This window comes from Myotis myotis, unplaced genomic scaffold, assembly GCF_014108235.1.
Source record: "Myotis myotis isolate mMyoMyo1 unplaced genomic scaffold, mMyoMyo1.p scaffold_m19_p_8, whole genome shotgun sequence".
In the NCBI taxonomy this organism is placed as follows: domain Eukaryota; kingdom Metazoa; phylum Chordata; class Mammalia; order Chiroptera; family Vespertilionidae; genus Myotis; species Myotis myotis.
The window spans coordinates 9,964,958-10,109,136 of NW_023416390.1; the positions used below are offsets into that span (position 1 = coordinate 9,964,958).

General features: G+C 45.6%; 1 protein-coding gene across 2 annotated transcripts; it reads left to right on the forward strand.

The window, feature by feature from the left end:
• The first annotated feature begins 327 nt into the window (after positions 1–327).
• Positions 328–72,547, forward strand: CDK15 (cyclin dependent kinase 15). Of its 2 annotated transcripts, none has more exons than XM_036320817.1 (14): positions 328–657; positions 1,416–1,565; positions 1,769–1,869; positions 6,815–6,894; positions 16,071–16,165; positions 16,921–16,983; positions 24,310–24,433; positions 28,319–28,439; positions 32,740–32,833; positions 39,096–39,159; positions 53,686–53,734; positions 57,360–57,499; positions 67,987–68,128; positions 70,805–72,547. In XM_036320817.1, the coding sequence occupies exons 1-13, from the start codon at positions 535–537 to the stop codon at positions 68,094–68,096; spliced, it is 1,314 nt and encodes a 437-aa protein (XP_036176710.1). In that variant the 5' UTR covers positions 328–534; the 3' UTR covers positions 68,097–68,128; positions 70,805–72,547. The 2 variants fall into 2 exon arrangements, with proteins under 2 accessions (XP_036176710.1, XP_036176711.1); XM_036320818.1 differs by having other exon boundaries at positions 543–657; positions 1,416–1,521.
• Positions 72,548–144,179: the final 71,632 nt, after the last annotated feature.

Consider the following 144,179-nt stretch of genomic DNA (forward strand, 5'->3'; position numbering starts at 1 on the left):
AGATGAAGAGATGGAGTAAGTATCTTCAGCTTTTTTCCTGTTTTATGATTCTGTGGTTTCTTTGACTTTTAAGACCTGGTTAGGCTGCAAATATATTTTAAAGTCTGAAAAGCAAAATGCTCTCAGAGAACAGGCAGGGGGAAAACACATCTCAACGCATCCACTTGAATAATTCATATCATGATTGTTTACACGGACAAGCACTGTCGATGCATAAAGACCACGTATACCCCCAGAGCTAACTTGGGGCTGGAATCGGACTGTAACGTGCCAAGTTTCCTTGCACCCAATAGCAGCCGACCTGCTTCCAGGGGTGCACACCGGGGAGCAGGCGGCGGCGGTTCCAGTGGATGCTTTCTCCTGCCGATGAGGAAAAAACTGCTGAAGTCATGAGGCCGCCCCAGCAGAGCCCTCATGTGAGTCATATGAAAGCTCCAGCGCTGCTGACCTCTGGCAAAAAGGCAGTGACCGAGGACAGGAGAGGCCGAGAGGGAGAGCGTCCAGAGCAAGCTTTCTCCTTGAGCCTGGAAGACTATGGGCCAGGAGCTGTGTGCAAAGACGCTCCGGCCGGGCTGCAGCTGCCATCGCTGCTGGGAGGGAGGCGATGCACGCCGCTGTCAGAGGAGAGCGCCCGAGAGGACCGAGGCTGCCATCCAGGTACTTGTCTGCCAGCGGCCCCAGCATCTTTCTCTGCTGACAAACCCAGGAGAGCAGAGACCCCCTCCCTTCTCCGTGGCAGGCAGGGGCTGATGGTTCTGCGGTAGGTCTCCACCAATAAAAAGGAATTTCTATTAAAGTCGCAGGGAATTTATGGCCATTGTTATCAAATTTGGAGATTTGCTTGTAAACCAAAAGGGAAAAACAACCCAAGGCTTTGGGCTGCCTGAAACTCAGTGGGCTTGAGGTTGAGAAAGGAGTTGTTATTCTCTTGAAACCTCTCCAGGACTGAAGAGCAGGGCTGACCTCCACGTAAAAAGCAAATCTGCATACTGCTGTGCTGTGGACTTAAATGTTCAGTGATCAGCTCGTGGTGGTTAGCAATGCCACACGAGAACGTTATCCCCCCCGCAGGGATGAATGAAGGGGGCATGGGGGAAAACAAGTGTGAGTTAAACAGAGAGACGTTGGAAACCACCCATCAAAGAAATTTAGGTTAGCCAAGTTTTCAAGGACATATTTTTAGGTGAAGAAAGAAGGTAGTGTTTCAACAATGGATATTCTTAAATTTTGTGTGTGGGTGTGTTTAAGTGATCTGACCTTCAGGAAAGGTGCCTTATGAGGGTACAGAAGCTTAGGAAATATTTGAAAAGTGAAAATCGGGCACACACACACAAAAATGAAAGAATTGTTTATGCCAGCCACTAGGTCTTGACATTGCATGCATTTTATTCCTGCACTTTCCTTTTTTCCTCTAGCTAACGGACCTCAAAGAAGCATCACGTTCCATGACTTCATTTCACCCCAGGGGACGTCAGGCTGCCCATGCCCGGAAGTGCAAGAGTAAAAGGCCACGCAGTAACAGTGAGTCTTTTCAGGAAGAGGATCTGAGGCAGGGCTTTCAGTGGGTGAGTGAGCAGCTGATGCTGATCAAGAGGGTTTCATGTGTGCTTGTCTAGCGAGGCTGCCCCACCTCCAGGGCAATTACTGAGCTGACCTTCCAAGTACATTCCAGCAAATTCCTGGGGGGTGGGGGGGAGGGAGTCAACATTAAAAAAAAAAGTGCTCTTTCTTTCTTTCCCACCTCTCACCCCTACCTGTTCCCTTTAAGCCCACGAAGAGCCTCCTCCCTTTTGGGGCAGCCTCATCCTACTTGAACTTGGAGAAGCTGGGTGAAGGTTCCTATGCTACGGTTTACAAGGGGATTAGCAGGTGAGTGACCCAGAGCTGGAGAGACTTTAGAGATGAGGATCCCTCCCCTTGGTTTGACATTGTAAAGCCAGGTGACACATTGCAGAAGTTCAGGACCCGTGCAAGACACCATGGCCAACAGGGAAAGACATGATGACTTAAACCACCTTGCAAGAAAAGCACATTTCTTCTGCCCCAATTAAAACCAGCCCACTATAATGTTTATCAGCGTTCCTTCTCTTAATTTCAATGCAAACTAGACTTGCTCTCCCCCTAAAATACAGTGGAAGTTTGCAATGGCAACCTTGAGTTTGCTCCTTCATTCTTCCACTTGCCTTCAGAGGAGAAACTGAAGTTCGTTTCTACAAAGCATGGTATATGCAAAAAGTGATTAATCCTGCGTTTTCTACACTCGTAAAATAAACAAAATGGCTGAAGAATAAAAATACTGATAATCCAGAAGCCAAGTGCCCATTTGGCTAACAATAAACTTTGTCAAACATATATGAAAGATCTGTGAACTCCACTGCTCTTTAGAAAAAAAAAAAAAAAAAAAAGATGGAGGTCTGATTTCTTTATGTCACTTCGATGTTGAAAAATAAAATGGCTTAACCGAGGTATGTGCCCTTGACCGAAATCGAAACAGAACCCTTCAGTCTGAAGGCCGACGCTCTATCTACTGAGCCAAACTGGCAAGGGATATGTCCAATATTTTAAGAGACAAAAAGCAAGTTACAGAACAATATGTGCTCTATGATCTCATTTAGAAAAAAAAGCACTCAAATGTACTTATTATACATGTATAAATTTGTATGTGCATAGTGGAGTCTGGAAAAATACACAAGATATTCTTAAAAGTAGATACTTCTAGTGGTTGACACTGGGATGGGGAAAGAAAGATCACTAAAACTTTTCACTTTATTCCTCAGCACAAAGACATTCATTATATTTGTAATTTAAGAGCAAATTTTAAAATATCAGAGAGCTAGATGCCAAAAAGGCATGTGATAAAAGTTCAACATCAACTACTAGTTTTTAAAACTCTGAGCAAAATAGGAATGGGATGATACTTCCTCACTATGTTATAGAATATTTCACATCAACAGCCCACACACTTTTTGTTGTTGTTGTTAATTACTAGAGAGACAGCACCATTAAGTTAGAGATAGGCAAGAGTGCCCATTATCTTTTACTAGAGGCCCAGTGCACGAAATTCGTGCACTGGGGGTGGGGGGGAATGTCCCTCAGCCCAGCCTGCACCCTCTCCAATCTGGGACCCCTCGGACATCCCTCTCACAATCCAGGACTGCTGGCTCCCAACCGCTTGCCTGCCTGATTGCCCCTAACTGCTTCTGCCTGCTGGCCTGATCACCCCCTAACCACTCCCCTGCCAGCCTGATCAATGCCTAACTCCTCCCCTGCTGGCCTGATCGCCCCCAACTGCCCTCCCCTGCCAGCCCGGTCACCCCTAACTGCCCTCCCCTGGCAGCCTGGTTGCCCCTAACTTCCCTCCTCTGCCAGCCTCATCCCCCTCAACTGCCCTACCCTGCTGGCCTGTTCACCCCTAACTGCCCTCTCCTGCTGGCCTGATCACCCACAACTGTACTCCCCTGCTGGCCATCTTGTGCGAGGGTGTGATGGTCAATTTGCATATTGCCTCTTTATTATATAGTTAAAGATTACCATTAATGTTCTAGCCAATGCAATGAGAAAAAGAAGATTGAATATCACTTTTTTGGGGGTTATAGACTTGTCTACCTAAAAATCCACAAAACCATCAAAATCAGTATGATAAACAGTAAGATCAGTTACAAAATAAAAATATCCTTATCAAAAGTTGTCTTTATGTATTAGCAATAACCATTTAAGAGAAAATATAGTGAGAGAAATTACTCTCACAGTAGCAGTAACAAAAATCATTCGCTTCAACAAATAGGCAGGATTTATATAAAGATTTATTAAGGAACATTAAACACTTGAAGAGCCATAAGGGCATTCATTTTTTTTTTTCATACAGGCACTCATTCAGTCTACTAATATTTTTTAAGCACCCACTGTGTGCCAGGCACTACTGTAGCCAATAAGGATTCCTCCAAGAAGGAGACAAAACCTCCTGCTCATATGGATTGTACTTTCTAGTGGGGCGGGGGGCGGGGGGGGGGTAAGATAGACAATTATTAAACTTAGTAAAATACTGAGTTTGTCAGAGAGTGAAAAGTGCTTTGAAAAAGGATAAAACAGGGAAGAGGGGTTAGGGGTGGATTACTATTTTAAAAGAATGATGAGAGGGGGCCGCACTGAGAAGGGAACACTTGAACAGACTCTGACACAGGGAGGTGTGACCTGTGCACATCTGAGGTGGAAGAGCTCCAGGCAGAAGGAACGGCAGGTGAGAAATCCCTGAGGCCGGAGGAGGCCTGGTGCTGGGAGGGGAGAGTGGAAGCAGATGAAGGCAGGGAGAAGTTGCAGCTGCAGTAGGAAAGGTGTATAGGGTCTTGTAGATCATCCAGGGGCTGCTGTAAGGATATTTGGATTAGACCATCTAATAGTGCAAAGGTGTCAATAATTCTCTAATTTAGAGTCTTACTGCATTGTAAATGTGTTCAAAAGCTACAATAATTAAAATAGTGTAGCACAAGTATAAGAAAAGACAGATCAAAGAAGTATGAGTTTTTAAAGTTCAGAATAGTCACAAATCCAAGTATTAGTAAGATCTCATATATAATCATTGTGGCACTTCAAATCAGCAAGGAAAAGAAGACGATACATGGATCTGGGTCAATTGTTAGCAACTTGGAAATATAAATTCCCAGTGGGTTAAAGAGTTAAATAAAAAATAAATAAAAAATCCAGGAACTAGAAGAATAGATAAGAGAATTCTGTGTGTACATAACACTTAAGCCAGAACCCATAAGGGAAGATTGGAAGTGTCCATGGTGCCCCATCTGTCCAAGTATGCTCTACAAAGCCCCAATTTTGAGACACCTTAACAGAGGTTTTATTGAAAGAGTTACTGTGGTAAAATTGACACTGGGAACCCTAGAACAAACTAAAATGTGACCTTCATTGTAGGTGCTCTCAACATCTTTATGTGCATGTATACCAGTACTATCTGAGAAAGGCTGAGAAAATTTTAAAGCATAAAGGATTTTCTAAACATGTTTGACCAAAAAACTTTTGGAGGGGTGGTGAGAATTTCAGAGAGCTATGCTCTGAGTAAAACATTTTGTAGTGCCCCATGTCAGAGCAAACTGTGACCTTGAACCATAGCCTGGCCTCTGCCCATAGGCCCAGGCACTGAAGCAGTTTACACGGTTTGAGGAGGGTGGGAGTGGGGGGAGAGTATTTTAGAAAATGTTGAACATCATAAAGTTTTTAAAGTTCAACATTTCAAAGACATGATAAGGCAAACAAAAGAAATTGTTGAAGAGTATATGCAAAATAGTTTAGTAAAATGGTGGGCAGATAAGGCAAATCATAAAAGAACAGAAAAGACCAATACATTTATGAAAATTCAGTTCCACAACTAATGACATAGAAATTAAAATGTGGTAATCCTTTTTATCTATAAATAGGCCAAAAAGATGAAGATAAAAGCATGCTCTAAAAAACAAACCCCGCAAATGTGTAGGTATCCCACCCTCAAGGAGGGGGAGCACAACTCCTCACTCCTTAAGTGTGAGCTACTCACGGGGACATTCTTCCCTAAGTATAGTGTTGGGGGTGGGGGTGGGGGGTAACTACAGGGAAGAAATCTGACAAACATTACCTCAGCCAGGTGATTAAGGCCAACATCAAGTCATAATTATGATGATATGTGCCCTTAATATGGTGTGATGAAAATGGTACTCTACCTCCTCCAAACCCCAGTGTTATAATCATAAGAAAACCTCCAACAGAGAGGTATCCTACAAAATTCTTGACTAAGGTGCCAAGGTGCTCAAAAACAAGGAAAGTCTGGAAAATTGTCACAGCCAAGAGGAGCCTAAAGAGACATGACAACTACATGTGAGCTGGTATTCTGGATGGTATCCTGGAACAGAAAAAGGACATTAGGCAAGAACTAAAGAAATCCTGGTAATCATATTGCAACATATAAATGTATCAGATCAACACATTGTACACCTTTAACTTGCACAACATATGCCAATTACATCTCAATTTAGAAGAAGACTAAGATAAAAAATATGATTTCATAAATTTACACACCTACTGATATCTACTTTAGGAGAAATAAAAAGAAATAATAGTTACTGTAAGAAAACATTTCAAAATACAATGAAAAAGTCATAAATGCTATAAAAAGGAAAGGTAATATATATGCCAGCAAATGAATGTTGAAGACTTAAAGATCATCTGCACTCTATCACTTTTGTGCACGTGTGCATTTTGTCTTCCATGTGCACACAGTTTACAGTCGACCCTCAAACAACACGGGTCCACTTATACACAGGTTTTTTTCAACAAATACCGTAAATGTATTTTCTCTCCTTAGGATTTTCTTAGTAACATTTGCTTTTCTCTAGCTTACTTTATTGTAAGGATGCAATATACAATACATAAAACATACAAAATATGTGTTAATTGATTGTTTATGTACAAGCAAGGAGATTGTTAGGAGGTTAGTACAATGATTCAGATGAAAAATGAGGATAGCTGAGATAAGTGCACAAAGGAAAATAAAAGGAACAATATAGTACATCAAAATATTACGAGGAAGGATCTGATGGGGGGTGGGGGCATTCTCTGATTTCTGTATCTCCAAATTATTTTTATAATAAACATGGATCACTTTGGTAAAGAGAAAAAATGTTTTGGTATACATCTACATATTATATGACTTTCAACACTTTTTATTTTGAAAAATTGTAGATTCGTATGCTAGAATATATTTGGAAGGAAAACTTACTTGTGTTAAATTGTAATGAGCCATCTTAATGTGCGCCCTTTCCCCCCATTCTTCTAGAATAAACAGACAACTAGTGGCTTTAAAAGTCATCAGCATGAATGAAGAGGAAGGAGTCCCATTTACAGCCATCCGAGAAGGTAAGAAGAGTGAAATGGACCCAACCGATATGTTTTAACTCATTGAATAGCGGCGGGGGGGGGGGGGGGGGGAGATGCATTGAGTCTATCCATTCAATATCTAGCTTTTGATATTTCTAGAAGTAATATTATAATTGTAATTTTATTCTTCCTACCAGTTTTTCAAGTATAGTTACACTATCATTTTGCTACTCATTTTTGAGGAAATCAAGATTCAAAAATATTGTATTAGTTGACCAAGACTATACACTCAATGAGTATTTATTTAGTATCTTTTTGTGTGTTTGGTCCCATACTAAGTGCTAAGGCTATAGCTAATAACCTCAGAAAAATCCATATAAAAGATAAAATTAATAATATAATTACATAAATTCTTAGTAAACCATTTACTTGAAAATAATAAGTAGTTTAGATAGCATTTGAAAACCTCTTTGGGAAGGCATGTATGTTTATTGTTGTGTCTGTATTGTCTCTGTACCCTGGGGAGTATAGCAAGTGGGTGAGGATGGACTTGGGTTTGAATCTTAGATCTACCAATTACTAGTGTGGCTGTGGGCAGATTATTTTACCTATTTAAGACTTGGCTTATTGAAGAAAGAGGATAATAATATTACCTATTTCTTTTCATTGTTATGAGGATTAAATGAGAATATGCATTTAGAGCACTAATCACGGTCCATTTTCAGAATTCAACAAATGCTGGCCATTATCATTCCATTCTTGTTTTATTTCCCTCAGTGATGACTTGTTCACCACCAAAAACCCACTATCGTGAATATAAATCTTTAAAATTCCATTTATTAACCTTTTACAAGAGCCATTTGAAATAAAATGAGAATGGGATTGCTGTCCATTTCATCAAAAACCCAGGGAAATGGCTCTTCCCTGGCCTCACTTTCCCCCTGTTAAACGACTTCATTCTCCCTTCTCTTCTGTATGTGCACATCCTACATGCACCACTGGGGGGGCGGGGGGGGGGGGCGGGGGGAGGTTGAGATGGATGAGAAGAAAAAGCCCAATCTTTGCTCTATATCATTTTCAGATGTAACAGAGCAGATGGTTCCAGTTACAACCAGTGTTATAATGGAGGGGTTTAAAAAAAAACAAAACAACATAAACTGAGATGAGAACCAGTTAGCATCCGTGTGGCTAATGGAGTGAGTAGATTTTGAAAGGAGCTTGGAAGGATGGGCTATGCAAACAGGCATGGAAAAAAGCAATTCAGAAAATGAGTTTTTAACTGAATTTGATGCCACTTTCAAAAGTCTTTCAGAGCCCCTGGGACATGTGTTCTTTTGAATTTAACTGGAAGGGCCAAATGGCTGTCAGGTTATCTGGGGATTCAGCCTGGTAGGATCAGGTGCATTCTGGACGAAAGCATGGTTTTAATATAATAGAAACTGCATTTACGAATGCACTTATCGGTGGTCCCCATTAAAGAACGATCAGATTTAGAAAGAGATGTATGTAGGTTAAGGAGCATTTCTGCACGTAACACAAGTCCCCAGGTCACCAGCACAGGGAGGGACCCCAGGCCCAGGTTCACCCCATCCTCCATGCACTTGTCTGTTGCTTCAGACTTGCCTCACTCCGAGATTTTGCCCGCAGCCCAGTTTTTCGGGGGGATATCTGACCCATCCTTTTGCCAGTGTTGCCACCCGATGCCTCTCAGCATTGGTTCAGGAAAGCTGGGCCCGTGTTGCTCTGTATGCGAAGCGTTTCTTTCACTGCATGCTCACCAGGAGTTGGCTCTCCATCGCAGGTGTTTGCAATCACACTTAGGATTCAGCTGTGGACTTCGTAGGCTGGCTTTATGGACTTACCTTACTGAATGCGTTGCTTCACAATATTAAAAACCACACGGGGATTGGTGACACATTGCAGGTCGCCAGGCATCTAATTTCCAACAATGAGTGTTTCCTTTCCCACCAGTGCAGAAGCTGTGGGCCCTTGTTAGAGCCGCCCTCTCCCCTCAAGGAGATAGAAGGCCTCGCTGGAAAACGTTGGCACTGTCCCACTTCTCCTGTAAGAGCTTTAAGGACGGGAGGCCAGGGAGACGGGGGGCTAAATGGGAAGGGCTGGAAGGCAAAGTAGGAACAGCTGGAATTCATTAGTTCAAATCCAGGGTCACTAGCTAAAAAGGCAACTGAAAGCCACGTGCAGGAAAACTGAACGAGTAGTGCAGACTTCTTTAAAAAGCCTTGAAGAAGGAATTACTTTTCCTGACCAGTTTGGCTGCACTGATGCTATAGCAGCCAAAGATTTATTGAGTATGATTTTACTGTATGTATGGTCTCTATATAAGTAGAATACCTGTAGCAGTTTAATAATCTGGTCATTTGGAATACTTATTTGCTCTTAACATGTAATATGAAATTAGCAAAAGTATGAACAGTACTAAGGGAGACATGTTTTAACACCCATGCCAGATAATTTTCCCATATTACCTCTTTCGAGTCTATTAACAACCCTTGAAGAGAGATATTCTTTTTCTTCTAATATATAGCTGTAATTCAAACCAAATCTCTCTCATTCAAACATTTGTACACTGTCTATGCATTCATGCTACAAATATTTATTGAGCACCTACTATGGCCAGGTATTTTGCTGGCCACCGGACGCACAGTAGAGCACACAATAGGCACTTTCTCTACCCTCATTCCTTTGCTAATGGAAAGGATTAGCTATCTTCCAGCAACTTAGAAAATCATTCATAAGTGGCTCTAGAGTTATATTTTAAATGTTTATGTTTACAACTAGGAGTAGGCTGATCTTATAAGTTTTTATATAAGAATATGTTCCCTAGTTTTATTAAACTGTGTATTAATATTTTGATAATGTGTAGTATTTTAAATATCTTCCTAAAAAATTAGAACCTTTTGGTTTAAACCCAGGACTTTCAGCCTGTTAGCAGCATTTTTTAGGAGCAGTCATATAACTAACCTTTTTTGATGACTAGGCATATGACATATTCCCCCCTCCCCCAACACACACACACACACACACACACACACACACACACACACACACACTGTCTTTTTAAAAAACCCTTATACCAATTCCAGTAGGTAAAGTGTGTTGTTTTTGTTGTAGAGATGAAGGAATCTGAACTTTAGAGAGGTTAGGTAAGTTGACTGAGGTCTCAGAACTAGGAATCAGAGTTGTTAGGTAGTAATTAAAATTTATTGTATTGTGATAAATGTAGAACTTCTTAACTCAAGCATTTCCTCTTTAGCAACAGTAAAAGTAAAAATCTTTTTTTATGATACATTTTGTATAAATGTTAAGCAAAATGCAGAAGAAACATTTTAAAAAATGATATATATCATACTTGTCAATTTTGATTCTATCATGAACTCTACAGCACCAGTAACTGCAGTGCTTAAATTAGAAACAGTTTTAGCTAAGAATCTCTTAAGATCATTCTATAGCAAAAAACATTACAAAGTAATTATTCCCAGTTCATATATGATAAAACTGAGCCAAAACTAGACTAAGGTTCCCTTAAGGTCATATGGTGAGGTACCGAATACCAATTAGAATCGCTGATTCACTGATTTCCACAAATAGATCGAGCAGATCAGGTTGACAAGAAGTTCTTCATTAAATGCAATCAAATCACATCACGGACATAGCATACTTACATTTTTATAAAACAAAATCTTGCCAGGATGATGCTATGTGATCAAATTATAATTCCAAAGAAATCAGATAATAACTACTTATTTAACATTTGTTTTAATATTTACCTTGATGATTTCTTTTCTTGGAATGCATAACTTGACTCACTGACTTGACCTGTGACACCTAGGCCAGAGGAAATGCAACATCAGGAAATACAAATTCTTTTTAATTCAGTGCCTAGTGAGGGTTGGGAAGGAATTGGCTCCATTATTGACTCCTACGTAAACTCGTTTCAACTGCCTGCCTTCATTAATTCACGAGGCCTTATGAGCACCACGTGCTGGCCCGTGCTGCAGGCTGGAGATGCAAAGACAGGGACAGGAACAGGACATGCCTTTGAGGAGCTCACAGCCTAGAAAGGGTGTTGACTACCATATATACCTGTGCCCTAGGACATTGAGTCAGCCTTGTTCTTCCTGGTAATCATCATCTTTAACCTTTCCTTTAGATGATAAACTAAAGCAGAATAGCCCTCACTGGCTTGGCTCAGTGGATAGAGTGTCGGCCTGCAGACTGAAGTGTCTTGGGTTCAATTCCGGTCAAGGGCACGTGCCTGAATTGTGGGCTCAGTCCCCAGTAGAAGGTGTGCAGGAGCCGATCAATGATTCTCTCTCATCATTGATGTTTCTCTCCCTCCCTCGCCTTTCCTCTCTGAGGTCAATAAAAGTGTTTCTTAAAAATAATAAACTAAAGCAGAACAGAGTAGAGTAACCTCAAAATTTCATGACCCATTGCACCTGCAAAGCATCCATTTTCAAAAAACTTGACTGAACCACAAACCCCAATGAAATTAACAAAACCAAGAAATTAATATTCTCATATAATTGCAAGATAAAAATAACTTTTTTCCTAAACTATTAAATATCTTACATATATGAGAATTGAATTAAATTTGATGTAATGTTAAACCAGTCAGTCATCCTAAACACCTTTATGGACATTGAAAATAAAGAAAGAAATACTTTGCATTTTTTAAAACATGCTTAATAACTTTCCGTTGTGGGTCATTTTTCTTGATCTTTGGGGTTATGCTGTCTTTTTTTCAGGTTTTCCCTTTGGCTTTTCTGGGTGTTCTCATGATCATACCAAGTTAATATATGCAGAATTCTTACAACAATGCCTGGCATGTGGTAAATGCTCAATGAGTGTTAACTATCATCATCATCATCATCATCATCATCATCATAAAAGTATTTTGGAAGCCCTCAAAGAAATTCCATCGTGATCCCATTTGTCTGGAGCTTTAAAGACTCCCCGATTTATCTTTGTGTCTTTTCTTTGAAGAGAAACAAAAATTAGTAGACTCAGAATATGTGAATTATAAAAACAATAATTTTACAGGAATCAGGATGCTCTGGTTTTAAGACCTCTCCCTTCTCCCTCGGCTGCTTAGCATGCAGAAGACACCACATCCCACTGTGAAGTTTATGAGGCAGCCTTGAAATTAGAAGAAAGATCTTCCCTTTCTGGGTTTGAGGCCCACACATCTGAGGTTGTGGTCATTTTCGATTCTTCCGGTGGATGGACCAAACAATATACCAATGCCATGAGATAAATGCTTTAAACATCATCTACTCTTTCATGTAAATTCCCTATTACTAGTCTTTAAAAGTCACAGTTGCCCTGTAAGTATTTCAGTAGTTCTTGGGTGTAAAAAAAAAAAAAAAAAAAAAGCAGTAGTAGACACGGCCATAACACAACAGTCATAACCTAATGAGGAAGACAACTAAAAGAAACAAGAAATAAAAGCACCATCAGCCAAAACACCCTATTCCAACCAATTATAGGTATAGAAATGATATTAGGCAATTAGTGACCACTGACTCAATAGTAAATATTTATTGAATGCTTACAATATAGCAGATGTTGTTGTAGATACTGAAGACACAGCCATAAGCACAAAAGTGCCTGCTCTTAGTGGAGTTTATATTCCTAAGGGTGGAAACGGACAATAAACAGATATATAATATGTCAGTATAACAAGTGCTACAATATGCCAGGAGTGATAAGTTCTATGAAGAAGGATAAAGCAGGGCACAGGGATGGAGATCACTGGGGTGGGGGTGTCAGGGAAGCCAAGACTTTGAGCAGAGACCTGAAGAAAGGGAGGGAGGAGGCGTGCCGTGAGCTGAGACAAGAAGGTGACTGTGAAGACCCAGGGAGGAAATGTGTTTGGAAATGTCCAAGGAATAGGTAGGAGGCCAATATGTCTAGAGCCAAGTGAGCAAGGATAGGGAGTGTGAGTTGACGAGGGCAGAAATTATCAAGAACTCTGTATGAAATAAAGATTTATAGTCACTGATATTAGCAGTGAGCCTCATCCTAAGCGAACATCAAACTTTGAGCTTTTTAGCAAATGATAGTTTGGAGCCATTGTAATGAACAAAACATGCCATCATAATTTTAAAAATGAGCATCAGGAATTTTAGTAACATCATATTTAAGCGAGACTAAATTTTGTATTAAAAACAAATTTAAATATCTTTACAATATTCTTAGTAATTTCAGGTTTACCATATCCATTTAAAATCGAATTTTGGTGCATGTTTTGTAATATTGGGGGTGGGGGGGGCGCATAGAGAGAGAAAAAGAACATAATTTGCAAATAAAAATACACATAAAATACCAGCATGTTTAGCTGATGGTTAGAAGTCATGTAAGTATGGAAGGTGTTGGAAACTCTAGCAGAAACAGATATAAACAAAATTTTTAAAAATTTAAATTACAATCGGATGCAATAAATACAATATTATATCAGTTTCAGGTATACAACATAGTGATTAGACATTTACATAACTTATAAAATGATCACCCCAATAAGTTCAGCTTCCATATCTGACACGACACATAGTTAACACAGTATTATTGGCTACGTTCTATTTACTGTACTTTACATTCCCATGACTGCTTTAATAACTGGCAGCTTGCACACCTTAATCCTTCCTCCTTTTCACCCACCCCCCCTCCCATCTGGCAACCATCATAATGTTCTCTGTATCTATGAGTTGACATAAACAAAATTTTAATTTATTAACCTGGGAGTGGGGATTTAGTGGGGCTCAAGGTGGAAGGGAGGGCCCAGTACCTGTTGACTGGGATATTAATTCTAATTTGCAACCGTGTGATGCTTGACATTTGCCAGGGACCCGCGCACGGAATCTGGTTCCATCCTCATGGCAATCCTATGAAGTCAGGTTGGGGAAGGCGTTATCTCTTTCTCCCATGGAGTGAACTGAGACTTGGGTTGAGATACTGCCCCGAGCTCACTTGGCTAGAAAGTGGCAGGATCCATAGGAGGGCTCCTGGCTCCACAGTCAGCTCTCCATTAAGACACTCAATAAATATACTTGATAAATTAAGTGCTTAGTCTTGGCTGAGCGTTGTACCGGGTGGTGTGGCGGCATCTGAAAGAGAAAGTCACTCCCGCTATTCGCATACAGCCTTCAGTCTGGGACTAGGGATATTAAGCAGATACCTGTAAGACTGTACATGTACAAAGCAATGGACGTGTAAGAGTGAAGTAATACATTTAGCTCATAAGGATTTGGGGGGGCAAACAGTAAAGTTATACTATTCATCAGTAGAGCAAGGTAGGGTTAATGGACAGAGCAGGGCTCCTTGGGTGGTAAGAGGTTGCCAGCTCAAACTAAGGTGAGCAAAGGAGGAAATTTGCTGGCTCAGAGGCCTGGAAACTACACACTAGCAGGGAGCCTATGATGTCACCAGGAGTCCAGGCCTGTCCATCCCCAACACTGTTTTTCTCTGCCTTAGTTTTATTCCCAGGTGTGGTAAGCTGGCCAGGGCAGCTCCTGGTTAAAGCTCAGCTTTCACAGTGGAGACGAAAGCACTTCTATCCTCATGACACTGGTAAAGTGGGGCTCTCCCACGCTAGGGCTTTGTGCCTGTCTCTGAGCCAATCACTGTGGCCAACGGGTGGCTGTGCTCTGATTGGACGGGCCGGGGTCACAAGCCCAGTCTTGGGTAGGGGTGGGTCAGCCCCACGGAATAGCAGGCGCTGAGTAGGGAAGGGGTTGCTTCCCCAGAGGAAAATGGAGGGGCCTCCACTGGAAGCGGGAATGGCTGCCAGAGTTGCATTACAATGGGAAAGGGCCACTGAAGGAAGTAATGTTCCAAAATTTGAAGGGAGCATTTGAGCTTGTTGTCAATCTTACAGAATTCCAGAGGAAAGCTGTTGCCCGAGATTCATGATATACGGGCATCCCTGCAGAGCATGGCTTTGAGTTTTTATTTTTCCTTCCCCTTAAGTGTGAAGGACACTGTTTCTTCATATGGGGATACTCTGAGTTGCGACTCATCCCTTTTTTGTGCCTTTTCTGCTCTCTTCCCTTCTGTTTTATCTCTGAAACCCCAAAGACACAGCCTTTTAAACCCCCTGCCAGGAGCGGGCTGGGAGAGGTTAATAGGGGGAAAGGGAGGACCTAGGCCAGTGATGGCGAACCTTTTGAGCTCGGCGTTTCAGCATTTTGAAAAACCCTAACTTAACTCTGGTGCCGTGTCACATATAGAAATTTTTTGATATTTGCAACCATAGTAAAACAAAGACTTATATTTTTGATATTTATTTTATATATTTAAATGCCATTTAACAAAGAAAAATCAACCAAAAAAAATGAGTTCGCATGTCAGAGGTGTCATAGGTTCGTCATCACTGACCTATGGAATACTTTCAACAATAAAGATTTAAATAAATAAATAAAGAACCCCCCAGCCAGGCACTCGCTGGCCTTTTGTGGTGACTTTTCCATTAAGGCTGCTCTTACTGACCAAATAACAACCTGATATTGAAGCTGCAAAAAGACAGTCCTCAGCCCTCCCCACGCACGCCTCTGGGCTCCCAAGTTTGGCTCTGTCCCCTTTTCAAGTTTGCATTTTCTCCTTCCACAGGGTTTGCAATTCTCCCCTTAAGAAGTCCCCTCCGCTGTTTATTATGGTTTAACCATTTTTCACCCCATGCTCTTATACCTGCCTTCTCCCAGTCCCACCCAGCATCCCTACTGAGCCCCCGTGGGACTTTGAATTTTAGAAAATGATTATGTGTTGCAAAGTCCTGCTCTAGAAGGCAGGCCATTCCATTTCCTGCCCCCCCCCCCTCATTCCCCGCCCCATGGCCTTATCTCTCAGGCCTCCTCTCCTAGGACTCTGAAGCAAAGATGATAAGATCCCCAGAGGAAAGCATTTGCAAAGTGCTCTGAGTGCTTTGATGAAATTGATTGGGTAAATGGAAACATATTTCTTTTCAAACTGCTTTAGCCTATTAAAAAAGTAAGGTATGCAAATGCAATGACTCACCATTTAACAAATAATGAAGGTACTTTGTCATTTTAAATATTATTTCACAAGAGATATTTCCAGCAATAAAAAACCAGAACTGCTTGCTTTGAAATGTTTAAAAAAATAAATACTGCTTGATATCTTTAAAGCAGGGCTTTCAAGATCGTTGATTGAGTTAACATTTTGTTGAATTTTTCTAGCTTCTCTTTTGAAGGGTCTGAAACATGCCAATATTGTGCTCCTGCATGACATAATCCACACCAAAGAGACACTGACATTCGTTTTCGAATACATGGTGAGTTGCCCCAGCATTTTACAAAGCATGAGGGAAAAGCCTGGTGTTTGTATAATGAATCTGTTAATATTTTATGGCATGATAAAATTTTCATTACAATGTGGAAAGTGTCATGGAAATTTTCATTATTACGATTAACAGAGCCTATTGTTCTTATGCTTATTCTTGAATCTTGCCTCTTTGCCCATTATATTTGCTGTCTCTTTCCCCTCACCAGCAGTAATTCATAAGAATTTTGAGTTTGCCTCCTAAATAAAACGTTTACACCTTTTAAAAAAAAAATCTATTTTTAACCACCAGCTGAGCAGAGCCCAACATGTTTCATTGATAATGAAGATATAAACCCCAAGGTTTTAAAACATTGTATATAAGTTTACTAAAGAATAACTCACTGTAGTATTTCTGAGAGGGAAAACTTTTCAAATATTAGCAGGAAGAAATCATACGGTATGTGTATTTGACTTGCCTCCGAGAAGAGTGGAAACTCCCTGTGTCTTTGTGTTCGGGGACAGTCATTTACGTAAATAGAGCATCTTGTTGTGCCGGGAAACAAGCTTCCTTCTAACAGCAGCCAGTTAGAAAGATACACTGGGTTTGACCTCAGCAGTGGGGTCTCAGAAAACCTAGCTGTGTGCCTTCTGCCCCTTATTCTCAAAAACCTGAACTTTGTAAGACCTCTGGCAGTCAAATGTACGGTCTGCTGCAGGGCACTGTGCAAGCACCACTAACAACAGTCTCTCCACCGTTTCCTGTAGCACACGGACCTGGCCCAGTACATGTCCCAGCACCCGGGAGGGCTGCACCCTCACAACGTCAGGGTGAGTGCTGCGAGGGGCAGGCCTCTCTGGCTCGCCCACAGGAGAATTTTGAAACAGGCTGACAGTGCAAAGCAAAGTCCCAGGACACAAAATAAGAAGATGGCCATCATTAATATTCTAGAGAAAAGTTAAAAAAAGAAAAGAAAGAAAGTTGTCCTTCTAGATATGGAGCAATGTTTAGTGGTTTTCTGGACAGACTAACTTTGTCAGTCATTGCTATCATTGCAAATGTGTGCCTAGAAGCATAAGCCAATTAAAAGAATTGCACTGAGAAAAACAAGTGAAGGTAGGCCATCTTTTATAAAATAAATACCTTTTTCATGGCAGACTGCTGTGCTCTGTGATAAAGTTTGTGTTGTGTTTATAGTTCCCACTAGAATTAGCCAACAAACCACCTGTGTTGGATCCTGATCAGTTACCCTTTTGCCTGTCTGATCAGGTCCTGTTATCTATGGAGCCAGCTTCCATTTTTTCCCAGTCATTAGAATAGAAATAATAATGACCTCTTAACAGATGTAATTCTACTTGTGTTATAAATCATTTGTATTTTATACTTTTCATTCTCTAAAGTTTTATTGGCATTTAATTAATTAACCCTAGACACATGAGATTTGCATATGTACTCATTCATTTAACTAATAATTTATGTATTAATTTATTCATTCAAGAAATACTTATTGAGGTCTTAGTACTATATTAAGTTCTGAGGTTTTACTAATGAATAAGTTGTATTTCTGACTTTCAGTGTGCTTAAAGCCCAGTAAGATAATGTGGACTTAAATGGGCAGTGAGAAGCAAAGTGACAAGGCTATGGCTGTGTTAATAGGAATGTTATGAGACTCTTAATAAGGGGCTTAATCTCCTCTTAGAGGCAAGGGGGGGAAAGGTTGAGGGGAGAGGAGTTGAGAGAAATGAAGAAATCTTAATAGCTATTGGAGAATGGGGTAGAGAACTAACTAGGGAAACCAAGAAAGTCTAGGAGTGTATTAAATATTGTAATGAGAATGAAAATCATTAAGTTATCTGCATGTTCATGGGATTATTTTTTAAATGGCAGTGCTGCCATAGCCGGTATTGCTCAGTGGATAGAGCATCAGCCCTGAGGACTGAAGGGTCCCAGATTTGATTCCGGTCAAGGGCATATATGTGATTTGCAGGCTGGATCCCTGGCCTTGGTCAGAGGCACATGTGGGAGGCAACCAATCGATGTGTCTCTCTCACATCAATGTTTCTCTCTCTCTTTCTCTCCCCCTTCCTTCCACTCTAAAAGTCAATGGAAAAATATCCTCAGGTGAAGATTAACAAACAAACAAACAAACAAACAAATAAATAAATAAATAAATGGCAGTGCTTAGCCATTTGAATAGAGCAGTGGTTCTCAACCTTCCTAATGCCGCGACCCTTTAATACAGTTCTTCATGTTGTGGTGACCCCCAACCATAAAATTATTTTCATTGCTACTTCATAACTGTAATTTTGCTACTGTTATGAATCGTCATGTAAATATCTGATATGCAGGATGTCTTTTCATTGTTACAAATTGAACGTAATTAAAGCATAGTGATTAATCACAAAAACAATATGTAATTATATATGTGTTTTCCGATGGTCTTAGGCAACCCCTGTGAAAGCATCGTTCGACCCCTTTGCAAAGGGGTCGCGACCCACAGGTTGAGAACTGCCGGAATAGAGGAACAGAGAAAGTAGACAGTTTATTGATTCAGATTTGGGGTTTTGCCAGATAAGTGAGAGGAAAAGACCATTTGGCAAGAGAATTGAAGAGAATGTCAAAAGGTTAAGCTGGTGGCCAGAGGCTTCTAAACTGAGGGAAGAAGTGAAGATAGGCAGGGTGCTGAAAGCTAGGTAGAAAGCAGAAGAGTCAAGAAACTAGACTAGAGGTGTTGATTACATAGAAAAACGATTGCAGGAAAAATAATGGTGAGAAAGATTTTCAGGCTTATGTGACTCACATATAAGACACTGTGCTAAATGCTTCAGAGGAAAAAAAGACATGGAAGATAGATTCCGGCCCTCAAGACACTTACATCCAAAAACAAGATAAAAGAAATACACACCAATACTATTACATGGCATTTGTGAATAATGCCAAGTAAGAAATAAGACCTAGTTTGTAGATGTGTAAAGAAGTAGAATATATTTTCTCATTTTAAGAGGCTTCATTCAAGCCAGAATTCAAAACATACCTTCATTTTAAGAGGCTGAAATAGGGGAAGATGTTACAGAAAGGAGGAACGTGTTCACCAAAGGTACAGAGCAGGGAAATAGAGGGTGTATTCAAGGAAGAGGATCCCAGAATCATGGACTGTTAGGGCAATGGGGCCGACAGTGGTTTTCAGTTTTTGGGTTCTGACCCATTAGTGGGGATTAGCAACCAACATTTTTTTTAAAATATATTTTATTGATTTTTTACAGAGAGGAAGGGAGAGAGATAGAGAGTTAGAAACATCGATGAGAGAGAAACATCGATCAGCTGCCTCCTGCACATCTCCTACTGGGGATGTGCCCGCAACCCAGGTACATGCCCTTGACCGGAATCGAACCTGGGACCTTTCAGTCCGCAGGCCGACGCTCTATCCACTGAGCCAAACCGGTTTCGGCAGCAACCAACATTTTAAAAAATGAAATGAAATGGGTAAGAAGAGAATAGAAAATGTTTTGTGCAACTTTTGTTCTAGTTGAAACTGTACTTATATCTGGATATGGATGTAAATACTGGGTACATATATATTTGGTTGCAATACAAAAAATGCTTTAAAAACACTGGGCTGATCTAACTTTTTTGTTTTGCAGAATTGGAATCTAAGATTTGAGAGGACAAATATTTTGCCAGAGGTTATAGAGCCAGCCTTTGCCATAGCTAAATATGATTCTTGGTTAGGATGCTTTTCCACTACTGCCATGTTGCACCTCTGGTCCTATTGGCCTGACATGTAGAATATATTAGTGAAGTGGGGTATATAAGTCTGGGGAAATTGATTGGGTAGGTGGCCGAGAGCCTCACTTTCTAAGATGTGGACTCTATTCCTTAGACATTAGAGTTATTAAAGGGGGTTGAGTTGAGAGAGCATGACATGATCAGAAGAAAATTTATGTAACTGTGGTCTGTGGGATGGATTAAAGAGAGGAGACTAGAGTCAGAAATTCCAGTTAGGAGTTTATTGATGTGGTCTAGCCCAGTGCTTCTCAAACTTCAGTGAGCAGATGAATGACTTGGGGCTCTGATCCAGGCGGCCTACGGTGAGCCTGAGCTACTGTTTCTAACATGATCCCGGGGGATGTGGATGCTGCTGGTCAAGGAACAGGAAGGATCTAGGTAAGAAGTAATAAAGGCCTAAATTATGGTAGTGAAGGTGAGAATGGAAAGGAATGTGAAAAATGAAAACAATGAAGAGTTCATCCAGGACATGAAGAGGGAGAGGGTGAGGCCAAACATGACTGATTTTGAGTTTGATTCACCAGAAGAATTATAGCTCTATTACTAGAAATAGAAGAAGTTGGTTTGGAGAAGAGGAGGAGTCCTATCTTAGATGGAATGAGCTCCTAGTTGAGGTTAGGGTTAAGGTTGTGTGTGTATATATATATAGAGAGAGGGGGTGGGGTGGGGAGAAAAGAGGAATGTGGATCTTAGAGGGAAATAGTGAGTTAAGTTTTGGACATTTTGAGTTTGATGTGATTATAGGATGTCCAAGTGAACTTCAGATTATTCGGGTCTAAAGTTCAAGAGAGAGTCTGAGTTGGAGATAAAGATTTTGAAATCTGCAGAGTACAGTTGTTAGTTGAGTCAGTTAGTAGATAAGATGGCTAGGGGGAGTATGTGGAGTGATAAGAGAAGGTCCAGGATGGAGCCCTAAGGAATTTAAATATATTAGAGATCAGTAGAGGAAGTGGATAGAACCCATAAAAAAAGAGGCTTCAGAGAAGTAGGAGAAAAATTATAAGATTGTGTTACCAAGGAAGAGCTTCAGGAAGGTCAACAGTTCCAAATGCTGCAAAGAGAAGGAATGAGAGGTATCCATTGGATTTCCATAGCGAAAGGCATTGGTGACCATGGTAAAACAACAACACCTAATGAATGACATGATCAAAATAGTTGCTTATGATGGCAAGACCTACTGTGTTATCATGGAGTGAGGGGCTGAAGCTGCCTGGAGAAGAAGACCACTGAAGGTCAGCTTGCCATGTTCACACGGGCACTGATGTCAAGGGAGCAACAGCTGTGATTTCGAGAGAATGATGCAGGGTGGTCGGTGTGTGGATGACAGTGACAAGGGGAGTAGAGGAAGACGTAGCTGGATGGCAAGAAAGTCTAAGCAACAGGGGTTTTTTCTTAAGGGTAGAGAAGGAATGGTTTTGAAGTGGGAGTGAGGAGTCAGGAGGCAGCTGACCCCACCCCCCTGCGATCAGATGTCTGAGTGAGCTGTAGAAAAGCTATAAAGGAGCAGTGAGCTCAAGGTCCCATTGAAGGAAAGGAGCCGGAAGAAAACCCATCAGAGGTTGCGTTGTAGAGAGTTTTTAATCCAGGATTGAGGCGTGAAGAGTGAGCAGTGAAAAGGTTTGGGAGAGGAAGGAACCATGGATTACATGAAAGGAAGCACAGAGCAATACAGAGATGAGCTTATGGGAGGGAAAAAGAATAGTCCGAGAGGCTTATATTTTGAGTAGTGACCACAGAAGACATGGTGAGAACCGCCTGGGATTTAACAAACCCCAGGGATCCCTGGTGAGTGGAGCACTAGGGCTTCCCTGCAGGACGTGGCTGACTCATCTGATTGTGTTCTGAGGGATTCCCGCCCAGATGGCAGTAGCCCAAACGAATTACATTTTGTTCCCAAGAGCCTCACTGTGTTGGAAACAGAACTCACCCCTGAGGTACAGGAAGCCTCTCTGGAAAGAGCCACCCACGATCTGGCTTGATGTGGACTGAGAAAAAGCACCATCCGATTGGGTCATTATTGGTGAAGCTTCGGCAGGGTTGAGGGAAGACTCCAGGCTGGAAAGGATTGAAGAGTGAGTGGGTGGTGAGCTTCGTCAGCACACGCTGCCATTTGGAGAAGGGTGGCTGTGGGACCCCATGCCTGACCACCACGGGTGCTTTACTGTGTACACAAGCTTGCAGACAGAGACGTGGAACCAAGGAGGAAAGACTGAGAGCGAGAAGGTGGGAGGTGGGTGTGACTAATTAGTGAGAACAGCCTCTCCTTGGGACATGAAAGGCACTTCAGCCGGGCCCTCCCTCGGAGAAGCTCTGCGGCTGACTCAGCCCGCCCACTCCCTTTCCCTGTCATGTTTTGACTTTCTGTCTTTTCTCTGGCTTCCCAGGCTGGTGTAGTGGAGTCAGGCACGTCTGAATTTGAGCTGTGGCCCTGACTCTTTCTAGACATGTTTTCAAAGTTTCCTATTTTTCTTACCTGTGAAGTGAGGGCAAGCATACCTTCCTCACAGGGGTGTATTGGGGATTGATTACAAAAGGTGACAGGCATTCCATAAACGATATTTTCCCTTTCTTCCTTCTTCTGTCTCTCCCTCGCGGATCTCCATCTTTCTGTCTTCTGTCGCTCACCTGTCTCCATCTCTCTCTCTCCTATACTGTCCCACTGAAAAACATAGACTGTGGCAACGTATCTTTCAGCTGGGATTTCAGTTGGATTTTTTTTTATATTGTCTTTTCCATAAATATTATAACCAATTGGAAGGTTTAAATGATGGTATAAGAATTTTGTGTTTCGGTAGCGTAGTGGTTTGATGAGTGGAAAAGTAAATAGTGTGTGTATTTGAAGCACAAAGAAGATAAAGCCTTGGGAAGATTCATAGGACCAGTGAACATTTGAAGTAGGAGTCTCAAGAAGTTTTTTTTTTTTTTAATATATATATTTTTATTGATTTCAGAGAGGAAGAGAGAGAGATAGAAACATCAATGGTGAGAGGGAATCATTGATCGGCTGCCTCCTGCACACCCCACACTGGGGAGCAAGCCCGCAACCCGGGCACGTGCCCCCAACCGGAATCGAGCCTGGGACCCTTCAGTCTGGAGGTCAACTCTATCCACTGAGGAAAACTGGCTAGGGCTCAAGAAATTGTTAACATTCCTACATGGCTTATGAAACTGATGTGGGATCTGCATTGCACCTACACGGCCACAGAGTGCTGTGGTAGGTAACCCCCCCAAGGCTCCTGCTTCGGTCAGACCAGGCTGCTCATGAACTTGGCTCCAGTGTGTCCAAGTCATTGTGAGATCAGTACAGGTCCCAGCATCTCTGCAGTTCCTACTTTCCAAGGTGTGGTGGGAAAGTGGATTCATCCACACAGCTCTGTGTCTGCTATTTTGCCTGCGTCCACAGGAAGCCCGGGGCTGGTCCTTTCTTTTCTAAACTGTCAGAACATGTTTGTAGTTGGCATTGGTCTTTGTAAACACTAATTGTTGGTATTTGAATTCTCAATTGCCAGGGGCGCTGGAAAATAGCAAAAGACACTTGGAAAATGGAGCATTCTTTTCCCCCTTAAACTTCTATAATGGTGGGGATCTAAAAATGTCTGGTTACTGTGCCTTATAACCATGTGCAACATTTAAAATTTGGGGCCCTGAATGAATTTTTTCTGTTGTTTCCCTTTCCTTCTTCTTTCTTCTCTCTGCTATTTATTCCTCAGTCTCTTGATTTTTTTTTTTTTTTGGGGGGGGGGGCGGTTAATTTCTTTTGGTCTCTCTTCCCTCTTAATCTCTACTGTATATTTCCCTTATTTTCAACTTTCAACCTAAGACTTTAAAAATAGGTTTAAAAAGATAATGGTCCCTTTCTTTCCTTTTACTATCTAAGGATACGTTTCCCAGTCTGGTCTCCTTGTGTTGTGTTTTTAAAAGGCTTTCATATCAGAGAGCTTGGGAAATGTAAGCAGTTGTAAACCTTAGAATATCATTTCCAGGTCAACTTTGATCTTACATGCCAAGTTTGTCGGTGGGAAAAAAAAAAATTTAAATCTCTCAAATCTAAATCAATAACTAGTGTTCCAAGAGAAACTTCAAAGTTTCACTCTAGATTTTAAGGAAGGGTAATTCCTTCAATACCAAAGACATGAGATGTCAGGGAAATCCAGAATCCCTTTGTTTAGGACATGGTCTACTTACTTGTACTTTCTCCCCCTCTGAATAGAAAATCTCCTTTTTTTTTTCTTTTCTTTCTTTCTTTTTTTTTTTTTTTATCTCTCAAGAGGCACTTTTACTATATTCTACGGATGACTGTTTTTGATTTAGAGGAGAAATCCACACGTACTGGCTCCAATCTGTGTAGATAAGGTGTTCATTCCTTCCAGCTTTTCATGTTTCAACTTTTGCGGGGCCTGGCGTACATCCACCACCAACACGTTCTTCACAGGGACCTGAAACCTCAGAACATTCTCATCAGTCACCTGGGAGAGCTCAAGCTGGCTGACTTTGGTAAGCTGCCCCTCGAGCCTCTTTCTGGGCTGTGAACAATGATGCTTTTGTGTACACGTGTTTAAAGCATCGACGAGTCCTGGCCTTTGAAAAGTTGAGGCTCAGGGAGAGCGGTGCTTTGTGAGGAGATCAAACTACCATATAGGAAGTGCGAGGCAAGACATGGAGAGATTGGCAGCTCTCTAGGATCATATCAAGCTCCTGTCTGGTCAGATCCTAAAACTTGGGAACCCCTACTAGTCTACTGCCTTTTTTGATATAGAGACATTTGTAGAGTGAACTGTACTTGGTAGGTTTCTGTAAATCTGGGTGGAGAGACAGATTCTATCAGAGTAGATTGAGGATATCCCAGAACAACAGGATCAAGCCCCAGATTGTCTAATAGACTCTTCCTGCAATGAAGGCTCTTTGTATCTATATAGGTGAGGCTTTTATTTCCACCAAAGTGATGCTGATTTCTCCTGAGCATTACTGTATCTTTCCATTTTAGCACTTATCAAGTTTATAATCACACACACACACACACACACACACACACACACACACACACTCATTTGTGTGACAATTTTGACTCTTCCACTAGACTGTGGGCATTATGTGCCGGGAGCCGGTCCATCCTTGCTGTTTCAAGGGACCTGGCATATATGGCATATTGTTCTTAATATGTTTGCTCACCTTCTTGGCACTATGTGTTTTAACCAAGGTCTCCTCTCTGAGAAAGGTTGTTTCCCCAGGTAGGGATTTTCCCCTGAAGTTAGGGAGGGAATAAAACCTCTTAACTAAGTGCCAGGCGGGTAATTAATCACTTTAACTACGAACAATCATGCTTAAGCTACATAATCTTTACTCCCCGGAATGACGATAAGAAACGCCCTAACCTTTGTAATAGAGATTGATAGGATTGAATCAACTGGTATAAATACAGATGCAACAAGACAGCAAGACACAGAACTTAGAACACAGAACTTAGAAGACAGAACCTACACAGAACCTAGAGACAGAAGAACTTCGCTGGAGAGAACATGGCAAAAGATCCTGGACTGAACCTGACTATAGAACATGGCAAGAGAACCTGACTAGAACCTGGTGACTGAACCTGGCTGGAGAACCTGGACAGAACCTGGCTGGAAAACCTAGCGAGGGAACCTGGCTGCAGAACCTGGCTGGAGAACCTGGCTGGAGAACCTAGCAAGAGAACATGGACACAGAACCTGGCTGGAGATCCTAACCAGAACTTCGCTGGAGATCCTGGCTAGAGATCCTGGCTAGGCTGCTGATCAACTGAACACTGTCTCTGTGTCATTCCTTCTTCGCCAACTCCATCCACACCTTTGGGGACCCCTGGACCCGCTGGGGTTGGACCCCGGCATCTGGTGCCCGAACAGGGACCCCTAGGTAAGCGCCCTGCACTCGGGACGGATAGGACTCCACCGTAGGAAGAGGGTGGATAGTCTTTGCCGACTCCGTCCACACCTTTGGGAAGCCCTGGAACAGGATTCCCCTAGGTAAGCCCCCCCCCCCCCCGCCCATTGAGAACCCCCACACTCGGGACGGATAGGACTCCACCAGGGTGCTACAGACCCCCCTATAGAGGATAAGTAGGGTAAGAAGGTGGATAGTACAGAACTTAGATTGAGAAGATGTGCCATACTGAGTCCAAAGAAAGAAGACTCTGTATTGATCTTTAGATTAAGAAGATGTGCCATACTGAGTCTAAAGAAATGGCTCTGTATTGATCTTTTAACACATATGCTTGCTAGCAGAGGAATTAAGGTTACTCCCAGTCAGACAGAACGTTTTATACAAGAAGTATGTCCATGCTTTTCTGAGGAAGGAAAGGTAAATGTAAAGGCATGGGAGGAGGTAGGCCCAAGGAGCCTTATCCTTAACCCCACTGCAGCCTTTCCACCCCGGGAAAGTGCAGGATTGGCAAGCTCTCCCTGGGGTGATAGATCAGGACTCAGGTAATAGCGGAAAGCGCCAATCCTACTCTTAAAATGGATACAAGAGAGCATTTGGGGTTTTTCTTTTTAATGCCTGCTTTTAAAAAATAAAAAAGGGGGAATTTGCCCGGAGCCGGTCCATCCTTGCTGTTTCAAGGGACCTGGCATATATGGCATATTGTTCTTAATATGTTTGCTCACCTTCTTGGCACTATGTGTTTTAACCAAGGTCTCCTCTCTGAGAAAGGTTGTTTCCCCAGGTAGGGATTTTCCCCTGAAGTTAGGGAGGGAATAAAACCTCTTAACTAAGTGCCAGGCGGGTAATTAATCACTTTAACTACGAACAATCATGCTTAAGCTACATAATCTTTACTCCCCGGAATGGAGATAAGAAACGCCCTAACCTTTGTAATAGAGATTGATAGGATTGGAATCAACTGGTATAAATACAGATGTAACAACACAGAACTCAGAAGACAGAACCAGGAGGCACAGAACCTACACAGAACGTTCTCTAGAGACAGAAGAACTTCGCTGGGGAGAACATGGCAAAAGATCCTGGACTGAACCTGACTATAGAAATTGGCAAGAGAACCTGACTAGAACCTGGTGACCGAACCTGGTTGGAGAACCTGGACAGAACCTGGCTGGAGAACCTGGAGAACCTAGCAAGAGAACATGGACACAGAACCTGGCTGGAGATACTAACCAGAACTTCGCTGGAGATCCAGAGCAGAACTTGGCTGGAGAACCTGGCTGGAGAACCTAGCAAGAGAACATGGACACAGAACCTGGCTGGAGATCCTGGCTGGAGATCCTGCTAGAGATCCTGGCTAGGCTGCTGATCAACTGAACACTGTCTCTGTGTCCTTCCTTCTTCGCCGACTCCGGCTACGCCTTTGGGAACCCCTGGACCTGCTGGGGTTGGACCCCAGCAATTATGATGGCATTATGATGGCAGCCTGGGTCCATTTTTGCTTAATGTTGTATCCCTAGTGCCTGGCACCATAGTAAGTGCTCAACAAATATTAGTTGAAGAGCTGGTTCCGTATGAGCTGGGGAGCCGCTCTTCCCTGGTTGCCAGATGTCAGATAGTTGTACTGTCGCTGCAGCACTTTATTCTGAGATAGTAGCTTTCATCCGGGTATGTACGTAAACATTTAACAGACATTCATTTATCCAAGCCCCACACAGTGACTCATCTATTGAGTATTCTTCCGGCTGTAGATCTTGTGGTTCTGTGAGATCAGTGGCTGGTTGACAAAGTGCTCTCATTGTGCAGGGGAGTCCTTGTAAATGACTCATCTAAGGTCCTACCAAACTAACCAATTTGGATTAGCAACCCTCACCCTTTATCTAACTGGGGATTCCTGGATTGCAGAAATGGAGGGCGGCCGTATTGGTTATGAAGTGAGTTCTGTCGATGTTATAGAGACCCAGAATTACAGAGGCAGAAACATGCTAGAAGCTTACTTACTCTCACATAATCGTCTGAGCTGAGCAGTCAGAACGTGTAAGGTGGCACCCCGGTGCGTGGTGCACCCTCCTTCTGTCTGTGACCCCCTGTCCCCAGGGTGTTGCCCCAGGTGCATATTTCAAGATGGCTGCCGCCTCCTTCTTATTACAGCCGGGAGGAGGGAGATCTGGAAGCTCATACATCACTCCTGTTTGTATTGTGCAGGCAAGATTTAGTCACTTATTACACTTAGCTGCCAGGAAGGCCACATCTAGCTGCAAAGTCGGCCAAACTTTGAGAAATGGACTTGATGAAGAAGTGCACAAGGATTAAGATAGTTGAGTAGCTTTATTAAAAGCACCCAGAGAGTGTGTGTTATTTTTAAATATTGTTTACTCAGCCAGCTAAACCCTCCCTGGTAGAATGTGTCACTGTGGCTCTCCAGATCCCAGGTCAATGAGTTCTGTGCTTCTCCCCTTTGGTCAGGTCTTGCTCGGGCCAAGTCCATTCCTAGCCAGACATACTCTTCAGAAGTTGTGACCCTCTGGTACCGCCCTCCTGATGCCTTGCTGGGAGCCACTGAATATTCCTCTGAACTGGACATATGGTAAGAGCTAGTGGCCCCCAAAATAGGAGTTACCCTACCCTTGAGGGTTACTTTATTTATCATCTGTACTATATTTTAAATAATAATTCTAATGATAATCACATTTGTCTACAGAAACATGAAGTGCTTTCAAATACCTATCTCATTTGATTTTTCCAATCATTCTACAAGTTTTTACAGTTAAAGAAACTGAGACTCAGATCAGTCTTGCCCAACGCATCTGAATCCTATATTCTATCATGCCTCACCTCCTAGCTCTTCTCGTCAATCCTTTGTCTTTTCTCCTTGTCCTCAGAGAAACACACACACACACACACACACACACACACTCGTCTGTACATGCATGCTCACACATGTCCAAACATAGTTCAGAGCCTGGTGGCAAAAGCATAATGACCAAGAATCAGGAGACCTGATTTTTATGCCAATTCTACTTCTAATCAGTTTCTGTGGATTCTGTTATCTTGAAAAAGCCATGTATCCTCTTTATGTCTATGTTTCTCTATTTTTAAAATGAGGGTAACAAACTCTCCCCTTGAGGGGTTAAATGGGATTGTAGTTCAAGTGTAAGAACAAGATAGATGGTGTCAAGTAGAACCACATTGTTGGGGAGGCTCTTGGATTAAAAGGATGTGGTGATGAGTGTGGGCTCTCAGGCACTCCTTCTTCCTAGGCAGTGGTGTTATGTTATCTAGACCTTATTCCTGAAATATCTCAGGCATGTGGGGGCCACAGTTAGATGTGTGGTGACCACAGTCATAGGCACCTCCTAAAAGGTAAAAAAATACATGGACTTCTTTCAAGACCTTAGAAGGTCATATATAAACGGTAGGCCCTGTTTTTTTAAAAAAAATCAACAATGGATTAAAAGCATTAGACATTGTCCTAAAAGGCTAAACTAAGCTTTAGATTTCCCAAAGAATTGAGAAAGGTTGCAGAAATTTCCCCCAGTGTATCTGGAGCATTGATTTCCTAATCCCCGGTGCCAGCACACACAGAGAAGGGTTAGGGCAGGTGGAGACCATTGGATGGTATTCACCAGCTCAGTTTCTGAGTTGGCTTATCTCATAGTTGACCATTGCTAGCAACCAAAATGATTTTAAACCATTTGACAGTTTTCCATTATTTCTAGTCTTCTCCACTTACTGTTTTTAAATTATACCTTTTATAGGGTGTCCCAAAATTCACACAAGATTTGAATTTTGCGTGAGCATTAACAACAACAACAAAAAATAAAAGCCTAATTTTACTTGGTTTATTGAATCTGATTCTAATATCTGTTGCCCTTTGATTTCAATCCCTTCAATTTGATAAGCATTGCCAAGTACCAATTATGGCCCTGGAGCAGGGACAATGAAGACCAATGAAGACCATGGCTTTGCGTATGTGCCAGCAAAGCCGTGGAGGCCATTTACCTGATGTCCTATTCCATACATAACCTTATACTGTATACTTTATGAATCAATAAAAAATTTACAATTTTTAATTATAAACCTGTGTTTTCTATCAAAATTACTTCTTGCCTGAATTTTGGGACACCCTATATATCTGTTGCTTTAAAGATAAGAAGCAAAAAAGAATGTGGATATTTAAAGACAAGCTAATGAGAAGATTTAAAATGACAATAGTTCTAAAAATTTGACTCAAGACATTACTGACCAGATTCTTTGTTAATCCTCACCTGAGGATACTTTTTCCATTGATTTTTTAAGAGAGAGTGGAAGGAGGGGAAAAGACAGAGAGAGAGTACATGCCCTTTACCAGAATCAAACCCAGGATCCTTCAGTCCACAGGCCAATGCTCTATCCACTGAGCCAAACCAGCTAGAGCTAACCAAATTCTTAAGTTACATTTGTCTGATCAAAGATGTTTTAACACATATCAAGATGTCTCCTACATATGAAAAATCATTAAAAAGTAAATATGTGGCTATTATATCCAAATTGACTTTTTAAAAATTGGGGATAAAAACAACCTGTTGTTAGAGGGGGAAGAAATCTTCTTGCAAACCTCAATCTGGTAGCTTTTATTCACATACGTACAAAAGTCTAAGAATAAGCCAGTTGATTATTTAAAATGCAAACCCAATATTAGCTCATGAAAACAGTCTATATTTCTTTAGAAATAATAAAATACAGTTAGATTTTAATTTAATGTATATATTAAATTATATATTAAATATATATATATATATATATATATATATATATATATATATAGTGTCCCAAAATTCACGCAAGATTTGAATTTTGCGTGAGCATTAACAACAACAACAACAAAAAATAAAAGCCTAATTTTACTTGGTTTATTGAATCTGATTCTAATATCTGTTGCCCTTTGATTTCAATCCCTTCAATTTGATAAGCATTACCAAGTACCAATTATGGCCCAGGAGCAGGGACAATGGAGACCAATGAAGACCATGGCTTTGCATATGTGCCGGCAAAGCCGTGGAGGCCATTTACCCGATGTGCTATTCCATACATAATCCTCTACTGTATACTTTATGAATCAATAAAAAATTTACAATTTTTAATTATAAATCTGTGTTTTCTATCAAAATTACTTCTTGCGTGAACCAGACACAGGATAAAAATTATTCTTAAACTTGTTTATCAAGAAATCGTCTGCCTTGGCTGGTGTGGCTCAGTTGGATAGAACATGACCCTGCACACCCCAGGGTTCGATTCCCTGACAGGTTTGACCCCAGAGAGGATGTGCTCATGAAGCAACTGATTGCTGCGTTTCTCTCACACTGATGTTTCTCTGTTTCTCAAGTCAATAAAAACATATCCTTGGGTGAGGATTAAAAAAAAAGAAAAGAAAAAGAAATCTGCTTTCTCCTACCCAAGTTAAAGTAAATTAAATAGCGTGTGCCTACAGTCAGATGGAAAAAGTAAAAATTTATCACATGGGATAAATACATATGAATAATATTAAAGACCATATTTAATATGAATCTTTAATAATATGATGATTTGTAATAAAATGCTTTACTTATATATCCTTTATCATGCCAGGCCAAAAAATGTCAAGCTGGTTCAGGGAGTTTGCAGAAGTGTGTGTTATGGTGAAAGGGATTTGGAGCCAAAGTATTGGACCGTGGGGAGAATCTCTGTAATCTGTCCACTGAGCCGTTTTTATCACCCAGAGACTATAAGAAGAAAAGTCTGCATTATTAGCCAAATAAATCATACTTCTTGGTCTGTCTCAACAACGACTCTCTCATTTGACTACATAGGAAAGGAAACATGTTTCACCCCATTTAACCTATTTTCAGACGCACACTCTTGCTGCACCTTAAATCAGCATGGGGCTTATAGTCAGCAGCATCTGACCGTAGCCATCAGCCCGGCTGCACTGTAGTTGCCATTGCACATGTGTGAACATCAAATATGCCAGCGTCAGGCCTCGCAGCATGAGTGTCAGCGACTAGGAAGAATCTTGCTGACAGAAGAGCTCCCCCTCCCTCCCTCTCCCTCCCCCAAGAACCAAACGGTTGTGGAAAGAGAGTGAATCAGACGTGTTTAGCAACATTCTTCAAGCAGGAGTCACCTCTGTAAAAAGGTGACATAGAAGTAGGCTACGTAACTGCAAGGTCAGCTCGGGAGCCCAGCACCAGTGACTGTTCGTTCTTTAATGGATTATTTTAAGACATGCTGTGTCATCAAACTCCTGATGTCGAGGGCGATACCATGGATAAACATAGACATCAAAGGGTCTGAGTCAAATGCTCAATGTGGAAAAAAGTTTCAGGAACACCTAAACCAATGTCTTTCACTTGATGTCCCAGTTTTTGCATGTACAAGTACGACATATGATGAGATAATCTGTCTAATTAAGTGTATAGCGGCCCTTTCAATAGGTATAAAGGCCACATTCTGAGCATGTCGTAGTTTAACTCCCAGGTGTTTTGTTTCTTAATAGCACACACAATAGTGGTGCCTCTTACAATGACAGCAGCTTAGGTTCAGTGGAAGAAAGCGTTCAGTTTGGAGGTTTAGAACTTTCCCTCCTCTCATAAAATGGACAGTTAATGAGCTTGAAGGAGTCAGAATGTTTGCTCCCTATACTGTGTTCCTAAATGCTGGTTGCATTCCAGTTTAACAAAAAGCTGCAGGCTGCTCTTATGTTTTGGTTGACAAAGGGACTTTTATTATTTTGCCCAAGATTTTATAAAAGCATGTGGCCTCTATTTAACTGTCCCCAAAATATTTCCTGGGAGGAGAAATGCTAGTAGTTCAGTTTTGCAGGTCTGGTTTCCTTGAAACGGTCTGTTGACTCTTATTTCTTTTACTAGGGGTGCCGGCTGCATCTTTATTGAAATGTTCCAGGGTCAACCTTTGTTTCCTGGGGTTACCAGCATCTTTGAACAGCTGGAGAAGATCTGGGAGGTAAGAGAAGAATTCCTCTTAGGAAGAAGAAATATCTGCGTTTCAAACTTTAAATCAAATTTGCCTTTGAGACGAATGACGCAGCCCGTCTGCTTTGAGATATGAAGCTCCATGTTAAGGTCATGGAGACTGGTATTTGCAATAGTATAAGTACCTTGGGAATGAGTGTCCAGAAACCCCTGTTGTTCTGTAACATCCCATGAATCCACCTGCACCCTATTACTATAGACTCGGTTTCTTGGGGCGATTTCTGCCGTTCCTACTTAAGCACATTTCTGCCTGGCCACCCCCAGCTCGAATTCTACTCTATGTCTGGCCCTGAATCTTTGTCAGCTGAAGACAGGCACTAAATTGTCATGGAACTCCAATGGAAACGAAGGCCTAGCATGTTCGTGTGAGAGAAATACAGTATTTATCATGTTCTTCCAAAACCAAATGCCTAAGATGTTAAGGTGCTTTTGCGTGTGTGGTTCCATTTCTTTTATTCTTAAGCTTATTTCAATTATGATTTACATTCCATATTATTTTGTATTAGTTTCAGGTGTACAGCATAGTGGTTAGACAATCATATACTTTATAAAGTGATTTCCCTGGCAATTCCAGTACCCACCCAGCACCATACATGGTTATTGCAATATTATTGACTACATTTCCTGTGCTGTACTTTACATCTCCATAACTCTCTTGTAGCTACCAATTTGTACTTCTTAATCCCTTCACCTTTGTCACCCAGTTCCCCCAAACTCCTCCCCTTTGGCGACTATCAGTCTGTTCTCTGTGTCTCTGAGTCTGTTTCAATTTTGTTTGCTCATTTAGTTTGGTCTTCAGACTCCACATACAAGTGAAATCATATGGTATTTGTGTTTCTCTGACTGATTTATGTCACTTAGCATAATACCCCCCAGGTTCATCCATGCTGTCATAAATGGTAAGATGTTATTCTTTTATATAGCCAAGTAATATTTCATTGCCTATCCACTCTCTATTGATAGACACTTGGGCTGCTTCCATATCTTTTTTAAAAATTTATCTTTATTGTTGAAAGTATTACAGATGTCCCTTTTTTCTCCCATTGACCGCTCCACCCCGCCCTCCCAGGCCTTCATCTCACTATTGTCTGTGTCTATGGGTTATGCATATATACAGATAATCTCTCCCCACCCACCACCCACCCCTGCCTTCCCTCTGAGATTCTGTTCCATTCTTCTTTGTCTCTGGATCTATTTTGCTTCCATATCTTGGCTATTGTAAATAACACTTCAGTGAACATAGGGGTGCATGTATTCTTTCAAATTAGTGTTTTGAGTTTCTTTGGATATGTACCCAGAAGTGGAATCACTGAGTCATAAGGCAGTTCCATTTTCACTTTTTTGAAGAACCTCCATGCTGTTTTTCATAGTGGCTGCACCAATCTGCAATCCCACCAATAGTGCATGAGGTTTCCCTTTTCTCCACATCCTTGCCAAAAGTTGTTTGTTGATTTTCTGATGATACCCATTCTGACAGGTGTGAGGTGATATCTCATTGTGTGTTTTTTAAATATATTTTTTATTGATTTCTGAGAGGAAGGGAGAGGGAGAGGGAGAGAAACATCAATGATTAGAGAAAATCATTGATTGGCTGCCTCCTGCACGCCCCCTACTGGGGACCAAGCCCACAGTCCAGGCATTTGCTCTGACCAGGAATCAAACTGTGACCGCCTGGTTCATAGGTCAACGCTCAACCACTGAGCCACACTGGCCATACTAGAAATTATCTTTAATACACACCTAAAGGTGCGGAAAACTTTAGGGAACACTGGGGAAAGGGGAAAATAATTAGTTGCCACTTCTGGAAAGTTATTGTCTCACCTCAATGAAGAAATTCTATGCCAGTCTCGTGCTAGAAATTCATGACCCAGAAGACACTGTCTTCTGGCTAAAATAAAATGTGCTTTGAGAAATTAAGACATTTTATAGAGATTAATTACTGCCATTAAAATTTTCTTTTTGATATATGGGGGCTATTATGGAGCAACATAGGAAATATTGATTTTTTTTTCTTCTCTCCAAGCTCCCCTGCAAGACCGATAAATGCTATTTCTCTTCAAACAACATCACTGGTGCCAAAACATCCTCTAAGCTGGAAGCAGCTTAACATAATAATAGCTTTAAAGCCGTAAAACCAGGGTTTGAATTCTAGCGACTTTTTAGCTAAACAAATGTGGGCAGGCTGTGTAGCTCCTCTGAGCTTCAGTTTGCTCACTTGTTAAATGGGACTGGCAGTCATGACTTCCTAGCCTTCTGTCAGAATTCCATAAGGTCAGATGCATAGCAAGTTTCCTGCACCAAAAGTGCTCAAGAAATATCTGCTGCCTTTCCCTGTCAGATAAATTATTATTGGAGAGATGTTTCAATCACCTAAGTGCGGGAAAGCCTTTCCTGATATACAGCCTCGTTGTTCCTCCGTGTGGTCTTACTTCTTGTCCCCAGTAGAGGAAGTACTTAGATATCACAGAACAGAAAGAATGGGCTAGACATTTCCCAGGACCCAGTGGCTCTCTAGTTATTGGTTCAAGTTTCCAGGACTGGCCTCGCTCGCTGACTGACACTGGCCATCTGAAGATGTGTCTGGTAATTCAGTAAGTGAAAGAATTTGCACTTGAACCTGGACATTAAGTACCAAAACAAACATGTCTTAACAGCAAAAACAAACATGTCTTGACAAATAGTTCCTCCCCAGAAAGCCATGTTCATGTCTACCATTGTCTTTATCACACTACAGTCAACCAACGGGACTTTATTTTGACATTTATGAGAACTCATTGCAAATTTAAAACAAGTGACCATATTAGAAATACCACTGGCCTGCAGTCAGAAGACGTGAGTTCGGAACCGAGCTCTAACTTCAGGTTATGAGGGAGAGCAACTCACATCACTGACCTCCCTGGGTTTCCAGCGTCATACATGTTACAGAGGCTTCTCAACCTATGACAGGTTACCTCCCCATAAACCCATCATAAGCTGAAAATGTCATAAATCAAACCATAGTAAGTCCGGGACCACTTGTATTTGATTTTCTGATTCCATGAAGTTGTGACTTCTTTGAACAAGAAGAATCTTGTAGCTCCCATCATTTAAAATCATAATATTCTTCTCTGTTTATCTGATTCCACCACCCACCCAGGTAGTTTTTATCGAGTTTGTCAACTTGCATAGCTCATTGTTGACTTTTGATCTGTACTGACCAAGGATACAGTTCCATAGTGCCTCACCATACTTTGTGAGCAGCAGGAGGTCAGATTCATTATGTCTCATTCCTACCTGGTCCTGCCAAAGGAGGACAATGGTTTTGTCATCATTGACATTTATCCCAGCTGTAGCTCCACACTCTGGGGACAAAGTGGAAAAGTCACCCCATTCAGCAGTGTGTTGTCTTTCTGCTACTACATCTCAGGCGGGTTAGAAACGTAAACATTACAAATAGTTCCTGAACTTATGTTTTACTAAATATGGTCTACCCAAATGAGAATAGGAAATCCATTTCCAGTCTACGAGAGTGGATGTAGGAATGGCTTCTTTGAAAGCAACGTGTCCATTCTAAATCTCCCTGTCTCTACACACAACCTTCCTCTACATTTATCCTGAGGTCTCACTCTTAGGAATAAAGACATTATGAGAAGTCCTGAATTTTTCTTTTACCATCTTTCTGAAGTGTGCGTGTGTGTGTGTGTGTGTGTGTGTGTGTGTGTGTGTGTGTGTGTGTGTTCACATCTGAATAGCTGTCACTGGCTTTCTGGGACCTAATTCTTTCAATAAACAGTTTTAGCAAATAATCCCAGCTGTGGTTCTAAAATCAGAATAAAACAAACTATGCAGACCTTGAATCCATTAATCAAAATGCCTTCAGTTTCCATTCCAACAAAGGCAGAAAACAGCCCCTGCAGCCCACTGTTTTCAAATATAGCACTCACTAGCTGCCTTTTTAGGAGCCTTTAGGGAGGGCGTAAATCAACAATTTTTGGTTTTCAGTTTCCCAGACTGAAGTGGAGATTTAGTAATTTTCTCAAGTGAAAACAAATTTAATAACTTTCAAATAGAAACTCAGCATCAAATTTCCAAATAAAGGATATTGAATTTTGTTTAAACGTTTAAAATCTCAAGCTTACAGCTTTTAACACAATAAACATTATTGGTATCCATTTTGCTGATTTAAGTAAACATAATACAAAATAACCATTCTGGTAACTTTCGCCTCAGAAAAATATGGATGTGGTTGTTACTTATTTCCCTTATTGCTTTCTCTTCATTATCTTTGCTTTCTTTTCATTGTACTTTGCCCGTTAACAGAAGATGTATGGCTATCTGCGAGTCACATCCACTGGTTTACGTGCACCTCTGTGCCATAAGCATCCAATGCACATGATGGTAGGTTAAAAATGAGGAATTAGCTTCCCATCCTCCTGCCCACTCCTACAAAAGTAGAAGTAGTCCAGTTCGTTTTTCACAATGGATTCAGGACCTTTAGCGCTCCTTGGGCTCAGGTGGTTGATAGGAGACGCCTGTAATCCTCCCAGTAGCTTTTCAGCTTGTTTAGGGAATGGATCAAAGAAAGAAGATTTTGCTGTGTGGTGTGATTTTTCATTCTATGAGGGAAAATAGCACTTTGGTGTCTTTTGTTCGAGGACAAGCTTAACAGGCACCACAAAATGTACTTTCCTGCCAGAGTCCTGGTCAGCAAGCCGGTGGGTATTAAGGTTCTGGATTCCTCATTGATGATCATCAGCCACTTGTTGGGCAGTTGACTTCTTACTGTCTCTGTCCAGCATTTTACAAATGGATTCTGTAGCCTCTTTCTGTAAGAAATGCTTCTAAGAAGAATTATATTGTAATGGTGTAATAAAAGCTATTAGTATTTTACTAACATTTTATAAAAACAGTGTTATTCTAGCACCCAGATATAACTAACATTGGGCTTTTATGATTATCTTTTTTTAAAAAATGATAAGGCGATACCTATAAGGAAACTCAGAAACATCACCATCCCAAATCTGAAATGTTTTGTCGTTGTATTCCCAAGGACTGTTATTTTCCCATTAATTCAAAACTAGAGCTTTAATTTGGTAAGCCGAAGTACAAAGGAGGTTTTCTTTAGTGATGTTGTTACTATTACTACCCACCAGTTAAAATCCAAATACCAGACTCCAAGCTGTTGGGCCACAGAAAATGCAAGCAAATGAGATGAATTTGGTAGAAAGGACTGGGGTTGGGCTGGGGATCATTTTTAGCCAACATTCCACTGCCTCAAGGTCAGTAATCTGAACCCTTTTAATTTGAGCGTATTGTGGAACAGCTGAACGCCAGGCTGGGGCATAATGTAGGCTGTCAATGCCTCCTGTTGGATATATATATAGTTCTTTAATGTAAGGCAAAGGGGCATCCCTCCTGCTTCTTTATATCCCAGCTCCCAACATAGCATCCTAATGTATGTTGGTCCTGCAATAGATATTTAATGATGAGGATATGACTTCAAGCAAGGCTGTATGATCTGCTTCAGAACAAGTGAGTTAGTGAAGACACAAGCTCAGGACCTGTATTAGGATTCTCCAGAGAAACAAAGCCAATAGGATATCTAGAGATCTATAAGAGGAGATCTATTGTTGGAATTGGCTCATGCAGTCATAGGGCTGAAATATGCCATTTGCAAACTGGAGACCAGAAAAGACAGTGGTTCTGCTATAATTTAGTCCGAGGCCAAGGACCCGAGAACTGCGGGGGCTGCCGGTGATAAATCTGAGTCTGAAGACCCGAGAGCCAGGGGCACTGATGTCTGAGGGCAGGAGAAATCGGACATCCCAGCTCAAGAAGAGAGAGATCATGCCCTTCCTCCACCTTTTTGTTCCTCTTGGAGCCCTCAATGGGTTGGATGATGCTTCCCAGGTGGGTGAGGACGGGCCTCTACTCAGTCCACTGATTCAAATGCTAATCTCTTCTTGAAACATCTTACAGGCACACCCAGAAAAGATGTTTTACCAGCTATCTGGGTGTCCCTTGCCCCAACCAAGTTCACCCATAAAATTAACCATAACAGGACCACAGGAATATACTAGTTTTGCCCATACAGCTACAAATAGGGAAAAACAAAAGTTTCTTTCTTGGATACATCAGCTGGTGTAATGTGACCTACGCCCGTCTAATTCTTGCCTGATCTGTCCTTCATGTCTTTACACCTGCTCCATCCGCCTCACGTCTCCCCTAACTTTTCTTTCTTTGGCTTTGCGTAGGTGTTGGGAGTCCCTACTGAGGACACGTGGCCTGGAGTTTCCAAACTACCTAACTACAATCCAGGTAACATTTGATTTGAGCTTTGGAATGCGCTGGGAATTAGCAGTGTGAGAGATTTAGGTACACAGTGTGTTCTATTGTTGTTAACTCAACAGGGGAGATAGGTCTAGACACATTTTTAGGTTCTTGAATTCCCTGACTAATCCTTTTACGGGGAGGACACTGAAATAGTAGTTAAGGTTAGATTAGTTCTCGAGCTCTGTAAACCACAAGTAGCAAACCAAATGAGCATTTGAAATGACTGTTACTGTGGATTCCACATCCATTTCCAAATACACAAGTGCCAAAGGAAGCAACTACAAAGATAGTGTCACTTTTGAGCCCAGGGCTGTCATGGATTTCTATGCTTCTACAACAGAGGGGGAGTAGAAACCCATTTGGCTCATTAGGCCTTGGGCAGGACAGCTAAGATGTGTCTAGATTGTACAAGAGTTTACCAATTGGTCATTTTCTGTCATGTATTTGGTCTTCCAAGACTAGCTCCTAGGGTGGATATGGAAGTGTTAGAAGTGTTGTCCACGGGGGAGGTCTGTGAGGAATGGTCTCAAGACCATGGCAGAGGGGACAGATTAACCAGTTGTCACATCAAAGATGTAGAGACAGAAGGGCAGAGCCAAGCGGTGAGCTATAGGATGGAGGGATGTATCCGATGCTGGAGGAGCAAGAATGGCACATGAGAGCTGGACTCCTGCTGCCAGGATGGAAGGAGAGGTAGATATGCACAGAGAAGGACAGGTTAGGGTGAATGTGGCTCAAGTCACATTTTCTCGTCTTCATAGTCTTACAGTGCCCCATGACTAAAAATGGATTTTTTTTTTTCCAAACTGTTGTCACTGTGAACATTGGTATGAGCTTATCCTGCAAGAGCTTCCTGAGAGCAAGACGCTGGAGAGGGATGGAAAGGGTGGTTAAAGAGAAAAACACTGGACAGTGGAGGCTAGGGATGGTTTTCTTTCTGCAGCATCTACTATTTTTGCTCAAACAGCTATCCACGGGGATCAGAGATCTTGAACTAACTAGGATGACGGAAACCTTATAGCAAGCTAAAGACAAACCATAAAGTCACTTCAGCTTTATGTGAATGGTCGTAGGCATTGCTAAATGGCTTTAGGGTCACTCACACATAGGTTACCATTTCTAACCATTTTGCTAGTTTGGCACCTGAGAAAAATGCTGCTGTCTGGCCACAGGGCCTTGCCTTTGGTCTGAGATAGAGAGAGAAAAGAACAGGCTTCTCGCCATGGTTTCTAGGGGAGTCTGGCTTTCGTCTTTTCCGACCCTGCCCATACCTCTCTTCACCCCGCCTATACGCTCTCCTCCAGGTGAAAATGGGACCCCACCCCCACCCCCAGTTTTCTGCCATGGGTGCAGGCAGAGTTTAGGGTCACAGATGGGTTATAGAAAACAATTTGGGTAATGTTGATACAAAGCTGCCACAGTGAGCATGTGATGTTTCCCCAAACTTCAAACATTTGGGTTTCAGGTTGGTTCAGGCAATAAACAGCTTCTCAGTACAGAAGGCCTTGTTGAGAACAACAATGATAGGAACTTGGCCAAATGCTCCCCTGCCAGATTCTGGACTAAATAAGGTAACTGGGGTTCCAATAAAACAGTGAGAAATATGTGACATCTTTCATTTTGCTGTCGTTTCAAAGTCATGTGCAATTTTTTTTATTTCTGGAGAGAAATCTCCAGATTCAGCATCAATGGGGTTCAGACTTTGCATTGTTTTTCTAGGAAGTGTTCAGTGTAATTCAGATGAGCCCAACCATTTTAAGCACCTACTCTCTGCTGTGCTGGGTGCTGGGTTCGTTCTTGGCTGCTTAAGAGCGTGGGTTTGTATTTACTCGTCCACACCCTTTCCCCAGCTCTCCTTCTGAGGGGCAGGGTGCTCATGTGTGAGCCCTGTGTCCATGGGCTTGAGCAGTGAGTGGCTGTGGGCAGAGCTTGTGGAAGGACGAGAGTTATAGCCTTAGCCACAGCCAAGATATAAACCCCTATCTGTACATCTTAACAGTCCAGCTTCTCTTGGGTCTGGGACCAATACCATCAATGACTCAATCATAAGGACTATGTTTTAAAGGGGTCATCCACCTCTGTGTTCCAGGAACACCCCCTCTGTGAATCGACAAGTCTCTCTGAACCCCCTTCCCTAGCAACCCCACCCCCCTCTGAGCTGCTGTTGCTGCTTCATGCCCTTGTACTCCAATGACTAAGGGGCCAGGAGAGGGGATGAGAGCCAGAAAAATGTCACCAAGCAGAAGTGTGGACACCATTCTGGATGAGCTTTCCATTGTTTTCCTTTCTGTTCTAAGTTGTAGTAAGGACCCCAAACTTTTAACTCAGCTGGCACCACAATTTTGAGGGAGCCAAAGAGCTCAGAACTTGGCGAATCCTCCAGTTTCCATCTGCGCCCACTCTGCCATTTCCCGGCCATGTCTGGACTGTGTCTAGGAAGACAACACAGTCCCTCTGTGTGTAGGTTAACACAAACAAAACCCGGCCCGCTGGCGGATCTGTCTGAGCAGTTACCTGTCTTCTAGGGACACTGGTGAGCAGGGTTGCAGGTATTCTAGCCCTCAATTCAGGCTGTTGTGCCTGATTAAATCGGGGCAATGGAAGAGGTGCATAATTTTAGAGGCTGGTCTCTCTCTCTCTCTCTCTCTCTCTCTCTCTCTCTCTCTCTCTCTCTCTCTCTTCCTTACTTCCTTCTTTTTTCCCTTTCCGTTCCTTCCTTCTTTGCTTCCTCCCTCCCTCTTTCTCTCCCTTCCTTCCTTCCTTCCTTCCTTCCTTCCTTCCTTCCTTCCTTCCTTCCTTCCTTCCTTCCTTCTTCCTTCCTTCCGTCCCTCTCCCCCACCCCCATTGTAAGCAAGCTGGCTGAGAACTCTGTGTCCTCTACTTCAAAGGGCCAGTTGTCTTATTTTGATGTGGGCAGATTAAGAAGTAGCCTTTGAAAAGTAGGCTTTCTTTCTTTTCTTTTTTTCTTTTTTGTTTAATCTTTTCTCCTGGGATAGCTTTCAGAGCAATATATCCAAGTGTCAGTGAGGGGGTTCTGACGAGCATGGATTCCCAGACTCTCAGCAGGATCATTCTCTAACAGAAATATAAAAGTGAAATATTAAAAACCCTGGAACGTGAACTCCATCTGCAGAGTAGCCAGTGTCTCGCCTGCTCGCACCCTGGGAAAAAAAGATCTCCTTGAAAAAAGAGGGAGGAGAAAAAAAGTGCTTTGAGTACGAGGTTTACAGGTTTAGTAGAGCATAGTAACATCCCCTCAAAGAAGTGGGTGTTACTCTGTGACCCCCCAAAATGCTCCTCCTTTGACTCAGCCGCCAGAACACTCACCCTCCCCTGGCAACACACCCCCTTTTCACATGCTAACCGAGGCGCCCGTGATTGGCTGAACAATGAGCTGGTCACACTTGCTAAAGGCCTGCCAGCCTTCACACAATTAGCCAAGACACATTAATCAAACTGGCGGGAGCTGGGGCTGTGCTGGCCTCCTGCGGTGGGGGAAGGGGGCAGTTTTGTGATCCTTAATAAGAGTCCGCAGGAAGCAATGGTAACGGACAGCATGCTAGAGGGGATTCTCTCAGAAAGTCTAAAAAGGGGAAAACCCCAACGGATGCCGTAACTGTGAAGCGCTGGGCTTGTGGCACAGAAGACCACAGAAGCTCAGAGCAAACTGGATATTGGTCTTAGCTAACATCTGCTAATGCACAACAGTAGTGTGAATGGAAAGGGTGGGCCCCTGTGGACATTTCTACAAAGTTCCCTTTCCCCCTGCCCCAAGAAAAAAAAAATTCAGGAGTCCCTTCCCTTTTGAGTGTCAAGTACTTTAGGCCCAACTGGAACCAAGAGGAGTAAAGCACAGATAAAAAGTAGAGAACTATGTAGAATCAATAAGAGAAGGTATTAACTGATAAGGAGTTTTGTTCTAAATGAAGTATTTGGAGGCCATTAAAAATAGTTAATTTTGCCGAAACCGGTTTGGCTCAGTGGATAGAGCGTCAGCCTGCAGACTGAGAGGTCCCGGGTTCGATTCCGGTAAGGGCATGTACCTGGGTTGCGGGCACATCCCCGGTGGGGGATGTGTAGGGGGCAGCTGGTCGATGTTTCTCTCTCATTGATGTTTCTAACTCTCTCTATCTCTCTCCCTTCCTCTCTGTGAAAAACCAATAAAATATATTTTAAAAAAAAAAGTTAATTTTGAGATTAAAAAATAAGTTAACATTTGTGCTTTAAGAAAAAAATCCTTACCTGAGGATATGTATATTGATGGGAGAGAGAGAGAGATAGAGATAGAGATAGAGAGAGAGAGAGAGCGAGAGAGAGAGGTGAGAGAGAGAGATGAGAGAGAGAGGTGAGAGAAACAGTGACTCCAGTATGTGCTCCGACCGGAATCCAACCTGCAGCCTCCGGTATGACGCTCCAACTAGCTAAGCCGTACCAGCCAGGGCCACATTTGTGTGTTTCATCTTCTGGCTTTTCCAAATTTCCTCTACATAGGTTTTCCAATGGCAATCTAGAGCTCATAAGATCATACCTTAGAGACGGGTTTGCCACAGAATTGTGTAAGGCTTTTAAAAAGACTCAACTAAATATTTAGACATTTCTCAGCTAAAGTAAACAGAGGCCTCACTGCCCTGGAGGTTGCCAGTCGCCATCTCATTAGACGCAGAGATCCTGTGATAAAGAGAAACTTTTTTCCTGCCACATGATTGCAGCCCAGTTGTGGTTTTTAATGTGTCATTGATTGTTTCATCCAGCTTCTTTTGCTCCACTCAAAGGGTCTGCCGTGGCTCTGTTTGCTTCCCTAAACACGGTTTCTGAAAGCACTCATGCTGTGTGAGTGCAAATCCTGGCATTAATGTACTGCTGGGTTCATTTCACCACACTCAAAAGCGCCGAGCTTAAATCCCTCTCAATTCCATTTGGGGCACCAGAAGACTTTATCCTTCTTCACTAATGGTTCCAAGTTTACATCTAGATCCTGGGGTCAAGGACAGGAGAGGATTTAGAAATAACAGTGCATGACATTAGGCGATGCATTTGCCAAATTGGCAATTAGTTCCTGATGTGCGTGCAAAGCATCTCATTCCTGTCTCTTTGATGCTCTTTCCCATTGAGAAGGGAATGGAGTCCACAGAGGCCTTCAGACTGTTAAAGGAATATCTGCTGAAAATCATGCCTGATTTGTGGCATGAGCTCAGCGGCAGGGACGCATCCGGGATTACCCGGTCCTCCCAGCCCCGGTGAAGAAGGCTGCACAGGGAGAGATTTTCCACTCAAGGAACTCAGTAGAGATCTAAAGGCAGGAAAGCGGTACTAAAAGCCCTACAGGGACGCAGACTCCTATGGACTGTGGGCATAGGCAATGGAGCCTGCTCACACCTAGTCCTTTTCAGTACGCCTGCTTTTTCAACCTTTGACCACCAGGTGGAAGCAAGAAATAACAGGGGCGGAAATAACAGGCAGGCTGACACCAGACAGCATTATCAGCGAGCTCATCTAGCCTTTCTCTCGGAATGTTTTCTTTTGACCTGAAATCCAGTGAAGCTTTGCTTCGTCGGTCACTACGGTGGGACAGATGATGATTACAATCTAAAATGACCCTTGTCTCTATTGGGATGCTAAAGAGCTACCATGCTTTGGGCTCAAAGGGTTTTGAGCAAGTCTCTGTGTGTTTGTTGTGATTGGCATTCCCTCAGTCACCCGACCTGTTAGCCAAGGGAGTTATGGAGATATTCAGTGGGCTGGACTGGGGGGCAGGCACTGGGAAGGGAGGTTTTAACTAAGAGCATCAACTCTCCCATGGACCGGCATGCTTCTCTCCCTGCCCCGAGCTGTGGTGAGATGCCTGTCCACTCTATAGCCTCGGGCCTCTTCCCTGGGAGGGCCCTTATTATCTACATGCTATGTAATGGGTACGTAAGGGCGACTAAATCACAGATAACATTAGTGTCATCATTATTGATTTCACCCAAAGCATGGCATAGTGGAAAGAGTGCTGAAGTTTTCTACAGAGCACACCTGACCCCTTTTAGTGTTTCTAGTATTTTACACATGGCCCCTAACTGGCACATAAAGTCACTAACTATATATGTTAAACTAGAGGCCTGGTGCACGAATTCATGCACAGGTGGGGTCCCTCGGCCTGACCAGCAATCGGGGCTGATCAGGGCTATCTTGCCCAGTCCTGATTGGGGCCGATGGGATCGGCCAGCTGGGGAGGGACTGCAGGAGGGCTCCAGGGCATGTCCAGCCCTCTTGCCCAGTCCTGATTGGCTGGACCCAACCAGCAAGCTAACCTACCGGAGCGTCTGCCCCCTGGTGGTCAGTGCATGTCATAGTGGCCAATCGGTCAGACATTTAGCATATTACGCTTTTATTATATAGGATGAAATCAATGACTAGAAGTTAGAGAACCTGGGTTTTAGTTCCCATTGTACTCTCTAAACGTCCTGTTCTGGCCCAATTGGTATGGCTCAGGGGTTGAGCATCGACCTATGAACCAGGAAGTCACAGTTCAATTCCCAGTCAGAGCACATGCTCGGGTTGCAGGATTGATCCCCAGAAGAGGGTATGCAGGAGGCAGCCAATCAGTGATTCTCTCTCATCATTGATGTTTCTGTCTCTCTCTCTCTCCCTTCCTCTCTGAAATAAATAAAAACATAAATAAGGACCTGTTCTGCCTGCTTTGCCGAGAAAGCATATGTAACTTATCATTCACCTTATTACTGGATAATAATAACCACTGTTGTTAAGCACTAACTATGAGTTAGGCACTTTACATACACTGTTCTACTCTGACTGACAACAGCCCTATCAGATGAGGACAGTGTTCTCATCCCAACTGTAGAGAGGAGAGAGCTGAGGCTTAGGGAGATGTGTGTGTTGCCTGGAGTCACCTCGCCAGGGAGGGGGTGACCCAGAACATCCAGGTCTGTTGGACTCCAAGGCAGCGCTCTGACAGTTTGCCACATTACCTTCCAGCCATCAAAGTGCAACTATAATGATTTGGTAACAGAACAATGACCCAGACTGGGGACCAGCTCAGAACAATTTTCCAAGTCCATTTCTAAATGATTATGTCCTTCCACCCCGACTGGATTTTGGAATCTGTGAGATTGGCGACGTGCTTCTGGATTGTGCTGTGAGTGGAGTTCCTACCCTGAGACTCCAGCAGCCACCCCACCCCCACCCCTTGCTCCAGCTAATGAAGCCACTGGCGCTCTCCAAGCTGTGAACCCTGATTGGGCTCATTACCACTGCACTCTGAGCACTGCCCAAAGCCCCTGGGGAGTTACTATTAACATCTTTATTAACCCGTCCCCCAAACCAGTCAGTGAAATTCATTTAGATACACAGCCCACTTTGATCTTCATTAATAGTCTCTTCCAGTTTCTACATTTATTTTTAGTTTTCTCATCTTTAATTTATTTGGTGGCAATTATTAGTTTTTATTGAGGGGGACTAGATGATCTTAAACTAGTTAAGATGAGGAAAAATTGCAAATGAGTGAAAGCAAGTGAAAAAAATTTTTTTTCAAGTTGCACCCTGCTCTGTTCCTTCCTAGTTTAAGAAAAGGAGCCTTAAGTTTCTGAATATCATGGAACTAGCTCAAGCAGAAGGCTCCTTCCCCGCCTTCCTGGCCAGCGCCTGTGTCCCTGATCTCTGTACAACACAGAGCAGGATGCACACATGGGCTTTCTTCAGTTACTTTTTTGCACTTTAAGAATAAGGTTTAGTAAATTTATTTCATTTTAATTTTTTTATCCAAGCATCAATTTTTCATCCATTCAACAAATATTGTTGAATGCTAGGTATTGGGACTGGGAGATTAAAAAATAAATAAGACATCGATACCTGCCTTCAAGGCACACAGTCTGGAGGGGAAATATAAACAACACAATGTGGAAAGTATTAATATAGCCACATCCCCTAGGAACCTCTCGGAAGACTAGGAAAAAGGCCCCTTGGCTTGTCTGGGGAATTCGGGGGCTGTTTGAGAGAAAGGCATGAGCTGGGTCTCAAAGACGACGAAGTGGGCTTTTCCCAGGTGAACAAGGGGAAAGGGCATTCCAGACAAAGGACATTGACACAGAGGACTAAGAAAGCAGGTATATGTGGTAATGTGCCAAGCAGGTAAACTGCTCAGGGAAGCTAGAACGTTGGTTTTGTGGTGGGACATTGCTATAGATTGACCTAGAAGGGTGAATGGGGACTAGATGGGGAAGTGCTTTGTAATCACCCCAAGGATTTGGGCTTGACTAGTGAACAAAGAGAGCCATTGGATGATTGTTCGCAGGATTTAAATTTGAGAAGAACTTGCTTGGAGACTATATGTCGAATCAGTTGGCCAGAAGCAATGTGGCAATGCCCTAGATTCTCGAAGACAAATAGAAGGTCTCAACTAGAGCCATGGCAAAGGATGAGGAACGGAGGGGACAAACCTGCAGAGCATCTGGGAGGCAGAGTGAAGGGGAAGTTGTAACTGATTAGAGTTGAGTTGTGAAGGGAAAACCCGTTTGCAGTAGGCAAGAGAATGAGAGCTCCACTCACTGTCACAGGAAATAAAGGGGGGGAGACATAGATTTGTGAAGAAGGTAATGCATAGAAGGTTTGGATATTCTGAGTTTAAGATATCTGTGAAGCCACCAAATGGAGATATCTAGAAAGCAGTTAGGAATACAAGCCTGTGATTACAAGAGTCCAATCTAGAAATACAAAATGGAAGTCATCTGCTTAAAGTGGTATGTGAAACCCCAGATGTGAATTCATTTGCCCAAGGGAGAGTGTGTAGAGAAAGAAAACTATGATGGAACCCTGGGGAACCAGTACTGAGGATCAGCCAGAGGGGAAAGGGGTCTTTGGAAGCTGAGAAGGAATAGCCAGAGGGGCTGGGGAAGACCAGGAGATGATGATGATGATGATGATGATGATGATGATGATGATGATAAGGGTAATGTGCCGCAGAAATTGTATGGCCATAAGTTCTTTGGGGGTATGAAAAGTTTCATTTCTGCGTATCCTCACTGCTGAGCACAGTGCCTCCCTGGGGTAACCCTGAAACATTTTTGAGACTACAGGGGAATGGTAAATGTTGTCAAATGATGCATTATTAAATACCATAAACACCAAATGGCATGGTCAAGCTATAGCTCAAACATCATTTGCGGGGCGGGGGTGGGGGGGCAGTGGTGGTGGTGGTGGTGGACAGATATTAAACATGGTACTGCTCTGGGGAAAGATGAGAGACCCCAAGCAATGCCATCCCCTCCACCTCTCCATCCACCCACAAGGAGCAAAGCCTAGTCTCCCTGTCCTCTACCGAGACCATTACCTTAGGGGTAGGCTTCAGAGGATGGGATATTTTCTTGGAATCTACAGAAAGATTTGATGCAGTTAGAAAAGTGATACACCAGAAACATGAATTGGAGTGCCAGGCTCAAATGCCAAGGAGCACCCTCCATGAGAGCACTGGCTTTGGCGTCCTGATACCCAAATAGGAATTTAAAGACTGCGAATGCAAAGTGGCAGAAGAGCCTAATTTAGAGTCCTTGAGCCAAAGACCAGGGGAGCTTCCAAGCCAGCTCACTGAGGAAGAGGGAAGCAAGCAGTTGGGAGGGGTGAATGTATGCATTTGGGGTGGAGCAGAGCTACAGAGACAGGAGAAGAGCTGCAGATTTCTGTGGTGCAGTTTTAAAGTTACTGCTTGAGAGATAGCGAATAAGGCTAACAACATTATCAACTACTTAAATATATGGTATCTCAAGAATGCATTGTATTTGGGAAACTCCAGAGGTGTAGTTCAGTGGACAGCTATAAGATAACCTTAGGGTGATTGTGGCAAGACTATAGTAACTAGAAAATGTTTTACCTGGAGGTAAGACTCAAAATGATCCTGGTGATGTTTTATCAATCAACCAACAAATCTCTGTTGACTAAGGTCCCTGTTCTTGAAATGAGCTTTCTTAAATGTTTATGAAAAAATGCATTATCTGATTATGAGAGCGACAGTTCCGCCATCATTTTAATTTGACTCTATGTAGTTGGGAAACTTAAAGTTCAGCTTTTTAAGTTTCCTTTGGCAGCTTACTTTGCTTTTCCTACCTCGAATGCCTATTGAACCCCAATGAGAACTCTTATAAAGAGAACTGCAGAAAGAGGAAATGGAGAAAAATCTGCTCTAATGATTTACTATCATCTTTGGTAGGAGAAGGGAAATGCGCTGCCTATAGACCTATGATTTTTAGAGACAACTGAAGCCAGAGTAAGAAGACTATTCTTAAAATGGTGGTGTGTACAATGCCTATCTGTTTGTGGATCATTCTCTCATTGATCCCTTGCAGCTTAACTACTGGGTGGAAAAATCAATAAGAGAGAAGCAAGGTCATTCAACATCAGGTTACTGCATAGGAATGAGAAGGAAGGCTAGGAACCAGCATTGGACTTTGGCTGGGCTTCATAACAGCAACCTGGCTGACTCTGGACACATCAATCCCTCTATCTCAGCTCATGCAGCTACAGAATAGATGTGGGAAGAGAGTCAGGTACCATCTATGCAAGACAGGGAACCTCAAGTTCAATGTTATTACATTGCCTCCCTGTGCAACTCTTACAGGTCATCCTTTCCTGGGAGAATTTATGGGAACTGATTTTTCCCTTATCAGGCTTCCTCTTTCCCATCCTTGAAAAACATATTTTATGTGTCAGACACTATGTTCCGCAATTTGTATATACATTGTTTAATTGAATCCTCCCAAGAAGCTCAGAGAAGTGAGTGGGAGTCACTGGTGAGTGGTCAACCCTGGCCTCCTTGCTAGGCCAGCCTCCTCTGTCTCACGTTTGCCACACTGGAAACATCTGGAGACCATTAAAGACAATAATAACAACACAACAATGGGCCGATGCTGGGCCCGCCCCAGGCTTGGTGAATCAGGCTCTCTGGGGTGTGGAGCCAGGGCTTCCAAACTCTCCCAAATGGTGGATGCTAATGTGCAGCTTGGCTTGAGAACCATGCTGTTAGCCCATGCTAGCTTTCCAACATGAGAAGGAAAAACAAGAAGGAAAATGCATAAGACTAACATTACTGAGCCCCTACTACACACCCAGTGTGAAATCTTATCTAATCCTCCCATACTACGGGGGAAATTATTCCCATTTTACAGATTTGAAAACTTTGGAGTTACTTAACCACAGAGATTAAGAAATTTACCCCAAATTACCAAGTTTATAAATGGCAGAAAGGTGATTTGAGCCCGGGTTGTGCTCATGTTACTACACCACATAGCTAAGAAACATGCCTCTAACCCACACTGAGGACTCAAGAGACATCAAGCCAGGCTTATAAGAACGTAAGCTTGGAGCACAGTAGAATTTGAGTAGAGTGCAATAGCAAGTTATAGAGGGTTTCCAAGGAGAACAATATGGTGGAAGTACCTGAGAGGAGAGAGAAAAGCATGGTGCATCAGACAAGAGAAAGAGCAGAGGCAAAGCATAAGGAACTACTTCTATTACATTCACTACCTGAATTCTCACAGCAACCCTGGGCAGTAGGAACTATAATCATTCCACTTCTGCAGATGGGAAAACTGAGGCCCAGTGAGGTTAAGCAACACCGCAGGTTACACAGCTGGTAAGTGGCACAGTGTGGATTCCAAACCCAGGTCCAGGGTCCTAACCACACACAGTTTACTCACCGTCACTTTTCAGAGGAAGAGTAAGAAGAAGAGCAGCAAACAAGATTCATTTTGTTTAATGCTCTGGGGGCAGACATTGTACATTCATTATCTCAATGAATCAATGAATTCTGGGAATCACTTCATCCTTCTGGAGAGACTATGGCCTCTAATTTGAGTCAAGGAAGCAGGCTGGCCAGGGTTAAAGTATCTCACGTAAGGTCTCAGTGAAACTGAAGCAGCAGTTCCATACCCTAGGTTCAGTGTTCAAACCCTAATTCAGTTTATTCCAAACCCATGTTCCACAAGAACAACACTAAAGTTAGAAGTAGCATTAAAATACAAAGGGTCAACAAACATGGCTCGTAGGGCTCTGTGTATGGAAAAAACAGACCGTGGGAGAGGATTGAAATGGATTTCATTAGGAACAAGGAAATATTTTAATTTTGTTTGGTCAGGGAAGAACTGCAAATAGCCAGCAGAAAGTGATTTGGAAACAAACATTCGAAACAAATGCCAGATATTCTTATCTTCACTGGTTATTTGAATTTAGGCACGATCATCTGACCGGAGAGTAAATAACCTGTATGTGGAAGGGCTTCCCTTAGCGCCTACCTGGGGCTGTAAAACGCCAGCAGAGTGGTCACATTTGATTGCATCCGACCTTGAAAATTTGACTTCAGTTGCGTTCTTTAACCACTCCTTTCCCTCTTCAATGTTTAACACTACACATTTCTTTTTTTAAAAAAAAAAAATATTTTTTATTGATTTCAGAGAGAGGAAAGGAGAGGGAGAGATAGAAACATCAATGATGAGAGAGAATCATTGATTGGCTGCTTCCTGCTTGATCCCCAGGGATTGAGCCTGCAACCTGGACATGTGCCCTTGACCGGAATCAAACCTGAGACCCTTCCGTCTGCAGACCAATGCTCTGTCCACTGAGCCAAACCGGCCAGGGCTTTACATTTCATTTTTAATTGAAATTACTTTTGAAGCCCGGCTGGCGTGGCTCAGTGGTTGAGCTTCGACCTTTGAACCAAGAGGTCACAGTTTGATTCCCTGTCAGGGCACATGCCCGGGTTGTGGGCTCGATCCCCAATTGGGGGTGTGCAGGAGACAGCCGATCAAGGATTCTCTCTCATCATTGATGTTTCTCTCTCTCCCTCCCTCTCCCTTCCTGAAATCAATAAAAACATATTTTTTAAAAAAAGAAATTACTTTTGAAGTTTCAAAAGAATATGTGATTTTGATTAAAATAATAAATTTAAGAAAGTAAACATGGAGGGGAGCCCGTGTGTCACCACCACCACTGGTGCCCAGCCTCCCAGGTCATTTGCTGTGCACATGCAAACACGAATTTGTCAGCATTGGCAAAATCAGTCCAGTTCTTTGTTGGGTAAACAGTCTTGGTGTTTTCCATTCCTGCAGGAGCTGGAAGAAGAGATCTTTAAAAACCAAAACAATTACATTTCAGGCCCAAGAAAAGTACAAGGCGAAGACGTCATTGTAAATGGGAGTTGAAATCCTCTTTTCTCACTGGAGTGGGAAACAGAGATTTGATAGGGGCGTTAGCACATCTCCCCTACAGCTCCTTTTATGGCCCTTACATAGAGGAAGCATTCAATTAGTATTTCCTGAAGGAATTTCCCTTTTATGGTGGTTTTATTTTGGGCTAAATAGTGTCAATACCAAGAATAATAGAAACACATGTATACACACGTCAATGTTATAAAGAATGCTCCAAAGAAAATTACATATTTTATGGTCATCCATTTTGGATCATTCAAGCCAGGTTCCACTTCCATTTTTCCCGCAAGTAATATATAAAATTAGCCCCGTTACTTTTGACCTCTTTTGAGACTTTGCCCCATCATCATCGGTCACATGACTCTTCATGCGAGCAAACTTTGTTCTCTCCAATGAATTATAAGCTCGGAGAGGGTGGACTGACTTCCTTTGTGCTGTCCCAGCACGTGGCACATGCTCTGCACACAGTCAAGGCTAAATCAATGTTTGTTGGCTTTACAAACCATAATAAGTTTGCTAGGGCTACCATCACAAAATACCGAGAGCAGGATGGCATACACCACAGAAATGTATTATCTCACAGCTCTGGAGGCAGATCTGAAAGTGAGGTGTGGGCAGGATGGGTTCCTTCCGAGGGCGCTGGGGGAGGGTCTGCTCCAGGCCTCTCCTGCGGATGGCTGGCTTCTCCGTGTGTCTCTTCAGGTTGTCTTCCCGTGTACATGTCTGTCTCGGCGTCCCCTTATTTTAAAAAATGTTTTTATTGATTTTTGGAGCAAGAGGAAGGGAGAGGGATAGAAATAACGATGAGAGAGGAACATCATTGATAGGCTGCCTCCTGCACACACACACCCCCACGCCCCGCCCACTACTGGGGATGGAGCCTGCAAATCGGGCAGGTGCCCTGGTTGGAATGGAACTGGTGACTTCTTGGTTCCTGGGTCGATGCTCAACCCCTGATCCACACCGGCCAGGCTCCAATCATATTGGATTAAAGCCCACCCTAATGATTTCATCTTAATTAATTATATCTGTAACGACTCTATTTCCATATAAGGTAAAATCCTGAGGTGCCTGAGGTTAGGACTTCAACATATGCATTTGGGGGGAGAGGGGACACAATTCACCCCATAATAGTGACCTGACACAGAATCATAAAATATTCACAGTGAGAAGAGGCCTTCCACACCCTTTACTTTGCCTACCTGAACCCGGATTCCCCCTTCCTCCAGGCCAAGGAGAACATTTCGGATTTTAATATTTTTGGAAACAGGAGTTTAGGGCCGTTTTGCTTTGTAACGTGTCTGTGTGTGTCTTTCAGACTGGTTCCCACTGCTTAAACCTCAGAGCCTTCAGAACGTCTGGAACAGGTGAGCACCACCTTGGGAAGCAGGGTTTGAAGGGACGTTTTCCCGACCTCAGTCCACCGAGCACCTCGTTCTGGGGCCCACGCCCCAGGAAGAGGCCTCTGGGAGAGCCAGCCACCTGGGAGCCTGAGGGTTTTTCTCTATGAACCATTTTACTTTCACTGCGTTTGGTCATTAAAATTGTTCTGGGCCCCTCCACCATGCCCGAGGCCCTAAGAACAGGGAGTGTTGGCCTGCAAGAAAACCTAGTGGGTTTATTATTCCCCGACACAGAGAAGCCAAATAACATCATTGAGTGGCGATTGGAGGGGGGAGCGGCTTGATTCATGGGGGTCATGCTTTCCCAGGCCCTCTCCACCCAGTCTAGGCGCAGACCAGGGCCGACTTTTATTACCAGCTTTCAACAAATCCCTAGTTTCTTTTGCAAAGTAAAACAGATAATAGCGACATTCCCGGAATAGTTAGCTAACTAAGCCGTGCCAGGCAACCTCCGGGCTGAGAAGAGCTCAGTGTTTTCGGACAATGACCAATTACAATAACCAGTATTATTTGATCTGAGAGTGATTAGCCGAGGCTCTGTTCTTTTTGCTTCAGTGAAGAGGCAAAAAGGGCAGTGAGGGAAACATCAGAGACAGGGGAACAGGCTCAAATGTCAAAGGAAAACACACTCTCGCAGGTGGGGAGGAGGGGGAGAGATCCCAACGGAACATTCCGTGTTGTTCTTCCCTGAAAATGCGGTCGCGTTGAACCCAACCAAATTCCGTTTCATTTCCCCAGACACAGCGTTCATGCGCCTCAGAAAGCCTCCATGTGGAGTGCCTACCAGAGTGCAGAGAGTAGCGTAGGTCGGGATGTAGAGCCATGAATTAGCAAAGGAGCTCTTATTGGGAGGCACCTCTCGGCGCCCCCCCCCCCCCCGGCCACCGGCTCCCCCCACCCATAAGGATGTCTGCACACCCCACACTTATTTTCAAATGCACTGCACCCCCTGAAAAGTCCCTGTTGTTTTGAAGACAAGCTCCAGGGAACTGCTGTTTATCATTTCTTTCAAAAGTGCCAATGTTCTCTGGCTAGCGTACAGGCCCCCCCCCACCCCCCATCTAGATAGATGTATTTTAGCACCGCCCCCGTGGCTTACACCGGGAAGACCAACAAGAGACTGGCTCGCAGGAGGAGAAGCCTTCACTGGTACACTTTGCCCTGGCCGCTGCCTCTGCCAGCCAAGGAGCAGAGGGAGTGGGTGGTGGCCGTCATAGTGTGGAGGCCGAGGGACTGAGACCCATCCTGACACCAGTAGAAGCCTTGATACAACCTTGTGGGAAGGGTGCGGGGAGGGTTAGTTCCTTGAAGAGGAAAGTCCTAAAACAGAAGCCCTCCTGTCATCAATCAGGACCTACTCTCCTTTCTTTGCATTTTCTGGTAAGAGTGGCCTGTTCTTCCCATGTGTCCCTACTATCCCCTGAGCTCCATCAGCTTTTCCTGGCTTCCCCAGCCATCAGCGTAAACAGCCTAAATAAAGCGGTATGCCCGCCATGCTGACACTAGCTCACAGCAGTCCTGCAGCCTTCCTCTCCTCTAACAATTCAGTTGTGAGGCGCTCTCAGGTGGGAATGTGCGGAGAGAACAGAGCTCTGACCCGGGTGGGAGTGCAGAGGTGGGCGCCAATAGACGCATTGCTCCCTCCTCACTATAGCCACCTACCCACCCACCCCCTGGGAATTCACAGAGTGGGTTCAGGCCCCAAGTTTGGCCCACATCCTTCCACCCTATAGCAAGGGTGAACCTAGAACAGTTTTCTCACACGGTTTTCCCTGAATCTCCATCTGGAGTGATACCAGGCCCTAGTGATTCGTACCAGCTTTCCCACTCCAACCCCATTTCATCAGTCCTGAAAACCCAAGCCTGGACAGGGCACCCGTACCCACTAGGCCTTCTTCCGGCTACCAGCTACCGGGCAGGCCTCTGCCCAGGTTCCCTTGTCTTCTAACTGGCTTGGAAATTTGTAAGGACTGAGGATTTGCAAATGTTTTCTTTAAGTCTATAAAGCAATGACTCTTGAGTGTGAGGGTAAAGTTACCTGTTTGTAGAAACAGTTTCATGTCATGGGAATGAGACACCTGAAAGTTTATCATGTAAATCGTATGCAAAAATTAGGCAAATTAGGATTCTGGGCCAGGAGTCCCAGGATCCCTGCATCCTGGACGGGTGTCAGCTCTCTGTGCTTCAGGCCGGTAGGATAGTTGACATTAACTAAGCCCCTCTATTTTTGCTTAGTTGGCGCTTTGCATGGCCATGCAATTTAATTCTGAATGTCAGACATCAGCCCTGTGGTTAATTGCCGCCTGGGACCTGCTCCTGTGGCTTTCCACTTGTAAACCCTTCTGCGGGCTCTGGAGATGGGTGTACTTAAATGACTGGCACTCAATTAGCAAAGACTTTCAAACGTTGTTAGTAAACGGGAAGCATAAAGACCCACAAGGCCTGGAGGATTTGCCCCTGCCACCCTCCCTATCTTCAGATCTGTCCCCACTCTTTGTCCAGGCCACCCCACGGGCCTTTCTCCCCTTAAACTCACTCCTCTCCCCTCCACCCCAGCATCTGTATGAGCACCACACATCTCTGCCGACATCGCCTACCCCAGTTCCTCGGCTCTCAGTTCAAATGCCGCTTCCTCAGGGAAGCCTTCCTGACCAGCTCCTCCCACTCTCAGTCAGGTACCTGGGCCTTGTCCTTCACAGTTGTACTCGTACGTTTGTCTGGTAATTTATCTAGTGTCTCGCTCCTCTGCTGGACCAAGCTGCCAGAGGGCAGAGTCTTGCCTGTATCTCTCAGAGCCACGCACCTACAACGCATGGTAGCAGCTCAACTAATGGACTTACTCATCTCCAGCTTTGTAATTCAGCATCAGGCCAACATGAGGCTCTGTCCTTACTGTAATTTGGGTACTTAACTATGTCTCTTTCCAGGCTCCATCTCAGGGAGAACCAAGAGAGCGTCTTGCCTCAGGACCCTGGAGCTGAGCTTCAGACGCACTGTGCCTCAGGGTGTATTCCCACCCGAGCTTTCACTGCTTCTCTCCCTCCTCCCCTGGCAGGAGTCTGTGCTTGCTGCCCTGGGAGCATATTTCCAGTGGGCTTTTCTGCCGTGTCCCTCAAAGAAGAGTCCTTAATTACATATTTCTGCTTCTATAATTATAATTCTGACCCTTTATGTATACACAAGAGGTCCACTGCGTGAAATCGCGTGGCCACGCTCGCAGCCCTGCCCGCCCGCCCGCCGCCGCGGGACCCCAGACCCCCCTGCAGACCCCACCACGCCTCCTGGTGACCGGTCGTTTGGTCGTCACGGCGTTAGGGCCACTGGGTTTTTATAATACAGATGGTGCCAGAGACACTGGAGGCTGGCGGGGGAGGTGGGTGAACGATAGAACACAGATTTTCCCTTCCTCTTAGTAACAGGACAGGTAAGAGCTTCCGTGTGGGGGGATTTTCCCACTTGCCATCAACGTTACTAATCCCAGGAAAATTCTGTTTGACACACCCTTTTCTTTACTGTTCTTCTTTCCCCGTTTATTTTTTTGGAAGGGAGTTCTCTAGAGAAACTCACTTTTTCTCCCCCACGTTTTCAGGTTGGGCAGGATTCCGGAAGCCGAAGACCTGGCCTCGCAAATGCTGAAAGGCTTCCCTAGAGACCGCGTCTCCGCCCAGGAGGCCCTGGTCCATGATTATTTCAGCTCCCTGCCATCTCAGCTGCACCAGCTTCCCGACGGTGAGTGTGTGTGTGTGTGTGTGTGTGTGTGTACACACGTGTCCATCTCGGTGCAAAGTATTTCCTCTGAGCCCTGGAGAATGATAGACTTTACAGCCAGAAGTGAGCTTGGAGATCAATTAGCCCGGGAGAAGCAAGATGGGACCCAACTCGCTTGAGTGTTGCATGAGATTCTCTCAAAGTCAAAGGCACGGGAGGGGTGAGGTGACACAGACCTCCCTGTGATGATCCAAACATTTCCCCCCACACACGCTTACTCTGCGAAACTGGGTGAGAGGAAAGTTGCCCTGGAGCTGCTTGCTTTCGAGGGCATCTGCCAGGAGCAGCAGAACCCAAGCTGCTAACAACCCCGTCTCTCTCCACAGAGAGTAAGATGAGAGGTGACATGGATATGTCAGAGAGGAGGCTGAGCGGGTCTTGATGGGTGATCTGATGCTGCCAAGGGAAGTACCGAGGCGGGCGCCAGGGGAGGGGAGCGTCCGCCAGGCCGGAGGCCCATGGGAAACACAAGTTACCCTGAAATCAGCTTAGCTGCCGGGGCCTGAAGTCATCCTCCAAATCTGCAATCTGCTGAGGGATCATGTGGCCGGAGCTCTCCTCGTGTTTCTCCGACCACGGCCAGGAAGGGCTGCGCGGAGGATGTGGGCAGTGCGGTCATGCCTGGCTGTTTGGGGGGGGGGGGTTAGCCTTAGGTGGGGTTTCTTTGAAAACACCCACCATTCAACTGTAAGCAGTTTTTAGGAGTCCTAAGCTGGAGAGAAGAAAGCTAAGAAGAAGGGTCTAGGGCAGTGATGGCGAACCTTTTGAGCTCGGCGTGTCAGCATTTTGAAAAACCCTAACTTAACTCTGGTGCCGTGTCACATATAGAAATGTTTTGATCTTTGCAACCATAGTAAAACAAAGACTTATATTTTTGATATTTATTTTATATATTTAAATGCCATTTAACAAAGAAAAATCAACCAAAAACATGAGTTCGCGTGTCACCTCTGACCCGCGTGTCATAGGTTCGCCATCACTGGTCTAGGGGCTCAGATGGGGAAGAAGGTACCTGGATGGGGTGAGGAGCTTCTGACCAAGGTCCTTAGACATCTGGTCTGGCCAGAGTCTCCAGGGTTGCAGATGCAGCCCCACTGCATCCTAGACATTATCCTGCCACAGCCCAGAGCTCTTCGTTTGGGATTTCTCAAGGTATTTTATTATTTAAGTGAGTCACTGAGGATCTCCAAAAATAACCACCATCATGGGCTGGGGTTAATGTGCCTGACTTGACCCTGTGAGAAGAGTCAGCCGTCAGCAGTTATTAAGTTGCCATTAAGTGTTAAGAACATAGTAAGTGCTATAAAAACTGAGGGGGGAAAGAGGCTTGTCCTTGACCTCCAGGATCCCGCGGCGTGGGAGGAAGAGAGGGTGAGGAAGAGGAGGCGGGGCACCCTCATACACATATTAGCACAAATCACATCTAAACAGCTCCAGCCTGTGCGTAATCAGCCGCAGATGTTCAGGGAATGTGTGTGCGCTCAAGGCAAGTCTTCGGAGGAACTAGAATAACTCAAGTGAGATGGATGCGACTGGAGGTGGACCTGGAGTGGAATTCGAAAGGAGGGAAGGGACATGGTTTGGCCCGTGGCTAAGTAAAACACATTCCCAGGGACCTGGAATTCTTACTGGTACCCTCCTGGTCCCTCATCCCCCACTGCATCCCCATCCCTCCCCTCTCTCCTCTCTGAGCACCTCTATCTCTCCTTCTGAGCTTTCTCCTCTGGGGCTTATGACTTCTAGCTACCATGTTAGGCAAGTATACACGCTTGGGTGTACACACACACACACACACACACACACACACACATACTCCCCTCTCTCCACTTAAAGAAACGTCTCCCATTGGTCCTCCTCCAGGATCTGTTATTCTACACACCGAGAACTGCTGGGATCTTCCAAGTTCTCTGGGCGTCAGCTTTTGCCTGATGAAGGGTAATTAGGAAGAAACAGCACCGTCCACACTGACGTGTTGTGAGGAACGTGGGTTTTGATTTTCTGGGCCATCTGAAGCAGAGCCACCGACAGAGGGGCTCCGCGGGGGGAGGTAGGGGTGGGCGCGCACACATGCGGGTGTAACGGAGAGGCCGATCTGTATTCCTTCGCTGTTCGCCCAGCCACAGGACCCAAATCTGCTTTGACACTTTTAGAGAAATGAAAAGGTGGAATCTTGCAGGAGGCGGCCTGCGCTGGCGGGGAGATGGAGAGTGCTCACAGCAGGAGGGAAGTTGACTTTTCTTTATACATATAGGGGTTTTTCCATGCAGAGTTTAAATTATGCCTGATAAAAGGAGCATCGTGGATGTTTCAGTTCTTTCAAATTCTCCTGGCTTCCTCCCAATTAAATGAGGTTTGTCAAAGCCACAGGGCCCTGCTGCTGCTGCCTAGGCCGACAAGCACTTCCTGCAGCGACATCTCAAATCCCCGAGGGAGAGGATGAAAGGGCCAGCGCCAAGAGACGGGGAGGGGGGCGGCAGGGCGTGTGTGCGTGTATGTGTGTATGTGTGCATGCGGGAGGGCTGCAGAAGCAGGCTTAGAGACAGACCGACACGGGGGACTTGGGACAAGTAGACAGGGAAAGCGAATCGACCAGGAAAATGGGAAGGAAAATAGAGGAAGAGGGAGAAGTGGTGGGGCCAGTTTGTGCCCCTTGACAACAGTGGACCTCACCCAGGGCATGCTCTCCCTCGGCCTGCAGTGCCAGCCTGCTTTTTCATTGCCCATCGCAGTGAGCCTTTATTAACAGTCTCACCCGGGCGGCGTGGCTCAGTGGTTGAGCGTCGACCTATGAACCAGGAGGTCACGGTCAATTCCCAGTCAGGGCACAAGCCCAGGTTGTGGGCTCGATCCCCAGTGTGGGGCATGCAGGAGGCAGCTGATCAATGATTCTTTCTCATCATTGATGTTTCTATCTCTCTCTCCCTCTCCCTTCCTCTCTGAAGTCAATAAAAATAGATTCTTAAAAAAAATGTATAAAAAACAGCCTCCTTTTCAGATAGGGAACACCGGCCGGTGATCATAGTTCCCAACCTGTAGGGACACAGAATGTGTATCCCCGTCCCTGGTGGGGAGCCCAGGCATGAGAATTGTGCAAAAGGAAGACATGCTCTTGGGAGTGGTTTGTGAAGAGAGTTTCCTTTGGCATAATTCTGCAAGCAATGTTGCTCTCTGGTGACAATTCAGAGTGGAGTGTGATTTGGGGGCTTATATTTCTACCAGTGTATTATTCTGGGTGCAGGATAACAAAGTTGTTGCTTTAAAATTTATTGTTTCCCCTTTGATCTGGGAGACGCCAGCGCTCAGTGTCTGCCCTCTGCAGGGGACACCTTAAGCATAAAACCTGCGGCTGGGAAATAGGTGAAGAGAGGAAGGACAGCCTGAACCCCAGTGGGAGAGACCTAGAAATTCTTCCCCAAGTGCAAGCATGGCTCCCACCCCTCCAGGTGCATGTCACAGAGCCTGAGGCGTGCTGGGCAGCACTGAGGCTGTGGCAGTGAGCTGTGGCCAGAGGAAAGCAGGGAGTTGCTTGCCAGGAAAATCCAGGGATTCCGGGATCCGTTCCCTTTTGGGGAGCACTCCGAGGTGGAGAAGCGTGACTGTTAGAAGGGCAAACATGTGGGGGGACTCCTGCCCAGCGCCGACGTCTTCCCTTATTGGTCCTCGAACACCTGAAGAAACATTTGCCGAAGGAGAAATTACTGGGAGTCTCTCTGAAAACACACCAATGCCACGCTAATCGCTTTTGCAGATGGCTAGGCAGACGCTCTTCTCACCCCGTCACCGTCACCGTGGACGGCCACGCTGGGGTCCTCCTGGCCCAGCCAGCAGAGCAGGGCGTCAGCTGGGGCAGCCAGGACCTAAAATTAGGCCCTTGGCAACTCCCTGGTCTTAGCTGCAGTTTCAGCTTCTTCATTTAATTCCCTTTGCCCTCAGCTTGAACCTGGGCTCTGGGAAAGGAACGCTTTAATGGTTTTGGGGTGGGGAGAGCAGAAAACCATTAAGCTGCCCCTTCCAGAAACGGGCTCCTCGCTGTTCCTGCCGGGAGCCCTCCAAACGTTACCCTCTGAGGGTTAGGACTGAATTTGGAAGCTTGCCATGTGTTGAATCACAGACACTGATGCACAAAAGTATTTTTTTTTTTTTAATCGAGGGCAGTAAATGCCACGCGATTTAAGAGTCTGGTCCTTAAGCCCTGGTCCTTCATCGCTAGGACATCAAAGGCCGTCTGTCTTTTTGTGGATTGGACTCATCTTGCTTTCCAAATCCCAGGCGGAGTCCCTACCATTCTTTCCTGGGCTAACTCCCCCCTTCTCCTTTAAACAGGTTTCAGCATCTTGGGGGAAAAACCCTAAAATTTAAAAGCTTGCAATTGTTTACAAGTGATTTTGCAAAAACAATTTACCAGAGTCCTTCTTGTCACACTTTCATTCTTGTAGGGGATGGGGTAAGGTGTGGCATACCTCAGCCATTCATCACACCACGCTAGTAGCTAAGCTCTGGTCTGTCTTCGGCAGGCTGACTCATAATGCCCATTAAACCTGAGTAATTTTTTGTTTTTTCTCTAATAAAAGAACTTCAGGCCTCTTTTTAATACTATTTCTTTAATATGTTTGAAGATCCCTTGCTATCACTTTCCAAACTTCTCTAGGCTGACTTTCTTTGACCTTCCTCTCCCCCCAAATATAAGTTCTGTTTCTCTCAATCTTTCATCATTTTGTTTCATGATTCTATTCTGAACCTGTTCCAACTCTTTTGCTTACCTGTGAGATTATGGACCCAACATAGACTCAGCTTCCTAACATAGTGGAAGAATTATGTTCCAGTTCATTCATCAGAGATTTATGGGTGAGATGTTGAGGGATACAAAAATGAATTAGTCATGGACCCTGTCCTCAAGGAGCTTACAGTCCTTAAGGAAATGAGACAACTATCTAAACAGCTGCAGATCAAGTGTGAAGTGCTCTGGGTGTTCAAAGAAAGTGAAAAAATTAGCTCCTGGGGATCGAGGATGGCTTTGTGAGTGGGTCGTGAAAGATGATGAGGTCTGGATGGTTGGGGAGGAAGACTATCCAGGGAGAAGAATGTCATCCTCCTCTTAATACCATCTAACATTTTTCTGAAGGTGTCTCTTTTTTTAATAATAGTAGCCCAATTCTGACTTATATTTCATTCGGATTTTTACTCTCTCTCTCTCTCTCTCTCTCTCTCTCTCTCTATATATATATATATATACACACACACACACACACACACCTTCTTCTTGCAACAATGTAAACATTCTTTAACATGTATTAATGAAATTTAGTCTAGTTTTTATATGCTAATGATATCAAATCTATTTATTGCTTTTATTGTCTATCTATTCAAAATTTAACCAGAATATTTTGTCATTCTAGAAGCCAGGTTGCAAGGGTGAGGGTTGGCAGGGAAGAGAGAAGGGAGATTCTAAGCCAGGTCTCTGGACTCTATTCTGCCTCTGGGAGTTTGTCACCTAACTCAGAAACTCCCTCTACCTTTTAAATCCTTTATTAATCAGTACTCAAGAAGCAAGTTAAGAAGTGTCCTCCATAACATACCTCTTCACCTTCTATGCCCAAAGTTGTCCTCAACCCATTCCAGTCCATTAGATGAGATGTTGGATTGAGACCCAGCTCATGGGGTTGCATACGGTTGTGTTGCTAGGAGAAGTCTGGGTTAACCAAGTCACTCAGCCCCACAAAGCCCTTAAATTGGTTCAATTTGTTAGCATGAAAAAGTCTCCAAGTAAAGACAAACCTTTCAAGAAAGAATTAGAGACCTTTGAGTGGAAAAGGATCTTAGAGACTTGCTGTTTCATATTCTCGTTTTTATATAGAATCATTATATAAAGATCATAGATGAATCCCTAGCACCCAGGGAAGAAAAGAGTGGTTGCCACTTGTTGGGCATCTATGTGCTTTACATAAATTCTTATTTAATCTATACACTAATGAGTGAGGCTGGCATTCTTATCCTCATAATTCGTGCACGGGTAGGGTCCCCAGGCCTGGCCAGCGATCAGGGCCAATCAGGACCGGCAAGCCGGGGCCTTCCTTCCCCAGCTGCCGGCTGCCGGCCGGGGCCTTTCTTTGTTCTGGGCTACCCCCTGGTGGTCAGCACACATCATAGTGATCAATGGAACTATCAGTCTCCCGGTCAAACTTCCAAAGGGACACTTTGCATATTAGCCTTTTATATATGTAGATTAGAAAATTGAGTCTGAGAGAGGCTAAGTAAATTGCTCAGAGTTACACAGCTAGTAAGTGGGAGAGCCAAGATTGGACTTCAGACTCTCAAGCCACTTTCATTTTACTTATTGCTGCTCCCTAACGACCACATGGGAACTTAGTAGCAAAATGCAGATTGGAACCAAGATTTTGATTCCCATGACCTTTCCACGGTCTCATGTTCTCTGTTTATTTTAAGGCCTCCTCATGGAAGTTTCCATATGTCCCCAGGTAACATGTCTAATACCTCACAATGAAGAGGGCTCCATTTATGTTTAACAGAGACCCCTGGCCTTTTGTTTTAGTTTCTGTTCTTTTTTTTTTTAATACAAAAATCACCTTGGGTTTTTCAATTTCTTTATCAGTGGTGGTTTATTTTTTGTTTCACTATAACTTGTTCAATTTTATAAGAAAAATGTTGGGAATCCAATGGAAAATTGGGCAAAGGTATAAAATAGCAATTTCTGCAAAGGGAAAAAATATATCAGCACATGGAATGAATAGACAGTCTTACTGGTGATTAAATAAGTACAAATAAATGTTAAATTAGTTTATTTTTTCCCTTAATCTAATGACTCCTAGTGTTTGTGAGATTATGGTAAAAGAATCCTCTGCTGATGTTGGTGTCAGTTGGGGAAATCTTTGCAAAGCATTATGGCATACATGTCAGGAGTTATAAAAATGGTCACAACTTTCAACCCTATGCTTTGTTTCCTGGAAATTATACACACACACACACCCCCCCCCCCCCGAATTAAACAGGAAAAAAAACAACCCTCTGTGCATAAAAATGTTCATTGCAGTGTTGTCTACGATTTTGAAAAATTACAACATAAAAATGAAAGAAACAATCTAACTATTCGACACTAGAGAACCAATTGAACAAACATTGGCGTACTGACTCAGCACACAGTACAACATTACCATTTCAAATCATTCACAGGAGTGTGCGGTAATATGGAAATGTTTATGCTATGACATGAGCTAAAAGTAGGATACAAATTACATATTATGATGCACTGTGAAACGCATTATACATGTCAACCAAATGGAAAGGTGGGATATAAAAATAAAAACGCTCTTCCAATTTAGGAGGATTGTGGGTAATTTTTTCCTCTTGTAAAGTTTTCTTTAATGTTGATGTTACATTGCCTCTATTGTTAAAAGAATGAAGTATGGCAAACGCTGCAGGGAGTCTAAGCTCTGAATTGAGAAGTAAAGGGCCTGAGATTTCTCCTTTTTCCCCCCAATGTAAGATACATTATGGACCTTCATAAACCTCAATTTCTCAACCTGCACAACGGGTTAATACTCGTTTCCTTTATCCCAGATTGGCAGAATGTTTATTTTATAAAGCTTTTAACTCACTGAATGTAAGGGTCCATATAAATTTGGTCCTGGGAGAATGAGAGGTGGGAGGGAGAGGAAAGGATAAATAGACACTAATTAGTTATATAAGGAAAGATCATCTGCTTTCACCGGAAATGCGTATGTGCTGTGCCCCTACTCAGAGGTTTAAGTGAACTCCTTGTTAGTTAGCAACTTCCATTTAAAGCCCTGTATGATCCTTTGGGCTTTACAGATGTGAAGCTTATATGCATACACATGAGCTAAAATGACCTCGTGCTCACACGGCTGTGTGCACTCAGAATAATTCAGTGCACTTAGCAACTCTGGCTGATGGGCTGACGATGGGTGAGAGTAGTGCAAAAACCACGTGACACGAGAAATTACAGGACATTTTGAAATGATGGTCTTATTTCCAAGCTTTCTTTTTAACTTGTGCTCTCTCTTTTAGCCATTACAGACAAGTAGAAGAGATTTGATTATCCGGTTTCCTTGAAAGGTTATTTAGCTCCTCAATCCCATTAAGTCGCTTTCTGCACTCCAGTGCCCTGCGCCTTCCCCCGGTTCTCAGCCAGGAAGAGTAAATGGAGACACCAGGATCGGGTTTCTAAAGGAAGGAAAGTTAAAGCAAAGTTTGAAAGGGGTGACAGGAGCTTAGGAACTCAATTAGACTGAAAGACAACTATCTCATTATCCTGTTCCGAAATGATCTGAATACATAAAACTCTAAAAGTTTTAAATAAACTTGTCCTACAGACTGTCTAGATGACTGCAAATTCTTCTCAAAAAGTGTTTAAACACCCACTTTCGTATTTATTTATTCTAAGCGCGAGCGGCCGCGATAATTATGCTGTCAGACTCAGTAAGCTAATGAGGAGTCAGCCAGTGGAAGGCTTTGCGTTTGTGAGATTGCTGCAGGATAGCTGCTCAGATGCTTCTTCCCTTCTTTCTTTTTCTCTTTTCTTTTCTTTCTTTTCTCCCCCAGTGAATTGGGAAGGAGAGTGGGGCAGTCCGTGGCCAAATTGGAATCCTTTTGATTAACTGATTGCTTTCCCAGGACTGTTCCGTCAGATAGTCAGTCTCTCTCTCTCTCTCTCTCTCTCTCTCTCTCTCTCTCCCCCTATTTTTCCCCTCACTCCCTTTCTCTCCCCCCTCTCCCTCTGCCCTCTCTCCTTGCTTTTGAGGAGCTGCTGCTCTTGAGGGGCAAGGAAGCCTCCGGGGACCTTCATGTCACTGCCCCCAAGGCCAGAGGACTCTCACCCCTGAGGGAAGTTCCCAAGACGGTTTGGACTTGCGTTGATTTGAGAGTAATCCATCGTTTCTGCACTGTTTATTTTAGCTGCTTGACTGTTTATGCTATGGCATGAGCTAAAAAGGAAGTTGAATATGAAATTGCATATTAAAACGCACCCCTGAAAATGTATTGGGCGTATCAACAACACTTGATGTCTCCCCTTTCAACCCTGGAAAATACGTGTCTCCAGGCCCAAGGGCCCAGGCCACAGATCACTCACAGCGGCAGTGCAGGCCGAGCGAGGCGGGCCCCACTCTGCAGGTTTGGTTCCTCCCTCCGGGTGTGAGCAGCTCCCAGCAAACAATATTATTCGGGCGTTTCAGGCCCTCGGTGCGCCAGGCCTAGGAGCTTCTCTTCTGTAAGCTGTGCGGCATTCACAGCCACGCGTGTTTGCGCCGGTTGTGAGCCTGGCAAGCCGTGCCCGTGTGGAAAGATGCCCCGGGAGGCGCTGTGGGTGTGCTTCGTGCCGACGTGGCTGCTACCTCTTGCTTTCTCTCAGTCGAAATCTCTGCTGACGCTTGTAACAACGGCTATCGTCGTTAAAAGTATGTAGTGTATCAGGAACCACCCAAGATGTTTCGTATTGATCTTCTTCAAACGTAGAACAATCTGCCAGGACATTGTATTATCCCCATTTTGCAGATGAGCCCGTTAACTTGTTATTTTTAGGAGGTCTCGGCCCATGACGTCAGCACAGGAAGCACCAGGAACAACACACTTAGCCGACACGGGCATTTACAATCACACGAACTGCCCGCACTCTGCTACCCAAATCCATGAGTCAGATGACAAATGTAATATATCTTTTTTCAAAAAGAGTTTTAATTTACAAAAGTTGCATTTAGAGTCTATTTAAATAGATTGCCTAACGGTATCTAATGTAACAGGGTCTGAAACTTTCCGAAAAGTACCTAACCCAGCAAGGCGCCCATTCCCTATTGTCACTGGAACAAATGTTCAGACTCCTTGGCTTGATAACTAACTCCCTTCACCTTCTAGTTCTATTTTTCCAATTTTATCTTCCAGTTCGCCTTGCTCTAACCATGCACAATTACTGGCAATTCTCTCAAACACTTGCCTTCCTTCATGCCTTTCCTTAGGCTGATCCCTCAGCCAGAAATGCCCTCCCTAGAAGTCCTTGACTATTGATGGGGCCATCCTTCAAGGCATCTAGGGCCTTGCCCATGCGTTTCCCAGGCTCCTTGTAGACTTAGAGGAGGGGCTGTCCTGGTTCTTTGTTTACACCTCACTTTTGGCCCTTGTTTGTTAGTGTGTGTGTCTCCCCGTTCTATTCCTACATTTACCACTTTCCACACCTAGGCCTTACCTGAGTGTTCATTTGGTAAACATGCATTGAAGTGGATTGAACAGGAGCCACTTGACAGATATTAGCAGAATCGGTGAAGTCAGTTATCCATGAGTCAGTGTAATTTATTGGTGGGTACGTCTGGCTCATATTTTGACGTTTCTTCGGGTGACAAATATTACAAAGACATAAAACGTACACCGTGAAATCCCAGGAAATAATACATTGGTGCTATTCTCCTTTTTTCCCCATACAGAGGAGTCTTTGTTTACAGTTTCAGGAGTGGGGCTGAAGCCAGAAATGTATGACCTTTTGGCTTCCTACCGGAAAGGTCACCGCACAGGCCACTTTAGCAAATGCTGGTGAAAAGAAAGGGCAGCATCGCCCAGATCCTTCAGGTAAGTGGTCCCAACAGAGAGGCCCCTGGTGGGCAGGATTGAGAAGTGATTGCCGCCCGGAGGGGAGGCCCTGGTTCGCGGACCCGGAGCACCTCTGCTCTGTGTCTGGCGCTTCATTCCCTCTCTAGGGACAGGTGGCCCTGCCTCCTCCGGCTGTGAAAGAGGGCGATGCTGGGCACCACCTGTCTCTCCCACTCCCAGAGGAGTGGCAAGGCTCCTAGACAAAGGTCATGGTGAAGCCTTCAGCTGACATGCATGGAATAAAGGGTTACAGCTGTCATACTGTATTCCCTTAACGGCAGCATTTCCTCTGTCCACCAATAGGACACAATCAAAGGTCAGGGTGACCAACCATCCCTGTGCGCTTGAACCTGGGGGTGTCTTCGGACTGTGGGACGTTCAGTGCTAAAACTGGCCCAGTTCCAGGTTAGCCAGGATGCTTGGTCGCTGTGGTGGTGCAAGTGACCATCTGACCTGCCTCCATATGCCAGAGAAGACCTGGTCCAGAGCCTGGCCCTGACCAGGAGACGGTTTTGGAGGCCAATGAGAGTCAAGTCATCACTACTACAGGCTTCTTAGACTACACCTTCTGGGAGTTGTTACAGGGAGTCCTTTCATTCAGGGTGAGTTCAGGAGTCATCCACAAATGTCCCAGACACAGCTGCTCTCAAGTGTCCCCCCTACCAACCAGGGGTAGCCCAGCCTTCCACAGTAATCTTGAGGAGGAAGAGGTGCTGTGAAGGATTCCCCCAAAGCTACCCTAAAGGTAGTTCTGCTATAGGCACAGGAAGCCAGGTGGGGCAACCCCCAGAGCTACTGTAGTACAGACATCACTAGATGCTACAAGAGCACTTCTCGCACCAGGCCTTCCATGGAGGGCAGAGGGGAATGTAATCTAAACAGAGGACTCAAGGTGCGATCCATGCATAGAGCCAGCCAGCCAGCCATCCTGTTAGGTGACTCTGGCTATATCCCAAGCCACAAACCTTAGACGATGATTTGGCCACCCATTTGGCAACCACGCTTGGCTATGCTTCCTAACAGAACTTTTGGGACCTGAATGGTCACCACTGACATACTCCCCCACCCGCCAACTTTGTTCACACGGCAGGATTCAGCTCTTTGCCACTTTGTCTCGGCTCTCTCTTTGGCTGTTGATATCTAAAGACATGATGTACACATCTAGGAGTCTCCCCTCTGGATCTTATAAGAATCTTAGAAATTTGGAAAGATCAGGGATGTTTAGAATTATAGCTATTCCTCAGAGCATTTTATGAACTACCTAAGTTTGTATTATGACAATATATAATTGGAATTACAACTGGCAATACAATAATGTGAAATTTCCCAAGCAGAATGTTTTCTAGGGCAGAGATTATACAGTTTAATGACGCCATTTAAAACCCACTAGTTATGAGAATAGAATTACTTTAGCTACATTCTAAACACTGTGGGGTTTGTGCTTCATAGAATTATCAATGACAGGGATGGAGATGGTTTCAGATGGTGGTGCTACATTAAGCATTTTTATCACTTCTATTGTTGTTATTTTGTTTTATTTAGAACCTGCCTCTCTGACCAATAGTGACTTTTCACGAAGAATTGTTACCTGTAGATGTGAATTGGTCACAATGGAAAATCGGTTAAATGCAGGGTGGCAAATGTGATGCCTATGCCAACAATTGAAGGAGGGCGGGGGCCTCTACTGGAGCGATCTCACCATGTCCCTGGGCCCCTGGTACTAATGCAAGGAGATAAAACCCATCGGAGATGAACCACAAAAGGGAAAAGCTAAAGCAATTAAACTGCTCAATAAATGGCTTGGTATCAGCAAAATCTGGACGTTAAAGAGACTAAAGTGGTAATCAGCAGGCACTTGGGGCCTGAAAGTCTTTTCCACTAAATTGAATTTATGTTAAATATTCACTTTTCAAGAGATTCAAAATGTAAATTGGGGTATTAGGACTTATAACTGCCAGCAGTGCCTCAACATTAAGACTCTTAAAAGACCCTCAAAAATGTCAGTTTCAGGTATGGTAAAAATGTATATGGTGTCCACAGTAGAGACATAAAGGGGCACTAAGATTTACTGTGCATATACCATGTGCCAGGCACTTTACACATCTTATTTCAAAGCTCGGTGTGTTTTGAACAGTGGGGTGTGAAGTGGTGCAACTATAGTCTATAGATCCAAAGATAGATTTTGATTATTTTAAAAGTTTATCTAGTTCTTATTACCAAGGGTAATGCTGCCTCTGTTACCATTTATTATCACCTTTTCTATCAATAGATATAATTCCATCAATAACTTTGCAATAACCTTTAACAGGTTTTCCTTACTCAATCTGTACGATGTCATTATTATTTTTATTTTGTTTGTTCTTCATTTACGTCCAGGGCTGCATTACTGCTGTTTCTGTTTTAATTTGCTTCCGCTTACTGAGAAGTTTCTAATTTAAGTCCACACTGGACCAGGATTTTAAATATCACCTGTGACCTGAACTATTTTAAATGTATTATGTCCACGGTACTTCATACCTGAAGGAAAAGCAATGGAAGGCTATTGCTATTGTCATTTGCCTAGAATTTCACAGTGATTGGCTCAAACTTTAGACATCCTGAAACAGTCTGAGAAGAGGACTTCTGAGTAATGCTGTCCCTTTCGTTATCTGATAGATCCCTGGCAGGAAGGACAACCGGACAGACGGGAGAGTGACAATGGAAAGAATTCGGAGTCTGGGCTTGTGCTTACGGAAGCCTGTCACTCCCGTGTTCACTTACAGTTCCTCCCAACAAAAGGACTTCTGTGGCAAGGAGAGGATTCGTCTAAGGTTTAAAACTGCCTCCAGAGAAGATGGTTTCTTGGATAAAGTTGTCGACAAAAGGACTTACTTAAGACTCTTTGTTATGATTTCCTAGGGCACTCCATTCCTCCCTTCCTGCACTATCAAAACACTTTACCACCCCACCCAGCCAGATTTTAGGAGTTTGGATTGAGCTGCTGCTTAGAATTAAATTTCAGTTTATCTCCTTCTATTGAATCCTAATTGTCTGTGATGATTGCAAAAGTGATGAGGAACCTAAGCTCTGATTTGATGGTGGAGATACTGGGTAGACAGATAGGCGCGAAGAGTTCCAAAGACGTAATTCAAGTGCTGTTGCACCATCAGACATGCATGCATATGTGCACACATGTGACCCTGAAATGAAACGGGAGATTTGTCTCGACTAACACATGTATCATCTTCTACAATGACTCCTTCTGAAAGAAGCCAGGACAACTCCAATTACTTTGTCAAAGGATCATCTACTCAAGAAATGTGGTAGCCTAGAAACCAGAGACCTTTATGGATCCTTCAGAAGAATAAGGAGGAACTAATTAAGAAAGAATTAAAAAATAGTACCTATCCACCCAAAATCTGACATGGAAGAAGGGAAAAGGGATACAAACAGTCCAACGAAATCTACCTTAGTGAGTACTTGGTTTTGGTAAGGCATGTGACAAAGCCTGTCCAGATATACCTGAAATTGTACAAAACTGTGTGGGCTGGGTGGATGGGACAGATATGTGAATTCAAAGAACAGTGGTTATTCAACCTAGAGAAAGGCTGATAGTGGTGTGTTACAAGGTTCAGTCTTGAGTGCCATTCTGGTCAAATATTTTTATTAACCAGTGGAGTAAAAATCAGAGAAGGTACACAATTAATTCATACAACCCACTAAAGTAAATACTGTTATTATTCATTTACTATTTCCATTTTACAAAGGAGAAAACGGAAGCTCAGAGAAGTTAACTCCTCTAAGGTAGTACACCAGAGTTAAGGTACAAAACTATGGAGACAGTGAAAGGATCAGGGGTTGCCAGGGGTTAGGAGGGAGGAGATGATGAAAAGACAGAGCACGGAGGGTTCTTAGGGCAGTGAAGCTATGTTTGGTACTATAATGGCAGAGACATGTCACTATAAATTTGTCCAAATCCATAGAATGTAGAGCCCCAAGAGTGAATCCTAATGTAAACTATACTAGTAGACTTTGGTTGATAATGATGTGTCAATGTAGGTTCATCAACTATAACAAATGTACCACTTTGTTGGGTATGTTGACAATGGGGAAGGCCATGCCTGGTGGGGGCTGGGGTATATGGGAACTCTCTGTAACTTCTGCTGAATATTTCTCTGAACCTAAAGTTGCTCTAAAACAATAAAGTCTTAAAAACAAACAACATGTAAATAACTAATTTGCAACAAGCCAATACAACCTTTATTCCAATCAAATTTCATCTGATTGAACTTCTTACACTTAAGGCTTAAAATGTCAACAAGTTAAATAAGGCTGTGACTTAGTGGAAATTGGTACAATATGAATTAATAGTATGTCTGACTGTCCACAAAAGATAATGCTACACTTTTAAGTGATATAAATGAATGAATATGATGGTGTCACAGAGAGAGGATGGAGTTTACTCCTCTGATGAGATCACATCAAAATGATGAAGTTTAACTCTATCCATCACACTTTGAAAGAAACACCACATGGAAGGAAATATTTCTTGTGCATTTATTAGTTTAAAGATCCAATTCTGTTTGATCCTCCTAAGACTAAGAGGTGGATGTAGCTCTTCCCCACTTCACAGAGAAAAACACAGAATCAAATTTAAATAACTAGGATTTGATGCTCAGACTCTGTCCCCAAAGTCTGTGCTTTTTGCACCCCTAGCCCCAACTCTGTGCCGCAGGCTTCAAGAAGGGCTACTAGGAGAATAGAGGGCATGGGGATCAAGGCACAAGGAAGAATAGCTCAAGAGAGAAAACCCAGGAGACAGAGAAATTCCATCCAGAGGGTTGAGGGTTCTCACAGAGCAAAGTGGTTGGCCCTCTGCTGGGTGGCTGTGGAGCCAGGACAAATACATAGAAAGCTCAGAGATAGTGCTGTTTACACAGCAGGATGAGTTCTCCAACACTTCACCTGCCACCAATGGAATGAGTTCCACACTCTAGTGGGCTTCCTCTACACCCAGAAGATATGGAAAGCTGTAGGAGGGATCCTCATATTGGAGCTTCTCTAAGGTCCCCTCTAATTCCAACATTGTCTGACAATGGCTTTGAACAGCTGTTGACAGACTATACTTAAAATTGTAGTAAGATCCTATTGTTGCAAGAATGGGTAGATTTGTTTTATTGTTAAAAAGGGATTAAAAAAATAGAAATCATCAAAATTATCCTCTTTAATTACAATGGAAGATAAATTATGCTTATGCTTCCTTCTTTATCTTTAATTCATAAATTCACTTCTTTAAAAACTTAATAAATTTTTTATATAAAATACCATTCCACTCTTTCTTCCTTGATTTTGTAAAAGGAGAACCCCTGGTGTTTGTGCAGATGTTTTTCCTCCCACGTTTTTATTGATTCTTTTGTATGACATGCACCTGACTTTCTAAAAACGTAATTTAATTTTGTTCAATGTGATATGTGAGCTATTTTAGTGATGCTTACTTACTAACTCACGAGTGCTGCTCACCTAATATTTGTCTGCAGAGCTCCATAACTGGATGGCACTTCCTGGCCCTCTGTGGGTGGGCGGGGCTATCTTAGTGCTGGCCAGTGAATTGTGAGTGGAGGTGATATGTGTCACTCCAGGTCCAGCGTTCATGTGATTGCCAGTGCAAGACTCTCCAGATCATTCTTCTTTCCTTCTATTACAATGACCAGATGCATTCAGAATGGTCCCAGAATGAAGAGACGTAGAACAGCGTCCCCTGATGACATATGATGGGTGTGTGGCGGGAAAGAGGAATAAAACTTTATTGCTTTAAGCCACTAATATTTTGGGGTTGTTACTGCAATACAACCTATCCTGACTAGCAGCACCAGGGCAAGTAGAACATATACCTGCACTGTCCAACATGGTAGCTAGCAGCTACATGTAAATTCATATTTACATTTAATTAAGTTCAACATTCAATTCCTCAGTCCCACTAACCACATTTCAAGGGCTCAATAACCACATGTGGCTAGAGCAGGGGTGGGCAAACTTTTTGACTCGAGGGCCACAGTGGGTTCTTAAACTAGACCGGAGGGCCGGAACAAAAGCATGGATGGAGTGTTTGTGTGAACTAATATAAGTTCAAAGTAAACATCATTACATAAAAGGGTACGGTCTTTTTTTTTTTTTTTTTTTTAGTTTTATTCATTTCAAACGGGCCAGATCCGGCCCGCAGGCCGTAGTTTGCCCACAGCTGGGCTAGAGGCTACCTTAATGCCTGATGCAGATACACAACGTTTTCGTCGTTGAAAAACATGCTGTTGAACAGTGCTGAGCAGCGCTTGGGATTTTTATGAGTTGGTAATGATATCTTCTAACATTTCTTGATATTTTAAGTATACATCTAATACCGCCTTGGCGTTATTCTCCAAAAGTTTCACCTCTTTTAAATGAAATCCCTGGAAGCGTCCAGTGAAGGTTACCTTCTGGAGGAAAATACGTCATTCAAAGCGGTTCCATTTCTTAGAACCTGCCGGGGTCCAACCCCAGCGGGTCCAGGGGTTCCCAAAGGCGTAGACGGAGTCAGCGAAGAAGGAATGACACGGAGACAGTGTTCAGTTGATCAGCAGCCTAGCCAGGATCTCCAGCCAGGATCTCCAGCCAAGTTCTGGTCTGGATCTCCAGCGAAGTTCTGCTTAGGATCTCCAGCCAGGTTCTGTAGCCATGTTCTCTTGCTAGGTTCTCCAGGCAGGTTCTGTAGCCATATTCCCTCGCTAGGTTCTCCAGGTTCTCCAGCCAGGTTCAGTCACCAGGTTCTAGTCAGGTTCTCTTGCCAATTTCTGTAGTCAGGTTCAGTCTCTAGGGTCTTCAGCCAGGTTCTCTCGCTAGATTCTGTCTCTAGGTTCTGAGGCCAGTTTCTGTCCAGGATCTTTTGCCATGTTCTCTCCAGCGAAGTTCTTCTGTCTCTAGAGAACGTTCTGTGTAGGTTCTGTGCCTAGGTTCTGTCTCTCTTGGTTCTGTCTTCTTACATCTGTATTTATACCAGTTGATTCCAATCCTATCAATCTCTATTTCAAAGGTTAGGGCGTTTCTTATCTCCATTCCAGGGAGTAAAGATTATGTAGCTTAAGCATGATTGTTCGTAGTTAAAGTGATTAATTACCCACCTGGCACTTAGTTAAGAGGTTTTATTCCCTCCCTAACTTCAGGGGAAAATCCCTACCTGGGGAAACAACCTTTCTCAGAGACCTTGGTTAAAACACATAGTGCCAAGAAGGTGAGCAAACATATTAAGAACAGTATGCCATATATGCCAGGTCCCTTGAAACAGCAAGCATGGACCGGCTCCGGGTAAGAACCGAAGGTCTTTTCCTGAAGGTTACATTGACACAGAGGATTACCGCCTTTTTGTTACCCTTGACACCTTTTGTAAATGAATTCCCAGAGTAGTTTTATTTTAGTCCTTCCTGTCTGAAGCTATTCACATTCTCTACTCCTCACACTTCTCTCTCCCGAAGTTGCTTAACAGCACCTGGTATAAGATCTGAGGTGTTCAGTAATGAATTCATTCAAGTTTATTAACATGCTTGTAAAATTGTGTTTCTATCTTAAGAGCTAACATTGGACACTACAATAAAATCTTGTGGGAGCCCAAAATTGAACCAAAATATAAAGTAAACCAACCCATCTATTGATTAATTCATTCAACAAACATCTAGGCACTAGAAATACAAAAATTAATAGTCCCTCCAGGGGTCCTATAATCTAATGGAGAGTTAGATGGAAATAAATACAAGACCAATGACAACATATCAGTGTGGCCTGTCACAGAAGAGATGACAGTTAAGCCTTGAAGTGAGAGTTTGCCAGGCAGGCAACTGAGGGGATGAGAAAGATATAGAGGAAAATGTAGAAGGCACAGGATATATTTAGCTGTAGAGAACTGAAGACCCTAACTCAATGTCTTAATGCATGGGGATATTATTCCACACAAGAAGTCCAGAAGTACCCGTTGGTTCCAGGACTGAGTAATTTGAGGGGTCAGCATCACTGACAACCCAGGTTCTTTCTGTCTTTTTTTCTCTTGGTCTTCAGCATCCTTTGTCCTTGATCCTCAGGCTGGTCCCTGTCATGGTCACAAGATGCTGTCACAGTCGCAGGCATCACACGCAGGTACGATAGTGTCCAGTTGAAGAAGAGGATGTCCCTTCCCGTGTGCTTCTTTTTCAAAGCCCCATTCTCTTCACATCTTACTGTTCAGACTGGCACATTCCTCTCCTAAACTGCTAGCAAGGGAAGCTAGACGACTGCTTCAGAATGGCCAGGATTTGCTCCTGACCTGAAGCTACTGCTCCTGATGTTCATGTTCCTGAGTAATCAGTTTTCTTTTAACTGAGGAAGAAGTGGAGAATGACAACCAGTAGAATCTGCCACAGCAGCTAACCAACTGTGGTTCTCCTGGTTTGGGAGTGGGAGGAGGGGTGAAGAATGGCTGCAAGGATTCCCATCTGGGGCCTGGATGACGTGTAAGATCATTCAGAGTCAGGTAATTAGTTTGGGAGAGAAAGTTATGAGCTTATTTCTAAACATCTTGAGTTTGCCGTGTACACCAGACAATTGGAACGACTGGTCTGGGACCAGGAAATGAAGACTGGCTCTATGTGGTCATCCCCTACATAGGGATGTCCTTGAAGTGCCAACGATGTGATTGCCCAAGAGAACACAGACAAAGAGAAGAAACCCTTCTCCGTGCTTTCATTGCCTCCTTTGTAAAATGGCGGTGATAATAATATCTATCTCACAGAGTTTGTGTATGAGGATTAGATGAATTAATACATTTAAAGGATTTTAAACAGTGCCTGGCATGTAATAAACACTAGAAAAATTAGCTAATAATAGTGGTGGTGGTGGTGGTGGTGGTGGTGGTGGTGGAGTAGTGGTGGTGGTGGTGGTAATAGTGGTAGTGGTGGTAGTGGTGGTGGTGGTAGTAGTAGTGGTGATGGTGGTGGTAATAGTGGTGGAGATGGTGATAGTAGTGGTGGTGGTGGTAGTGCTGGTGGTAGTAAGGGTAGTAGTGGTTGTGGTGGTGGTGATGATGGAGGTGGTAGTCATATGGTGGTAGTGGTGCTAGTCACAGCAAAGTAGAAGAAAAAGAAAACAAGGGAAGTAAAGGTGCCAAAGCCATGAGGTTCTAGGTAGCAAGGTAAGACAGGAGTCCAGGGGGACAATAAAAAACCAAGCTAAAGGTTAAAGGAGTTAGCTGTGTCTAGTGTGGCTCAATTGGGTCACCCTGTACACCATAAGGTTGCAGGTTCGGTTCATGGTCAGGGCATATACCTAGGTTTCAGGTTCAGTCTCGGGCCCTGGTCAGGGCACATGTGGAAGGCAACTGATCAATGTTTCTCTTTCACGCCGATGTTTCTCTTCTCCTCTCTCTAAAAATCAATGGACATGTCCTCCACGGAGGAGTAAAAAAATAATAAGACAATGGATCAGCACAGTGAGCCTGGCTAGTTAAAGTTGCAGGCACTTTTATAACAAAGTGTACTTGGGTTTTATTAATCTCTTGCTCAATTAAACATTCAAAAATGAAGATTAGTCCTTTGGAATATAGATATTTTTCTCTCTAGACAAATTTTAATTCCTGCAAGCTTGTATAAAACATAATAACAGCATTGTTGGGTTTTTGTGTGTGTGTGTGTCTTCTCCGAATTTTTTTTTGTCTTTTAGTTTATAGGTGTTTTTTCATTTGTCATGTTTAAATAATGTTTGAGAAAAGATCTAGAGGATTTGAGGCAGACTACACAAAACACCAAGCTAATAGCACTAACTACAGAGCCTACTACAATGACCACAACAGGCCACACATCTCTCAAAAAGACAATTCCCCAAAAGTGTGGCTAGGGAAAGCAGATGAAAGACTGAAGTTGGGTCATGTGACAGGTGTCACTTGAGTACCGATACTGGGGCTGGAGATAAAAGCCCGCTTCTTCTGGTCACGTGACACAGCTTCATTACTCTCCCAGCAGGGGGTTGGAGAGTCTGGATGCCATTTTTACTTATTTATTTATTTGTGTTTTTTCCCGCTTATTCTGTGATAATGAGAAAATGTTTAAACTCCTATCTGTGTGTTTAAACATTTCTCCCTGCTGACAGCAGCAGGGTACCCCTTGATCAACTGTCAGATTGGATAGTGCAATTTTTCTGGAAAGTAAACAGCATGTTAGCTGGTTGGAAATAATTTTCTGTTTATTGGTAGCTGTTAGCCTAGGAGTGATGGAGCCCTGGGACAGCACTTGTCAAGTGAGGAATAAGAAACAAGACTGGAAATACCTTTAAAACATAGCTCTGACAATAAAGCCTTACTGTTTTTTTGATAGAAATGTACTCTAAAAAAGTTAAATTAAAATGGGCAAGAAAACTTTTCCAGTGTTGCCAGCCCCTGGAGATCCTTCTGGCAAAACCGACACAGAATCAAAGGCACATTCATAGGGTGCTGGAGTTGGAAGTCACAAAATCCATCCCCCCCTGGCTCATCCCTGGGAAAACAGAGCCATGGCCAAGTGCCTTGAACTTGGCTCACAAATAAGAGGCAAGCATAATATATACAAAGAAGCCATGGCTGGGTAGCTCAGTTGGGTAAAGCATCATCCTGATATGCCAAGGTTGTGGGTTCCAACCCTGGTCAGGGCACATACAAGAACCAACCAATGAATGCATAAATAAGTGGAACAACAAATCAATGTTTTTCTTTCTCTCTCTCCCCAAAGTCAACAACAACAAAAAAATTTAATTAAAGAAACATACATACACACACACACAAAGAAATAAAGGTCATATTTTACTTTTCAAATTCAATGTGAAGATAAATGGAAAAACCTGTTGGAAGCAGTATAACATTTGACCTACGTGTACTTAACAACTGAGCTTAATGGGTTATGTATAACGTGATATTTTTCTTTGCATAGTGGCTAAAAAGACACCATCATAGTCTTTTGTTGATTAGTCATATTGTCATCAGGAGAAAAAAAAATGGTCCCAGTTGAAGTAATATATATTCACAAGCTATATATCAGTCTTATTTACCTTGAATTAGGCTAAGTCTGAGGTCCTGATTGGTCCCAGAATTTGCCTCATTTCTTCTTGATAGCTAGAAAAGATGCCTTCACTTAGATATTTCTGACAAATATGTCAAGTGCTCTGTGTCTGAACATATTCTCCCCCATATCATATACAAAGCAAAACAGGCTTCTTCATTCCCATTTTGGTCAATAGCATAAGTCGCCACCCAGTTGACTGGCCCCCTCTCCCTACCTCTGAAATAACTTTCCAGTCTGTTTTCTCCTCTCCATCTCCACTGCCAGGCAACAGACCTGTGGTTCGCACCTGCCACATCAGCACCACCTAGGAAATGGTTAGAAATGCAAATTCTCAGTCCTCACCCCAGACCTACTGAACCAGGAGCTGTGAGCTGGAGCCCCACAAGTCTGCAGTTTGAGAACCATCACTCTGGCAGTGTTCTCCAGGCCTTGTCCAGAGGTCCCCTTACTGCCCTCCCAGCCACCAATTCTTTCTTTCTGGAGTATTCTCTATACCAGTGGTTCTCAACTTGGCTGCACAATGGAATTACCTAGAGAGTTGTTGTTGTTTTTTTAAAAAAATAATCTACATTTGGGTTTCTCTCCTGGGAACTCTTGTCCCATTGAGAAGAAACTGGGAGGTGTGCAGCTTTGGGCATCTGGATTTTTTTAAAGCTCCCATGTTATTCTGATGTACAGCCAGGACTGATCATCGCTGCTCCACACTGAAGCCAGGGCTGTCTTGTTAAAAAAAAAAAAAAAAGCAGATGGTGTCACTCTCCTCCCTAGAAAGTCTCCATCCGCCATAGGATAATTCTTAATTAGCTCTTCAGCATGGCTCCTGCGACCTCTCCCAAGGGCTTCATTAACCTTGAGTCTCGCTAGCTCCCCCTACACTCAGCCACACAGAATTTCTCTCCATTCCCCCAAAGCAGTATTCTCTTTATAGCCCTACACGTTTGCACTTTCTGTTCCCTCTGCTTAGAGAGTCCTTCTTCTTTCTGTCTGGTGAATTCCTATTCAAGACTTCACTCAAAGGTCGACTGTCCCAGAGTCAGCAGCCTCTCCTTGGGGATCCCAGAACACTCTGTCGCGATCACATCGTAGTATTGGTCCTATTACATTGTAATTATCAGTGACACGTCTTCCTCCTTCACTCTGATTGCATCAGACCAGGTCAGAAGTATGCTTAGCTTTTTAATTTTGTCCCCAGTGTCTAATAAGGTTGGACATTAAGAAGATGCTGAATGAACTGAAAGCATGATCAACTCTTGCTGCCTTTTGTTGAGATCAGCTTTTGGTGCCATTCTGCTCTTCTGTCTAGAATCAGTAAAGCTCACATAGCTCGTAGTATAAATATGAACAGGAGTCAACTAGACCTACGTTTTGTCACTTGCAGACCTTCATTTTTTAATCTTTAAAATAGCGTCACCAATATCTACTTTGTAGTGTACACAGATTCATTGTATTAACACCCCACAGTGTGCGTGACACAGAGTGGGCATTAAATAAAGTTTGTATTATTATATTCACTAAAATTGACTGAAAACAAAACAAAAAAGGTGAGCTGAGTTCTTACATCTGAGTATGAGCTCTTGATAGGCAGAAACTGCCTGTGTGATCCCTAGGGCTGGGAACCCAGCGGCATTCTATCATTAAGTCAGCCCCTCAGTCAACAGCATTTATTAAGCTAATGAATGCAATGAATAGTATTTGGTTCAAATACTATTGGCTTGCTGCTTGGGGAGCATAGAGAGACTCACATATTTGCCCATCTTACAAAACAGAGAATTACAATCTCGGCAGCTGGAACATATCTTAGAGATCATCCTTAAAGCTCCTTACTTACAGGTGAGCAAATGGAGATAACCAACCAGGAAAGCCATTGTAGTGTCAATATTTAATAACGAATTCCTGGGTCACAAATTGCTGCTGACCAGGTAGGAATACCAGTCCATGTTGGTAAAAGTCAGCCCTAACAGTGACTTGTTGAGTGAACAATATGTCATGTGGTAAGAAAATGAGAGGTTGAGAAGAATTTGGGGGGGGGGGGGATCACTGGCGGCACCTTTGAGTGTTATCGATTCCAGATGACATAGTTCCTCTCTCAGAAAATAAAACACCTTTTACCCAATGCATTTAAATTCATGTTACTGTGTCCTTTCAAAAGGCAGGTAGAGGGCACAATTTGGATCATTTAACAGGTGTTATTCAAGCAACAACAAAAATGGGTAAAAGCATTTAGCAGATACCATCACTTAAATAAGCCTCTTTTAAAAATGAGTCACCTCAGTAGAGCTGCCCCGCAGATCTGAGGCACTCCCAAAAGGTCTGAGAGCAGTTTGAGCTGGAGTGACTGGACTTAGATGTCAGGAAGGGACCTGGATGGTTTGGCTCAGTTGGTTGAGCATCATCCCATGCACTAAAGGTCACGGGTTCAGTTCCAGGTGAGGGCACAGACCAAGGCTGTGGGTTTGATCCTTGGTCTCAGATGTGCAGGAGGAAAATCCAGGAGGCGCTTTGTGCCAAACTGGCCAGGTGCCCTGATCTCCAGGAAGCATATCAATGCAGGACCCTCCTTGGGAGGCATCCACACCCTCCCCTAACCTTGTGGGCAAGCCTGAAAATGAAATGCAGGCCTTGTATTAGTTTTCTGGAGCTGCCATAACAAAACACCACAGACTGGTGGCTTAAACTACAGGAATTTATTTCCTCACAGCTCTGGAGGCTGGAAGTCAAGATCAAGGTGTCGCAGGGTTGGTTTCTTTGGCGGCATCTCCTTGGCTGGCAGATGGCACTTTCTCACTGTGTCCTCACATGGTCATCCTTAGGTCTGTGTCCTAATGTTCTCTTCTGATGAGGACACCAGTCATACTGGATTAGGGTCTACCTAAATGAACTCATTTTACCTTAATTACCTCTTTAAAGGCCCTATCTCCAAATACAGTCACATTCTGAAGTATTGGGAATAGGACGTTATATATGAATTTGGGGGAGAACACAATTCAGCCCATAGTAGGCCCCTTAGCTGCAAGACTGGCTGCTTACTTCTCTCATGCTGATGAAAGATAACGAATGAACGAACGAACGAATGAATGAATGATCTGAAACAGCGGTCCCCAACCTTTCGGCCCACTGGTGGTGTGCGGACCACTGGCTGGAGACCACTGATCTAGACCAGCCAGACACTAAACTGCAAACAGTGTTAGGTTTTCCTCTGGCCACTCAGTGTTTTTCTTTTCTTTTTTTTTTAAATTATATAGAGATATTTTTTATTTCAGAGAGGAAGGGAGAGAGACAAAAACATCAGTGATGAGAGCGAATTATTGATGGGCTGCCTCCTGCACACTCCACACTGGGGATCAAGCCCTCAACCTGGGCATGTGCTCTGACCGGGAATGGAACCGTGACTTCCTAGTTCACAGGTTGATGCTCAACCACTGAGCCACACCAGCTGGGCAGGGTTTTTCTTAAGGTCACTATGTAAGAAGCCACTATTGGAGAGGGGGGGGCGGGGGGAGCCCCAGACAGGAGTAGGGGTCAGCAGGCAGCTCCCAGTCCCAGATAACAAGCTGCTCTCCAGGAACACGTGTTAGGAAAAGTGCTTGATCAGAGAGCCAACTTGTGGGCTGAGTGGGAACACTAAGTGGTTTTGTCTGTCACCTCCTCCACCCCCACTGGAATTCAGCCATAATCTGATGGAAACACTTTGCCCACTTTCAGGAGAATTTTCCACTATCAGTAAGGCTGTTTTCATACTTAGGCTATCACCAAAGGCTTTCAGAGCCGCGATAGGCTCTCCCCTGGAGGCATGTACATCTCAAGGGCAGGAGGATGTGGGGCCAAAAGCCACTCTGCAGAATGTTCTATTAATTGAGGTTTTCATTCATGTTGAATTACAGCCCCTGTTTTCCGAGTAATGACTCTGCGCAGGACACCGCTCCTACAGCACCTCTTTGTTAGTCCCACGTGACAGTTGAGAAAACGGAAGCGCCACAGGACAAATCATTCAGATCTAGCCCACGTGGTTCCAAAGTCCATGTTCGAACCCCTACTCTCATGTCACTGTGAAGGGGACCAACCAGCCTTCATAAGCAGCCGTGTTAGAAAGGGTGAAATGTGTCGATTTAGGAGTCGGAATCCTGGCTCCACGGCTTTGTAGCAAGTTCTTTAACCCCATTGGGCCTCAGTTTCCTCATCTGTAAAATGGGCCTAATACTAGTACCTACCTCTGAGGAAGGTTATAGGGAGGGTTGAGAGGGTCTGACCCACCAAGGATGTTCCATAAATGATAGTTATTAATATTATCATATCATCACAAATTGAATCACTGTTATGAATTTGCTTCCACCTGGGGTTGCCTAGGTGTGCATGTGTCTGTGTATACACAATGTGTTGATGGAGCAAAACAGTAGCCACCATTTATTGAGCACCTACTCTGGGTCATGCAGTGGACTGGGTGCTTTATACGCATGGCCTTATGTTTCACATAAATGGCTTTATTCCTTGTAGCCATCCTCTGAGGTAGTTAATATTATAGTCCTCCTCTTCAGATGAAGAAAATGCAGCTCAGAGAGGGTTAAGTGACTCATTTAAGGTTGCGCACCTAACAAACGATGGAGCTGAACTTTGGTTTCAGCCCTGACTCAGAACCTGCGCTTCTAACTACTAAGACACAGTGTCTCTCGAGTAGTGAACTTAAAAAATTCCAAAAGTTGCTCCCTTCAACTGTGTGATCTTTTAAAGAAATCGCTTTGAAAGGTGCCAACTTATCCCATCAATGCTGCCATTGTTCTGACTCATCGGCCCCCAGCACCATCCGCAGCCCTCACGGGAAGACTGGTCTCATGCAATTATATCAGCCTCGTCTTTTAATCTAAGACGGCATTACTTCACTCGATTATCCACCTTATCCCCCGGACTTTGATCTAAATGTATTTTGCCTGTTGTTAAAAATCAAGTCCACCTTTAAAGAATAAATATTGGCCCCATCCAGATACTCCAAAGAATGCTCTTAAGTGTCTAAAAAGAAACGACCCAGAGTGTTTTTAACAGTACCTTTGGAATAAGTGGTTCGTCTTCCAAGGAGGCGGCTTTGAAGGGGAGACGCATGTGGGATGCATAAGCTCTGGTATGTTTATTTAAAACATACCTTCGGTTTCCTTATATATATTCACAAGTAACTTGTCTGGAAGCCCCAGACACTCAGCTCGGCTAAGACAAGGGAAAGGGATCGGGTCACCGAGCCCTTTTCAATTGTGTCTTGTCCAGGCTTTTGAACGTTTATTATGTGGATTATAAACATAAGCGAACGTGTTCATTGCGGAAAGGGACACCACCCTGCCCCAGCACTTAAACAGAGACACCCCTCCACACACACCTTGAACCTGCTCTCTGTTCTGCAATGCTGAGCCCTAAACCAGAGAGTCCTGGGCTCCGAAAAGACAAATGAGAGTATTGGGCACAGCTGTTTTGATAGGAAGTCAGCAAATTCTCTCATTCACGGAGCTATCCTAAACTTAAACACCTCCCAATTGCTAGATTCCTGGTATTGCATCTGATCCCGGCTAGTGCCAGATAACTTTTGATAAAATTTCTCCATTTGGCTTTTAATCAATGTAGTGTCGGGCATGTGGGACCATCCTTCCATAGCCTTTCTCAATCTCCAGCACGTGAGGAGCCAGGGTGGCGAACTCAGCCCAATATTTCTGGGGTCTGTCCTCAGAGGGATCTCTATTCCATCTCATATTGATATGACAGATAAGAAGAATTATTTTGTTTTGGTGTTTCTTATATAGCAGACACTACTAAACCCATCCTATGTGGGTTTAGCCATTGCATCAGCCCCTATGGAAACCCCTCCTTTCAAAGTTTCTCGAAGCACAGCCCTTTGGCTTTTTGCAGTAGCCTAACTTCGATTGTGTCGAGCTCTAGCCCCTTTTAGTTTTTCCTACACTGCTGCTCAGCTCCTCCCAAAGTTCCCCCTCCACCATCCTGTGCTTCCCAGATGTTCGCAATCCTAAAATAACCCAGATGACAAAATGTATACACATTGTAATTGTCCAAGTCAGTCCATCTTCACTTACTCTGGTCTGGTTCCCATTTGTCTTATCAGTTAAATAGTAAAACTTTGATTAGAATGGTAGGCAGAATAATGGCTCCTCAAAGATGTTCACATCCTAAGCCAGGAAACCATGAATATGTTATATGACATGACTGAGAAGAATTAAAGTTGCAGATGGAATCGATGTTGTAATCAACTGACCTTGAAACAGGGAGTTTATCCTGGATTATCGAGGTAGAGCAAATGCTATGGCAAGGTCCTTCGGAGTGTAAGAGAGGAGGTCAGAGTTATGCAATACAAAACTGGACCCTCTATTGCTGGCTGTGAAGATGGAGGAGGGCCCTAGCGGATTTGGCTCAGTGGATAGAGCATCAGCCTGTGGACAGAAGGGTCCCAGGTTTGATTCTGGTCAAGGGCACATACCTAGGTTGCAAGCTCCTCCCCGGCCTGGGCCCTGGTCAGGGCATGTGCAGGAGGCAACAAGTCTACGTGTTTCTCTCACATCGACACTTTTTTCTGTCTTTCCCTCTCTCTCTTCCACTCTCTGAAAATCAATGAAAAAATATCCTTGGGTGAAGATTTAAAAAAAGAAAAAAAAGATGGAGAAGGAAGGCCACGAACTGAAGAGTGTGGGCAGCTTTTAGAAGCTAGAAAGGGCAAGGATACCGGCTCTCCCCTCAGCCTCCAAAATGGAAGGCAGTCCTGCGGAGACCTCGATTTTAGCCTAGTGAGACCTATTTCAGACTTATGAACAACAGCATTTAAGATAATAGATTTGTGTTGCCTCAAGCCACTGAATTTCTGATTATGTGATTTGTTAGAGCAGCAAGAGGAAGCTAAGTAGCTAGGACCTAAATAACCAGAAAATACAACTCACTGACGTTTTTTCCACTTGCCACTTTTGAGAGAAATAGCCAAATCTCAAGAAAAGCTTAAATAAACAATTTACTTTTTTTAAAAAAATATGTTTTTATTAATTTTAGTGAGAGAGGGAAGGAGAGAGAAACATCAACTGGCTGCCTCCTATACACCCCCTACAGGGGATCAAGCCCAAAACCCAGGCATGTGCCCTGACGGGGAATCCAACCAGCAACCTGTCAGTACATGAGATGATGCTCAACCAACTGAGCCACACTGGCCAGGGCTCAACAGTTTACTTTTAAGTGGGATTTTATATTGGGTCTTGGTCTCTTGAAATAGACTCTGACGGGTAAAGTTGCGGGGGGAGTGGGGAGGGGCACAGGGTTATTGGGAAGAGCTCTGGGGACACACACCAGTAAGAGGTGAGGGGATGGCCAAGGTCCTGTATCTGAGGCCTCAGCTGATTCTACAGGCAACTCGGGAGCTGGGAGAGCCCCTCAAAGTTGCCCCAAATTGAGGCAATGGGGCTGAACTTTTGTGTCCACAGCATCCATTCTGGGAGCAAGCATAACCGTGGGCCGGGCAGTTCCTGGTGACTGAGAGCAATGCCCAGCTAGAAACACATGTGAATCAGCAGCAGCTGACATTCCCAGCCCCTGGGACCAGGTGGGTTGGCCTGGAGGAGGGATCCGGACAGGCACGATAGCATTCACACACGGCAAGCATTATTTCTGGGGTATGTCCTAGAGTGATCTATATTCCATCTCATATTGATACGACAGATAAGAAGAACTATTCTGGTTTGGTGTTTCTTATATAGCAGATACTACTATGCTTACGGACTCTACATTCATCATCCCGAATCCTAGCGGAGGAGCTCCTACCAGTTCCATTTTACAGATGTGGACACTGAGGCTCAGACACCCAGGCTGGTGAAGCAGCTCGTCCCAGGCCACCCAGCTCGTGAAGTGGCAGAGTGGGGTTTTGACATCAAAGCCATCTGAGCTGCCCCACTTAACCCCGTCCACCACTGAGCGCACGGAGAACAGAGCTAGTCCTCAGGGAGCGAATTAACGTCCACAAACATCCATCTGACACTGCACCATTCTTGGCCCCCAAAGAAAGATAAGATTCTATTCGGCAAACTCCGCTTCCTAAATAGGAAAAGGGGCCCGAGACCGGTGGATAAGCTTTTAAACAAGGGTCGAAATGAAGAAGAACTGCTGGTGGCCCGAAGGGGTGCGCAGATCAAGGTCTGTACTACACGCTGTAAATCAAAGTTAACTACATTTTTGCTCCACCTTGTAAACGGCGAATTGGGTCACAAGTTGTACATAGGCCTCGGTGTTCCCTTTCCAAATGGACGTTCCTGGGGGAGAAGCATCAAGAGGGTCCACCTTTCCACGGCTGGCCCCGGGCGCCAGGTCGGCGCAGGACGGCACATAATAAACACCGTTAGCTGGTTTTCTTCCCTCCCGTCGGGCCCAGACCCCTCGCACGGCCTGTGAGGCAGTCTCGCTCGCTGCAGCGCTCTCCCTGCGGTGGGTTTAGCAAATATGATGCTCTGAGAAGGGCTGTAAGAGTCTCTTCTTTCACAAGGACCCTGGTGTCCCGTGATGGATGCTATAAAGTCGAGGACCAGCTGGGGTGTGTGTTAGCCGTGAGGGCCCATTAACGGCGTCTGGTTCTGTGAAAACCTACATCATATCCTGGAAAGGAGAAGGTGGTCGCGGGAGTGCAAAAGCGAAAGCGTTTATTATAAATAACAGGAGGTGACCTGGGAGTAAACACAGCTGTGCCCCCGGTGTCTTGTCAGGGGTGCTCCCTCCAGATTAAAGAAGCCATGCTTTATGGGGCTCTGCCTTCGGCGCACACACACAGAAGGCTGCCTTGCCCTCTGACCTCAGTCACTGCGTGCAAGGTCTCAGGCCCTGGAATTGCATGGAGCAGAGACGCTTCACTAAAACACGTATTTTGCAGGTTCCAATATTTTCAAATGGGGCTGAGGATTGGTTCCCATTCGTTCTTAAATGATTTGCACAGCATTTCTGGCTCGCAGTGTGTAGCTGCCCTTCCAATTTCTTGCAGACTCTCCCCATACAGCCTCCCCTGCCACTGGGGCCGGTGGGTTGAGCATGAGACTATCTGGGAAGGGTGAGGCCTGGCTCTGCCATCGATGGGCTGTGAAGCTTGGAGCTGTTCCTTGAACTCCCTGAGCCTGTGTTTCTCATCCTTATGCTGCCTGGAATTGTGCTAAATTAGATCAGTAGGCCCCAAATTGGAGGCAGAGTGGGAAGGGAGTAGCAATACAGAGTAAGATTCTTTAAGCTACTGGAAAAAATTCAAATATATGAATATCATTGCATTTATATAATACTAGGGGCCCAGTGCACCAATTCGTGCACCTTGAAAGGAACTGTGGGCCATGAAGCTGCTGTAGGCACAGGGCTGGGTCTCGGCCCATCCTCTGTGCCCCTGTCCTCTGTCTGCCAGCAGCCCCGCTCCCACCACTGCTGCTCCTACGCCCGCTGACGGTGCTGGCCCACTGACAGTGCAGAGCGATTGGGGCCACCGCTAGCAGCGGGTGCGAGTGGTGGCTGCTGCCCTGATCGCACCTCAGGAGCAAGGGGAGGTGGAAAAGCCCTCAGGAGCGATCAGGGCTGGAAGCTGCACTCACACCTGCTGATGGTGCAGAGTGATCAGGATCGGTGCCGGGCACCAGACTGAGGCACACGGAAGCAAAGAATTTTCAGTAACCACCAGAGGCTTGCCTCGATGACAGTGACCAGCGCCCGCCTTGATCTGGCACCTCCGCTCACCTGCTCCACCATCCCGCCCCAGCCAACACCCGCCATGTTCTGCACATGTCCCCTGGTGGCCAACGCACGTCATAGCGACTGGTTGTTTGGTTGTTCAGTTGTTCCAGTTGTTCCACCATTCGGTCTGTTTGCATATTAGCCTTTTCTTATATAGGATTATATTATTATATACACACTAATAAATATAAATAGTTGTTAAATGTATAAATGTAAATGCACACAAGGGTTAGAACTATATTACATATGTATGTGTGTGTTTTTATACATAAGACCCTTGTGTGATTTAGCATGTATACAATGAGTACAGCAGATATACATGCTTTATTTTTATTTTTTAAAATATATTCTATTGATTTTTTACAGAGAGGAAGGGAGAGGGATAGAGAGTTAGAAACATTGATGAGAGAGAAACATCAATCAGCTGCCTCCTGCACGCCCCCCACTGGGGATGTGCCCGCAACCAAGGTACATGCCTTTGACAGGAATCGAACCCAGGACCCTTCAGTCCGCAGGCCGACGCTCTATCCACTGAGCCAAACCAGTCAGGGCCATGCTTTATTTTTTTAAAAAAAATATTTGTATTGATTTCAGAGAGAAAGGGAGAGGAAGAGAAAGATAGAAATATCAATGATGAGAGAAAATCATTGATCGGCTGCCTCCTGCACATCCCCCACTAGGGACTGAGCCCACAACCTAGGCATGTGCCCTGACTGGGAATCTAACCCCGACACTCAACCACTGAGCCACACTGGCTGGGTTGTATACACATGATTTATAACTGCAGGTGTATTGGAGTGAGCCACCAGGGCCACCGCACAGCACAGGCGCAGCTGCAGACTTACGCTGTCATGGGTGGTGGTGACCAGTGGCCATGTGGTGGTTTTCTCACAAGGAACTGTACCTTCTCCAGAGAAACTGTACCTTTCATTCTTTTCTCTGTTTCCTACTGACTGAAACGATCAAGAATTTTCCTCCACGTTGAAGAGGATTATCCCGAGTCGGAGGGAAGAGACATCCCTGATTGGGTGGGTGGTGTGCCTGTATTCCACACAACAATCGGATTTTTGTAGAAAAAGCTGTCATCGGAAGGAAGCCAAACTCTTGAAGGTTCTGTTTGCACATGAACTTGGTTGCCTCTCCTCCATTCCAAAAGAAAAGAAAACAAACATATAACCTTCTACAATAATGCAGTTTTACTGTCAGAAGCTCAGGGCCCTCGAGTGTTCCTTCATTCACTTGCGTGTCAGTATGTCGCTAGGCCCTGGAATTAATAAATCTCATGGCATCACCCCTCCCTTAAGGTGCTCACAGAGGCATGAGGCAGATGAACAAGTCAGCCAAGCATGTGTGAAGTGATGGGGTTTATACAGAGTTCGGGGCACAAGTAACCTGCCTGGGGACCCAGAGGCTTTAGCTGCCCAAGGAACGGGTTGAATTTTGCCAGATAAACAAGAGTTGAGTGGACGGAGCAAAGCATTAAGGACGAGGGAGCCTTATCTGTGAAGGCATGGAGGTGTGAAATTGCACAGGACGACTAGATAACCATTCTGAATGACTAGAGGTGTTAGGGGAAGTGACCGGAGATGATCTAGTAAGTTAAGTAGGGGGCAGCTTGCTAAGAGTTGCTTATGTTCTGACTTTATCTTATAGTCAGAGGAGAGGGATCGAAGTAGATAAGCAAGATTGTGCACCCCACAGAGGATCAAATATATAGTTTTCCCCTTTTGCGTCATTAAATTAAAGGTATTGGGGATGGACTGGGACACATTAGTCAAACCTTAAAAACTCAGATCAGTGCTATTGAATGTAAACTGTAATTGAAAAATTAATCAGATCAGTATTTAGTTGTGTTAATGACCAAAAAAGGTCATAAGATACTTTGTACGATGTTATTCTATTGTCACTATTAAGGCACACACACACACACACACACACACACACAACACTGCCTTTAACTTGCACATTGACTCCTTAAAACTGGAATCTATTCATTTTATTAAAAAAATTTTAATATAATAGCTTTGTTTTTTAATAGCTTTATTGAAATATAATTCACAAAAAATACAATTCGCATACCATATAATTCACTTATTCAAAGTGTACAATTTAGTGGCTTTTGGTATATTCATAGAGTTGTACAATGTCAGGACATTTTCAACACCCCCAAAAAAAGAAACCTGCAGAAACCGGTTTGGCTCAGTGGATAGAGCGTCGGCCTGCGGACGGAGGGGTCCTGGGTTCGATTCCGGTCGGGGGCATGTACCTGGGTTTCGGACACATCCCCAGTAGGATGTGCAGGAGGCAGCTGATCGATGTTTTTCTTTCAGCGATGTTTCTAGCTCTCTATCTCTCTCCCTTCCTCTCTGTAGAAAATCAATAAAATATATTTTTTTTTAAAAAAAAAGAAAGAAACCTCATAGCTCTTAGCCATCACCCCCAACTGCTCAATCCCCACAGCCCTAAGAAACCACTTTCCCTAGGAAATCTACTTTCTGTCTGTATAGATTTGGTTATTCTGGAAATTTCATGTAAATGAAATTACAAAATTTGTGGTCTTTTGTAACTGGCTATTTTCACTTAGTATCGTGTTTTCAAGGCTCATTTCTGTATGTATCAGTAATTCCTTCCTTTTTATGGCTGAATACTATTCCACTGGATGGATGTAGCACATTTGATTTTTTTACTCCATCAGTCAATGGACATTTTGGTTGTGTCTACTTTGTTGCTACTATGAACCATGCTACTAGGAACATTCACGTGGTTTTTACATGGACATATGCTTTTATTTCTCTTGGGTGTGTCCCTAGGAATAAATTGCTGGGTCATATGGTATCTCTGTGTTTAACATTTTGAAGAACTGCCAGACTGTTTTCCAAAGCAGTGGCTCCATTTCACGTTCCCACCAGCAGCGTATGAGAGGAACCTATTCATTTGCATGCCAAGTTCTCATTAACTCCTATAGGAATTCCCCTCCCGTTCCAGCACTGGCTCCTGGCCCCGAATCCCCAGGGAAGAAGTGGGAAGTGTTTGCCGTGGCCGCCTGTGCGTTCAGCCCCGCTTGGAACTTGTTTGAGAGCATGGAGGCCACCCCCTTCGTTTCAGCAGCCTCCACCTCTGGGACGGTTGGAATGGAATGCCTATTTCTCTGGGTCTTAGCAAGTGTTTTGAGGAAGGAAATTCTTTGTAAGCCTTGGAATGGACCAGTGCAATTTCATGGAGTCTGTGGTGGTGGTTGCCACAACAAAACAAATAGCTGTAATACTTAGGATGATTGAATGTTAGTCTTGGAAGGGACGGAAGGAGACCATCTAGCCCAGGCTGGCTCCGAGGCCGTCTGACCCACCCCAGGTGTGGGGGCTTCGGGAGCTCGGGCCAGGCTCAGGAAGAGGGCTGGGGTGGATGGGCAATGTCTGCCCTGGTGGCAGGAGAGCATCGACGTGGCACATAAGCGGCCTTGTGCGCCCCCTGATTGAGACCAGCCATAGTATGGCCAAGGTCACAGAGCTGGTTAACGACAAAGTGGGAACAAGAGTCAGCTCGATGTGTTTTCCTCTCCCATACCGCCTGCCCCCAGTTCTGAAAAGTGCTTCCTAAAGGGACTTGGTTAGCCCGACCGGTGCACAACCTAACAACCAGGAGGTCACGGTTCGATTCCTGGTCAAGGGCACATGCCCAGCTTGTGGGCTCAATCCCTAGTGTGGGGCGTGCAGGAGGCAGCTAATCAATGATTCTCTCTCATCATTGATATTTCTCTCTCTCTCTCTCTCTCTCTCTCTCTCTCTCTCTCTCTCTCTCTCCCTTCCTCTCCGAAATCAATAAAAATATATATATATTTTTTAAATAACAAAATAAAGGGACCTCTTTAGGGACAGGACTAGAGTTACCAAGTCAGCAGGTCAGTTGCTACCCTGATATAGTCATACAATCCTCATCTGTGGGAATTGCTCCAACAGTGTAACTAGTTAATGATTATAAAGGCTTGGTAAATGCTAACTAATAAAGAGGGGCCATTCCCACCTCCCGAACCCCCATATCTCCAGCGCTCATGTGGAACGCCCTTTGAAGTCTATAAACTTGATGCATTTGTACACAGGGAGTGTTAAGGGGGGTGGGCTTGGGCCAAAGAAAAGAAGTTAAGCTCCTTCTGATTTGAAAGGCCACGACTGTGTGTGTACTTTCCACTTGAACAAAGAGAAAAGAAACTCCATCTTCAAACCCCGTTTTCCTAGAAACAGTAAGGACCAAGATCAATCTTGGAGAGAAAAAAATGATTATTCTATAGGGGAGAAATGAATATTGACTAGAGAAGAGAACCATTTTAGGTCCTTAAGTCTAGTTGAATGGCATGAGAATGTAAAAGATGCCTGAATTTCTCCTTTTCCACTTTATTAATTAAAATGACATAGAACTCAAAGACCTTTTGTCATGAATTCCTTTCCCTTCTTTTTAAATGTTAGTGTCTACAAATAGAAATCATACAAAAATGGTCTCCCGGTTCCTTCTGCCCCTCTGCCTCCTTTTCCTTCTCCCTTCCCATCCTCACTGAGCGCCTGTCCTGAGTTGTGCCAGGATTCGAGTGAGGGAGCCACAGTCCCTATGCCTCAGGGCACACGGTCCAGGAGGGGCAGTGCTTGCTCCCTACCCAGGGGACAGCCACAAATTGCACGCACCAGGGCCTGAGGAGGAGCCGTGCGTGGTACAAGGCGGGGAAGGTCAGGGAATTTCCAACAAAAGGAAAAGTTGGGGAGACTGGAAGACAAGTAGGTGTTCGATGGGCGGAGAAGCAGGAGGAAGGCCTTCCAAGGCCGGGTGCAGTCCCTGAGGGCCCCCAGAACTGCAAAAAGTTGAAGCAGCTGAAGCAGAAGATGACTAGGAGGAAGGACATTAGGGGGCAGCACGGTGAAGAGGGAGGAGGGACCTCTCTTTACAGAATCCTGGAGTAAACCTGGCTCCAGACCCTTCTGTGGAGAAGACGCCTGGTATTTTCGTTAAACTATAGAAACCAGGCCAGAAATGTAGGCAGCGCGGTGTGTGTGTGTGTGTGTGTGTGTGTGTGTGTGTGTGTGTGTGAGAGAGAGAGAGAGAGAGAGAGAGAGAGGGAGAGAGAGAACATTTTGTTTATCCATTCATTCTTTGATGGCCATTTGGGTTGTTTTCACTGTGGGACTATTTCGAATAATGCTGCTGTGACCCTTTATGCACAAGTCTTCACATGGTCCCATGCTTTCTTTTCTTTAAGATCTAGGAATGAAATTGTTGGGTCATGTGGTAATTCTGGCATTTTGAGAAACTGCCAAACTGTCTTCTCATATAGCTTAAAATCCGAATTAAAAGGCAACTTTAAACCTTCAAAGATATGACTCCCCTCTAACAATTGTACACAGCAATCCATGCTCCTCCAGGGTTACGTGTTTATTGTATAAAAAAGGACATCTTGCCGAAACCGGTTTGGCTCAGTGGATAGAGCGTCGGCCTGCGGACTGAGAGGTCCCAGGTTCGATTCCGGTCAAGGGCATGTACCTGGGTTGCGGGCACATCCCCAGTAGGAGATGTGCAGGAGGCAGCTGGTCGATGATTCTCTCTCATCGATGTTTCTAACTCTCTATCTCTCTATCTCTCTCCCTTCCTCTCTGTAAAAAATCAATAAAATATATTTTAAAAAAAAAAAAAAAGGACATCTTTATCCCCAAATTTAGGGCTGCAGCACCCGGGGACTGAGGGGGCCAAGCCTAATGGGATCTCATCTTCCTGGGGGATCGGGTTTGGTGCCTCAGACTCATGGAAGGATCGTTTCCTTCCTGCCTCGCCTAAAATCTTTTCTTGGTTTTATGGAGAGGTATAAAATGAGGCCATAGACTCTCCCTCCCTCTATACATTGACCAATGTCTACGGGATCAGTTAGGTTGAAGACACAGCCCTGGAGTGATGAGGCTTCTGAATTCCCATGGCCATATAGGGAAGGAAACACCAAGTGAGACCCATGGCGACCAGAAGACCTGGGCAATATTTCTTTGACTGGTTCGGTCCTTGGAGCCCACACGGGGGAGGCGATGGGGTGACGCCTGGGTGGGGAGTGGCCTGGATTGCAGGGAAGATGCTCATCATCTCCTATGCACCAGGTGCTCCGGGTCTAGCTCCGCAATTGCCCGCCATCTTTACAGAGGAAGAAGCCAGGAGCTGGGAGGTGGGAAACCAAGAGCTCAGGTGCCCTGCAGAGGTAGACAGCAAAGCCGAACTGAACCCAGGTTGGGTCTGAGTGGAACCCGGCACCAACCCTGTGCTCTGGAGCCTAGTGGCTGGAACAGGAGCGAGGGCCTGGCTCCATTGGCCCGGGCAGCTCTTCAGTGGCTCTCAAGCCCCGGCACCTGGCCCTGCCCAGCAGAGCGGCTGTCACTGCTATTTTGGAGGCAATCATATATTTTTAATGACCTGCAAAGTCTCCCTGTGAGAAGGGAGGGAGAGGTGAAATTACAGCCAAGCAATTTGCATTGCGAATCAAGTTATCCTCCCTCCTGCTCTCCAAGAATATGCAGAAATAAATGCCTCCTAATGAGCCCTGGGGGCTGAGGCTTTGATATGAATTCTGCTGGAGGGGTAGAGAGTTCGAGCCAGACTGAGACCCAGCGGGAAGTGGAGCAGGAGGGCCAGGGCCGGCCCCTTCAGAGGAGGAGAAAGGAAATTGGATTATCTTGCTGGCAGTTAGTGTTTTTCTATCTCTTAGAACCACAGATAGAGATCCTCCCTCCTTCAGACAGGGGGTGGGTGGGGATTCGATTTAGCCCTATTTAACCAGCCGGCTCCTCACCCCTCCCCAGCTCCCCGTCCTGGCTTCACTATAACCCTCAGGCTTCTCTCAGACTTCCTGGACCTACATAGCCCAGGAGCTCCAAAGCCTTTGCCTTTTCCAGAACTAAAGAAGGCCTATTAAACATAGATAGATGATAGATAGATAGATAGATAGATAGATAGATAGATAGATAGATAGATAGATGATAGATAGATAGATAATAGATAGATAGACAGACAACCTTTCTATCTAAAGATCTAAAGTCAGATAGCCTTTTGTTCTGGCTGCCACCAGGACACCACCACCCTCCCCCCACCGCCTCCAGAGTCTGTTTGTTCAGCACAGTGAGGTGTGTGTCTGTGTGTCGGCAAGTTTGTGCTTGTTGGAATGAGCTGTGTGGGGGTTGGCCTGCTGCTGAGTGGTGTGGGTCTGAGGGCATGTGGATGTGGTATTTGTGTGGGCTTGAGAGTGTGTGGTAATGATGGTGTGTGTGGACTTGTGAAACAGAGGAGGTGGGGAGGCCTGCTCACAGCCTCCCTCGGGGACCGTGCGGGTATGGGCACAAGCCCAGCCCGGACAAAGGGAAGCCGCGGCAGATCCGGAGCTCTGTGTGGGCTGCGCCTCTCTGCTGCCTCCTGGCCCTTATCTTCCCCCAGAACTGCAAACTCATCCTACTAATCAAAATGTCTCCTCTTCCCCTGCCGCCCCGCCTGAGAGAGGCCTGGAAGCCCAGCAGAGCCCCTGGTGGGAAATGAGGCCTTGCGCCACGAGGCAGGGCCTCTCCATGGCTAAGCAAGTGGGCGAGTCCATCAGACGGCCCAATTTCAAAGCCCCAATCCACCGATCAGGAAGAGCAGACAGTTCCTCCTATCTCTCTACATCCTCTTCTGGAAATAGGGGTAGCAGAGGACCAATCCTGGTGTGCTGTGGGAAACACAATGTGCTAATAAATATGACTTACTATTGGGGTGAGTGGGTTGGTAACTGCAACCAGCATGGGGACAAGATGATTTAAACTTCTTAAGATGTTCCGAGGACAGCCGGCGGAGGCCCGTGGTTTAGAACCATGTGTAAGGGGATAGAGCACTTAGCCCATGGTGTAAGGAAGGTCTCCACTGACCAGGGTGCCCTCAGGATTTCCTTGTTGGCGACCACTCAGTGAACATATGTTTGGGGAACTTGTCTACATCAAGATAGCCCTGGGGAAAATAAAAGAGGAGGAAAACTGTTATAGATTAAAAAGAAACGTAAGAGTCACATTCATCAAATGCAACTGGGAGCATTGATTAGTTCCTGACATAAATGAATCAAATATAAAAAAAATTATGGGACAATTAAGAAAATTTGAATACTGAGTGGATATTAGATAACATTAAGGTATTGTTAATATTTTTAATGTGATCATGGTATTATGGTTATGTTAAAAGACTTTACCATTTAGAAAATATGCAGAAATATTCATTGGTGAAACGATAAAGTGTTTTGTATTTAACTTACAATTATGTAGCGGGTGGGGGCAGCTCGGGAAGCAGGGAGACACACAGAAAACAAGGTGATGGTTCAAGAGTCCCATCGTATTATTTTTTAAATTTTGTGTGTTTAAGCATTTTGAAAATGAAAACAGTAAGCGGAAGAGAAGCTGCCCCTGTTGCTGCCACGTGGAGGGTGGCTCCTGCCCTCCCACAGTGCCACCAGGACCAGACGACGCAGGTAGGCCCTGGGTCCCACTGGGACCGCATGGCTGAGCAGTGCTTTCGGAGCCCCATAAATCAACAAGCACAGCTGAAGCCATTTAGTACAGGCTCGTTAATAAGAAAAATCTGGTTTCAGTGGGTCATTTTATTGGGGGGAGGGAGCAGAGGATGACGGAGAGCAGGGCCGCCCTGGCGATGAGGTTTATGACCAGTGCCAAGCCCTCCCTCAAGCGAGGACTGGATTGCGTTAACTCCATTGCCATCTCAAACCTCTTCCAGGAGGTGAGCCCAAGGTGGTAGCAGCAGAACTGGGAATGGTTCCGGAGAAGGTGCCAGGAAGAGGGCTCATTGGGTTACCTAGCTCACCATGCGTGGGGTACTCTTTCAAGGTGGCACTGGAGACCACACCTGGGACTTAGCATAGACGCATGCATGACCCAGGGCAGAAAAGTCCAGGGGAAAACAGCCAACATCACCAGAAGGTTCCAGCAGAGTAATCTGAGCCAAAGAGGGAAGGAAGGCCGCCTAGAGAGGGGGTGCTGGGAAGGGGAATATTCATGGAGAAGGACCCAGGAGGGACCCTGAGAAGCAATAACAGGAGCCCAGCCAAGGCGAGGACAGTTGTGGTTCAATTGCCCTGAAAAGTGATTGTTTGATGACAGGTGCCTTGGAGGGTCACCTGCTCGCTCAGCCCAAGGGCTCTGAAGGTGCCTGTAGCTGAGTTCAGGGCTTAGGTAATGACAGGTCAAGGCCAGGGGCCCTAGAGGAAGGATGGACCAGCTTTCTCTCCTTTCTTAATTTGCCAGTGACCCGGGGCTGCGGCAGGAGGCAGGGCAGGAGCACTGAGTTTGGAGTCAAAAAACCCAAGTTCTAGTTCCAGCTTTGCCATTTCCTAGTGGTAAACCTTTGGGCAATCATCGCTGGGACTCTCTCAGCCTCGGTTTCCCTATTGGCTAATGGGATGAACAGTGCCTGTTTCACAGGGTTACTGTAGAGGGTATTGGTGCAATAAAAAGCGCATAGGATTTAGGATTGCCCTAGCAGGGTACCTCAGTTGGTTAGAGCGTCATCCCGACATGCCAAGGTTGTGGGTTCGATTCCCAGTCAGGGCACATACAAGAAGCAACCAATTAATGCATAAATAAGTGGAACAACAAATCAATGTTTCTCTCTCCTCCTCCTCCTCCTTCTCCTGTCTAAAAATAAAAAATAAATATATTTTTTTAAAGCACATAGGATTTGGAGACAAGGTTCATGGAGGCCCAAGCACAGGCTTCACCAACTCTGAGCCTGGTGCCTTTAAGCCAGTCAGTGCCTCTGAGCCTGTTTCCTCCTCTGAAAAATGGGAGAGGAATACCAGCTTGACATGAAGACATCAAGGGAAAATGTAAGTGATTGTTGTAGTGCCGTGCCTGGCATATGGCAAGCACTCAATAATGTTAGCAATTAGTGTTAACAATAGTATTAGTATCAGAACACAACTGAGGTTAAATGGAGGAAGTCACTAAGTGTGGCACAGAGAGAGCACCCTGGGTGAGAGAAGGAAGCTCAGGCCATCTGGGCACTTGCCTTCTGTACTTGTTTGTCATCTTCCCGTGTGGAGCGCAGGGGCTGCTGGGTTGAAGGCAGGCACCCCCCTACTCTGGCACACAGCAGACTCGGCCCTGTCTATTGGGTCAGTAAAGACTGTTGACTGATTTTTCTCCACGGGGAGAGGAGGGGGGAATATACAGAAGCCACAGCATGGCATGAGCCAAGGTTTAAGAGAAGAGGCAGGCAGCTTAGAAGTTGGGAAAATAAAGGCAGAATATTGTTTTTAATTTATTTTTATCCTCACCCGAGGATATGTTTTTTTCATTGATTTTAGAGAGGGAGCGAGAGAGAAAGAAACGCCGATGTGACAGATAAACATGGATGTGAGAGATTATCGACGGGTTGCTTCCCCTACACTGTGGGGATCGAACCTGAAACCTAGGTATGTGCCCTGACCAGGAATTGAACCTGTGACCTTTTGGTGTATGGGACATCGCTCCAACCAACTGAACCACCCAGCCAGGCTTGTTGCTTGTTTTTAATTTTGAGTTTAACTGGGCAGCTTCAGAAAAACCTTTAGCGTAAACACCGATTTTTAGCCAAAAATCTTACCACTGAAATTTTTAAAAAAGAGTCCATTTTGCATTATTAATACTCATGGGTATATATGGATCTTTAAATAAGGGCGTGCAGACAGGCATCCTCCCCAGAGTGTGTACCTTGTGGTTACTGAAGAGACGGTTATGACACTTCCTTTGCTAAATTAAACTTCGTCCACTTCACCCACATTTGTTCTGGCTCCTGCCACCTAGTAACACCCTGCCCTGCCCTGGTCCAGGCCTCCCTGGCTGCTCCCCAACCCTCCCACAGAGCAGGAGGGGACCCCAGCTGGATCCAGGGATGTTTTCCTTCCCGTCTGCCCGCTGGTCCCCTGATGGTAGACGCCCCAGGTGTGAAACTGCACACCTACCAAGTTGGCCTTCTGGCGTGGGAGGCCTCAAGAGGAAACCAACAGTCCCTCCGTTTCCTGAGGATGAAGGATTATGTGATAGAAACAATCGCACCCTCATTCCTTTTCCCAAGTCACACACGCCCAGCCCAGTGGCTGAGAGTGGAGGAGCAAGTGCCATCAAATCAAGGCTGGGCGGAGACCACAGGATTTAAAAGTAAGTGTTTGGACTTCCAGGTGCTTGTTTGTCTCCTTGGGGCTCCGTCTACACACACACACACACACACAAACACACACACACACACACCCCTCAAACCTTCTCAGCAGGGAAGAGTGGGTGGACCCAGACCTGGGGCATAGAAAGGGTTAACTCCCTCGTTGGTGGGGGGCTGCACCCTCTCTTCTGTGCTTGCTGTTGTGTCCCTGTTGCTTTTCTTCTACTCCCCCTACCCCCTCTCATTCTTTCTCTCTCTGGCTGATTTACAACTTTTTGAATTTGAAGGGTTCCTGTCACAGCAGCTCTGCTGCTGCCAGCTGGACACCAGGCAGGGAACATGCACCCCGCCAAGAGTGGGGCAGCACTGGCCAAGAGGCCCAAGGGCCCGGAGAGCTTTTTACATGGAGATGAGCTGCCGCTTGGCTCCTGTGACGAATCACCGCTGTTGCCGAAACACTTCTACTCCTGCTACAACCACCCATGTCCCAAATGAGGAGCAGGCGCTTTGGGGGAACATCAGACACAGATGGCCACTCCCCACCGGGGCTCTCCCAGCCCTCCCAGTGAACATCGGCAGAACCCCCTGTTTGATCGCTGTCTCTGTTCGTGGAGTTGGAGCAGTGCTGGGATCTGCCTGTCTTCTGTTTAAAAGAAGGCTCCCTTGATGCAGGCTTTGGGATGCAGAGTCTGAAAAAAGGCTTAGGGAGGAGTGAGCACAAAGAGCATGGGCCTCAGAGTCACCCACCTGAGTCTGAGTCTTAGCGTCACCCCTCACAGCTGTATGACCTTGGACCATTGCTTGTCCTCTCTGAGCTCATTTCCTCATCAATACATAAATGCTGACAATAGCAGGGTTGTCATGAGGGCTCAAAGTGGTACCATTATAATAACCTGTTTATTATTTAATAGGAAAGGAGTAAAGGGAAGACTATATAGTATAGGTATGCCGTTATACAGCTCTGCCAGGGAGCTGTAGTTAACACGCTCCAAGTCTGTTCCCCACTGATCGATGGGGAAGGGACTGGACAAAGGCAGTTTGGACACATGCCCAGTAAGTCTAAGTGACATGGGAAGATGCTTACCAGTCAGTCACACCTGGAAGTGAGTCAGTGGCCAAAATAGGTGTGGCCACTGCAAGGGGTGGAACCTGAATATTTAAATTTCTGGACAAAAGAGTCTCCCTCCATCGAGTGCCAGCGCTGGACTCCTGGCTCTCCCGTTGCAGGGGGCACGCTCCCCGGCATTCGCCCACATGGCTCACGTCCATGTGGGCTCCACACAATGGACTTTCATTAGCTTGATGCTGAGCTGGACCCGGCTGCACATGGAAAGGAAGCTCTGGACACTGGCTTTGCTTTGGCTCCACTGGACCTCCAGCTGCACCTCTTTCAGGACTGGGTTAAGGGACATGAGATTTGCAACCCGCGAAACATAATTCCAGGCCAATCAAGGCCATCCATCCTCCCTGGTGAGTCTGAGACACTTCTTTCTCTGAAGACATTACTCTTGTCTTCATGCCCACTAGTGTCGAGGAAATTGGACCCCCTGCTTTCTCTGACAACAAAAGTAATGTACACAGGTGCCTAGCACAGTGCTGGGCTCCGCACTGAAAGCTATTGCAGTTACGTTGATCTTGGTGTCTGATGCTCTTCACAGACACCCCCGTCCCAGCTCCATACACACACCAGGCCAGACACACCCAGTGTCCCTAGCAAAGTAGCCAGCTTAGGACGTACACTTCTCTCTGCACTGGCCCTCGATCCTGGAAACCACATGGAGATCATAGGAATGAGAACAACCACCATTTGCATTTCCCTTCCTGCTTTTCAAAGCACAAACACCCACCTCCTACTATTTAATTCTCGGAACTGCCTTGTGGAGTGTGCGTGTATCCTTGGTTTTTTGTTTGTTTGGTTTTGGGTGTTTTCTTTTTATCAGGAGTGAAAGCCCAGTCTCAAGGGGGATAAGTGGGGTACCCAAGGTCACATCATTCACAAATGGCAGATCTGGGACTGAAGTTCAGTGTTCTTTCTTTCACTCCAAACTCCCTGTTACCCAGCACCCTTCTCATGCAAGAGGCAAGCACCATAATTCAACTGCAACCACACTTATCACCCACCCCCAGGGCTATCGGCTAGGGAATTAAGGTACCTGTGACAGCATAGAAACAGCTGTCAATGGGTTACCTGTCCCAGGCTAAATATGTATATTTGGATGGAGGTCTTCTGTTGACTAGACCTTGACCCAAAGGCTTACTGTAATAGGGACTTTCAGAGCTCGTGTAGTGAATTACATTGACCCCCCGGGTGGCTGCCTTTTCCTTCTCTGTAGAAGATTTATCACACCCATTGAGGCCATGACCACATGAAATAAAGAGGAAAAATCACGCAATTATAAAGTTGTCAGCAATCTTTAACTCAGTAGGAAATAGCTCCATGATTGGGCCACTATATCTAGGACCTAGACTGAATCCCATCTTCTCACCCAGCTAGATTCAGCCACGGGACTCTGGCCAAAGGGGCCAGTTTAAAACCAGGAAGGAGTGGTGAGTTTCCAATGAATCCATATCTCCTTTGAAGTAAGGATGCTGAGAGCGTTAGAAGGCTTTAACTAAGGTGCCCAAGATGCCAGGCCAGCAGGAGTGTCCAGAGCAGTCTCATCCTTTCAGAATGGTGCCTCTTCTAGTCTTCCTGCAGAACCTGCCCTTTCTGGGTTTTTATGAGAAACCACAAGCTTTTCCTCCCACAAGACTAGGCACTGGCCAACCCTTTACTCCACAGATGGAACAGTGAATCACGAAGCCTAGGGGAACACACAGAGACGGCCCTGTCCACGCCACATTGCATTCGGGTGTGGACCCTGGAACTCCACTATGATGTGGGTTTGGAAAGGGCACAGAGACAACGCCTTCCCCAAATGGAAGCGATGAGAAGTCAGTCCAGCTGTCTTTGTAGCTGGAGGGGAGGTCAGGGGTTGACCTGGTCATACTTTCTAATGATGTGAAGGGTTAACTCTGTCATTTTTTCCCTAGGACAAGGCAAGGTGTAGGGTTAAGTCATAGTAGGAAGATTCAGGGTAGACATTAGAAAGAACTTTCTGGTCCAGCCAGCATGGCTCAGTGGTTGAGCACTCACCTATGAACCAGGAGGTCAAGGTTCAATTCCTGATCAGGGCATATGCCCCAGTTGCGGGTTCAATCCCGCAGTGTGGGGCGTGCTGGAGGCAGCCGATCAATGATTCTCTCTCATCATTGATGTTTCTCTCTCCCTCTCTCCCTTCCTTTCTGAAACCAATAAAGATATATTTAAAAAGAAAGAACTTTTTGACCACGAAGGCCACGAGAAGTTGAAGCAGATTCATATGAGAAAAGAGAGGAAGCTACATCTTAGGAGAACTATAGGAAATGGTTAGCCACCGGGCAGAGTAGGTGCCCATCGTGGAGATGAAGAGATGGAAGTCTGGGATTACTAGGTTTCCCTTTGAGCCTCATGGCTAAAAACTGCTAGGAGACCTCATATAAACAGAAAGTGTAACTACACTTATTTTTAATTGAATAATCATGGCTTCCAATTTGGGATGATTTCAACAATGCTTCATCTTGTATTTCTATTTTGGCTCTCTAGGGGAAATTTGATGTTTCCTGGTAATTTATAATTTTAACCACAGATTTCCTGAGGCGGTAAGTTTATATGGGAAAACAGTTCACTCTGAATCTTAAAATTTTTTTCTATGGTATAATTTGCCATCACACTAAACACACATGTCATTATCTCATAAGCTCATAATTGCTGACTCCTCTAACCCTGACATCTCCAGAACAGGTAGTTCTCCTTCAAAGAACATACCATTGCAATACCAGCACAAAACTCAGGTGCCCTTGAATGACAGGCAAAGAAGTTTTAATGGAAACGACAGCCAGGAGATGGAGAAGTAAAGGATGATCTGGGATCCTGACCTCGATGCTTTCCCTTCCTTGAATTGGAAGGTCCCGTCCTTCATATTTGCTGATGAGGGTGCTACCCTGTACGTAGGGGGCATGTGCTCGGTAGCCTGTCTGGGAGGTGATGAGTTTACACAGATCCAGACACACTCTTGTCCTCTCTTCCTGGTGTTTATGAAATGGCTCCCAGAGGAGCAGTGGAGTCTGGGAGACGAAATCACCCGCCTGCTGGGCTAACCCTGCGGCCATATTTTATCCTGAGCCTGCCAGACGCAGGAATAATGTAGAAATTCATTGAATGATCCCTCGAGACTGTATTGCAGAACAGAGGAGTGATTCCCAACCTTTCCCACATCGTGGCACACGGAGACAACAATACACTGTGGTGATAACACCAATAATACTCCTGGGTAAATAGATGAGGTTGCTTGCAACCAGCGAGGTGACTCCAGCCTCTATAAGCCTTGACTTGATGCCCAATGGCTGAAAGGCCATTCTTTAGTGTCACCTGTTGGAAAGTCCAGAGTGGAGCAAAATGGTGAGGGCAGAGTGGCACCAGGTGGGAGAGGGCTATGAAATTAGATGGCTTGGATTTGAGTCCTGGCTCAGTCACTTACTATGACCTTGGGTCAGTTTCCTTGCCTTGGTTTTCTCGAAGATGTAATGGGGTTAAGAATAGTAACTACTTCATGGGGCTATTAGTTAATGAATTAGATGAAATTAGTTAATCCATGCAAAGTGCTTAGAAGGGTGCCTGGCACAGCAGGCCCTGGATGAATGGCAACTGCTGCCGTTACTGCTGTATTAGCTCCATGGGCCAAGGCCCGCTTGCCTGCAGAGGAGAGCACGCATAAACCGTAGTGTGCTCCAGACCCAGTTAGCGGTGATAGTCAGATGTGTCACTGCCTTCTCAATCTGTGCCTCTATTCTTTTCTCTCACCCCCTTTCTTTCTCCCCTTCCCTAATGTGTCTGCGGATGCCTAAGAGGTAGCAGTAACAGAGAAGAGAGAATTGACTTGGGAACAGGAATTCACATCCCAATCCTGCTCCTTCTACCCACTAGCAGTTTCTTTCTTTTAACCAGTCCTATGGAAGGGAACCTGACCCTCATGATCATGAATGAATGAATGAATGAATGAATTATCTGCTCCAGTGTACCTTGGGGTGGAGCTGGATAGTTCATTTGAATCTACCATGACCTGGATTTCTTTTTTTAATTCAGCAGAATCATTTTTCCACCTGAAGGAAATCATGCTCATGGGAAGAAAAAGAAGGAGGAGGAGGAGGAAAAGGAGAAGGAAAGGAAGGAAAGAAGAGAGAGAGAGAAAAAGCAACATCACTATTGTTTATACAGTGAAAAGCTAGTGTCTTTGTCTTAAGAGTATCAGAGTTAGAAACTGGTTTTCTTCCCTCTCTGGTCTCATAATACTAATAATAGCTTACTTATTTTTTAGTCGTTACTATGTTCCAGAAACTAAATTTCCTATATATATTAGCTAATTCACACACACACACACACACACACACACACACACACACACCACAACTCTCTGAATAAATTGTTTATGATCCTCACTTTTCAGACAAGAATATTGTATCATAGAGAAGTTCAATAACGTGCCCACATTTGCACAATTTATGAGCAATGGAACTGGAATTCAAACCCAGCTGGTCTGACTTCCCAACCTGTTTGCTTCCTCTAATTACACTGCCCTAAATTCTTTCCATAGTAGTGAGGTGGAAATTTCTGGAGACAAAGGCCAGTCAAAGGGCTTTGCACTGCTTCCTATCACAGGTGATGCTAAACAGATTTCTTCTACTGACCCTGACCCCTGAGCTGGTGTGCCCCCTCCCACTAGTAATTTCTGCTGGATACGTCACCTCACCTCCCTGGCCCTCAAGCTTCTCATGGTTTGAGAGATGGAGGTTGACCAGATGCCTGCAGAAAGTCATGGCTACTTTGTGGTGCGGATTATACTGAATGCTGTTGAGTGTGAATGATGGCTGGTACCTAGGTCTGCAGCATGGATGTCCAGCAAAATTAACACAGAGAGAGTTTTCTCTGAATCAAAACACCCTAACACATCCTCACTTGAGGTAAAAACATGCCTTCAATTTGCCACTATTGCCCTCCCAATAGTTGAATGCAAATTGGAGCCTCTTTTACTTCAAGAATAAATCTGTAAATATGTCTCCTAGGTAACATTGGGTTAGCTTTATTACTCAAAGCTTTTGAAAATAATAAAACTGCATTTCTTTTTTAAAATAGTCAGTAATGCAGACATCTCACTTAGGCCTCCTCCCCAATTAGTCTGAATTAGTAAAACATGTTTATTTCTGCTTAAAGGAGGACATAGGATAAATACACACAGATTTATATTCATCCATGAGCAGCTCATGAAAAATACCATCTCCCCACATCTGGGATTAGTCTTTCCTAGCTCTATTTTATTTAGGGTGATTACAACATGTACATCTTTCTTGTTGTTAAAAAATGAATAGCTTAGCCCAAAGAGTCACGCAGAAAAACAGCCAGAGCAACATCTCAATTTAATCCGGATCCTGACAAGAACTGTCTCCCACCTTCAGGGTTTGAAGAGAATTTTCCCTCCCTTTCTCCCCGCCACCCCCCTCCAGCGAGGTTGGCCCCCCCCCCCCAAGCCTTTTTTCCCGCAGTTCCTGGAAACCAGCCTACTGCTCTGGCACAGTCCTAATGAATGTCCCTATCGAGGAGAGCTGGGCAGGGCTGTGTGGCCTGGAGGGTTTGGCAGGACAAAGCCCCACCAAGCTGGCCTGTGGTCTCACTGAAATACACGCCCTTCCTCCATGAAGCCTGGAGCAGGCCTGTGTGAGAAAGACCTTCCTGGAGTTGGGGCACCTACCACAGGCTCAGAACTCTGCCGGTCCCACCCAGTGAGTAGAAGGATGTTCTTGAAGCCTTGCAGAGAGTCCCGGCCTGCTTCTCAGGAACGGACCAGCTGGAAGCCTGGAGAAGAGTCAGATTCAACAAGTGGGCATCCTTGGAGACTTCTTGTGGGGCTGGGGGAACAGGGAGGGGAGCCAGGGCCAGCAGTGGTGGCACTCATGGACCTGGAGGGGGAGGGGAAGACAGATGAACGCAGCCAGGACGGTTACTGCCTGCCACCTTTGACAAATGACAACGATTAGCACAATGCGTTCACCAGCAAAGAAAACACTAGCAAGGCAGCCATGGAGTCCTCTGAGAAGTACATGTCCTCTCCCGCAGTGGCAGGGCCATCGCCAAGGCAGCCCCTGAGTGTGGCAGGACCAACCAGGCTTTTCCAGCACTTGGTCCCTGTGGTGGGCTGAGTAAAGGCCCCCAAAGAGATCCAGGCCCCAGGCCCTAACCTGTGAATGTTACTGTTGATGGCAAGGGGAGTTGGCAAATGTGATTAAATTAAGGATCTTAGGGTGGGAGCTATGCTGGATGATCTGGGTGGGCTCTAACTGTGACCAGAAGTGTCCTTATGAGAGGGAGGCAGAGAGAGATCTGACTACAGAAAGGGGGAAGGAGATGTGCAGACTGAGGCAGAGAAGGGAGTGAGGCTCTTTGACAAGGAGGAAGGAGCCTCAGGCCAAGGAATGAGGCGGCCACTGCGAGTGAAAAGGCAAGGAAACAGACTCTCCTATAGAGCCCCGGGAGGAACCAGCCCCGCCAACCCCTTGACTGTAGCCAGACTGCTGGCCTCCAGTGAGCTCGGTGAGAGTATACACTTGTGTTGTGCTAAGCACCTAAGTTTGTAGTCATTTGTGTCTGCAGCAATAGGAGACTGACAAAATTCCCCCAAGGATGGGGACGCCTAGCTACAAGGCCTCCCTTTAAGGCAAAGAGACTCCCCAAAAGGCAAAAGAGGAGCATTGATGCACATCTGGGCAGATATTTCCACAGCCTGAATACTGTGCGTCTTGGCCACCACTGGGAGCACTCAGGGCAGGAATGGTGGGAGGAAATTGACATCGACTACTGTGGGCTTCACTGTTCATGTATTATCTTATGTAACCTTCACAACACCTTGTAAGGTAGGTGTTAGCACCCCGTTTTCTGATGAAGACATTGAGCTCAGAGACTTCAGGTCATTTGCCCAAGGTCACACAGTTGGTCTGCAGCATTTCCCCAGCATTTCTCCCCTCCCCTGTCCTGGTATCCCTTCCTTAGGGATCCTCCAAAGTGAGAGATTGGGTGAGACACTTGCTATGGCTACCATTCCAAGAAGTTCATTCATTCATTCATTCATTCATTCATTCAATAAACACTTAGCCAGAACCTCCCAAGTGTTAGGTCCTGCCCTGTGAGAAAAGAAGCGACCTTCTGCCTCAGGTCATTACAAGCCAGGAACAGACTTTTATACAGCAAGTGATGTTGGCGCTTCCCTCTAAAAAGCCCACCACCTCTCAGGCAAGGACAACTGGCACAGAGGACCATTTACCAAGCAGGAGCTAAAGCTTGGCCTTGTTGGTGACTTGTCTGAGCAGAGGGAAGAGGAACTGGGACTCTTCGTGGGGGGTGTGGGGGGGGGGGGTGCCACTGGTTTGCTGTGAGAGAGTTTTCCTGGAGATGTGCATATGTTTGTATTGGGCCCCAACACTCCCTGCAGAACTACAGTGAATGTTGGTTAGTGCTCAGCCAGTGTGGGGGTCCAGGCTATGGCCTGAAACAGTTCTGCTAAACTTGATCCAGAGTTTAGCCTGGACTGACTTGTACAGCATCAGGCTCTATGACAGGCAAGAATAAGGCCTAACGCTTACACCCACATCAGCTGCTCTGTCCCTGGGTGTAACACACAGGCACTGTGGAGTTTTGACGGGATGTCCCTCTCTTTATGTTCCCTCCCAGCAACGATGTTGACTTTGCTCCCATTTGGTCTTTTGTTGTTAGTTGTTTCAAATAGGATGCTTTCAGTCACAAACAGAAAATCCCATCCAAACTGGCTCAAATAATCAAGGTATTTTATTGGCTCCATTTACCTGAAAAGTCTAGAAGTAGGGCTGCCTTCTAGGGAGGCTTGTTCTCGAGCCTCACACAATGCAATTGGGCCTACATTTCTCTCTCCATTTCTCAGCTTCATTTCCTCATCAGGCTCTACCCACATGAGGTTCTCTTCTCAGGACCACCAGGATGGCTGTCAGTACCCCAGACTGAGTGTTGTTGGCCTCGATGGGAAGAATAGGATGATATTCCCAACTGGAAGGGAGAAGTGTGATGGTTCAGAGCTGACCACATGCTCCCTTCCTAGCACCAGGGGTGGAATCACCTAGGAGCACACAGCTGAGAAGCCAGGGGAAGAGTGATTTCCCACAGGAAATTAGGGATGTTATTAAGAAGTGGAAGGGGAAAATGGAGAGGTACCGGGGAGCCAACCAAAATATGTCTATGAAATGTCTACAAAACTGATAGGTTGTTGTTGTTGTTGTTGTTTTGGTCTTAAATGAACAAATTTCTACCCTTCTTAATACTTCCTCAGAGTGAATATTCTTGCAAGGGTTTTCTTAATTGGGTGCTTACAATATCACATACTTCTTAACACTTCGGTGAGCAGATTTCTTCTTCATTAAGGCTCCCAGGCTTTCAGATGCCAGCTCTCCCCTCTGTTCTTCTCGGTGCTTCCCCTCAAAGAAGCAAGGCTGAAACATTGCCCTTGATTAATCACAGGCCAATTATCTAGTTTGTGGATTATCGGGACTCCTCCTTTTTCTTCCCACATCCTTCCTGTCATATAGCCATCCCCCTGCTCATTAACAAGCCTGCCTGAAAAGATAGGGTAAAAAAAAGAAAAAAGGAAATAGAACTTCAAATCAGCCAATTTAACTCCTAACCAACCCTGGTAAAAAAATTTTTGAGGAGAAGTTGAAAAGAAATGAGGGCATGAGATTATCTTGAATTTCCATGATTCATGGTAATTTTGTTGACTCCTTCCCCATACCTGTTGTACCCCTACCCCCATCCTCCTTAGAGATACTGAAAACAAGGCATATTCCTTAGACACCCAGGAATGTAATGTGGCTTCATTCTTGCTCTCTCATTTCCCAGATATCTCAATAATTTTTTAAATAACTTTTTAAAATCAAGACAATGATTTTTGAGACCTGTTGAAAGGAGAATAGCTCACCCCATCTGCCCAAGCTCAGAACTCAGACCCCCATATCTCAGGTTCTTAGTGAATAGGAGTCAAATAAGTGCAAGAGCCCTTGCTAAGGCAGGTAAACAGAGTGAAGGGGGTTGGGAGCATGTGGGGGTCCCTCCCAGCGAGCCAGAGCGTTCCCATCACCTTCACCAAGCATCTGCCTGGTATTTCCACCCACCATCTACGTCTGACTGACTCCTCCTAACTCTGGACAGCATCTGGTGATGAACGCCTAGGTCAGTGATGGCGAACCTATGACACGCGTGTCAGAGGTGACACGCAAACTCGTTTTTTTGGTTGATTTTTCTTTGTTAAATGGCATTTAAATATATAAAATAAATACCAAAAATATAAGTCTTTGTTTTACTATGGTTGCAAATGTCAAAAAATTTCTATATGTGACACGGCACCAGAGTTAAGTTAGGGTTTTTCAAAATGCTGACACGCCGAGCTCAAAAGGTTCGCCATCACTGGCCTAGGTTTTTGCTCTTCTTAGCAGAATTCAAACAAAATGGTAAAGGATATCTCTGTTATTTTTTAAGAAACATTTTCTCCCCCAACATCTGAAAACAAGCCACTTGCAATGAAATTTATCTTTCTCCTGGCATACTTAGTGGAACAGAGACTTCCAATTTGGCTATTAGATAAGAGCAGTAATTAGAAAGATCCAGCTCCTTTATTTCTCATAGTTCTGGAGACTGGAAAGTCCAAGGTCAAGGGACCAAAAGATCTGGTGTCTGGTGAGGCTCACTTCCTGGTTCATAGATGGCTGTCTGTCTGTCTGTTCACTGCGTCCTCATGGTGGAAGGAAGGGGCAGTCTCTTTCACAAGGGCACTAATCCCATCGTGAGGGCTCCACCCTCAAAGCCTAATGACTACCCTCATGACCTAATCCCCTCCCCACCTCCTGGGGATCAGGTTTCAACAGGTAAATTTTGTTGAGACACACATTTGGTCTATAGTAGGGCTGGCCCTTCCTTTCCCTGGCCATGCGGCCTGGCTTATGTGACCTGTGCCTTCATAGGCAGAGAGTTAAGCCACGCACTGTCAGCCTCCCCCAGAGTGTGTAGAAGGGTCATAAGCAACCCACACCCTCAGCCATGTCAGTGGTGACTGTTACGGCAGCATAAAGCATTGCTGGACTCGGAAACAGAAAAAATTGAGCTCATGATCCACCTTTGCACCAACGCTGCGGCCAACTGAGGCAGGCAACAGCCTCTCTGAGCATCAGCTTTCTCATCTGTAAATGTGACCCTCAACCGCCCGGGTACATGCCCTCTCTATAACGGTCACAGCAGTAAGCCAATAAGCTTGGGAGGAGGGCATAGTCCACGCTGGAGCACTCATGGAAGCCTTTCTTCCCGTATGAGGGTAACTGGCCCTCAAAAATCCAAGTAAAACTCTGCTTAAACTTGGTTGGCTTGACAGCTGCCTTCCATCCCCCCTGGGAGACATGCCATCTCCCCAGTGCTCATCACTTCTAGTTTCCTCTGCCAGCTAAGAGCTGACAATATCTGCCTTTGGGTGTACGATTTCACTTGCTTCTCCAATGTCATTACCGCCCTAATGATTGGCAGCGGACACTATGCTAAGCAATTGACATATATGGTACAACATTATGTAGTCCTTATTCTAGGTGACAATATACTTGTTGCTGCTGTTGTCTCATTTTTCCAGGGGAAGAAGCTGAGGCTCAGAAAAGATTAGTGACTGTCCTTTTCCCAAGGTCACATGGCTAATAAGAGATAGTCAGGCTGCAAAACTACCAGGGCCTGCCTGAATGTGTTCATTCTCTAACCATTACACTTTACTGCCTCCTCATTCCCTTTGCCCAGGCTGCAGGGATGGGCCACAGCAGGCTCAAGAGAGAAGGCAGGCCTGCCTTTGTGGGGCCCTAATGGAGGTTAGCGCTTCGTTCCTGGATTCTGGCTCCTCCTCCCTAGGATGGCTGATCTCTGAGCCCCATGCAGGACCTCTGGGTGAGAACCTACTCCCCTGTCCCCACCCAACAGGCTCACAGATAGACGGAAGCCCAGGGAGGGAACAGAACCTCACATCACCAGGTCTCGGGAACCTGTGGATTAATTGCCCTGCCAGCAGCTTGTTAGAGGCCGTGTTGGCAGATGAGGGGAGCAGCAATAGAATCGGCCAATTAAGCAGCCAATGGTGCTGAACTAAACGTGACCTCGAACTTAATTGTGGATGTTGTTTCTCAGCAGTTTCTCACCAGTCTGGGTTTGGGAGAAAGAATGGGATGGTAAGGGGAGGGCGAGTAGCCAGAGGAGGGTCCTGTTGTAGGGGACACATCTGCCCAGGAATCCCATTTCTTTCTCTCTTCATGGGACAGCAGCATCGAGGATTCAGTGATTTCCAGCACAGGAACGTTGGGGAGGGGCGGCTGGTCTCTCTGCTGTAGCCCAGGAACGGCAGGCAGGTGACAAAGGACCAGGCCTTGTCAGTTGAGTGAAACATTTCCCAATAGGCTGGAGACCCAGACCCAGGGCCACACTTCTAACGGGTGTGGGGACGACGCAGGAGGCAGGAGCCCGCAGGTAGGAGAGCTCACGCACAACTTGAAAACTCCTCTTTCCTCTCGACTCATGCCACCAGCTTCGTGATTTGGGATCCCCTGGTCCCCTCCAGCTTTCTAAGTAAGCCCTGGAGTGCCCTGTGTGTGCACCTGGAGAGCAGTGGGGCTGTGGCGCAGATCAGAGGGAGACGATGTCTCCACACTAGCCTGGCTGCTTCCCCAGGGGCAGCCATGGAGGGCCGCCATTTGGCTCTCAGGAAACAACTTAACAGTCAGCCCCAAGGAGTGCAGTGGGCGACAGCCTCCCCCTGTTAGAGCCGTCAGGCCCCACCTCGGCTCTGAGGGCAGCCCCCAGGCAGTGGCTGAGCATGGAGAAGGAGAGGGCCTGGCTGTCTCTGCCTCTACTGGGCGGCCCTGGCTCCAGAGCTCTTGTTGGGTTGCCTGAGACTGTCAGGTCAACACTGTGTTCTGAGGCTTCCCCTACCCAGTTCTGCGGCCTCTCCCTTGTATTTTGCACAGGCTTTACCCCTGAATCAGTCTGTCCAGGCTGTCATAGCACAACACCACTGACTAGGGGGCAGGGATTATACAATTACTTACAGATCTGCAAATTCGAAGTCCAAGATCAAGGGGCCATCGGGGTTGGTTTCTGGTAAGAGCCCTCTTCCTGACTTGTAGACGGCCACCTTCTTGCTTTGTGCTCCTGTGGCCTTTCCTCTGTGCACTGGAGATTCTCTCTTCCTATAAGGACACTGATCCTGTGGGGTCTCAGTTAACCTTAATTACCTCCTTAAAGTCCCTATCTTCAGATATAGTTACAGTGAGGGGAGGAATACAATTCAGTCCTTCACACCCCTCAATAAACTTCTTATATTTCTGTCTTAGCATCTGCTTCCCAGAAGATTCAAACCAACTCAGCCTCCTACCTAGGGGCATGTCCCAACCCCAAAGGGCTGTTTCTTTCTCCCCATTTCTTCCTAGTCCTATTCTGATTCCCCAACCGATGTCCCCTCCCTGCTTGCTCCTGTCCCAGTCCCATGGCCTCGGGCCCTGCCAACCAGTGCCTATGATGTCTTCTCCCAGATCTCAGATTCCAAGAAAAGCAAATAGGATCCCCAGACAAAGGGGGAAATGTCACAGGCTGGAGAAAGTGTTTTTACCTCTCGAATGTGAGATTCTACGTCTGCAGAGTCTCCTGACAGCACCGATGCATTGAGTGAGTGCCTCCTTGGTGAGTAAGGTGCCAAAGGTAAGAGGTGTGGAGCCTGCCTTGGGAGCAGACAGTCGGTTGGAGGTGGGGTCAGGGGACACAGAAACATGGAGAATCTGAAGCACCAGGGGACAACCATGGACAAGGGAGCCCAGAGGGAGAGGACCTCAGCCTGGGAGGACCTCAGAGGACTCCTTCATACAGGCAGCATTGGGTTTGGCCTTGCATGACAGGCAAGGTCAGGTATTATAAGCAGAAGGAGGGGCAGAGATCCAGGGTCAGAAACATTCAGGAAGATTCAAGGCACTGTGACCAGCCTAGCAACAGGGAGTGTATGGCGTTGTGAAGATAAAGGTAGAGTTATAAGGTGTATTTAAATAATGGGGGCTTTGAATGCCAGGGTGTTTGGATTGTATTCTGTTGGTACTGTGGAGCCATGAAAAGATGTCATTATAGAAGTGATGTGATCAGATCAGAGCTTTAGAAATATAAGTTCTTGGCAGGACAAAAATGTAGGGATTGGAGGTGAGTAGAAAAGCTAAAGGTTGTTCTAGCAGTGAAAGCAAGAAGGATATGGGCTTGACTTGTCCAGAGAAGTGGCCTTGGTGAAGAGGGATAGGATTGGAGATTGATTGCAGAGGGGAATAACCAACAAGATGGACATGGGACAAGAGAAGATATCAGGGCCATGAGTCTGAATGATCTGCAAAATGACCTTAGAACAGGACTGAGCCAAAGAGGAAGAGTATGGGTAGAGACACACTGAGGCTGAGATGAAAGCAGTTGGATATGGAGTCTGGAAGAACGATAAGTTAAAGATACAATTTGGAAGTTATTCCCACCGTCAACTCCACACCGCTGATGCAGTTGCTGAAAAAAGGGAGAAAGTAAAAAGAGAAGAGAACCCAAGACCAAAACTTGGGATAGCCTCGCTTTACTGGAACAATTGAGATGACACCAAAACATGGTGGGCAGACGTTCTGGAAAGAATTCCAAGTAGAAGGAGATGGTCAACAATGTCAGTGCTGTACATCACATAGGATAACTGCCAAGTGGAGCACAGAGGGGGTGGGGAGGGGGGTGGAGTTGGCCTTAGAGACAATAGTTACATCAGCGAGCTGCAGGCAGAGGACAGTCCTGCTGGGTTGAGGCTTGAGCTGAAGGCGGGGAAGTGAGGTGGAGGTCTGCTGACGCCTCTCCGAGGGCATCTGTTAAAGGACACAAGGAGAAAAGGCAGTCTTAATTCATGCAAGAACAAGGCCCAAAGAGTTGTTAATCTAAGAATGCAAAATTTTTAAATCTTTTTATTTGAGAATAATTTCACACATGAAGAAAAGTTACAAGAACATAAGTTAGACATAGAATATCTGTATACTTTTACTCAGATTTACCTATTGTTGCCGAAACCGGTTTGGCTCAGTGGATAGAGCGTCGGCCTGCGGACTGAAAGGTCCCGGGTTCGATTCCGGTCAAGGGCATGTACCTGGGTTGCGGGCACTTCCCCAGTGGGGATGTGCAGGAGGCAGCTGATCGATGTTTCTCTCTCATCGATGTTTCTAACTTTCTATCTCTCTCCCTTCCTATCTGTAAAAAGTCAATAAAATATATTTAAAAAAAAAAAAAGTTGAAAGCCACCATACTAGGTGAACCTATCCAAGTTTGGGGGTCACGGAAAAAAAAAAAAAAAAAGAATATCTGTATACTTTTACTCAGATTTACCTATTGTTAACATTTAGCCCATTTGTTTCATCTTTGTCATGCTTTCATATATATGTATATATACATGTATATATCATGTATATATATATATGTTTACATAGATATACATGCATATATGTGTGTAAAATATTTTTCTGAATATTTTGAGAGTAAATATCTACATCATGACCCTTCACCCCTAAATATATCAGTGTGTATTTACTAAGAACAAAAGTATTCGCTTACATAACCAGAGTATATTATCAACCGTAGTAAATTTAACATTGATATACTCCTCTTTTCAATGGCCCAATAATGCCCTTTAGAGCATTCTCCTCTCTCCCCAGGCCTGCCTTCCTGTATTCTCAGCAGCTGTAGCCCCTGGGTTGAGGGGGTGGTCTCCTCCATTAGCAGGCACATAAGCCATATGTCAGTTGCCAATGGCCCTAGAGAAGGATATGAATCCTAGCAAAAAGCAGAACTGCATAGAGGTAAATTAGGCTGACCTCCACGTCTGCCAAGCTCCTGCCCGCATATTAGAAGAATTCCTTTTCAATTCCCTTCTCTGTTTTACAAAAGAAAAAAAAACAAAAAACACCCTGTGTCAGTCTTCTGAGGCTTTCTCAGCCGTGGAAACAGTGCTGTGTTCTCTCTGGGCAAAGAATGCTTTTCTGAGCCTGTGGTAATACATCCACGTCAATGGAAATGGATCCTTCATGAAACCCACAGCCACCTCGTGGACTTCAGTAAGGAGCATCCTGCTGCAGCCTTTCTTGGATGATGGTGTTTCCCTACAGTCTCTGGCCCGTGAGGGATGCAGTGAGGGGTGCGTGCCGTTGTTACCCCTTCCGAGGCTGTTTACTTCCTGAATTAAACTCCGAGACAGATTATACCTGGTACTTCGGGGTGTTTCTGACCTGAATACTGTTAGTGGGATTATTTGGAAACGTGTCCTCCTTAATACTTGTCTTTGTGGATCTCAGCAATCCCAGTATCTCAGCAGATGCAAACTACTAGTATATGTCCCATTGTATTTCCTATTTGGGGTTGGCTGCCAGAAATCCCAGAGCCACACTTAGGACTCAATTACAATAAATATATTAGCATAGCTTTTTCTTATATTTGTGTCATTTACCATATATATGTATATATTTAATTATATATATATATTATATATATTATATATATATTATATATATTATATATATATATCTCCATGTGTGGGTCTCTATGTATAACTATCTTATCTACATAAGGTTTTACTGTACGTGTGTCTTTAACATTAAACATCTTAAAATCATTTTGGGAAGCAAACAGGGTATGCCTCAAAAATACATAGTTCCTCCCAGGTCACTTGTCTCATTCTGGCCACTTCTTCTCACCCTTCCACATGTAAAAGCAAGCCCAGAATATTTCTCTCATGCCTATTAGCTACCTCTCCCGGTCCCAACTATAAATGGCCATGCCACAGGCAATTTGGCTTGGGGCACTGAGCTCACAGTTAAAATAGAAACTTCTCTCCTTGGATTACATCCTGAGTTCTTGTGTTTATTTAATTTCTTCTGGGAAATTCGAGTCTGATGCTGACAAAAGCCAAAGGGAATGCGCCCGAGGGGCACCACCTTCCAAGCTGATTTCTGTGAGAGAGAAGAGGAGAGAGCCTGACCTTCTCTGGGGAGGTGGGTGTCCCCCAGCCAGGGCAGAGGGCAGAGTAAGGGTTAACGGGCAGTTTCCCACAGGTGACCCTTCCTTGTAACAAGGTAGACTCGTAGCAGATTATTGGCTCGGGGGCCTAAAGAGTGGGGCCAAGAGCCTAGGGCAGACAGGTCTGTGAGAACCTTCAAGGCATGTTCCCTGTGACACAGAAAACACACTTTCTCTGGTGGTTGGCTTTAGAGCCAAGTCTACACTGGCTTGCTGCACGTTTCTAGAAGAACCAGAGAAGTTATTTTGGTTTGTTTTTTAATATATTTTTATTGATTTCAGAGAGGAAGGGAGAGGGAGAGAGAAATAGAAACACCAATGATGAAAGAGAATCATTGATTGGCTGCCTCCTGCATGCCCCCTACTGGGGATCGCACCTACAACCCAGGCATGTGCCCCTATTGGGAATTGAACCTTGACCTCTTGGTTCTGAGGCCAGTGCTCAACCACTGAGCCACATCAGCCGGGCAAAACCAGAGAAGTTTAAAAATAGATATGTAGGTGGGGTCATTTTGCCCTGTCCACCCTAGAATATAATGATAATAGACAACACTTGTACACATCTTCCAAGAGCCAGGTATTTATTGTTCCAAGCACTTAGAACACACACACACACACACACACACACACACACACACACACACACACACCATCCATGAGAGGCATGTTATAAATATTTGCATTTTACAGAGGAGAAAAATGAGGCTCAGAGAGGGTAAGTAACTTGCCCAAGGTTACACAGCTAATGAGGTGACAGAGGTGGTTCTACTCCAGAAGTCTTGCTTCTACGATACTTATCCAGTGGCCAGCGCACGACTTTCAGATGGCCCTATCCCACATAAGCCAGAGGAAACAGACCCCTGAGTCCCAACTAGTGTATAATATTGGTTTCCAGCCCCTGAGAATTCCAGAAAATATTTGTTCACTAGGACTATGTCAACCTATTTTTTTATTCATTGACCAGAAATGATATAAAGTGTGCCCATTTAGAGACTAGTTATAAATCTCTTTTAAAGAATTTCAGAGACATCACGCTTAAACATGCTAGAGGGAGGTGAGAGTTTGGATCATGTATTCATTCAAAACACGTTTATTAGGCACCTACTGCATTCCTTGCACTTTGCTGGGTTCTGGAGAGATGATAACTCAGCCTCAGTGGTCCCTACCCTCAGGACACTGCCGGTCCAAGGACATGATGCAGTGGGGCAGAGAGGGAAGGGGGATCCTGAGGTTGGGGGGGGGGGGTCCCATCCTGCTATTACCCTGCTGTGGGCCTCAATTTCCACAGCTGTAAAGTGAGGGAGGCTCTGGACAATTCCTGTAAAGTGCTTCTAGCTCCGAAGTTTGATTCTAATGGCAGTCGCTGCTCATGCTTTTAACTAATATTTGCAAACCTCTTCGTACCAGCCATTGAGATAGGCTGTCACGTACATCTCTAATTTTTCAAGCAGGTGTCAGGACACAATGTAGTGAACAGTTACGAAGGTGATTTTATTCAGGTTATTGCTCTAAGGGGAACATTCATTAATGAAAAATGCATCAAAGCAGAGGAAGGGACCTGAGGTGTATAGAGGCAGGTAGACCAGGGAATCAGTCCCAACTCTTATGGGAGTCACAGGAAAGGATTATCAGGGACTATCCCACGGCAGGGGGGTGGTCCTTCGCAGCTACCTGTTTCCAGAGCCCAGAGGGGAAGGATTTCTGAGCGGTTCCCCAGGAACATGGAGCTGAGGAAAAGTTCAGTATTGTCACAGGGGCCACATATGCCTGTGATGTACACATGTATAACCAAGGGGTTCCAAAAACCACAAAATAAATATGGAAAAATATTCCCAAAGCATCTATTCTTACTGGAAATTATGGGGGCAGGATTATTATTTTATATGAAACAAACACCTAAATAAAAGAATGAAAATATGGTTTTAAAGGTAAAACCTTAAAGAGATTTCATCCTTGAAATAGCGCCACCCCTGCCCCCTCAGTCATTTGGGTTCCTCTGTAGAAAAGTCTGAGAAGCACTGACGGTTTGTTTTCTTATTGAATTCTCACAACTCTTTCATGAAACATACATTTTTTTACCAAAGCTTCCTGGAAATGATGTTAGCTTTCACGTCATGTTTTGCTTCTTCACGTGCCTCCATAACTGTCTTTCTTCTGACCTTAGAGTGTTTTTAATAACAAACTTTTTATTTTGGAATATTACAGAAGCATTGCAAGGAGAGTACAGAGTTTCTGGGTACCCTTCACCTGTATACCCCGTTTCTGCTAATGGTAATATCTTACATCACCATGGCACATTGGTCCAATCTAGTAAAATTAACATTGGCCATTACTAGAAACTAAAATACAGGCTTCATTTCCATCCCACCAGTCTTTCCTTTTACTCACCACCATTCCACATGGTACTTAACACAAATGCCTTTTGATTCACTGAAAGAACCTTTCAAGAGGCCTACTAAGTGCCAGGCATCGCCCCACGTCTTGGGGAGTCAATGAAACCCGCACTCCTGGGTGTTAGAGCATAGAAGAGGGGCCATGGCGGGGAGGCGTGGCTTATCTGCTCTGCTCTACACAAACATGAGGAGTCTTCATTACCCAGGCCTATATGTTTAGATCTGAAACCACTTGCCAACGGGTGTGCCAGCTCTGGTGCACACCCCCACACCCCAGCAAATAGAGGCGCCTCGGCACTGGCGTGGATGGGTTGCTCAGCCCCTGCCCCCAACTGCACCCACATGTGACCTCCATTAGTCTGCCCCTCTGGAGCCCAGTGATGAAAGGTTAGCACCTTTGAAATCAGATAAAGGGCGTCAAGCCACAGCTGTGTTTGTTTTATAAATTAAAGGATGGAATCATTAAAATGATTGTTTTCCTGAAAATAAAGAGATTAAACAAGCCTTGATTCTCCCCTGCTGTGTCCCTCCTCTTTTTCCAATTTGTCTCCAAAGGACTCCAGCCTCATGTTAGAGAGCAAAGAATTATCTCTGTTTCAATCTTGGGGACTGGGCAGGCTCCATAACAATTATAATTCTTATCTGAGCCCCCTGGAGGCGAGGGGGCCACTGAAGCCGAATTCTTTCCAGTATTAACTGCCATTCAAATGGATCCTGGAGAATAATTGAGCCTGTTCCTTTAATAGTGGGGGACCCTCAAGGTGACTGTCAAACTTCCCTGTTTAGTCCTTGTTCCCTAACCCTCTTCTGGGAAAGGTTGATGCATGTCAAGAATTTAAGATTTTAACACAGAAAAGGGGGAAATAAGCACATGAAAAGTGCTTAGACAATCGCCTGGCATTCAGGAAGTACTCAATAAACGTGAGTTATTTTTACTGCACTTAAGATGCCCATGAGAGACATTTGTACTGAATTTGGAAGATATTGAAATCTTTAGGGTTTTTTAGGAGGATGACAAGGTTGGACCAGAATGGTGATCCTCAAGGAACTTACAACCTAGTAAGGTCTTAAGTAACACACACAACAAAATATAAAGTAGTGAATCTAGTAAGTATTCATAATTATGCAAAGTCTCATATCAAGCCTATTCTGTAGCCATTATTTTACCCACAATTTACAGCTGGAGAAACAGATTACGAAACTAGTAAAAGCAGAGCTTTGAGCCCATGTGGTATCGACACCTTCTCTTTGACACCTAGAGAAAGTGTGGTGGGGGTCCCACCTCCCCTCCACTCCACACACAGCTTCATCACAGCAGGGCCCACTGTGGTGCGGCTATTGGTGTCTCTCTTCCCACTACGCTGGGAGCAATGTGAGGGTAGAATCCAGCCCTGACCGAGTAGCTCAGTTGGATAGAGCATCATCCTGATACACCAAGATTTCAGGTTCAATCCTGGTCAGGGCACATACAAGAATCAACCAATGAATGCATGAATAAGTGGAACAACAAATTGATGTCTCTCTCTCTCTCTCTCTCTCTCTCTCTCTCTCTTCCTCTCTCTCTAAAAATAAATAAATAAAATTTAAAACAAAAATTAGGTGTCCCTTGAGGGCTAGTACAGAGCCTGACTGGTGTGGGTACTTAATGAAAAGGTATAAAATAACACAGGAAAGGACCTGAACCTGGGCATCGCTGCCCAAGAACTCCTTGTGTCCTTGGTCTGTTGACTAATCTCCTGTTTCCTCTTCTGGGACAAAAGGGTGAACCTCTGGCCTATTTTACCAAAACATCATGGACAATTAGCAATGGGAGCACCAAAATGCTCAGGGAATGCAAAAAGGCAGCCAATGAAATTAATTGTGGTCAGTTCCCTGACCTCTGTAATGAAAGAAGATCCTTCATTTCTGAAAACGGGCAAATACAAAGCTTTCCCCTTCAAGCCAGCATGGGGGTTGCTGTACTCCATGAGGAAACAAGGAGGCAGGCAGCCCAGGAGATGAGGCTGAAAATAGGCAGTAAGCCTGGTGGTTTCCAGAATCAATGTATAAAGATAGCGCATTGTGAGTCATTCCTGTGCCCACGTGAGACTTAGAGAATTGGGGGAAACCTCACCCGCTGTCCCTCTCCCAAAAAAGAAAAAGAAGTGATGCCTATTATTAAAAATAATAATAACGACAATAATAAGCCTTGTAGCAAAGGAAAATGACCTCTCCCAATCCACACTGACAAAACGGACTCTTACAACGGACATTAGAAAATCTTAAGAGAAGAGCCAATACTGAGCCCTTGCTCAATTTCTGGAGCTCCTGCCAGGCCTCTGAATTGTCCATCAAAAAATCCCTAAGGAGAGCCCAGCCAGCGAGGCTCAGTGGTTGAGCATCGACCTATGAACCAGGAGGTCACAGTTTGACTCCCGGTCAGGGCATATGCCCGCTCGATCCCCAGTAGGGGGTGTACAGGAAGCAGCCAATCAATGAGTCTCTCTCATCATTGATGTTTCTCTCTCTCCTCTCTCTCTCCCTCTTTCTCTCTCTCTCTCCCTCTCCCTTCCTCTCTGAAATCAATAAAAACATTTTTTTAAATCCCTAAGGAGAAATAAGAGAATGTGGAAAATGACCAAGGCCCTTTTGTATGGTTAACCAGCAATAAAGCCCTACATTTTAAAAGCACTAAGTGGGCTCAAAGGGGAAGACCAAGCCGTCCTCGGAGACATCCTCCAGGCCAGGCTAAGCCAGGCCAGCATCCCCTGGGAGCAGGCAGCCCCAGCTACCAGCAGCTGGGTGAGAAGTTGGGTGGGAGCAGAGAGCCAATCCCCTTCATTCTTTCTGCAACATTTGATCCCATCCCTGGGGCCTGTATTATTTAATGATGCAGAACTTCCCTTTCCCCTGAGATCGAGCTCCAGCTGGGCCAGTTCTGGTTCCCACAGGTGTGTGCCGGCTTGAGCCACTCCGGCTGCTGTGAGAGCTTCAGGTGGGGGTTTGGAACAAGAGCAGGGCGGTGCCTCTCTGCCTGGGCAGCAGAGGCTGGGGGGTAGTCTGCTGGCTGCCCCAGGAGGTGACCCCTGTTTAGTTCACCCCAAGGCAGTAGCCAGCGGAACAAAATGAGGTTGGTTTTAGCTGACATTTAACATTTGTTTGCTTCTCACCTTTCAAGCTAACATTTTAATTTCAGCTTTAGGCAAAACTGACAAATAAAATTGTGAAATATTTAAAGTGTACATCGTGGTGATCTGATATACATATACATTGTGAAAGGATTCCCCCCATTTGTGAGTTAACATATCCATCTCTTTCTTTCTTTCTTTCTTTCTTTCTTTCTTTCTTTCTTTCTTTCTTTCTTCCTCTTTTTCCTTCTTTCTTTCTTTCTTATTTTGGTGAGAACATTTAAGTTCTCAGCAAATTTCGATTAAATATAGTAAACACAGTAAAAGCAAATACAGTATTATGAGCTATGGTCACCATATGTTACCTTAGATCCTCATGCTAACTTTTTTTAAAAAAGAAAAATATCAAAAATATAAAAACGGGGAGCCCAACCAGTTTGGCTCAGTGGACAGGGCGTCAGCCTGCGGACTCAAGGGTCCCAGGTTCGATTCCGGTCAAGGGCATGTACCTTGGTTGCCGGCACATCCCCGGTAGGGTGTGTGCAGGAGGCAGCTGATCGATGTTTCTCTCTCATTGATGTTTCTAACTCTCTATCCCTCTCCCTTCCTCTCTGTAAAAAAAAATCAATAAAATATATTTTAAAAAATAAAATAAAATAAAAAAATGGAGATAATAATACAGTCGGCCCCATATACACCTCACCCAGATTCAACAATTAGGATTTGCCACATTTGCTCTACCCTTTTTTCCTTTTTCGCCTTTGATGGACTATTTTATTTAAAGTAAACCAAAGATAACATGTCATTTCAGTCCTACAGACTTCAATATGAATCTAAAAAAAAAAAAAAAAAAAGATATATCTTACAGAACCCCAACACTATTATCATGCCCAACAAAATAAACAGTAATTATTTGGTATCCTCTAATAGTATGCTCTCCCTCTGACTATAAGAAATGATACCTCGGGGTTAGAATCAGAGCTAAGGAAATGCCCCTCCCCGCTCCCTCTGCTGTTTGAGGGGGAAGAAATCTAGCCACAAGCCCATTCCAGACTCTTGGCCTCCATCCGGAACCTTGGGTTATGCCAGGTGGACATTCCCCATAAACAACTGCCCTTTGGGTCTCACAGACGTGGGCATTCTTCTTTCCCCTGTCCCTAAAGCAGCCTCTAAAGCAAGAGCTTGGGCGTCTCAGCTACCAGAGTGTTCTCACACTATGGAGTTTGTCAGAATCATCTGGAAGGCTGATGAAACACAGATTCTGGGCCCTAACCCCAGAGCTTCCAGTTCAGCGGATCTGGGGCGGGCCTGAGGAGATGCATTGCCAACCAGTGCCCAGATGATAGGGATAGCCAGTCTAGGAACCAAACTTGGAGGGCAAACCTAGACCCTGCATGGCTGTCCTCCACTGAATGCCTACCTTGTGCTGGACCCCATCTGTGTGCGGGGCCGGACTTGCAAGAGGGACTTCATTACCCCGCGTTATTCTTACTGCTGACACACTTGGATCTTGATCCTGGTTTCTGTCCTCAGTAGTGGGTTACCTTTTGGTCTCATTTCCCACTAACTGGGTTTCTGCTACCTTGTTACCCAGGAGCTTGCTTTGGCCATGATTGGGCTCCTTGCCTTCTCCATTCCTTAAGGGACCAGAATTCTCATTCTCTAACCTCAGTCTCCTCTGGTCCAGTGACCTCACACCAGGCTCTTGACTTGTCCCAGGGCGTGGCTGAGTGTCTCCTGTCCTTTCCAGGCCACCTCCAGCAGTTGTGAGGCGATATCCTTTCTCGTTGTCTCCCCAGAGGAGCGCCTTTTCCTAAGTCACACAAAGGTGCTGTGCCAGGCCCTAGTCTGGTTCTCTGTCAATTGCTTGCTCCGCCCTGATTGCTGGACCCAGCCTGGACTGTTGAATAATGAGTCCTGTCTGGCCCCCACCTCCAAACCATGCTCATCCCCCAGCCTTCCCAGCCCCAGCCCTTGCCTGAGCCTACAGTGCACGTGCTTTCCAGCTGGCTCCTTCCCAGTCTAGGCCCCACTGGGGCTGCCCACCCTGGTTCTGTCAAGGCCCAGGCCTGAGCCAGGTGGGCTTCCTGAAGAACCACAGCCCCATCCGTTGCCTTCCTGTGCAGAGGCCGGAAAGAGCTGAACCAAACTGTCTCCATCTTATTTGCCCCTGAAATGCAAGTATGTTCAAGATCTAGACTCCAGAAGTTATTAAAATTAAAGCTGACAGTCCTAACTGGTTTGGCTCAGTGGATAGAGCGTCAGCCTGCAGACTCAAGGGTCCCAGGTTCGATTCCGGTCAAGGGCATGTACCTTGGTTGCAGGCACATCCCCAGTAGGGAGTGTGCAGGAGGCAGCTGATCGAAGTTTCTCTCTCATCAATGTTTCTAACTCTCTATCCCTCTCCCTTCCTATCTGTAAAAAATCAATAAAATATATTTTTTTAAAAAATTAAAGCTGACACATCACGGTTCATGAACCAATGGCCCCTCCCAAGCAGGCGTGATGGCTCTCCTGAGATCAGGAACCATGCCCAGGACACTCCTCACCCTGGCAGCACCTGGGTTGTTTCTCAGAATAGCTGTTGTTCTGATGTAATTAATGCTGAGCCCGGTTTTCCTCCTTCGTCAGGGGGAATGCAGCCGGGGTTCAGACCACCTTCTACTCCAAACCCCAACTGGCCAGCCAGTTAGTGAGCCAATGTCACAGACCCATTAACCCCCAGAGGAGGCCTCAGTGATGAAAGCAGGGGTGTGGGCCCCACCTTGGGTGCATCCACCCATCCATCCAACCAGTAAACGTTCACCGAGAGCCTACGGAACCAGGGGCTGTTTTAGGCACTGGGAGGGCCACAGAGAACAAAACCGACAAAACCTTTGTCCTTGTGGATGTTGCATTCCAACGACGGAGACAGATAATACACAGGTAAATAAGTGGACATACATAGTAAATAAGGCCCTACTATAACACTATATTAGAGTCCAGACAACACAACTGTGTATAATGTGGGTTATTGTGAGATCAATGAAATGTCGGGGTAACCCGCTACCGAGGACAGAAACCCAGTGTTCTCTTTGCTCAAGTTAAAAGCAAAGTTGGTATGCTATTAAAGGGCCCCACAGTGTAAGTAATGTAAGAAGAAAACACTAAGAAAAAAGTAATAAAACAACTCAGGAAGATAGAAAATGTCGGGGAAGTGAAAGTTTAAAATAGCTTGATTTATATAATAAGTAGAATGCCTCACCAAGAAAGTACTGGGGGGAGGGGGACACAACTCCCCACAGACACGCACAGAGAAACCCAGAAATGCTGAGGAGCTGGAAGGCACCAAAAGTAAATGACAGGAGAGGGAGAACCTCAGAAAAGAGAGTCAAGGATGCAGTCTTGAAGGAACTGGGAACAGATCCTCTAGCGATTGATGATGTATTTTCTGGTCTATCTTCAGATAGAGAAGGAAGGGGATGGTCCAGACTGTGGAGCAAGACAGGTGAGAGAAAGCAACGTGCTTACAGAGGAAAAGGCTTTTCTTGGCTGGCTCTTAGAAGTGCAAGAGTTAAGTTGAGCCAGAGAAAAAAAGGATTGGGGAATGAAAAGTGTGAAAAATCCAGGATCAGGAAGAATGATTTTCATTTTGGCGAAAGGCCCTGGAATGGCATCGCAGATCTGAGATCGGAGTGGTAGCCACAGATGCATGAGAAAGCCTGGAGGAGGCTTACATGCCGGAACAGCCCTGCCCAGCGCTGGCTGTGCAGAGGGAAAGGCTGGAGACGGTGGCAGCCAGGAACTGCCCCTTTGTCTCTCTACAGATGTGTGGGAGGCAGCAAGTGCCAGAGGTTTGCTTAACTCTTAAGCAGCTCCCCTATTCCTGTTTGTTCTTCTCCCTTTAATGATATGCTGAGCTCATGGTCCCAGAGGTGCCAGGAATGAATTAGCCATTCAGCTCACTTCAGCGTTAGGAGAAACCAAGGAGTGTCCTGCAGCAGGTAGGTCTCAGCTGTGTGTCTGGGGACGGCCAGACGACACCATCGCATGGTTCCTGCCCTCCTGAATCCAACAGCCTGCCACGCCAGTTCTGATGGCCAAGCAAGATGGGCAGGTGTGGGGAGGGTCAGGCCACTGTGAGGGAGAGGCCAGTGGCTGCTCAGACCACCAAGGAATTAAATGTTCCATTCCTCTTTGGAGGAAAATAACCCAGTAGATCCATTTCCTCTCTTTTATTTTATTTTTTACTACTCTTGTTTGCTATGGCCACAGACTGTCCAAGGAGAGAAGTTTGAAACTGCCTTCTCCTTTTCTACGTCTCAGTTCCTCCATCAGTACCAACTACGCCCATGTGAACCCCACCCCACCCCACACAAATCTTCATTCCTAACCTGTGCCTGATCTCCCACTGGCTCTTTCCTAGGGATCTCTTCACGCCCCAGCTTTCCACAGTAGCCTGTACAAACCCACTCCATGGTCCATTTATTCTGGGTTTTTCCCTCACTTTCACCTACACCTGCTCTCGATACTGGACATGCTGCCTCTCCCTGTCTCACCTCCTCCCAGGCTCTTCAACACAAAGGGGAAGGGAGAGAGCCAAGCCCAGGCATGCCATGTGGTCATGCCAGGCAACTCCTTATCATCTAGTCTCGCCACCTTCTCCAGGCCCAGGCCACTTCCCGGTTCACGTTTTCCTCTTTTCTCTGTTATCCTCGGTGACCTCAACCTTCATGTCAATGACCTATGCAGTGCCCGACCACCCTCTTCTACGCTCTCCTCCACCCTGGTGACCTTTGTCTCACAGTGCAGTGGCTACAGTTGGACCACATTTCACGGTTCTGCCTTCCCCAACGACCGACCTTGAGAGGGATGCTGTCTCTTCAACCAGGGCCCTCTCGCCTGCCAACATTCCCCACTTCCTCACCCCTCATGAATCGGTTATTTGTTTTTATTGATCCTCTCATTTCTTGACCCTTTATAACTAACTCACACAGTCTAATATCCCTCTTTGGTCTACATTTTACACACACACACACACACACACACACTCACATGCACAGCTCTCTGCGGTCTGCTAGGCCTTCTCTCCTAGCCTCCTTCCTCCCCATCAGTCAGCACTGCTGAAGCAGAGGAAGAAAGCACTACGCAAAGGAGCAAAACACTCTCTCTGCAAAACTACCTTTTCTCCCAAAATGATAACAGTCTGTGTCGTGGGCTGAGTATAGCCCACTGTTCTATTCTAAGCATTTTGTATGGATTATCTCACTTAAACCTCCCAATAACCCATGAGGTAAGTACGATTATTACCCCCACTTTCCATATAAGTAACCCTACAACACAGAGCAAAAAAGAACATACCCAAGATCATACAGTTGGAGGCAGGATTAAATTCAAACCCAGAATCCACTGTGCTTTATTGCCATCAACCAACTCTCACCCACCAAGTTACATAGAACAGGCTTTGGTTTTACTAAGATTTTAATAGCAGTGTTCTTGTACCTAGAAAATTTTTGTGATCCATTCTTACCTGTTTTGTGTTTCATACAGTGGAGGCACTCAATAAAGACATGTTGAAAGTATTTAAATTACAAAAATCTGCTTTGTGCATAAAATTTAAGACACTCAACTTGATGAAGTAAGCTACAAAAGTGAGATAGCGAGAAAGAGGGAAGCTTAGATGAAAGGCATATGCATGCATATTTAGGGGGAGGAGGGTTTTGTTCTACTTGAATGATCAAACTTTAAAATGCTGATGACACTATAATTTATGCTCACTCAGACACAAATTTCCAATGATTGATATACTAGTATTTGTATACCTCCCCCCCCCCCAAGAAAATCAAAACTTGGAATAAATAGCCTTGCAAATATCAGAAATGTCTTAAATCAGATTCTTACTGTGATCCCAGAGAATGTGGTGTTTTCTGTATCGAAGAACTTGTCCCTGGAACAAGATAGCCAGCGATAACGAAACCCACTGGTAACATATGCATGCAAATATAGGCTCTGGTGCTGAGGCCAAGGGCATCTGAGGACTGTGCTGGGATGGTGAACAGCTTGTGGTTTACCGGGCAGTCATCATTCTCACTGGCCATGTGGAACACGGGCATCCTGGCGCGCAGAAGCCGTATCATCATGCTGAAAAAGCCAGTCCACCCCTCCCTGAAAGAGGGGCTTTGAATTGGCAAAGTAGGTCCAGGCCTAAAACTCAGCTTCCCTCACAACCTAATTCCCCCAACAGCAAGACAATTGCTATTAAACAGCAGCTGTTCCCAGCCAGACAGGTGACCAGCATGACTGATTCCTGGCACATCTCTCTGAACTGGTCCAAGGCAAAAATGAAAATCAGAACAAAAAGAAAACAAACAAAAGCCTTCCAATACGTTCTAAGGGTAAACACGAGGGATATGGGGAAAGCTTTAAGAAGCGGCTCAGGACCAGTGACTACGCAGAGGAAGGATAAGGCACATTAGAGTGTGTGCACCAGCAAAGAACCGCCTAAGGCAGCAGATGGAGAGTCAAAGCTCAAGTTCCACAGACTGGGGATTGCAGCTTTGGTGAAGCCTGTTAGCCTCAGACCAGCTTCATTCGTCATTTAGGAATAGATGTCTTGGTCCTTCTGGAAGAACTGACGAGATGGCCGAAGTGGAGCAGGAGAAAAAGATTTTCCCAAGTTCACCTACAGTAGCGTGGGTCTCGACCAGCTTGTCATGTCCTAGAGCAGTAGAGCAGCTGTACAGGAGGGGGAGGAGGGGGAGGAGGAGGAGGAGGAGGGGGAAGAGGAGGAGGAGGAGGAGGAGGAGGAGGAGGAGGAGGAGGAGGAGGAGGAGGAGGAGAGGGAGAAGAGGAGGAGGAGGAGGGGGAGGAGGAGGAGGAGGAGGAGGAGGAGGAGGAGGAGGAGAGGAGGAGGAGGAGGGAAACTCATTCTGTCCTCAGTGAGAAAATAAGCCCCATAAAGGGAGAAAGCAAGCAAGCCCTACACCGTGGGTATCTGGGTATTCGCTACAGCCCTGCAGTAAGAATTGTCTGGATGGCAGGACCTTTGACGAGTTTGGTCTCATTTTCTCGGGCTCCAGTCTAAGCCTCTGAGGCTAGGTCTACATTTGTCACTGAATGGGCACTTATTGCTTTTTTAAAAAGGCACTTGTCCCTTGGTAGACATATAAGCAAGAGCAAACCATCTGTCTCCAACCACCTTACGGCCTCCTCAACAGCTGCCCTGTGTTACCTGAGGATTTGCATGGTGCCCGGGAAGGAAGACCTGGCCCCTAATCCGGACTCTGACACGCCCTGTATGACCACAGGCTGGTCACTTCCCCTCTTCTCGGGGCCTTGTTTATGCACAGGGAATAAGATGTCGGAATCAGGGGCTGTCTACAGTTTCTTCCACCTCAGATCTCCAATGATTCTGTCCGCCGCGACAAGCCTTTACCTTATCTCCCAAATCTGAACTCCTCGCCCAGGCCTGGTCTCCCGGGGACTCCGAGCTTACTGTTATGTGTTCTATCAAACCAGAGTCCCAAGGCCACAGCCACCTCAAGAGGAAGACACTACAAGCTGGGCTACTTGTCCAGAAACTCTGCTGATGTCCAGAAACTCTGGGCTCCTCCACCTGGCAACAGGCAGATACTGGTTGTGGCAAGAAAATGAAAGAAGCACAGCATGTTCATGCATCACAAGGCAAGGGGGCGATGACACTGCTCCCCTGTTGTGTGCGGACAGCTAAGCCACCCCATCCCACCACTCCTCAGCTGGTCCCACGCCTGGCCTCTGTCCACGGCCCCTTCCCTTCAATAGTCACCATTGTTCAGGGAATCTCTTCCTTTTGTTTTTCCATCCATTTGTACCTCGGCTCATTTGTTTTCTATTCTTGGGAGCAATTCATCTGCTCTTGGGCCCCACAATGTCTTTCTCCCCTTGATTCCTAGACAAGATGCTTGGACAGGTCCATTGTCTTAATAGCGGCCAACTCATGACAGTTAGTGAAAGTTGTGTTTTAAAAAGAAAAACCAATAGGGATTCCAGTTTCTATCCATGGTAACTTCTGGGAAGTTGGGGAGTGCTGCTGCTGCTGCGTGGCTTGGCCTTTGTCCTCGTGTCTTCGTTAGGACTTTGGGTAAATCAAGTTCCACAGGGCAACCTGGGGGAATTCCTGTGATGCCCAGACAATGGGCAGAGCTCTTCTCTTTTCCTCTCCGGCCTTCTAACAGCATCAAAACATTGTACTATATTGACAGAACGAAGGGCAAAGCGGGTTGGGTCTCCTGTCCACACCCAGTGGACAGACAGCCCTTCCTGGTTGTTCAGGAGAATCAGTGGATCAGAGGGAAAGAGGAAAAGTCAGTGGGACTCAGTGCAGTCTGGACCCAGGCAGGCCTGTCTGTGGGAAGGACAGACGCTAGCCCTAATTGCACAGCATCTTGTCAATTCACTAGCCAACTCTACCCTGGGGTGTGCCGGAGAAATTACTGTTGCTGGGATCATTAAGGGTGAAATTATCCCAGTTATTAATACACCACCAACTGTGGGAGGGGTGGGTGTGTCCAGCCCCCTCCATGGGCTCTTCTGCTTCAGGTTTTCATTTCCCCAAAGTGCAGGAGGACTCTCAGTTACCCACAGAATATAAAGATGTCTAAGAACATCTCATCGCCAACAGAAAGCTGCACAGAATTATTGACAAGAGATGCTGCAGAAAAAGTGGTGGTAAGAGTCTCGTGGGTTGGCTCCTCTTTAGGAATAAAATAAAATAAACCGCCCTAGCCTGGTCGGCTCAGTGAGTAGAGCGTCAGCCTGTGGACTCAAGGGTCCCGGGTTCAATTCCGGTCAAGGGCATGCACTTCAGTTGCAGGCTCCTCCCTGGCCCAGGTCCTGGTCAGGGCATGTGCAGGAGTCAACAAATCGATGTGTTTCTCTCACGTTGATATTTCTCTTTGTCTTTCCCTCTCTCTTCCACTCCCTCCCTCTAAAATCAATGGAAAAATATCCTCAGGTGAGGATTTAAAAAACTAGAATAAAATAAACCCAGCAAGTAGAGAAAAGGGAGGGCTCAAAGGGGAGCCATTCTTTTCCCAAGCCTTGGATTTCCCAGGCAAAGTGTGTTACTGGTAAGGAAAGAATGTCCCAGCAGGACTTTAGGGCTTCAGAAAGGGTCAAACCCTCCCCCTTCCACACTGGCCTTGGGGCTCATGACATGCATGTCTATGTGCACACACACACACACCCCTCCGCTCCAGCCCCAGTGTCTGTGCCGCGGACAGGAAATGCCACGGCCCCACGGATCTGTAGGGGAGGCCGCCTCGTTGAGCCAGACCACACAAAGGTGCCCCTTCAACATGGCGGGGACTCCGCACTCTTGGCAGGAACACTTGGCACCGGCAGGCAATCTCAGCAGGGCGGCTTGTTTCCGCTCATCAAACACCAGCAGCTTTCACCAAGAGCCGCAGAAAATGGGAGCGATGTGTCTGATCGCCTCCGGGCTGTGTGTCAGCACTCCTCCGAGGCAGAGGAGCTGGAGCCCGGCTTTGAAGGAAAGGCTGTTACACTCTTCTGCCCCGCAGTTCCAGCCAACTCGGAGACAGGCACAGGACGTACCCGAAGCTCAGCTGCCTTTTCAGTGCCTCGGCCCGCACAAGGAGGGTCAATTGTTGAGAGGCAGAAGCTGGTAGCAGAGCTCACCCTCTCCCTGCTAATCACGGGCTCCCAGTTATTCGGGGGAAGTGACTGCAGGAGCGAGTGGCCTGGGCCTCTCCTGTACCCTCCTTCTGACCATCCCCGCTCCCAGTAGCTTCCTGTCTGTTTCATTCTTCTTGGTCCCACCAAAGGCTGGGGGGAGCCGATGGAAACCGTGTGCATCAGAATGGCTTGCTCCTGCTCAGCAGCCTCAGAAGAAAAAATTTTGTGCACGAGGAGATAGAATCTGTGAATTACCAATGGATGAGGTAAAGGAGGATGCCCAACATCCCCCAACAAAAACTTGTTCTTGGCCCAGTCGGCGTGGTGCAGTGGTTGGGCATCGACCTATGAACCAAGAGGTCACGGTTTGATTCCCAGTCAGGGCACATGCCAGGGTTGGGGGCTGGATCCCCGGTGTGGGGCGTGCAGGAGGCAGTTGATTAATGATCCTCTCTCATCGTTGATGTTTCTGTGTCTCTCTCTCCCTCTCTTTTCCTCTCTGAAATCAATAAAAATATATTTTTTTTAAAAAGAATTTGTTCTTGTAACCACAACTTCCCCTTCACCAGACCTACCCATGACTCCTTTCCTTACACCACAGTTTCCTGTCCAGACTAAGAAGGGAGTGGTTACTAGGAAAACGGGGTGCGTGTGTTCCACACTTGGATTCACTCCTGCAGGCCCCGCTAGTACATCCATCAGCACAAAAGGACTCCTTTGGAGAGCGTGAAGCCCCTCACTCTCCAGAGAGCTGCCTTGGCAGCTCAGAACTCTCAGGGAGAGTGAATGTAAGCAGATTGCCAGGAGGCGTAATCGCTGAAATGGACTCAGGCATCCTGAAGCCAAGCAGAGGAATCGCACCGGGAGAAGCAAGACAAGTGCTTCAAGATGGTGGTGAGGGCAGTGCTGGCCCTGCTTCATGGCTTACTGTTTGTTTTGTGCTTTTTACTTTTTTACGGAGGCAGAATAGACACATTAACGTGCACACATCTTCAGTGGAGAGCTTGGTGACTTTTCACAGTTGCATTCACATCTGTGCCCTCCCCCAACCCAGCGAAAGCTGGAGAGCATTTCCATAGCCCAGGCGTCCCCTGCGCCCCCTCCAAGCTAGCACCAAGCCCCAGAGGTGACTGCTCTTCGGACTTCTGTGACCATGGAGAGTTCCGCCTGTTCGAGGACTCCACGGAAAATGGGGTCCATAGATACGTTTGCATCGTTCACTCAGTGTTTTGCCTGTGACACTGGCTCATGTGGTTGAATGGAGCAGTGGTTTGGTCTTTGTCATAGTTGAGTTGTATTCTAGTGTATGAAAACTCTCTCTATATATATTTTTTGCTGTTGTTAATTCTCACCCAAGGATATTTTTCCATTGACTTTTTTTTTTTTTTTTTGAGAGAGAGAGAGAGAGAGTAGAAGGGAGAAGGAAAGATAGAAAGAAACATCAATGTGAGAGAGACACATTGGTTGCCTCCTGCACACACCTTGACCAGGATCAGGGAACCTGCAACCAAGATACGGGCCCTTGACCGGAATCGAACTTGGGACCCTTCAGTCTGCAGGCTGATGCTCTATCCACTGAGCCAAGCTGGCTAAACCCTCACTATTTCAGTCCCTTCTGGCATGAGAGAGAGGAGCAGGAGAGAGCGTATGGGCGTGGAGCTTCTGCTGGGCAGCCCAGGATGGAGGCCCGAGTCCAGGCCTGGGGAGGAGGAAAGGAAAGGAGAAAACTGATCTCAGAGTCGTCAGGGGGAGGGAGAGGAGCCGGCCCTGCTGCCTCGGCCCATTTGTCCTGGGCACTTTGTCCTGGGCACTCCTGCTGGGCAGGGAAGGGAAGTTTCAGCTCAGCCTCTCTCCCTGCCCCGGGGACAGCTGACTGCTCCTAGGCCATCGCTCCCTCTCCACAAGTCAGCTCCCCAAGGGCAAGGGGGAGCCCAGGGTCCCCGAGGCTGCGCCACACACCAGTGTGAGAGGAGGCCCTTGATTTCATTTGTTTTCTGCCTGCTGACTAGCCAAACCAGTCGAGCATGACAGCAGCCTGCCCCTCAATGCTGAGTGCCAGCCCCCAGCATCTGTTTCCATTTCTCTCCCGTTCCCCGTGGGTGGTGGGTGGTGGGTGGGACCTCACTCCGGCTCCTCTCCACGTTTCCCTCCTAATCACCATCACTTGTTTTAACAGAACTGCAAGCGACTGTGGCTACAAAATCGGGCAGCGCCCACACAAGGCCAGCGAGCACAGGCCTTTTCCACAGCCCCGGGTGGGCCTGAAGTGATACTAAAGGAGCGCGCCCTGCCATCAGCTTCTTTCTTGCTTGTTTTGCAGGACTCTGCCTGCTTGTAGAATTTCTTCACTGCCTGGGGTGGCCTCGGCATAGCTGACGGTTCCTCCTCTGGTTTCCAAAGACGAATGCCAAGAACTCATTTATCCATGCCCAGTGCCTGAAAGGTCTGAAGACCAAAGAACCAGCCTTGACAAGGTGGCCTGGCACCCCTGCTTTGGAAAGGAGAAAGCACCCGGCCGGCGTGGCTCAGTGGCTGAGCATCAACCTATGAACCAGAAGGTCAGGGTTCGATTCCCGGTCAGAGCACATGCCCGAGTTGCAGGCTTGATCCCCAGTGTGGGGCCTGCAGGAGGCAGCCCATCAATGATTCTCTCTCATCATTGATGTTTCTATCTCTCTCTCCCTCTCCCTTCCTCTCTGAAATCAATAAAAATATTTTTTGAAAAAAAGGAGACAGCACTCCCCGTGGGTCCTGGTCTTAATGAGAACAGAAAGGAGCTCCAGAAAACAGGAAAGGGGCTGAGGGCAGAGGCGGCAGAGCACCCACGGCCACCCTGAGCCACCCTCTCTACTTCTCCTTTCTCACTCCCAACCCGCGGGTCCTGGATGGCCGCCCTCCATCCCAACCCCGCAGCCAGAACCCAGTTATCAGCCTGGCCCCCTTGTCACTGCCATGTGCTGAGTCTGACCCCAGGCCCAGCCTCCAAGCCTCTCTCCTTTGATTCTCTGCCCAGCATCCCCTCTACACACACACCTTGCCCATAAGGACAATGCTTTCCCCTTGAGCTCAACTTTTCCATTCATTCAGAAGCAGAGTTGCTGCTGGTGACTCACACGTGTGAGCCCAAGAACAGTCAAGTATAGAGTGCTCGCTGCGCTTGGATCTATAAAACCAGAGCCTGTGCTGACTCCGATGTGTAATCCACGTGACCTTGGTCTCGGTCCTGGTGCTGAGTGAGGTTATCAACACCCTCCCAGCCTACTCTCATTACAAACTAATACGTGTTTGTTATAAATGATTCAAAAGCCCTGGCATGTGAGGGTGAATCTGTGCCAAACTTAATTGCTGCTTTTTTTCTACACTGGGTCCAGGGAGCCCCTACTTGCCCAAGTTTCTCCTTCTCTGGGGATTTGGGCCAAAAGGCACTCCCTGACTATTCAGGAATAATAGTCAAGTTCCCAGGCATCAGGCACTTACTATGCGCCCAGCACCGTGCCAAGCAGTTACATCCTCATCTTGCTTAATCCTCATAAAAAATCTTTGAGGTAGGTATTATTAATCGCATTGTATTAAGAAGGGAACAGGCCCAGAGAGGCTAAGCCACTTGCCCAAGATCACACAGATAGGGAACCAAAATTTCACTTTTGCGCACCTTCTTTCTGTCACCAGGTTATACTGCTCTTATGGGTTGAATTGTGCCCTCTCAAAACTTTTATGTTGAAACCCTAACCCTCAGACCCTTGAATATAACTCTATGTAGAGATAGGGATGTAAAGAAGTAATTCATTTAAAATAGGGCCATTAGGGAAGACACTAACCCAATCTGACAGGCGTCTTTATAAGGAGAGGAAGAGACACGGGTATGTGCATGCATAGAGAAAAGGCCATGTGAGGACACGGGGAGGACATGGCCATCTGCAAGCCAGAGAGCGGCCAAAGCAGAAACCAGACCTGCAGACACCTCAACCTTGGATTTCCAGCCTCCAAAACTGTCAGAGGATAAATTTCTGTGACTTAAGCCTCCTAATCTGTAGACTTTTGCTATGACAGCTCTAGCAAACCAATACAGGTGCCTCCTAGTTTCTTTTGAGAATGGCTCAGAACTTGAACCCTGCACCAGCCCGCCACAGACTGGCCAGCACTCAGGGTAAGAATGAAGAAACCTGGGGAAGGAAAGGAGAAAGGGGGCCAATGCCGTCACCCAACCCTCACCCACTCCTACTGTCCTGAGCCCCTTTCCCCCTGAGTGTCCCTGGGCCCCGCTGTCTGCTTTTCACAGCTCTGCTCAGTGGAGTCGCTTCTGAGCCCCCTGAGATCACCCAATAGGTTAAGACTTCCTGTCCCCTTCTAGCCAACAGGACCACAGAGGCATGCAGTCACTTGGGAGCAAGCAGTGCCCAGGCATCTGTGCTGAGATAAATAATCCTCAATGGAGAGCAGATGATGAGAAGTCCAGGAACGATGCGTGAAGAAGAGAGGCGGTCCCAGCAGGGCTGCTGCGGGCGCTTGGAGCGCTTCTGGAAGGACAGAGACGAGAGAAGCTCCCCTGGGCCCCTCAGGGTGAACAAGCCTCAGAGCTGCCCAGGTGGCTCCCCTTTCTGCCTTACCAGCCACCCGGCTTTCTCCGGCCCCATCCCCTTCCAGGCATTAGTCCGAGGCCCTGCAACTCAGCGACATTTAACCCAACCCAGTCACATCAAAAACCAGAACCGCAACCCTCCTTAGGTCCCTAGCAACATGGACAATAATTTCAAGACTTTTCTCTCCTTTTTCTCCTGAGACCCTGTCCCAGGCCTGTTGTGTAAGTTTCCTATTGCTACTGCAACAAATTACCACACAAATTTATTCTTTCTGTTCCGTGGGCCTTTGTGGTTATATTGAGTTCCCCCAGATAATCCAGGATTCTCTCTTTCTTAAAGCCGTCGGGTTGGCAAACTTACTTTCCCTTTGCCATATAACCTGTATTCCTGCGTTCTGGGAATTAGGACTTGAACATCATTGGGAGGTCATTATTCTGCCTATCACACCCCTGGATTTACTCCCTTCCCAGGATTCCTTTCTGCCCTCTTCCCCCATCCTTCTCTACCATCTCCCACCTCACTTCTGTTACTGGGAAACCCCTGGTTGGGCTCAGGCTGCCTGTCGCTGTGTCCAATAACGAAGGCAGGGTTGGATCATATAAGGCGTTTATTGAGAAGGCCAGCCAACCAAGAAGACAGGGTGCTTACAAGCATTCAATCCTGTCTTCCAGCAAGGTGCGGGGGAAAGGATTATAAAGGGGAATGGGAATGCAGCTACGTGCAGGCCTGGAGGTCACAGATGTCAGCTATTGTCTTTAGTCATTGATGAGATGCTGTTGATGAGATGATGTTTTGACTCCTGTTGGGTCGACCCTGCTTATCGGTTCTTGCTTGTTGGATTCACCGCTGAGTCACCTCCTCAATCGCTTCGCACAGGCCTTGAAAAGGAAACTTAAGAAAAACTTAACCCCCTATTCACATATGAGAAACTTAACTCCCTATTCACACAAGTATATGTGTTCTAAGATTTAAAATAATATGGTTATTTTTCAGATTAATTCAGGTGCTCTATCTATCAGACTGTAAGTCCCCCCTATCACTTCCCCTTCATAATAAACCCTATAGCCCAGTCCACCCAAGTGTGGAAACAGCCTCTGCAGACTCAGGTGTCTTTCTGGGCCCATTGGGCTCGGCCTCCAGGATGCCTGTCCCTGTGGCTTGTGGTGTCCAGATCCAGGACTGGCAATGAGGACAGAGGGTTGCTACTGATGGCTAGGGAGGTCAAGCTATTTCCTCTGGGTCTCCAGATTCTTATACCTTATGGGGAGGACATCACACCGGGTTAAGATCCCATTTCTCAACACTTGTGACCATGATGGTCCAGTCATCCAAAAGCGATTGATTCCCAAGAGACTTAAACCCACCAGGTTGCCAATCCCAGACGCAGGGCAGACTGGCCACACATGTCAGAGCCCCTCTTTTCCAATATGGAGCTAGAGGGCTGTTTGGTGAGCACAGACCGACAGAAAAATAACTTCAGTTGTCTGGAGGGTATGTTTCCATCAGCTCATGAGAGCTTGATGACTCACATTTTCCCAGCATCCAAATACTCTTAAGTGGCCTGAGAGTTCCCCACTGAGTGTTTTAAATAAGTGCTTCATACATACACCCTCTTCCACCCTCACAGCTCAGGATAACCCCAAATTTGTGACTTCTTCCTTCCGATCCTGTCAAAATACCTCAGACAGGCACCCCAGGATCACATCCTCTTATATGAGGCTTATGTTGAAGCTACATTCACCCACAGGCGTCTGGGGGAACCACCAGCCTTGGGTGCAGGCTGGGTGGGGGAGTAGGAGAGTGTAGGAGGGGAGAGGGCCACTTTGTCCCCAGTTGAGAACTTCCCCTGTGTGCTGCCAGATAGACCACAGAGTGGAAAAGTTGGAAGAAAGAAGAGGGACCTCAAAGTACATGTGATCCAACGCTCTCATTTCACGAATGAGAACATTGTAAAAACAGTTTGGAACGTTAAAGGCTGTCTATAATTATTGGTATTGTTGTGGTCATCTTCATCACCCTCTTCATCACCATGGTTTGGGAGCCTGGACTCACAGCCCACTGATGAGTCACTCTGTTCAGGGTCTTTTCTAGGAGTGTGTGTGGGTGTGTGTGTGGTGTGTGTGGGTGTGTGTGTGGGGGGGGGTCCTCATCTCCCCTTCCGGAGAGGCCCTGCAACTCCTCTGGCTGTCAAGGAAGACATGGTGCTGCTGAGATGCTGAGAGCTGACTCTTGGGCAGGCCGCCGTGGGCATGCACTGGCCTCCAGGTCCTCTGACTGTGAAACACTGGGAGGGAGGCGAGGCCCTGAAGTCCCTGAGTAGGATGCCTGCAGACCGATGTGGGGAACCCTGCAGAAGCGGCCCGCCAGGCGGCTGTAATGAATCACTAGCAAGTCTGGAGCGCTCCCTGCTTTCTAGACCCTGGCGCCTCAGAGGCGCTGTTTCGCTTGATCATCACGCCGAGCCTTCACAGTCACCCCGGTTTTGCAGATGAAAAATGTGAGGTACACAGAGGATAGGTAACCTTGACCCTGCCAAGGCCGAGAGGCTGGCAAGGGGCAGATCCAGCATGTGGATCCAGGAGCGACTCCTCATCCCCAGCTGCAGAGCTGCATTTCAGATTGGGTGCAGAACATCTGGGACCCCCTTTCCCGCCCCTTTTCTCTCACCCCTAATCTTCCTTCCCCACAAAGCTGCCAGGGGGGTGACTCACACCCATTTCTTTGCCCAATCCCCCACCGCACCCCTGAAGCCTGGCATGCTATTTCTGGAGGAAGAATCTGGGGAGGAGCCAGGAGAGGCCACAGCCAGCACAGGGCCTGCTCGCCTGGGACTTCCTACGTCACAATGAAGATGGCCCTGGTGGTGATGACAGTTGGAGGAGAGCAGGAGGCTGAAACCTTGGGGACAGGGCAGGACGCACTGAGCAAGACTATCATTTGCTAAACCTACATCGAAATCTCCGCCAGCCACAAAATTGCTATCTTATGCCCAGACTTCCATTCCAACTCGAATGCTCTGAGCAGCCATCCTGGGGTCTTCCAGGTCCCAGGGGTGACACCACAGGGGACTCGGGCTCCCAGGCGCCCACGGAGCTGCTGACGCCGGAGCCCAAGGAAGCCACTTCCAGGAGGCTCCAGGCTGCCTGGAGTCGAGAGCAGGAGATGCTTTCTGTTGTCCCCACCCCGAACCGGTTTCCAGCTTGTCAAAGCCCCTCGGAATTGCCGGGGTAGGCACAATATAAACATTCATGTAGTTACAGGAGAATAATTACACCTTCCATGTACAGAACACCTTTCTTCCCCAGAGCAGCCGCTCCGCACATTATCTCATTAATCCTGCTGTCCCTGGGAGGCAGGGAGGGCCGGTGCCATTACCCTAACTTCACTGAGGGAGGGAGAGGTGGGAGGGAGGCAGGGGGAGAGGGAGAAGATGCTCGCCCGGGGTTACACACTTAGTCGCACGGTTTAGGTTTAGTACAGTGGTTCTCAACCTTCCTAATGCCGCGGCCCTTTAATACAGTTCCTCATGTGGTGGTGACCCCCAACCATAAAATTATTTGCGTTGCTACTTCATAACTGTAATTTTGCTACTGTTATGAATCGTCATGTAAATATCTGATAGGCAGGATGTATTTTCATTGTTACAAATTGAACATAATTAAAGCATAGTGATTAATCACAAAAACAATACGTAATTATATATGTGTTTTCCGATGGTCTTAGGCGACCCCTGTGAAAGGGTCATTCGACCCCCAAAGGGCTCGCCACCCAAAAGTTGAGAACCACTGGTTTAGTATGTGCTGAGGCCTTGGCCAAAAGTCAGAAAAATGATAATGGCTGCCTTCAGTCGAGTGCTTTAGTGAGACCACACCAGGCAGCCACAGCCTGGGTCCCTCAGTCCTGGGTATGGCCTCATGATGAGACTGGGATCATTATGGTTCCCATTTCACAGATGGGGAGACTGAGCTCAGATGGGTGCAGCTCCATGTGTCCGAGGCAGTATGTCTCCGCACACTTTTCTGTCTTCTTCCAGCAGATGCCTAGCAGCCTGCTCCAGAAGCAGGCCTGCTTCCCAGAGCAATAACAGGTAAACAAAGGCAAAGCACATTAAGCGGGGGAGGTGGTAGCAACCCGCCCCTGGCCCCCAGGAAGGTCAGCGCTGTAGCAGGCAGGCAGGCAAAAGGCCGAAAAGGCAGCTCATTAGGTAGCAGTTTGGAATCAATAGAAAAGGCCTAATTCGCTGAGGGCTGCACCCCACTCCACCCCCCTCCTCCAGTCCCATTCCTGTTTCCTGGCTCATCCTTTTGACACTGGGACAATTACTGCTATTCATCCCCACCACCTGCCACCTGCCACAGGCCCATTCTCATGCACATGGAACTAAAGGTCAGGCACAAAGCAGGCCAATCTGGGGTTTTCCACCAGACCTGGGAGTGGACCCTCTGGCATACCCCCCTCAGTGCATTCAGGGCTGCAGGGGCCTCTGTGAACCCACCCGGGGACCCAGCCCACCCCAGGAGACCCAGTCGAGGAGCCTGATATTGGAGATTCCTCAGGCCCCTCACCCACACCACGGCCTCACATTTGTGATGCAGGCTCAGCCCTTAAGACACTGGCCTTTGAAAGCACAGCTGGGTAGAGGTCCTGGGCCCCACACAGAGTGCCTGGAAGTGGCTCTAGAGCCGGCTCATACTGGCTCAGGGAGGACTTCAGTTTTCAGGAATTTTGTGAGATGGTTGATGTCACATTGATGGCTTGAAACCAGCCATGGTGGGAGAATTTAAATCACGTTAATTGGCAAATACTGCAAATCAGCGCCCCCTCTCCCAGCCAGCTGTTAAACATTTACCAGCACACCCCGCCTGGGCTCAGAGCAGCCACCTGCCAAGAGCAGGGAGGGCAGGCTGAAAAGCTAAGGCCCGCATTTGCCAGAGGCCCAGGAGCGAGTGCCTGGCCTTCCTTCCTACGGCCCCGACTGGCTTTCTCCTTGCTGTGCTTCTGGGCATATCTTGCTACCTTAGAGGAAGGTTGTCCTGTAAGCTCTTTCCTGAGAAGAGATGTTATTTGGACCCAAAGAATGAATTCTCATTGTGGAGAGATTGGCCATCCTTGGCTGTCAGGCCTTCGCACCGTCACAGTAGCCTAGACACCAAGCCACGCCATCGGTAAAATCATCGAAAACTTTTGGTGAATTATAGACTGAACTGAATTTTTTTTTTTTAATGTTTGCATTTGCTCTAGTTGGATCAACCTATAGGGTGTCAGAGACAATGTCTTATAAAGAGAGAAAGGTGTTCATTACCAACTCTGAGCCCTCCTCATCCACGCAGACACCTCACTTCTACCCCAAATCCTAAAGGTCCCTGCCGCTCCCCACGCCTGTGGCTGGGGAGGACCGCATCTCGCCTGCACCAGGCTTTTCTCCAGGCCTCCTGGCCTCCTGAGGCCTTGTTTCTGGGCTGCAGGTTTCAGCATCTTCTCTCTTCAACTGGAAAAGAGGAAACGTCAATGTCACTCATTCATGGAACAGGTATCGTGTTCCAGGCATGGTTCTAGACATCGGGGACGCAGGGAAGAACCACATGGACCTGCTCTGCCCTGGAGGCGTCTGACGAGTAAACCGGAAATTGGGGGCACCTCTGGGAGGGCTCCCTACCCCAGTCTTGGCGCATTGACCAAAGCTTCCCAGGAAGTGTTGGCTCAGATATGGCCCCTGGAGGACAAGTAGGAAATATCTAGATCGGGAGCCAGCAAATGTTTTTCTGTAAAGACAAGGCGGGAGTAAATGTTGCAGGCTTTGTGGGACTCAGGGTGTCTGTCGGAGCTCTGAGCTTTGCTGGTAGTAGCACAAAAGCAGCCTGAGGTTCTACGGACACGAATGAGTGTGGCTGCGTCCCAGTAGGACTTTATTTATGTACACTGACATTTGAATTTCATATAATGTTCAGGGTCACAAAATATTCTTGCTTTGACTTTTGTCTACCACTTAAAAATGTAAATATCATTAATCGTTTTTGAGCCAGATTTGGCCCCGGGCAGTAGTGTGCTGACCCCTGATGTAGATGACAGGTATTGGTGTGTAGGTGGAGGGTGGGGAGGTTGAGGATTTTCCAAGCTGAGGGACAGCCTGGAGGCGGTAGAGAAGGAGGTGAGCCTTGATGGGACCCATAAGCTCTGAAAAATAATCTGAACTTTACCCTATGGGTCAGTGATAGGTTTTAGATGGGGTTACCTTTTGTTAGACAAGTATTTATTCAGGGCCTACTGAACACCAGGCACTATAAGGGGCTAATTCTAGATGGAGGAGCCAGGAAAAGTTTTCTGAAGGGGTGGCATTTGAGCTGAGACCTGAACTATAAGACCAGGTTGATGGGGTGATGTAACCCTAATTCTTACAATTAGCTGTGAAGGAGGGTTGTAAATGCTCCTTTTACAAGTGAGAACATGGAGACTCAGCAAGGGTAAGTGAGTTGGCCAGGGTCACAAAGCTAATGGGTGGCAGAGAGTCAGGATTTCAACCTCTCTCGGTTCAAACTCCACCTCTGGCACCACTGACAATGTAACCCAGAGACCCCACACACTGAAGATGAGTTCCCTCTTTCTTCCATCAAGAAGCATGTCTAGTAAAGCTTGTGTATTCCAAACATGTGTATATATATTGAGGGCTTACTATGTGCTTGGGACAATGAACAAAACGTGTTTGGGACCGTGAGAAAAATGAAGGTCCCCACACCCTCAGAGGGCAGGGGAGGGCTGGCGTTTTCAGATAGGGCAGTCAGGGAAAACCTCCTTGAGGAAGTGACATTCGAACAGACTCGCAGGAGATGAGGGAGTGAGGTTCAAGGAACAGCGGGGAGGTGAGTGTGGCTGGAGCAGAGTAAGGAATGTTGAAAGTGGTGAGAGATGGCATCTGAGAGGTGATACAGGAATGGCGGTGGGGGAATCAAGAAAGCTCACTTGCTTTCACTCTGGAGTTTGTTATCGCAAGCCTCGAGCTTCTGTCGCGGGCCTCTCCGAGCTCCGTGATTCTGTGGTTCTGTGACAGAGAGAGCGCCATCTGTGCCCGTCCAGCCCCCACTGGGATGTCAGCCAGGCTTGCCTCTGC

What these genes read in the sequence shown, in the direction of transcription:
- CDK15 (XM_036320817.1), top strand. Translation starts at nt 535, where the DNA reads ATGGGCCAGGAGCTGTGTGCAAAGACGCTCCGGCCGGGCTGCAGCTGC. An exon ending in TGAGGCAGGGCTTTCAGTGG is followed by an intron (nt 1,566 to 1,768) that starts GTGAGTGAGCAG and finishes GTTCCCTTTAAG; the next exon opens with CCCACGAAGAGCCTCCTCCC. An exon ending in AGCTGGAGAAGATCTGGGAG is followed by an intron (nt 32,834 to 39,095) that starts GTAAGAGAAGAA and finishes GGCTTTGCGTAG; the next exon opens with GTGTTGGGAGTCCCTACTGA.